General features: G+C 40.8%; 1 protein-coding gene across 2 annotated transcripts; it reads left to right on the top strand.

The window, feature by feature from the left end:
- The first annotated feature begins 37,214 nt into the window (after positions 1 to 37,214).
- Positions 37,215 to 115,918, top strand: LIN28B (lin-28 homolog B). Of its 2 annotated transcripts, none has more exons than XM_065735626.1 (4): positions 37,215 to 37,248; positions 41,381 to 41,568; positions 80,186 to 80,370; positions 115,549 to 115,918. In XM_065735626.1, the coding sequence occupies exons 1-4, from the start codon at positions 37,215 to 37,217 to the stop codon at positions 115,916 to 115,918; spliced, it is 777 nt and encodes a 258-aa protein (XP_065591698.1). The 2 variants fall into 2 exon arrangements, with proteins under 2 accessions (XP_065591698.1, XP_065591706.1); XM_065735634.1 differs by lacking the exon at positions 37,215 to 37,248 and adding an exon at positions 40,625 to 40,634.
- The last annotated feature ends 11,493 nt before the right edge of the window (positions 115,919 to 127,411 follow it).

Genomic DNA, 127,411 nt, shown 5'->3' with positions numbered 1-127,411 from the left:
AGTGCTGAAAATCAGTGTAGTGACACTGCAGAAGTTCATGAACCATGAAAGATAACCAAGTATGTAAAAGCCACACCTACTTCAAGGAAGGCCCTAACAGTCCCAAAATAGTTTGAAGCATAGATTTAACTTTGATGTTAGAGTATTCCCTAATTGCCATACCAGTAGTAGAAGGTGTTGTTTAAGGAGACACACAATTAGATATTTTGTGAAAGTAGCATATCATAGAAACATACAATATCACAATCTAGAAGGGTCCTATGGTGATCATCAAGAGCAATTCTCCACACAGGACCACCTAAAATTCAAACAACACATATGAGAGCATTGTCCCATTCCTGAATTCTGGCAGTTTGGGGCCATGAACCCTGAGGAACCTGTGTTGGGGCATGACCATTCATTGGTCTTTCTTTGGGATAAAGATATGATGGGATAACTATACCAAAGACCCTTGATAAAGTTCTGTGGAAAATATTAGATATTTATTACTAGTCTCAGTAATTCAAACAGTCAAGCTTTTTTTTTTTTTTTCTTTAATCTTTCCCTTAATCAAAAGTGTCTTTAATTGAAGATTCAGATACTGAGGAAAGTTAATAGTAACAACGAGATTAATTACTGGAGACTTTGACTATTGTTGGCTCCTTGAAAGCATCATCTTCTGTTACTAGCACGCATACAAATCTCTTTTCATCACTGATTCTTGCATTCTTGATGGATAATGTCTGCTCTTCTGAGATAACCTGTCTTTGTAGTCTGGTACATTGTCATAACGTATATATTTGTTGTTCATGATCCGAAGGTAATAACTACTGAAGATCCATTTACTTCATCACAGTAAAATGAATGCATTTTGAACAAGAATCCCAAAATCACTTCAGAAAAATAATCAATTTAAATAATAATAAAAAAAAATCCAAACTCTGTGAAGAGGATAATTTTAAGTAAAAAAGAAAAAGTGTTGAGGAGGAATGAAATTATCTAATGAGTTTTAATGTCGTAGCAAAGGATAATGGAATGCTGTCAAAATGTTAAAAAAAAAAAAAAGTAAAAATCTACTCACTTTTGTTCAGACAAGACTTGAATTTAACATCCCCTCATGATTAATGAAAAAATCTGTACTTCCTAGGATCAGCCTTAGTTTACAGATAGCAGAAAAAAACAGGGTAGTCTTTTAAATTCCTAAGAAACCCTTCAACAAGAGAAAAAAAAAAAAGGACAGAAAAGTCCAGACCTACAGAAATGGATTGCTAATCTGCCAACATATCTTAAAGAAAAAAAAAAATGAGTAAACCAGCAACACATGACACTGTCACTGTCTGACCTTTAAAAAATACATATCTATCTAACCAGATGACAGCTTGATCTTCTCTGGTAGGTAGTAGTAGCTGAGGTATTCCAACAAGAAATCAGAAAACTAAAATAATTGAAAGCATATGAAGGGAAAGATGTTCAGCATTAGCACGCTTTGTCTCCACTGGTCTGCTAGTCTGAATATCAACTTTCAGGAGTCTTGCAAAGCTTATCTGCTTCTCAAAACTCTGTTTTATTGGTGATGAAATTGTATATTTTAGTTTTAATTAGGAATAACAGTGTTTAAGTCTATTGGTTGTTAGAGGTTTATGCTAGAAATTCCTTGCTTTTAGGTGCTGAATGCAAAGTTTCCAAAATTAAAGGATTTTTACATCAGTGATTTAAAGACACTACTGAATTTTATTTTAAATTGAGAGTGTTATATGGTCACACACTAGATGCACTGTGATCTTCAGGCAATAGGGCAGAAAGAGTACTATAGGGCAGGTAGACAACGAGGAGCTAGCAACATATCATTTGAAAATATTTCTCAGTTCTTCTTGAGACACAGATTAGTTAGAATTGTCACTGTTTAACCTTCCAAACTGTCACAAACTGCTCAAGAAAGAAGGGAAGATGCTCACTCCCTGACTTATTTCCCTAGCAATAAGTTCCTCAGTCTCCCAGCACTAAATACAACATCTTCCTTAACCTAAATAGAAGGTTTTCCACTATCTCTACAATGAGACCTGCTATCAAGCCAGAGAACTTGGACCTCACCAGGGTAGGAAAAACAATCCTCTTTCCGTGACCAGCCAAGTAACCCTGAGTTGCATTTTTTGTCCCTCTTTCAGGTTTTCTTCCAGAAACTCATTCTACTTACCAGGACATTACCAGACTGATAGAGAATATGTTGATGGGCACTTGCAGCTTTGAAGCCTTACTCATTTCACAGTAGCAGTAGGAAGTCTAAAACAAAAAAGCATCTCCTGAAGTTAACATCCCCTATGGCTGTGAACTGTATGAAAACTCAAGGAAAACCCAGAGTGAACCACGTAATGGTAGCATGATCTCAGTGTTCAGGTTCAGTGATCACAAGTGTCAGTATCACTTTCAGAAACTGTCTTAAATTCTAGATCCTTCCAGGTAGTTTGAAGGGTGCATAAATGACATCAGGTGAGGCCTTTTTTATATTTATTTATTTTTAAGAACTACTTTAGTAGACTTAGCACTTAAAAGAAACTCAGCTTAACCCTAAGAGTTGTTAGTGTATCCTGGGATATAGGTACTTGAAAGTTCGCTTTTCCAGAAGTACTCCTACCATCCAGCCATTACTGACTGTACTGTAAAGGTAAATAAGGCATCTCTACGTGGGAATTCATTCCATCTATTTTAGAAATTGGTATTACACAGGGAGGAAGCACCTTTTGGATGTGCCTCATTCTTTCCAGAGTATACCTAGGTATCAAACTGAGAACTTTTAACTGACTAAAATTAGCTAAAAGTAGTAAAAATTGCTAAAATCTCTTACATTGTGACAAGTATAATTTATAATTTTTCTCAATTTTATTAATTTCCTTGTTGTCAAGGAAAATATGCCTTCCCAAAGAAAGACTTAAGATTCCCACCTTGCAGAAAGTCCTTTGAGTCAATTGCTCCCTGAACACAATCACTAGAGTTCCTTCCCATCAGTACCCAGATAACGGGTACGAACCTGTCAGCCCACTGCACTCACGTATCTAAAGATGCCACAGTCAGGCATAAAAGCAGTGAAATTTGTCTTTCATTGTTTATTAAATCAATGTAATTATTCCACCTCTGAGAGTAGTGTCTCTAGGTTTTACAGCAAGCTAATTGCCAATGGCTAATTGCCTTGATCATTCCCTGGGGAGAGCAGAGCTGGGCTGTGTTTCTTTCCCAAAAGATAATAGCATCAAAAAATTAAAACTGCAGCACTCGTGGCATTTATCTTGCCAAACACTTATTCAGAGATTTGGTTCTCTTTTTTTTTTTTTTTTCCTCTGTATTGTTGTCAGAAAGAAAAGGCAAAACTAAATAAGTATAAAAACCTTCAGCTCTTTTGGTCTGTACTTCCTCTGTCCATTCTTTGCAGAGTCATACCAAATTATGAAATCTTTAATCTGGTTAGCCTACTGCATAGAAAAAAGAGAGAAATTGAAGCTTCTTGTCTTAAATCACCAAGTCAGTCTGTGGAACAGGGACTTTGATGTGAACTCCGCACCTCCTATTTATTGCATCTGGTTGGTCACTGGGTTCTCAGGTCCTCACAAAGAGCCTTCTCTGCACCATGGTAAGCCTAAGCACTTAGACCTAAATTAGACCCTTTGGACATCACTGGATGACGAAGTATTATAGCAAATTTAATGTGTAGGCAAATGTGTTTCAGTTATATTCTGTCATCTTCTTTTACAAATAATGATAATAAAGGGAGGGAGATTCTTCATTTTATGCCATTCAATTACTGGTAAATTGTGAGGCAGGACTACTTGAGAGAAGTCTCATACCTCTTTAGAGAGCAAGAATATCATCAACTATGTAAAAATAGGTAAAAGAGTTGGATTTATTATTTGTCCACTACTCATTCTGATGGAGCAGATAATGTGGTTGCTCATTTTTCATCAAGGAATAAACCAAAAGAGTATGATACTTCTTATGGGACACTGCAAGCAATGAAGCACAATTAGTGTGCAGCCCCTGCATATGCAATGGCCTTTACTTGCTTCCACCTCTGCCTACAGTGATTCTTTTCCCTCTGCATTGCCATGATGGCAGCCAGCACACCTTCCATGCATAGTGTGGAGCCATTTGTCTCAGCCAGTCACTGCAAACCACCTGTGTCTTCTGCTAAAGACAAGAGTACATAGCAGAGGGTTCACAGAGTGACAGAAGAAGTTGGCTTCACTCCCAAAGACGTGCTCCAGCTACCTTCCTCATTACTACGGTGCTGCTGTAAGACATCAGTGGGAAGCGAGTCCATAGCCAATTTCCCTGTGCTCCCCAGAGTGCTCTTGTTGCTGGAGAGATGCTGTCAGGACTGAGGAAACAAGTTCAGACCACTTCAGATGCAGACCTGTGCTTAACCCCAATGAAAACAGTGGTGAACAATCCATATGGACCTCTGCAAATCTCACCGCTAAAGCATCTCCATGCCTGTACTTTACACAAGTTCATACTGATATATTTTAGTGTATCTGACCATTTAAAACATGGCTGCAATTAGACTCCTCAGAATCTAATAGCTGTTTATCATGGGATAGGGAGGCTTCATGCATATATACACAGACCCTTGTTTTTCCAGATGCTCTTCTATCACAAAAAATCTTTATTTAGCTTTGTTGTCAATAATATTGAGGATAAGAAAATACAGCATTGAGCTGTCTCACTTTTCTCTGTTACCCTGACTGGAAATCAATTGTTTCATTTGCATATCCACCTTAAAAACAATCAATGCAACCTTATTTTGTTGTCAGTGGGATTTATAAGAAAGTAAAAACAATAAGTGTTTTGTGCACATTTGTGACTGCTGCCAAATGAAGCATGAACTCGGCTGCATTCAGATGTGAGTTCTGAGCCTCACTGTTTCTGTTATAGATGTCAAAGTAGTATTAACGAAGACTGTAATAATTATAATAACAATAATAATAATATGTTACATATCTCACAAAATAAGACACATTGTTTCTACGTCTTGTCTTATTTTTGAGGAATACTGTCCTATGTAAAAAAAATTAAAAAAAACATTTTTATATTTCACATAATGAGATTTCGTAAATCCCTTTTAATATTATCTTTCAATAAATGAACTAAGTTCTACAAATAATACTAAAGGCCATATTTTTGAAAATTACAAATCTTGCGTATATTGACTGGAATTCTTTTCATGTTACTGTGAAGGGATTTCATCCAGAAGTGCAAACTTGCTCCAAGAAGGTTCGGAAAGCACTGCATTCACTTTGGTTCTGACGAGTGGCAGTGAGTCAGGACATCAAACAAAACCCTGCTCACTTTTCTGTTTTTATTTTACCTAGCTGAATTGTTGAACTGTTGAATTTTTTCCTTCATGTTGTTTGTTTGTTTCTTTCTTCAGCTGTGCTATACAGACTTCCCTTACTTGTGGTTTCTTTTTCTGAGACATACAGCAGGGCTTCAAAACACGTACAGATCTTTCTTGGTTTGTTTTAATTCTAACTTGAACAATTTATCTTATTACATGTGGTTAAAAATGTTTTGTATTTTCACAACCCTTATGATTTATGCTGACTGTCAACATCTCTAAACAAAAGAACCATCAATTACAATTTGCTCAGCATCCATTTCTGCTCTCAGTGGAGCAGTTACTTCTACCTGACTCCTACCTGTTTCCTTAAGGCTGAGCTGCTGATATTCCTCAGTAATGAAGAGCCCAGACTCAGTGATGTGTTTTTAATTCTCTCTGTCTAATACATCCATGCTCCTGGTCTGAAACAACTCTGTCAGCAGTGTCGTATTTATCTTTAATTTTTCCAAAGGAAGTTTTACTGTGCCTTGACAAAAATCAGCAGTGCTCAAGGATTAGAGTGAACATACTTTGAATTGTTTTTATAATGTCACTGTCCTTAACACTGCAAGATCTTCACCAGGATATGAAAATCCTACCTTGAAAATACCTACTATGTCTCATGTTAAGAAACAGAGTCACACTTCTTTGGGTAAAGCACAGAGCATTTCTGAGCAGAAAATACCGAGGTACTTACGATCCTTTGTTCTGCTAATCCTTGTGCTACTCTCTGTATCAGCCTGTGCGGAATCAGCTAAGAGCCCATTTAAACCTCTGCCCGGGCAGTACAAGTGTATAATTTTTCTGTCTTTGTCTGTCAGACTTCGGTCATACCATCCGCGTGATGCAATCTTGCTGTCTGCTGTGCCAAATGACCTGTTTTCCCTTCCCTTCCTCGGCAGTTCTGTTCCCGACTTTATTCTGTGCAGCTGCAGATGTATACAGATGTGACATTTTCTTCCTCCAGATAATTATAGCCATTTGTTTATACCCTCTTTTTTTCAAGAACATGTGCATTTGCAGCTCTTCGATGTTAATTAGTTATCTTTATACTCAGAAGAGATCACAGTAAGGAAACCTGCTGGGTGACAAGTGTTAGAATGCTAAATTACATCCCGAACAATAATTAAAATATTTTAAATGTATATGAAATAAATTGGTTGAATTTTCTACAGATGTAGAGCTTCCAGTATACTGAGATTTTCAGTATCTATCTCTGTTTCAGACCTTCGGTAACTGCAAAAATTGCCTTCAGGTTAGAACTATTTTCCATCGTTCTAGAATTTATTGCATTTTGAAGGACCAGCAAAATCTATTCATTTTCCTGATCAACTGCTTTCCTCCCTGGAAATAAATTAAAACTGGGCTGATTTTAGTTACTGTCATTCAGTTCTGTCATTCAGAGAAGTTCAAAGGAAGGCAACCTCCATTCCTTTTGCAAGCAAGTAAATGAATAATTGATATTATCATAAAAAAATACCTTATTTATCCTTACTTAACACGGAAATAACTGCAGACAACACATCTGCTGTGTCTCTTTTACTTGCTGCTTGAGCTGTATCAGTGGACTTCCTTTGGGACCCAAAGGTGTTGCTGCAGAGGCTGATGATGCCTGTGAATAAGTGAATAAAGACCAATGGATGATCAAAAAGTTTTCAATAAATGTCCAAACTGCTATCCAGCTTTGTGTCAACATTTTGCATGTTTCACATGGCTGTCCAAGAAAGAAAATTCTAACATTAAATTCAGTAGAGTATGAAGATACAGCCTTATTGAGTAACCCTTTCAGCAGCTGCTATATGGTTTAGATTGGAAGTAATAGCATTTCATGCTCTAAGGTGGATTCTATTCTGCAACAGACATTGGCAGTGCATCTTTTCCTCTTCCACCATGATGAAAGACATGGTGAAACCCAAGGGAGCACTTCTGTGTTCCCAGTAACTTTCTTGACTGAATGTTCAGCAAAAACAGGGCTAGTTTTGAAGCTCCAGCTGGACTCTGGTAGCTTTTAATTCCCTAAAGATGGTCTCCATCGTTGAAGAGATTTGCAGACTAAAGGCTACTGCCTCTTTTGTTCCTGTTTCTTGCAGGGGAGTTGGACTTGATAAACCTTTAGAGATCTCTTCCAACTCAAATAATTCTATGATTCCGTGATTACTCTGATCAATGCCTTTACGTTCAGTGTATCAGAGTAAGATGGCTAAACATTTAAAAATATTTAAACTGTTAAATATTCACATGTTAAAAGAGACATGTCAAGGTGGGCTTTGACTCCAGGAATAGAAAGGCATTGCTACACTGGCAATTCAAAAACATGGATCACTGAAGGCAAACAGAAATAAGTTCTGATAGCAGCACTACTTCTTTTCTCAGCTGCCTGTTGGGGATAGGGAATAATTATCAGAATCATGTAGCTAGTGTGCAGTCATTTACAGAGAGAAAATGTACAACAGCTGTTTAAGCCAAGGGAGAAGTTCAGTCTTTTGTAAGAAGTGAAAGCAGAAAGCTGCATACAAGAAGCGACCACAAGATGTCAGCCTTAATGAGTTACTGCACGTTATCCTGGTCGGCTTCATCCTGGTAAGTAACTAGATAGCTGCTTTTAATGCGTTGGAGGCTTTGTGGAGAAAATCACAGAATCACAGAACTGATTGGGTTGGAAGGGACCTCCAGAGATCGTGGAGTCCAGCCCCCTGCCACAGCAGCTCCCTAGCCCAGGTTGCACAGGTAGGCGTCCAGGTGGGTCTGGAACGTCTCCAGAGAAGGAGACTCCACCACCTCTCTGTGCAGCTGTGCCACTGCTCCGTCACTGCACTGGGAAGGAGTTCCCACACACGTTTGTGCGGAACTTTCTATGCTTCAGTTTGTGGCCATTTCCCCTCATTCTATCACCACACACTGCTGGGATAAATGATCTAAGAATAATATTCCTAGTCATGTTCAGAAAAAGATTGATCAACTCCAAGTAGAGTCCCTCTGCGTGTTTGTTTCTACCAGAAAGGCACTGAGGTTGTAGTGCTCCTGCTGGAGGCTCACGGGGAGGACAGAGCAGACATTTGTCACCCTGCAGCAAGCATCAGCTGTCAGAGCTGCCAGAGGTATCAAACCAGATGGACTTCTGCCTTCATCTTATACAGTTATTTTTACTCTCTCAATATTCTTGGCCACAATTCTGTCCTGCAGTTCTGAATGCTTGTGAGATAATGAGAAAGTCCCAATTTCCAGTACAGCTCTGGAGACATTCAAGTGACAGCTCCATCGATCGCTGTTCCTGGAATGCTCTGCAATCTGCTCCCCTCAGCTTGCCTCTTATGCTGAGTAGTTCTGCTCTCCCTGGCTTTTTAAAATGGATGCTCTTCTTGCTTCTAGCCATTCACACTAGCACTGCTCTTGTGTTTGCCACCAGTGGTACACATTAGCCGGATTTATCATTAGCCGCTGCCATCAGTCACAGCCTCCTGCCAGTTTTATGCTGTGCTGCTTCACTTCCTGACATCAGAGCTTCTGACTGCTCCTGTGCCTCTGCCCAGTTCCTCCTTTCTGCAGCGCAAGCAGCCTTCCAATTGTGCTTAAAAAGTTCAAGTGATACCCAGGATCTGCTGTGATCAAATTTCCCAGTGGGATCTCACCCATGCTCTGAAAAAAAGAGAAAAAATACCCAAAGATGCTTTCATCCAGGCCTGCTTTTACTTCCTTCTCTGCAAGATACAGAGCACAGCTACAGTAATGTCCCCTCAGCCACCACAGGCAGGTTGCCCAGGACACAATTAAAACCATTGCACATCAACGTGAGAGCTCAGCTGAAACACCCTCAGGCACCCCAAGGATTACCAGGAATTTAAGCTCTGTCCCTTTCTTAGCTCCATTGCTGACTCTTTGGTTACTTTGGCCTTAAAATTGAATTACCCTGCCACATCTTTTAGTTTCATGACACTTTGTTTGATGGTTGTCAGTGTCCCTTTATATTCTTATTTTTATACTTGCTTATGCTCTCCTAAGAGAATGAGCATTGTAATTTGCAGTTAGACACAGTGGCCTTGGTTGGTTCTGGGCTTTCCAGTGATAAAGGGGTAGTGGAGAGCAGATCCAGCACCCTGCAGCTTCCCAGTACTTCCCACACACTGGGGACAGACAATCATGGAAAATATTCTGAGATATTCATGCCTTTTCTTGATCCACCCACTGCTTATTGGAAAATGTTCTAATACAACACTTTCTGTAACAGTATTCTTTATTTATACTAATCCCTTGCAAATAGCAAAGCGAAATCATAAAGCTAAAGGATAAAAAGATGCTGTCTCCCATTTCTCTCAGCTTCTATCTTGTAGTTTGTCTGGAAACTGTCTCCTTTCTGTTACAAAATCACTTCCTTTCTGCCTGCTTTCTTCTCTGAGAAGCAGCTAGACATATTGACTGCTGCTGCCGTCACCAGGGAGGTAGAACCATACTCAGGAGTTAGCACACATTGATTTAGTACTTATCAATTATTTTGTAATTGGTACCACTGAAGAAATACAAAATGTCAGCAAGACAGTGAAATAGCAGAACCTATCTAAAAATAGAGCTGACATAGATAAATTCTGCAGAAAACCCAATGCTTCCAACGTACAAAAATCAAATTTTCAGACCAGTCAGTTCATCGTATTTATATTTCTATATTTTTAATTGCATTCTATTAGAATTTGCCCTTTAAGGATCATGTTGACATCACAAAATTGATTACTGTAGCTAATCCGGTTCTCACACCAGAAACTCCTCGAGCCCTTGGCTTCATGGGTACCTTTACATCAGTCAGTACAATCCCAGCTCAGGTTTCACTGAGGATAGATAATAGAGTTACTGTGTTCCACTAAGAAGCATTTTCTTTCTTTGCCTGATGCTTAGTCGGCTTTTGTGCTAGTCACTTTTCCCCCTGTTCTCAGTATGTGATCTTCTATCTTTAACATTTTAAGACAAAATTGTAGATCGATGTTTCTCGCAACATCAGTTTTAACCATTGACAGTGATGATGATGGATGGGATATACCTTCCCCCATTGTTAGGACACTAATTCCCAGGCCATTTCCTGCTCTGCATTCCTAAGCTCACCCATCACATTCTTTACCTTCCTACTCGACCGCTTTATTTTTCCTTTTAAAACATGCCTTCCCGCAACCATTGCCTTAACCCTTCTCCTCTGTGACACTTCCTGCATCACCTCAGGCCTTCAGTACATGCACTCACAGGCAGAAAGGAAGCAAATCCAAGTCCAGTAAGACACATGCACTTACAGTTTTCTGTTTCAGACTCATTTCCCTCCATGCACCAGTGTACTTCCCAGAGGTCAGGATGTGTCTCATTAGTGTGTTTTAAAAAGCTAGCCAGGGACCCAGGAGGATATTCTTGAGGGTATGAGCACTTTTTAACATCTCATAATGAGACCATAGAAGGATAGGATTCCTGGAATGATCCTGGCTTCAGACTTCCAACAGTTGTGAAAGTTTCTTTCCAGAATTCTTTTTGTTGCTGTCCTATACTACATGTAGTCCTTATTCAGCTTCTGAAATTTTCAGACCCCTCATCATCTTTGTCACTGGCTGTTCGGTTCCTGAATCTGGACATGTGACACACCTCCGTGGCTTACTCCCTCCTTGAATCAGCAAACTGTGGGACAGGGGCCACGCAGAGACGCTGAGCTGAAACCAGGGATCTGCCAGAACATCTTGCAGGATACGATATTCCTCAGCTGAGGACCTCCTCATCCTCCTGGCCTTGTGCAGCAGGCCAAGGGGCCTTGCATCTGGCACATGGAATCCTGGAGGTGGAATGGTGCAAGTCAGCTTGGGGATGTCCTAGAGACACGTGGTCATTCGATCCTATGGCGTGGGACCATGGGAAAAGGTAAGACAGGTGAGCGTCATGTTTAAAGGATGATTTGACACATCTAGTTCGGAGAAGAATGTTCACTTATTCTCTGTTACTTTCTAAACATCTAATAAACCCTGAGCACTACAACACAGGCAATAATAATAATTAATAAAATGTTTTTATTGCTTATAATATCCATTATTATCCATTTTATTCAGAGAGGTTTGTTGTAGGGAATATGTCACAGAATTTATGATCAAAAACAATTTCATAAATTATGAATTAGTCACCCAGAAAAAATATATATGGTTGGGTAAAACAGCTGTATGGAATACCCAGTCTTGTCACTTGTGCTTATATCACCATCTCATGAACTTCCTCAGAGCAAGAAGGGGCTGTGGGTTGTGGGAAGGGAAGAAGGAGTGTGCAGGACAAGAAGCAGAATGTTTTGTGTCAATCTGAGCTATTATGTTAGGCCATTACTCTTTTCCCTGTGCTCCTTGGAGCTACCTAGGAAAAATCCCATTGAGATGAATGGTCTATGCTTGGGTAAAAAAAAATACAATGTACTTATAGGCCAGCTCTACTGAAGACAAAGGATGTATAAAAAGATTAACTCACAGAACATGAAGCTATGGTAAGAGCAGCTCACCCTAGATATAGGGCAGTAATGCAGAAGGCAACAGCATCCAGTGAGGGGAGATGCATTCTGCTCAGAGGTGGAGTGTCTGTAATGTGTTGCCTGGAGGTCAGGAACCTGCTGAACTGCCAATGGCTGCATGCTGCACAAGTCCAGCACCCTCAGGACCCACAGGTTATACCTGGTTTTGGCTCTCCTCCCATGCAAGTTTCACAGTTGTCACAGCCAAAATATGGCACACCAGATCACACTCACAGTCTGCTGTGTATTGACACAGAAAAATAGGGAATATGACAGATCTGTGACACAGCACTGAGTCTTTTTCAGTTCCTGCAATGACCTGATTTCTTACTGTTTATAAAAGCAGACAGAAGTTATTTTAATCTAAAACTTTGACTTTTGTACCATGCCTAAATAATTAATAAAGCAATAAAATTGCTCGCAAAAGATAATCATTTACAAAGATACATGCAGCCATAGAGATACAAAAGAAAGATGTTGCACCATTGCTTCTGTCCATAAAAGTCTCCTCAGTATAACTGGAACAGAAGTTGAATAATATTTTTTGTCAGTTTTCTATTTATAGCAAGATCATCATTACCAATGAGCAGAATATTCTCCACTGTAAGGGCACCCAGCCATAAATTAATGCCTGTCTATTTACATACAAATTATGCCCTTATGTGAAAAGACTTAGGTAGATATCAGTCACTATTCCAGGCCAGTTTTCTATTTGGATGTGTATGTTAAATATTTCTGGATAAGCTAATTCTGCTGGACTCATACTGCAATGGTTGAATATATCTTAATCCTGATTATTCCTAATCTTAAATCTCCTCCCCTCTGCTATCACCTGATCTTGATTCCTGGATCGCCTTATAAATACCTAATTGCTCGTGAACATGAATCATCTTCTTTAAATATACTCTACATAAATAGAGAATATCTTTCATTACCTCAATCTTAAGCATTATTCCCATGCTGTTATTTCTCTGGGTAAGCTCTAAAATAAAGCACCTGGAATCATTTAAATTCTAAATACTTTTCTCTTGCTTCAAACACCAACCACATCCATGAGGAAGCAAAGCAGAGAACCAAAGCATCACAAAATATCTCAAGCTGGAAGGGATCCACAAGGATCACCAAGCCCAACCCCTGGCTCCACACAGCACTACCCAAAATCAACCCCTATGTCTGAGTGTGTCATTCAAGCAATCTCTGGCAGCACCGGGCAGAGCTCAGTGCTGCCCCTCTGCGCTCCGTGAGGAGCTGCAGCCACCATGAGGGCTTCTCTTGTGGCACCCAAAGCTGCACTTGATGTGAGACCACACTAACACAGAGCAGAGCAGGACAAGCCCCAAGGAGCTGTGCCCTCTCAGCATTCTGGCATGCCTCTGAGGTTGTCCATGCCAGTAAATAAGGCCAGCTGGGGCTGGGCACTGGAATCACAGGACCTGCCTCGTTGAGTCACCAAAGCAGTCCTTTTGAGGTTCCTCCTGTGCAACTCCCAGTCTCAGCTCAGGAATTAGCCAAGGCCAGGGGCCGCTCTCATCAGGGATCTAGCAGCCATCCTGGTTTGGAAGCAAAGACCAACACCAGCTGTTTTGTCAACACCAGGCAATTACTGGTTTGCTACTGAACAGCTTAGCAGAGCAAGAGCTAGTAGGTGCTTATGCACAGCCACATCATGCACTTGCACCCACCTTAGGCATCTGCAGGAGGTTGGTAAGCAGGGCACAGGAGCTGCAGGACACCTCTGCCTTCGCAGATTGGTAGTTTAATGGCTTTCACAAGAATCCACAGGCTGGTTTTGTGGGACCCAGAGCCCATGCTTAGGATGTGCTCATGCTGCAGGATCCTTGTTTGCCCCAAACATGACTCACACCTGAGGGACAGGGGCTGTGCTTGTGGCACCTCAGCTCCTGACCCACTACTGGTGAAACCTGAGGGCAGTGTGTTTTATTTTACTTGCTACCACATGAGGAGCTTCTAAATAGTGAAAGACAAAACCTGAGGTGAGAAGGAAGGTAAGAGTTCTGTAAAGTCAGGAAGAGCAGAGGAAAGGTATACATAATGTGGTGATGGACATCGAGTGAAATTTCCAGGCAGCAAGGTGAATAGGAATAAAAGGAAGGATTATTTCATACAAAAGATAGAAAACTGGAACTAATTGTCATAGAACATTGTGGTTGTCCAGAGTATACCTGGGTTCAAAAAGCACCTAGAGAAGTTCCTGGAAAAAGAAATTCATCCAAGACATTTAAACATAAAGTCATGAAAACAAGCCTTGCTCTAAAATGCCAGCAGACAAGACCAGGAGAAGATACTGGAGCCAGCATCAGTATATGCTTTTATATGCTGTCATGAACCATTCTGGCTATTGCTTGAAATCAGGCTATTCAGCTGGATAGACTTTACATACTATCACTAAGATCATTCTTATTTTCTCTTTTCCAACAGAGCTAGCGTTGTTAATTACTGCCAGCCCATTATTTGCATTGCTTATTATGTAATGACTTTCCACTAGCTGTTTTGTAATCTTTCAGTTCATTTTAATTTGTTTTAATTAATGCAATTACAAATTACAGTGTAAGCACTATTTACATACTTGTCCCATGACTCAAGCATTTGTTCCTTAGGCATGGTTAATCACAAATGCATCTTTCCAGTCTATAACATAATCATCTTGGTTTATTAATGTTCATTAACTAGAGCTTAAACATTAATGAAAATTCAAGTTGCTTCGTATACGAAGGAAAATTGGAGCTTTTTTTTTTAAACTACTAGGTAACTTTGATCAAGATTGGTAGCAGCCCATCAGATTCTATTCTGCCAGTTAACAAAAGTATGCAACATATACATACATGCTAGAGACAGTTCTATAAGAAGGGAGCAAAGCTTCCACACCTGTTAAAGGGATGTGTCATCATTACGGTAGCTCAGAGCTGGATTAACTTTGGATATACAAAAATAGCTTCAGCAGCTGTGTAAGGTGAGTTTTGACTTTAGAGATTAGTGTTTCACAGGAAGAAAGGATATTCTAAGAAAGTCCCTACTTACAACTGTGTTTTAGGAACTAATAGTTCTAAAATCAAACTGAATAAACTGACAAATCACTTCAGTAATGACACTTTTAATAACTATTCGTAGATACTTCCATAACAGACCTGTAAGTAGAGAAATAAGATTTTTTTTCCATCTGTTCATCATATGTATATGTTTTTGCTTTTTCTTACTTTTCCTTTCTTCCTTCAAGTCCTGGCAAAATGTATGTTACCAAGTCTGACAAGAGAAGCAATACACTGCCTAAAACTGAAGAAGTACAAAACAGTTTTTTTTTTGTTGTTTTCTTTTTCTCTGTAATCACCTAACAGCTTGGTCAATGAGCTTGTTCAGTTTCATATTTTTAAGTATTTTGCCTTCAGTAGGATATAATTTTTAGGTTTTTGAAGCTCTAGATAATAAGACCTTGCAGTTATGTAAAGGTCTATACTAGTTGTCAATCATCCAGGCTTCATTTCTTCAACTTGCTTTTGAACAAATTCGTGTTTTTACAGGGTCCTCAGCTCAGAGTGGAATAGCCTGGGATGTCTGCTAGAGTTGTTATAATGGCTATTAGTGCATTAATGGAAAATATCTTGGCAGAAGAAGAAATCTCCAGGCTAAAGGGAAAAAAAGCATGATAAATATAGATCTATGAAGTTCTGCTTTCTAAATATAGCAGGTTTCTAGAAAGTTACATTGAAAACGAGTACTGCAGTTGTACATTCAAAGAATCATAGAATTGCTCAGGTTGGAAAAGACCATCAAGATCACTAAGTCCAAGTATTTTTTGAGCTCACTTGTATCTTAATATTTTAAATGAGAATAATGGAAAAAAATATATGTTCCAAATTATCTGGCCACAAGCACTGTGACCAATGCAGTTTACCATCAGTGAATCTGAAACACTGACTAATTCAGAGATGGGTGAAAACCATTGTACTGGCAGAATGACCTCAAAGGACAACTGGCACAGAGTTACAGTGCACAGCAAGATAAGCTCTGTATCTTGCAAACATGTATAGACCTCCAGGCACGCTGTCTTGACATTCTAAAGTCATTAAGCTTCCAGTTCCCTTGTGTATCTCTTTCACGTTATTTTCTCCTCCCTTCATGATCCATGGTGCACAGCCAGCCCTCAATGATTATGTCTGTATGAGTGTGCAGGTGCTGTGCTCATCACAACAAATGAGTCTTCTTAAATGTGCTGTCAGTGAAGAGCAGTAAGCAAGTTTCCATATCATCTTTGTATTTCAGACACCAAAGAGAGAAGCCTTGCAGGTGGCACCTTGAGCAAGCTTCTGAGGTGAAAAAGAAAAGCACAGATGAACTGAGGAAGAAAACTCAGCCTAGAGTTGATATTTAAGTTATATATTTCTCAACAATTTCTCAAGTAAGTTTAGACAACTGACAAGTTACAACACTGACATAATAATACAGGTTAATACATTTTTTGAGCTTTCACTTGATTTGTCCTGGTTTACTTTTCAACTAGGTCCATTCATGAAAGTCTTATTGGGCAACTTCTCAAGCACAGATCCTGATATAATGCAGGGAAAGATGTCAGTTGAAAACCAAGTTTTGCTGATGTGATCTTGAAAGTGACTTTGCACATCAGATAATAATAATAAAAAAGTTATCAGTAAGATTCACCAAATCTCTAACCTCCATGTAAATTCAGTAAATCCCGAGGAGGGGTTTTTGCTTGTTGCTGAGAGCTAATGACCAGCTTCTAGAGTATACAAAACTCAGAGACTACAAAGTTATCAGACAACAGAAGTACAAGCAATTCTTCAATTCTCTCTTTGGAGAAAAAAAAAAAGAAAAGAAGTTAGCACTGATCAGTGTCAAAAATGATGGAAAGATTTCTATAAAAGGGAAAGGTTGAGAACATTTTCTACTATAGACTATCCCCTTCTCTGGAGACTTGTTATATCTTTGTATCTCTTTGAGAGGTTTTGTCTCTAGTTCTCCTCTACTTCAACCAGAGCTTTGAATTATCTGAGATGATCTGTGGTGTTTAAAGGTTAGGACATAATCTGTAATGTAGGCCACATTTGATCAATGAACTGGTTCAGAAGTTGGTGGGACAATAGCACTTTACTCCATGAAAGTTTCCCCCTAAGTACTTTGGTTCCTTTCATACACAAAGCGAATTGTTGTCCCAAATTTGTCTCCTGCTCTGTTGTATTGTTGTTGTTCGTGTTTGGTTTTTTTTAAGGGTCCATGAGTAGATCTGTTTGCTAAAACGGTCATGGTTAGGTGAAGTTCTGGGATAAACTGAGCAGCACCCATGATGCATTTGGCATGTTGCACGTATGGCAACCTGCCAGTATGTCAAAGAACAGTCTCATTTGGTGATAAGGTGGAAATCAGTAGAAATAGTGTCAAGTTTCATTAAAAAAAAAAACAACAAAACCGTAAGTAGAAAAGGGTTGGAAGATTGTTTTTTTTTTTTTTCAAAGTAGAAGAAAGGTTCTTCATTTCCCTTGCCAAATCTCGGGCAGACATACAGGAAGGCTGGGACAACAGCTGCTGTGCCAGGTGAAGACCCCAGAGGGAAGAGACATTTAGCTTTACGCCCAATTTGGAGGATGTCAGGAGTGCTGTGGGATGGAAGAGGAGAGAAGAATTGGAGAGCAGCTCCATTGAAGAGTCTGACCTGCGCTCAGTCTGCTTTCTTCAGCATCAACAGAGATTGAGCAGAAGCACTCATGCAGGACAGCACAGGTGACAGGACTGCTGGCTCTGGAAGGACAGTGCTCTCAGATCCCCAGCGCCATTCCACACAGTGCTCCTCCCAGACCCAATTTGCGGTGATTAATCCAATTGCTATTAAGATGTCAGCTCCTCTCTCAGATCAGTCTCTACACTGGCCATTTGTTAAATTTAAAAAAACATTCAGCCCTTTGTAATTCTTCTCATGTTGCTCCTCACGCTTAGTAGCCTCTCTGCAACTGTATTTGCTACTGCAAAGCCATTTCATTGTCCTTTTTTCAGACAGGTCCCTCATGCTTCTTGCAGAATGCCTAAAGAAAATATGACAAATGGTAGATTACTAGCATGCTCTGATCTCTTTGGTCTCATTGTCTCTTGATATCTTCCTGGCAATCTTCATTTTTATATTAAGATTGTAAGCTCTTTTGTAAGTCTTTTTCTTCTGTATTTGCACGAACCATTACACAAAAAGCTGTGATATTAGATGTCAGGGAGAAAGCAAGCAAACAAGAAAAAAAAAATCAAAATGCCTTCTCCACTCACATTTTAAGCTGTAGGTCCTATTAAGTAAACTGAACTTGTAGAAGACTTGCATATCTACAGTCTGGATTTCACACAGAGATCTTGAAGGATGAATCCATACAAGAGGGTGCAGGCACAGTTGAGAATTTTTTCTGTTTTAAAGAGACCCTAGAGATAATGAAGGGATCAACTCTTTATCTCCTCCTTTCCCTGTTTTCACTATTTTCCCTTCATAGTTACCAACTGATTAGTTAAACAAAGGGGAAAAAGAAAAAAAAAAAAAAAAGAGTCCTTTTTTTCCCTTCAGACTTCCAGCTGTGTTGGCATATCTGCTATTTAGATGTTCCCAGGTCTGCCGCAGCACAATAGGATGGCTCTGCAGAGCTGTATGAGACTTGTCTCCCCTTATTAAGTTTCAGTTTGTGGTTGAATGGAGGAATTTACAAGCAGAGCTGAATATACAGACATAGTAAGGGCTATAACAAGGGGTAGGAAGTGTTCTGTATCTATTAAGGAGTTACAGAGAACTCCTCACTGTGGTTTGGTTTCCATTTAATTTTCCTCTCATGATTCCACTGTTAGCTACAGCTGGTCCTCAAATAAGAGTATATGAATCCCAGTGTTAGTTAACTATGTTTAGAAAGCTGTGGGCTGAGGGAGACTGTTCTCTGGGCTTTCTTGACTCTTCCTGGGATTGGCAGTTATTTTTTCAGGGGGGCAATGGGAGTTGAGACTAACAACCATTGGAAAAAAATCTTTTATTAATGGATGTTTTTATTCTTGTACTATAAAAACGGAATGGAGAGAGAATCAGCTTCTCAAGGGAGAGAGAAATTTTAATAGGCAAAAGAGATTCCCAAAACTCCATGCTCTAAATGTAATATTGTTACTGATTCACTTAGTGATGCCGAACAATTTATTCTTATGTCATTATTTCTGTATCTCTAGAGTGAGGCTAATGTTTCTGTAAGTACCGAAAGTAACTCACTGGAAGGATGCTGAGTGACAAGTAGCAATGCTGTGTAGTGGAGCATGTACAATTAGGAGACCACTGATCTTATCTGATTATCATCCTAAAACAGTAATCATTCATTAAAAAAACTTCTTAAGCCATCAGAAGGTTATACAGTCATTCAAGGACTCTTGAACTACTCTCAAGAAGCACTCCAAATGAACATTTACTTAGTGTGCTGAATTTGTTTACTTAAATTAGTATTTTTATTACATTAAATAATCTATAACTTTGGAATATTTTCATGCTTTAAAATCGATGTTTTTCTTCAAAAGTGGTCAGCTTTTAACCCAAACTTTTTCTTAGAAGTAAAAATCTATACATGAAGTGCTCATTTGTTTTCTTACAGCAGTGCTTTCAGCTAATATTTTATTTGGATTTATTCACATCTTCATGATCTCTGGCAAATCTTTATCTGTTCGGTTGTTTCAGCTTTGCTAACATCCTAAATAATCCCTAGAATTGTGTAATCAAATTTAATTTCCTTAACTTTCCAAGGCTTTGCTTTACAAGAAAAAAATAGTCTCATAACTAAAAAAGTAGGTGTTTGATGGTCATTCACTTTCCAGCTCACTCATATAGTGGTCAGCAACAAGAACAGGTAGTGTGATGAAGAGCATATGGATACATGTATAGCAGTGAACTGAATGGTGCTGGAAAATGGATCTGAAGATGGGACTTTGCTCATCTACAAGAACACATTAGCAGTTGGCTCTTTTTCAGCAATTCTAGGGTACAACTCAGGAGTTAGTGCGTGAGGGCCATTTCCAGTTGTGTCAGTAATGTAGACCTGGCTACCCTGTGCCTGCTAGCCAAGGCCCTGAGGAAAGTTCTCAGCCTTGAGAAGACAAAGAGCCTGTTAGTCCTGAGATACTGTTTTCTTAGTGACAATAGCAATTACACCACAAACGTAATTCCTGGTGATACAATTAGATCTACATGCTGCAGTATATGATATGTTGCTGTTGTAAGTGAGTAGATTTGCTCAAATTCTATGACATTTTTTAGACTGCTGTCTGCTCTGCACTGTTTAGAAAATAACAAAAATTACAATTTTCTTCTGATCCTTTAATTGAAAGACAGAGAACAAGATAGCCATTCTGGTTGCCTCTGCTCCCAGAAAACATATCTGAGCATCTGGTTTAAAGCCACGAATGAAGCCAAAGTCTGAATTTAGCAGACAATTTCTTACTTACATTGAACTACAATCTGTGTAAAGTCTCTTCTCTCCCTCCTATATATATATGCTTGGTTCTTTTTTTATGCTGTGAAAGTGCCTGGGGACTTACAGAAGACAGTCACTGTATGAGTTAAGTGTTTACATTATTATTTTGTTATTATTAAACTATTACCTTGCAGTGAAAATTACATATTTCTACTTATGTAACATACATTCTTCTGCTGCCTGTCCTCTGCAGGACCCCTGTATTTACTGTTTGTTTTGCTTATCTTTATTACAGAACAGTCTTACTTCTACTACGATGCCTTACTAGGTTTTCCAGATTGATATTGTTAAATCCCTGGATCTTTTCAGAGTCAAAGAAATGTATTTCATGATCTTCTCTTTCTTTTGGGTTAACATTTTTACTATAACTACTGTGATCTTGTACATGGCTTGCTTTATTTCCTAGATCACAGAATCGCAGAATCCTTGAGGTGGGAAGGGACCTCTGGAGATCTAGCACAACTCCTCTGCTCAGAACAAGGTCATTTACAGTAGAGTGTTCAGGGCTGGATCCAGTCAAATTTTGATAGTCTCCAAGGATGGAGGCATCACAACCCCTCTGCTCCAGCATTCACTTGATCACCTTCAAAGTATGTTTAAATAGAATTTTCATTATTTCAGTTCATATCTATTGCCTCTTGTCTTATCCACTGAACACCACTGAGGAGCTGACTGCCTTCTCTACTGAATGAGAACCCCCTGAGCCTTCTCTTCTCCAGGCTTGTCTCAGCTATCTCAGCTTTTCCTCACATGGCAGACATGCTGGTCTACTGCGTTATTCCTCCCCAGGGGCAGGCCTTGGCACTTCCCTCAGTGGAACGTATGGGATTTGTCTCAGCCCATTTTTTCTCCTACCTGTCCAGGTCCCTCTGAATGGCAGTACACATCTGTCTATCAACTTGGTAGAGACCAGGAAATAGAGACACTGGCATTACTTTGTAGATCTTTCCAGAAACGGTGAATGCTTGAAGAGAAGATGGAAAAGACAGCTTCCTGGTTACTATATATGTAGAAGGTTAAAAATAAATGCAGGTCACAATATACACATAAGGGTAAGAAGGATACAACAAGGTGCTAAACAATGTCAAATATTTGAAGTATGCACTTATACAAGGTGACTGTCACACGACTGTAAAGTCGTATGTTTGATGTCCTGTATATCTAGATAATAAGTTGAGCTGCTCCAACAAAGAGCCACTAAGATCATTAATGGATTGCAGCATCTGTCATACAGGAAGAGGCTGAGACAACCGGAGCCATTTAGACTGGAGAAAGCACTTCTTGCTGATATCCAGTGACAGGACATAAAGAAATGGCCTCATGTTGGGCCAAGGAAGGATTAGATTGGATACTGGAAACAATTTACACACAGAAGGTGTAGTCAGATGTTGGAATGGGCTGCCCAAGGAAGTGATGGAGTCAACATCTCTGGAGGTATTTGAGAGGAGTGTGGTGTGTTGCTGAGGTCTAGGATTCATTGGTAGACTTGGCAGTGTTAGGTTAATGGCTGAACCTGACGATCATAAGTGTCCTTTCTAAAACGAATGGCTTCATGATTCTATAACAGGAGAAAAAGCAATAAGCACACATTGAAATCCTGGAAAATTCACTGCCATAAAATATTACTATATCTGGCACATATTTGTGCTAGAATCAGCTTGATGCAGAATGTTTTCCTGTGGCCCCTCCAGCTTAATGAATGGCTCAGAACATGGCACAAGATGCTGTCCACATGAAAAGAGTTCACACCTGAGAAAAGAACTAAGATCTACCTGAGAGACCAGTGTAACATCACCTAGAACACAGCCTCTTCCAAATTGTACTCTTATTTCTGAAAATCAATCCTGCAGGCCAGGACCAGAAGATGGTGTCTTGCAGCGACTTTCCACGTTGCAGCACTGTAAACCTATTTATCTTTCAAAGGACTGCCAATTTATAATCTTTTATTGATGTTACACTTGTTTATGCAAAAACAAACACCACCTTGAAGCAAGCACAAACTCTATGTATGACAGCAAATATCTTCTGTTTTGTCCAGTAATTAATTGTCTTAATCCTACTTGAATTATACCTCTTTACTGTTTCAAGCTGTACCGACTGCAGTTTTAATCTCTCTCATTAACATTTCAACTCTTCACTTCAGGATTGTTGTTTCATGATTCTCTGTATTTTCATCTTTCTTCAGAAGAAAGCAAGCTTGATTTTTACTAATGAACAAATGATCTCCTCTACACTAACCATAATGCATGTATAATTAACAATGGAAGCAAAAGGTTGAGTAAACCAAAGGTCATGGTAATTGAGGCTGATTCCATTAGGCGGTTCTGGTATGTTATTGTTCCCAATACAGAAATCTAGGTCACAGGAAATTATCGTTCTTCTGTTAATACTGGGTCACCTACAACTATAATTATAGTCACAAGTGGGCACTGCCAATAAATAACATGAAAATTATACGTGCTTTTACCAAAATAATTCAGATACAATTAGATTATTTCACACTTATTTATTGGGTAGTATTTTCCAGTATGAACACTCAGTCATGCGTGCAAGGATGGAAGAGTCTTCTCTCCTCTGTATCACTACTATTTTTTATTGCTTGATAATAAAAGAGAAATGGGAAACTCGAGTCCACGTGTTTTGATAAATTAAAATAGGGCTAGGATTAGGGAAAGGTACTTAATCACATGAAAACTGAAGCACAATACTTGAAGAAAAACAAAAAAAGAGCAGTTTTCAACTCCTGAAATGTATGATGTATTGCTAAGGTACAAATAAACTACCTTGGAGAAAAACTGCGCTAAAGCTAGAAGGTTACATGCTTGACTACTTAAACACAGTACTGGGGTCTAGAATAATTTCTTGGATACCTCCATCGCCTGCAGTGGAGTTTTTTCTAGCTTTGTACTTTAGTAGCCTGTATGATGAAGCCTAATAACTTCAGAGCATCCGTCATATGATGACACTGCTCTGTTCCTGAGAGATAAAACGCCATACTGTATGATGCTTTTTATACATTCACAGTTCATCACTCAGCTTTCCAGCTGCTGAGCACCAGCCCCTATGTTGTTTCTTCCCCTGTCTCCACCTGGCTCTGGCACGAAGTCTTCTCTTCAATGGCCTCATCAAGCAGCCAAGCATTGCCAGTACTCACACTTGGTCCTTCCGCAATTATCAGATTTTGGATGCTCCAGTTTCCCTGCTCTCCTTTTCATCAGCAACACTTCATCCCTGATTCCACGGAGAATTTTTGTTGCTCTCACCGTTCTTTAACTACCTGATTTGCTCCCTTTTGAGACTCAGCCATGCTTTAGTTCATGTATACACACACACACACACATATATATATATATGGTGGAAAAAGTCTCAAAATGTTCTGTTCCCACAGCAAGCTGATCCTCTGCCTCCTAGCTCAGCTGTGGCCAAGAAGCACCTCTTTGTTCATGTGTTTTTTTAATTACAAGGGTAGGAAAAATATGACGGGGTACTGTCCTGCTTGAAGACATTCCTCATTTCAACGAGCTTAGGATTCAATCAATTCACCCTTTATAGGTTCATAAGGTTGGAAAGGACCTACAAGATCATCTAGTCCAACCATCCTCCTATCACTATCCCTACCCAACTACTAAATCAAATCCCTTTAGCACCACCATGTACTTCTGCAATTAGTCTATGAGTAAATTCTGATTTACTCTCATTGAAGTGGCATCAGTAAGCCAGGAGTGAAAAGAACCTTATTTCTGCAACTGTGTTTTTGAGTACTTTAGGACTTGATTATCAACTAAGGTTTCACTCTTGAATTCATGTTTTACAATAAAAGAGACGCAGGAAATCAGCGCTTGAAAGTTATTGTTCTAGTTTCATATTATTCTGGTCTAGTGTAGATGCAGAGAAGCTCCTTCTAAGTCTGGCTAATTTCTCTACCTATTTTTTCAGTATTCAATAGAATGAAGACATGCTGACCTGAACGACTGTAATTAGCTCTTGGGATTGGAGCAATGCTAGATGAAAAAACAAAGTATATGTATAAATTAACTGTGGCTTACCACCCACAGACTCACGAAGCAGGCACTTTCTCACTCTACGCCTCCAACCCCAAGTAATCATTTCCTTTCTTCACTGCTGTGTACTTTGAAAAACATTCTGTAATTTTTTTCCTACCAGCTAACAATTCAATTTTCTGAGCCTTCATCTCCCCAAGGAAACTAGTTCAACTTCCTAAATCAAGTTGCTATAAGGAGCCAGACAGTTTGAGTTGATGAAAACTGCATGCAGTGTAATGCAATAAAACTCACAGACGAATCTCAATCATACTAAAATAAAATGTATTCCTAACATAGAATTAACATTTTCTTATGTTTTTCTTAAAGGCTATACATATTGATTTTAAAAGCATTAAAATATTAATGACATGTCAGTGAGTTCCTAAAAAACTATTTCAGCATGACTGTGGCCCTTCTGAAATAATTCTTTAAGTCTGAAGATCTTGCATGCAAGTTCAGGTTTCCTGTAAAACCTTCATCCTGTGCCTGGAGGGGCTCTTTTCTATTGTTACTGCTGTAGATGAGCTAGATGAAAAGCTAAATACTGATCTCCTGATCATCATTCGGTACCTTGGATAGTCAGTTTCCACAACTCAGTTTCTGCACCGACCTAAATCCTGAGCGTAATGTCCATCTTCATTTCAACTGGCACAGCTGAGCCATTGAGCAAGGACAGAAATGATCACACATTCAAAAAAGGCAAAATAGCTAATGGTTTGGAATTAAAAGGAGTCTGGTAAAGGTGGTAAACATTAGAGGTTTAGAAAAGGGTTAGAAAAGCCTAAAGAAGTCAACTGTTGAGATCTGGCAGATTGCTCTCAGTGGGCTGGTAACAAAGGTTCGACTGAAATCCAATTGACTTGGCTACAACAAAATAAATGTATAAAAAGGCATTTGTGATAAAATACTTCTCTCTGATTATCATATTGAATGTTCATGTGCTTAGATATCTCCCTAGATTTGCAAATGGAATGTTCTTGAGGATCTTATATTAAAATTTAAAGCATTATAAAATGCTACTTGACTTTCATAAGGCTATAAAATAAAGCAGAACAGTATATTTTGGCACAGCTTTTCCAAACTAATTTTCAAAAGAATAACTTTCTTTTTTTAGCCCCATTGGGAAAAGTAAATAAAGTAGGAGGAAGAAAAATTGAAAACTTCGATGTTACTAACATTTTCATTGGGTCATTAAAAAATTAGAATAATCCCAAAGGGCAAAAAAGGAGACTGACTAAAACCAGAAAAACAGAAGAAAAAAAAAAAAAGAGAGAGAACTCTGTAACTGCATATAGTCATTCCTAGCTATGGCAGAGTGCAGTTTGGATCTTCTTTTCCTCTTCCTTCTGTGTATCCTTATCTCCCAGCAACTTCCCGTGCTTCCCTCATGGTTTTATATTCCAACTCCCCCACACACTTCCTCAGTCCCTCACAACCTAACAGGAGCAGTGCTGCTTCCCACAGACACAGAAAACAGCTCTTTCAGCCAACAAAAACTTCTTTAACTTAAACTTTGTGTACTGTGGATTACACTACGCTGGCAAATAAACCATGTAGATATGAGGAGAAATGTTCTTGGTCAGCAAGACTTCGATTTCTAGACTTGGCTTTTCATCCCTTGTACAGTCCAGATCTCAGGAGACCCCTTCTCTTAATGTATTTTTTTTCCTCATCCTGGCCTGGCATTTCTCTTCTTGTCCATTTGACTCAGACATCTTCCTTCAAGATTCCAGGGTGTTAGCACTAAGGGTCACTAAAAGGACAAAACAGAGAAATTCCTCTTTCCCAGTTCCAGCACAAGAACCCATCTGAGAAAAGTGGCAACTAAAAACACTCATGAAAAGCTTTCTCTGAGGTTCTGTAGCTCTGGTTAGAGCATGAGAAGGGGGAGCGTGAGAAATGTGCATATTCACTACAGAATTGAGTGTTGAAAGTGATTTGGGTATTCTGTGTTACAGCCAAATCCTTGTAGATTGTGGCTGTTCAGAAAGTCCCTCAGCACGCACACACTGCAGTTAGGCAGAGCTCAGCCAGCTCTGGGCAGAGCAACTGTACAGACAGCAGAAGGCATTTTCCTGCCTCTGTACCAGCGTGCCTGCTCAGAATGATGGGACTACTAGATGGCTTTGAAGAAAACAATTTCTTAGCTGGACAAATATTACCTTTTTAATCTTCCTCCTATAAATGACTGGGGATAAATACAGTCTATAATGGAAGGCATAGAAAATCAAAAACCAAATCTTGTTGGAAGATGGCAGTTTTGCAATAGCAAAACTGTTTGATAACTGGAAAGTTTGTGGCAATTTGAAAGTTACCTGACAAAAACACTCCTGTCTATAAGAAATAAAGTTTCATAAAATATTGTAGGTTGAACTGTGAACAGTCTTGGACTCTAAGCTGGCAAAAAGCATGACTTAAAGGAGGGGCTCAAAGTCTGGGGACAATATTATCAGAACAGAAAATACAGTTTGACCAAAACTACACAGAGATGGATAAATGTGGAAGGATAGGCATCTGGATGCGAAGCTGAGAAAGCCAAAGACTCTCTTTCAGATAATGTGAGTACACACACTATCTGCTCTGAGCAGCAATGGAATGGGACAGGAGGAGCCCCTCTCAGTCTAGCATCTCTGAGTTTGGACCAGTGTCCAAAAGGTGCCATGAAAGGTGTTACTTGGAACCTCAGAAATTTCCTCCCCATCTCAGTTCCTTCTTTTTAAACATTCAACAAGTAATTCTCACAGAGGGAGACACCATTAAAAATACAGAAAACTGCACCATTTACTGAGTGTGGGTTTTTTTGTTTGTTTTTACCAAAGTGAAAATGCTTCAGTTAATCTCTCTAGGAAAACGATATATTCCATGGACTATTCAAAAAAGTATTTTTGGAATATAGTATAGCAGCCCAACACAAATAGCCTACATAGTTTGGTTTGCTATGACCGGAATATATAGTATGAAAAATTAAAAAGTGCTTTATCAAGCACTACTACTTTTTTCCCCAGCAGTCGCAGGTCATTAACAGTAAGCCTTAAGAAAAAAAGCCTCGTACTTCATGAAAATTGATAATTTGTTTAATCTGCATTGGAAGAAACAAATTTTCCACCCACCTCTCAGGGGAAAACCTATGAGCAAGTACAGAGACTATAAGCTGAGAAGCTGACTGGCGTAAGGAAAGATTTATTTGCACAGTCTTTTAAACTGTTTGCAGCTCAGTTATTTCTTGAAAGCCTTCAATGCTGTTTACAGCTTGCTTGATACAATCTTCCTATAAGATTCCACCTTGCTGAAGGCTCATCACTGAGGCAGGTAGCTAGGCTTCTTTAACAGAAAAAATTGTCTCAGGTGACATACAGGGGTCAGGAATGTACTTTTCCTCTTCTATAAGGGATTAAAAAAAAAGTAAGTTCTGACCACAGTTGGGTTTGTTTTTGTTGTTGCTTGGCAATTGTTTTTGTTTTTTAAGATCATGCATTCTCAAACCGCTAGCAAAATACTGCTAGATCTGCGTACAGCAATATAATTCTATGTCAGGCTAGATTTCCTTATATATTTCTGTACGCATATAGCCACAAATACAAAGAGTGGATGCTAGATTTTAGGTAATACAGCAAGCTTTAGGAGTACTAGCAAGACACAGCTACTTCAGTCTCACGTATGATACATGAATCAAGCAGTTTTGTAGAGTCTATGTCTAAATCATAGAATCACAGAATAATTCAGCTTCAAGAAGACCACTAAGATCGCCTCTTCTAACCAACCAACCCATCCCCACCACGCCCACTAACCACATCCCTCAGTGCCACATCTCCACGTTCCTTGAACGCTTCCAGGGTCGGTGACTACACCGCCTATGTGAGCAGCCTGCGATGCTGCCTCACCGCTCCTTCCGAGAAGGAACGGTTTCTAATATCCAACTTAAACAAGCCTAACCAGAGCCGCGGCACGCAGTAACTCCCGCCCGCCCCGCCCCGCCCCGCCCGCGGCTCGCGCTGCCCTCGAGCGCCCCCGCGCGCATCCGCCGGGCGCCCGCCCGGAGCAGGGCGGCAGGCAGCGGGCAGGTGCGCGGCGGCGGCAGCGGCGTGAGGCAGCACTGGAGCCGCGTCTGCCCGCCGCCTGCCCGCCGCTCGCTGCCGGGCCTCTCCTCCTCCGTCGCGTCCTCCCGGCGCTCGGGGAAGGCGAAACCTCCCGGTGCCCGTCGGCGGGTCCGTGCCCGGCGCTCGCCTCCCCTCCGCGGCGCGGCAGCTCCGCTCAGCCCGGCCACCATGGCGCGCAGGAGGTAAGCGAGCCCCTTCACCTCTGCTCCGCGGAGCTGCGCGGCCGCCGGCTCTCGCCCTCTCGTCTCACCCACGCGGCGGAGGAAAAGTTGCGCCGCGGGGCCGCCGGCGGGGCGGGTGTACTTCCGGGTTCACACCTTTTTCTCCCTTCGCCTTCGGTTCGCCGCCGCCCGGAGGGGAACCGCCGGCACCTGCGCGCCGGCTCCGGGCGGGGCGGGATCGGGAACGGCGACCGCTGATGGACGGCGTCCCGCGCGGGAGGCGGCCGAGCCCTGCACGACGCCAGGGGGCGGCCCTGCTGCGGGATGGGGTGGGGTGGGGGGGGAGGCCGAGCGGGGAGCGGCGTGCGCGCGGTGCGGGGCCGCGAGTGCGGGCGGCGGAGAGGCCGCCATCTTGGATGGCTCCCGCCGCTCCGCGGGCGGCCCGGGGTCGGGGCAGCGGGGGGGAGGGGGCGGGCTCGGCAGGTAACGGCCCCGCTGGGAGCAAATCAGCCCGACCCAACGACACGTTAGCAGTAGGTGAGCGGGATAATTGACGAAATAAGCGCACGTCTTCTACGCAGCAGCACGTGTTTTGTCCAAGGTATTATGAATTACGACACGGGCGTATTCCGAACGAATCTTTTAACTCCGGGTTTGTGTTAAGCCTGCTCTAACGTGAGGGAGTTACCCTTAGTAATCTGATGAACGCGCTGCCCCGAGATGTGGTGTGTTCCCTTCCTCCGCTTGTGAGTAGGTGTGAGCACATGGCGTGTGACGCTCTGAGCAGCGGGGAGGGCGCGGCAGCACTGTGTGCTGAGCTCTATGTGGATGGCACGCTGCTTCCCTTTTCCTATAGGCCATACGTTGGGGTTGGGTTTTCCCACCCTATAACCTGCTTTGGCATTCCACTTCTTGCGTGCAAGCACTGTGAATGCTGACAAGAACAGAAAGATGCCCTGCTGTGAGCATAGCATTGGTTGTTAGGAAAAAAATACAGTTTGGTTGTAGCTCTTTTAAATGTAATTGTGCATGATTTCAGCAACATTCAGATATGGTATCACGTGTGAAGGTGCAGTATTGAATGTTGGGTTGATACCTGTAGGCGGGCATTGCTTTACAGAGCTGCAGTGGTCACATATTTGTTGAAACATACTTCAAATACTGAAAGCTGAGAGCAGGCAGAGCTGTGAAGCTTGTTTGGACAGTAGTTGATAAGGTGTGCTGCTAAGCCACAGTGCTTCACAGAGGGACGGCATGCTGTCCCCTCAGTACAAAACAGTAATAATCAATAGTGGATTAATACAGCAGGAAGCCCAGTTGCCTTTGCTGTAGTGGAACAAATGCTGTGAGCAGTGGCAAGAGTGGCGGCTGGAGCTGATGCTCTACCAGAGATGCAGCTGCAGCGGAGATTGTGCCTGCATCACTCTGGCAGACAGCGGTCCTATTGAAAGCACATTCTACAAAGGACACGTGCCTCCATCCCGGTTTCAGCAGAGCCGCTTTTTTCCTTTTAAATTCGAAAACGTGTTTTCGAATAAAAGGGGACATAGTGGTTAAACACGTGAAGAAGCACCCAGGCCCCCTCCATCCTAGGCCCGGTCTCTCGCTATCCGACCACCGCGTGGACGCAGCCGCTCGCCGGCCACGCGATCCGCCGTTTTGTCAGCACGGCGGCGCCGCGCGCTGCCCCGGCGCGGCGAGCTGCCGGCTGTCGCTGGCCGCAGTGCTGAACGCAGCCCGGCCCGGCCCGCGGCGCCGTGGGAGCCGCGCGCTGCGGGACGGCGCTCCGCCGGCGGCTCTGATGGAGCGCGCCGTGTCGCTGCGGCGTGGAGCGCTGGCAGTGAGATCGATCGCGGAGCTAGTGCGGCGCTTTCTTGTTCAGAAAAGGATTCCTTCCGGCGGGAGAGGTTTTTGTGTAGGCAAGTTAGGTAGCGTAATGTCAGCTACACAAAATGGAAGTGGAGCTGAGGCTGGCCGCCAGGCTGGGGCTTGATGTTCGCTATCTGTAACCGCACGTTTGGTTTATGAGAGGACGTTCTGAAAGCTGATAGCAAACCAGCGTGTAGTGACGGGGGTGAAATAGCTGCTGGCAGCACAGGTATCAGTCAGCAGCAGCATACGAGGGGGCTTCCCTTTCTCTCCGTGAAAACGGACATCTCATTTACAGAGGTGCACAACCCACAGTATTATTATTATTTTTTAATTCCTTTTAATATGCTTAGGCATCTCGAGGGCAGTAAAAATAAAATAAAAAAAAAAAAAGCAAGGTTTTCCTGTTGTTTTTTTTCCAGAACACAGACAAGTGTTCATTCAGTGTCATTACATGCTGGGTGTAAACTGCAGCTGTGTGATTAAAAAACAAAACAAAACAACCCACAAATGCTTCTGGCTTGATGCATAGGTGTTAAAAAAAGGAAAACAACCGGAGCGATTGCATATGGGAGGATAGAAATTTTAAAAGCATGCCTCTTTCTTAGCATTCGGCTTCTAAAAATAGGACCAATTGATATGCAAGGTCTTCGAATTAAAGGTCAAAGGTGACAAACCAGGACAAAGGTCACACAGCTCATTTTCAAGCAATCAGTTTCTGTTTTTTTCATGGTTGAACAAAAGCTTAATTATACAGAAAAGCCAGGACTGTGATATTAACTAGTCAGTTTTAACAGAGAACCCGAGATAGTTTTGCACAATTCCCTCCTTTCCTTATTGTGGTTTAATATTACATACGTGCTACTGCTAATGATGCAGATACAGGTTTGACTGCGTTCATAAACGACGTTATGTGTTTAACATTTAATAATTTGTTGTCTGTATGAAAACTGAGAACAGAAAGTAGCCACTTCCAATAATGGCAGTGAAAAAAAGTCTGTCCCGTGATATGTGCTGTAATTTCAATGAAGTTAAACTGCAGGTACTTGCATTTTGGCATTGGTGCCTCTCCTAATGATTTCTAGCAAAGCACTTCCCAGAAGTCCAGCTCAAGTTCTGCAGCATTTGCCATGTCAGTGGGCAGTAATTACATAGACCTGGAAACTGTTCATTTAACTAGTGTGTATATGTGCTTGTCATTTTGCTGTATGTGGCGTTGTATTCTTTCACTAATTTAAGACTCAGTTCTATTTGAAGGTGTTGTTTCAATATTTTTATTAATAATACCACATATATGTTAAATCATATTTACTAAAATATTCTGAACATATTTAGTAAATATGATGTGGGTAACATTTGAAATAGGTTTTCACCAAGTGTAGTATTGCAAGGTACTCCCACAAAATACATTGTTAACATTTGTATCCTCCCTGGTATTTTTGTATCTTGTTATACCTCTTTTATTTTCTTGGCGCTGTGTCTCCTGCACCTACTTTGATGTGTTCTCTGATTTTTAAAGAGATCATGACTTTTGAGTTATATGCCACAACCATCCCTATGTACTTTTTCTAGTTCAAATTAATGAGCTAGCTGCGGTGAAATTTATTAACAGTGAGCACTGCATTACTGTATTTGCTTGGTTTTAAATGGCGAGTTAGAAGGATTGATGTGTATGGCTACTGTTCCTTCCAGTTAAAATCAGAAAAATGTAATATGCCCCCTTCCCCCCCCCCCCCCCCCTTGCAATCCATGTTTCTGGGAAAAATTAATATTGGGGCTTAAAATAGTGAGCTTCTGTTTTACTGCTACAACCTTTGGTTTGATGGTTTCGTTCCTTGCTGAATCTCAGTATTCACAGCAGTATTTGCTCATTGTGTTTTAAAATACCAATGTCAGGGGAAAAAAAATCTGTATTAAAAACTATAAACGTTCTCAAGTATTAGTACAGTGATCCAAAAAAACAAAAGTCTGTTTTGTAGTGTAATGGCATGTACAAGTAAAACAAAAATCTATGCAAGGTAAGGGATATGCCACAGGTTCAGTGTAAATTCCGTAACAGCAATTGTTAGCATAATGTAAGGCATCTCTGAGAGGTGGTTTGAGCAAACCATGCTGAAGTTACTATATAAAACCAAACCAAAGTCTGTAGATTTTTTTTAAATAAAACTCGTTATAGTGCAGTTGTTTTCGATGGGATAGTGTTGAATTGGTGAAAGTACTTTTGTAACCTAAATAAAAATTGTAAATTGTGCAGTTTACGTAGAGAATGCTTTTAAAGTTGATTAAACAGTGGTTCTGCATGGAGAAAAAGCGTGTAGAATTCTGGATTAAAACTGTGATGGTTTTACACCAAACATGAATGATATGCATCCAATTTGATGTAACCTTGAGGAATGGGGGAAAAAAGTTTTCCTTTAACTGAAAACTCAAATGCTTAATTTGTCTTGTTACCTTAGTAGGTGTACACATCTTTCTTACTTTGGCCTTTGAAATATCTCCCTGCAAGGCTTTATTTATATTGTTCTGTTTGCAGAGAAATGTTATTCTCTGCTTGTGAACTTAGAAATTACTGTAGCTTCTCACACACATAAATAACTACAAAACCTGAACAATACACTGATCTGCCAGTGGCTTTAGAATTGTGTTTTTTAAAGTTAGTGGGTTTTATTCTTCCATATAAGGAATTAGTTTAAATAATAATAATAATTATTAAAAAAACAGTCTGAAAGCAAATGAATACACTCAGAAGGAAGGTTGTTCCTCATGATTTCATTTGCTTAGGGACATACTGAACTGCTAGTGAATCAGTTTGTGGCAATTTCGAAATAGCTGTGGTAACTGTAAGTGGGGAACAAAACACTGCAAACAAAAGCAAAGCAGGAAAAGCAGCAGTAGGAGAGGTGTTGATTGCATCTTTTTTATATCATGTGTTTGGAAAATTTTGCCTTTGAATCTTATAAAACATGAGTTGTAACACACTTGTTTTACATTGTTTTTTATTAAATAGTTACTCTTCAGTTGCTTAACCTTTGTACAACTCAGTGCAGACTGTGTCAAATTACAGATTGTATGAATGAAATACTCAGGAACTGTGGTTATCTAATTCCTATTTTTAAATAAAAATGATATTGTTCAGCGAGTTTCTTTAGTACACATTATTAAAGCTCTCATTTAAATGAATTTTTAAATGCAAAAATACTGTCCATATTAATGTAACAGTAGTATTTCATTTTAAGAGAAACTGGCATCCTATTCCATCTGTAACTGTTCTACACGAGATCACTTACCAAATAGGACCCAGTGAACAAAAGTTGGGTTTCTTTTTGTTACTTTATTTGTTATTAAAATAAAATAAAACCAGTAAAAATAAATTCTTTTGAATCAGCAGTCTTGAAGTGTTTCAGCATCGATGCTGGAAATTCTCACATGCACTTGATGTATGCTCTCTTGCTAATATTTTAACAATTGTGGAAGAAAATAAATTTTTGCCTAGGCTAAATTAAATTGTGAGAACTTACACAATTTTTTCACCCCTGTAATTGCATAAAGATATTGACACCTGAGTGTCCTTCTTCAGGAGTATTCTATTTTGCATTTCGTTCTATTTTACATAACAAAACGAAAACAGAAGAAAAGTTAAAACAATGAGAACACCTTAGGAATATTTCCATTATTTAGAATTGTGCATTAAAGAATACAGGTGAATATTGTTAAAACAAGTTAATTCAGAGTGTGAGACAGCACTCACTCAGGATTTCTGAAATTGAACTACTGTGTGGTAGTGCTTCTGCCAGCAGTCAACGATTGTAAACAAATGTTAATGGTCAGTTATTTTTTGATTTATTAAAAATATAGATATAGAAGTTTATTGACTATAAAATGTGTTTTCTGACTTAACAGAATTTGACCAAAATAAAAATTTAAAACAATAAAAAATAAAAACAGATGTTATATGTTCCTCCTGTGCTTGGGTTCTGTACATAGAGGTTGTACATTCTGGATGTATTTTACAGTATATATCCATTTAAGCCTTCAGTACTGATGAACTCCACTAAAGAGCTCCCTTAACACCGGCATGGTTTCCCCTGTTCCTCATTGGTTACAGCATGAAGTATTGGTGAGTTCTGTCCTTCCTGCCCTCCAGGTAGTACTTACAGTAGCCATTCCTGGAAAAATGTCCTTGTGGCTTTACTCCAGGGAAGGAATCATTCCCCTCACTACTGCTGCCTGTGAAGGAAGCACGGTTAGCCTCTGAAATTTTATTTTTGATTTATTTTTGGAGAAAACCACATAACTGATTTAATGGAGTAACTCTTAGGCAGCAAACTTCCCCAAGCTAATGGGTTTATGATGTGAGAATCAAAATACTGCTTAACAAATAGACTTTTTAAAAGAAAATCATATCTGAACTTACTGTTATCTTTTGCTGATCAATAAGTTGTCAAAAAATAAACTACATAAGCTGCTAAGTAAGTTGAATGATAAAACGTGCTGCTTGTAAAGAGAGGTGGATTGCTGTTGTTGTCTGTCAATAAATCTTTAACTTTTTATTATATTTCCTATCCTGCAGTAATTCCACACGATGTTCAGCTGCACTGTTTGTTCTGCCCATTGCCCCTGTGACCTGCACACTCTGTGTAGCTGGGATTGCTTTCAAGGAGGGAACCTTTTTCTCTAAGACATGTTGCTGTCTAGTAGTACATAGCTCCTAAACATCATTTATTATTCAAAGTTGTAAAGTTTATGTAAATGACATAATAATTTCAGAACTAACAAGCCTAAGTATTTGTTTCTTTTGTTTTGTACAGTATAAGAAGGTGTAGGAGAGTTGGTCATCAGTCATTTCAGAGCCCAGCCTGCTTCCATTTAAGTCAGCAACTGACTTGTAGGTTGCAGTGGGATGCAGCAAAATACACACTGGTCAGTTTTTCATTTAAGCTGTCTGAATTAAATGAGTTCCTAGAATGCTCAGGCTTTTCCATGCTAACGTCCCTGGTGGAAGGTTCTGTGCATCTTATTGGGAAGTTATTTAAAACAGCTACTTTATGTATATAAATACATAAAATTGCATCTCTTCCATTCTACTTAATAATGTGGTATGTTTATGTAGCATTTTCAGATATGCAGTGCTTACAAAAGCTTTGGAATGCTGACACTGGAAACAAGAATAACTTGTGTTTGTGCTGTTTTCTGCCACAATTTTTAAGAACTGTGCTTTATTTTTAATCCCTTCATAAACTGAGGCAGACTTCATGTCAAAGCCAAGAACAGATCCTTTACTGTATGCTTGCATATTTCATTATGTTGCATAAATAATGCAAGTAAATCCGAAAGACACAAAAGCCACGTAGCCACAGGTTGGCAGAACAAAGGAGCAAACACAGAGATTGGACTTCAGTGCTTGAAGGTGTAAAAGCAGGGTTAGGTTCAGTGCAAAGCACAAGTCCATACAATTCTTGTGGAAAACTCAGTTATTACAAAGGGAAGGTGCTGAATTTGCTTTCTACAGTTATTGCACAGAAAGGAAAGAGTGCCACACCATTTTCCAATTCCCAGTGCTGTAAGGGTCACAGAATAACTGGCCATAGGGGGAAGAGGAAGCTAGAGAAATTTGATTCTCGTTTGTCTTTGATAATTCATCTTCTGGCTTTGTTCATTCCTAGTGGAATATTCTTCCCCCTCACCCAGGAAAAGCAGGGAACAGTCAGGCCACGCTCTTCCTGAAAAAGGAGAAGGACAACTCTTAGATTTCTCTGAAGGAGAAAAGAATCAGTCTTACATCTAAATAGGAAGGTATGTGCTTTGGTCACATTTTAGTTAAAGTAGATTAACCAGAAGATAGGAGAGGGTGACAGGTGGACAGGCTTGTAGCAGGTGAGTTTGTGCATGCTCCTGCCTATTCATCTTTCTTGTAACGAACAAACTGGATAGCCTGACTCACAAGAATACCCAAAACCAAGGTCTTGTCCTCCACGCTTCCCACTGTCTGTGATACTTGATTTCTGCTTGGTGTTTTATTATACAAACTTAGCCAGGCCTTGCTCAGCTAGGTCAAAAGTGCACTTTCCATGGAGTTTTGGCAAAGCTAAACATCTGTATTTATATGAATAACTTGGGTTTATTCTGTTTGCGATGTAGGATGTAGCGTTGTTATGAATTACACTGTAATTCTCTGATATAATTGAAAATATGTTTCACGTTGGCACTGAGTTACAATTTTAACAAGGAAGGATATCAAACAATATATTTTCCATCACTTTTTAATATCATGTATCATGTATGACTGAGCACTTAATTTGTACAATTTACACACAGGGAAGACAAGAGTCACAAGCTCTTAAGTTACCTCCTGCCTTTAAATATTGATAAAGGAAAAGAACAGCTTCCAGTGTCGTGCAAATCTGTGTCTCTTCCCTGTGTTGCCATCAGCTGCACAGCTTTCTGGAGTGAAGTAAAAGGGAGGATGCTTTTTGGTTTTCACGCTATGTCTTGGTTATCTCCTGGTGTTTCTGATGAGCTAGGTAAGTCTTGTAGTCTGTATGGTTACAGGTCACTTCACAGAGCCAAGTACCGGCATTTTATGGCCTTTTAATGAGCCGTTAAACTGGAGAAGAGGTAATTAAATATGGAACTCGGTACAGTGTACACAGCACTGACTCCAGCTCTCTGATTCTAGGTTCCTCAGAAGACGATGAGGTCATTCAAGAAGGTCTCCTCAGGCTCAGGTCAGTCCTTTCTGTAGTATCTTATATGGCTCGCTTTTTATCTGTGAAACTAGTGCTGTAGCGCTTCTGTCCAGCTGCCCCAGTGACTGCGTCCCGGTTCACTTGGTTTTCTGGAAGAATCATTGGTTTCATCCACAAGCTTCACACTTCTTGCTCAGCGTACTTTGAATATGACAAGTAAACACCATTGTACGGAGATCCCTTCCCGCCCGCCCCCACGGGCCCTTCCTCGGGCGCCCGCCCGCGGCGGAGCATGCGCGGGGCGAGAGGTGCGGAGTTCCCGCGGAGAGGAGCTGCGCCGCTGAGGGGCGGTGGCTGCGCGCTCGCGGTACGGCCGAGTCCCCGGGGCCGGCGGGGACCGCACAGAAGCGGCGCCCCGGAAGGCTGCGCGCTCGGCGTCGGCGGCCGCCCCGTCGAGGTCGGGCTGCCGCGCTGGCGGCTCCCGGACGGCCCTGATGCGCGTCTGGCGCGTGTGAGCGCTGCGTCCGCGCCCCCGCCTCGGGACAGCCGGAGCGCAGCGGAGCCCGTGTAATCCGTTGCACGGTTAGAAAAGTTTCTCGGGAGCTGTTCGTTAAACGCGTTCCCTCGGGGAGGAGGGGGCGGCTTCGGGCGCGTTAGGTGAGGCGGTTTTGGCGGGAAGAGCCGCCGCCTCGGGAGCTGCCCCGCCATCACCTCGGGTCCCGCGACACCGCCGGCGGGGCTCCCGGGGGCGGGCGGGCGGGCGGGCAGGGAGCCGGCCCTCGAGGCTACCTGGAGCCGGCCCGGCGGGCGGCTCGCCGCCTTTGATCGCCTTTAAAGGATCTTCCGGGCGCTCGGGGCTGAGCGGGACCCGGGACGGGGTCCCCGCCCTCGGAGGCTCTGCCCTCGAGACGCCGCCGTTCCCCGGCCCCCCGGGGCAGGAGGGCGGCCCCCGCCGAGCCCCACGGGGAGGGGCTTCCCCCGCTCGGGGGGAGCGGCGCGGCGGCTGTGGCCGGGACTCCGCTTCACGTGTAGCAGCGGGGTTGGTTCACGGGCACTTGGAGTGCTGCCCGGCTTGTGCCGATGTTGCCGACTTTGTCGCTGTAGTTTGGCTTTTTTTTTTTTTTTTTTTTTTTTTGAGGGGGGTGGGGAGGCGTCCGGTTTTTATTTTTTAATTTTTAATTTATTTTATTTTTGTTAAAGGACGGAAGAAATCGGAGTTAGGACTTTAAAAGTTTTAGGAATGTGACAAGAAAACTATCGCCGGTGGTTATGTAGTTTGAATCGGGCTCTCGGTGCGTTTATGCAGACAACAGTCCGCTTCCTGTAGTTGTCTTTATCCAAATTAGCATCTCTGTAGCGAATCGTAAGGACAGAATCACCTCTCTGTCCGTGGGCTGCAGCCGCTCGGCTGACTTCTCCCTGAGCCGTTCTGTCGGCTTGTGCCCGCTCACTCCCTGGGCTGCCCCCCCCCCCTCCAGTGGGGGCTGATTCTCAGCGAACGGGTTCTGTAAGGGCGTCACTGGGCTGTGCTCCGTTGTTCTTTCTTCATTTTTATCTTTTTTTTTTTCTTCCCTTTCTGTTTTCTCCCTCCCTCTCTCTCCGCAGCCCCCGGCTGCAACAGCACTTGAAAGGCCGATGTCCCCGCAGGAAATGAGTGAGCCGATAACATCTGACACCGCCGCCCGGTCCGGTGACCCCGACCTTAATTCCACTAATACTGGAGGCCTGAAAACCGCAGGAAAGGCTCCTTACACACACGCGCGCGCGATTTAAAAAAACCTGCATTTATTTTTCAGCGTAAATACATCACAACAAATATACTTGCAGTTACCGATCCCTCGTCTTTAATTTATTAATCGAAAAACATCGCGTAATTAATTTTATTTGAAATGAAAGGTACTTGACCAGGGACATTTGGGAACCATTTGATGGGCTGGAGTTTGTTGGCAGTTCATCCCACGTGCTCCCCTCTCAGGGATCTTTATTTCCACGCGTGTGCAGTGTTTTTCGAAGGAGGGACAGAAGGAGCTCCCGATTTTGGGTCATTCCACCGCTCCGGGAGTGCTCTTGGACGCTTCCAGCCAGCGCTGTAAGCGTTTTTCCCGCATGTGACCCGAATTTCTCCCCCACGGCTGGGGTTTCACGCGCATTAACATCTCCTATATTTATTATATATTAGAAATCGTCACGGCCATAAGATCCAACCGTATAAGATTACCGTGATTTAATATGGTAAAATAATCGCTGTCGTACGGGGGGAGGACGCTACGTGCAGAGGGGAGCGGCGTTTGGAGCAGCTCGGCGCAGGAAGCCGACCACCGAAATAACCTATAGGCAATGTCCGGCTGCAGACTGCGGAGGAATCCCAGGGCTGGAGCCCGGGGGCACCGCCGCCGGCCCTGCGGGGGCACCTCGGGGTGCGGGCGGGCGGGTAACGGGACGGGAGCGGAGCCCAACGGGTGGGCGGCGTGAAACGACGCGGTGACGCGTACCTCCATTTGTACCTTTACTACGGAGATTAGAGCGCCGGGGAACAGCGCGGCGCGGCGCGGCGCTCCTCGGTGCGCCCACCTGCGCGGGGCCACGGGTGGACGTGAGCACAGCAGCGTCCGGTCCGCGCTGTCTGTCCTCTCTTTGTCTTCCTTCTCGGGCTTTTTTTTTTTTTTTTTTTTTTTTTTTATTCCCTCCCCCCCCTTTTTTTTTCCGCCTTCCTCTCCAGCGAAGAGTGCTGTTCCCCCTCCTCCTTTTTCTCCCCCTCCCTACCCCGCTCCCGGGGAACAATCGCTGCCGCCCGAGGTTCGCTCTCCCACCAGCCCTGAAAACCGGGCTCCTATTTAGGAAGTCATTAATCACATCCCCTCCCCCGGAAAGAGATGGCGGAGAAACCTGTGAAGCCCGATGCCTCCCCCCCATCCCCCTCGAGGAGCGCTCAGAAGGGCCGAGCCCGGCGCTCCTCAGGTGCCGCCCGACCCCCGCGTGTGCGCGCTCTGTGCGTGTGCGAGTGTGTCGGCGCGGGTTCCCGCACGGCACCGCGCGGCTGAGCTGCCGAAAAAAAGAAAGAAAAAAGGAAAAAAAAAAGCCGCGTTGGAAATGCCGTGTTCATTCATAAATTATTTCGGTGTGTCAGGCGCGTAGCGAAGGCGATTGGCTGCCGCCGCTTCTCCCAACCCCTTCAGGACCCGATGCGAAATTAGTAGCGAGAAAGCATGTAATTGGCAAAGTCACGTGTGCGCGGGGGGCCAGAGACCGAGCGCCAGAGAAAGGGAAAAGGCAAAAGGGGGAAAGCACGTTGGACCATGCGAGCGAAATTGGGGCTCGTGCAGACGCAGGATGTTGGGTTAAAGCAGAAGAGCACTTCGATCCAAAGGGAAAGTTTTCATCTCACGAGTTTGGAGCAGAGGGCCCGTGGGGCAACATGGCCGAAGGTTAATTTTCTTTTTCTATTGTTTTACTCCGGTTTCTCTCGCTCGCTCCCCCCGCCCTCCCAACCCCCCCCCTCCTTCACCCCCCCCCGCCCCGCATTCCCCTCTTAGCGGCCCGCGCACGGGGGCTGCCGCGGTCTCATTGTTCCGGATCGCCGCGGACCGCCCCCTCCCATTCAGCCCCGAGCGGCTCCCGGGGGCCATTGTCCGCCGGTTTCGTCCGCCCGGGCCCCGTCCCGGCGGCGGGATGAGAGCGCGGCCCTACACCTGTCCCGGCCGCCGCCCGGAGCGCGTTCTGAGCAGCGATGGGCACACGCTGGGGAGCGGCGGTGCCCGCGCCGCACGTGCCGTAGCCGGCGGTACAGCCTCCCCCGCTCGCCCGCGCCGCACCAGGAGGGACTGATAGGGCCGCGAGCCGCGCTCGGGAAATGGGATCGGTCTTAAAGCAGCAATACTCAAGTAACGTCGCGGGCCGGGATGGGGTTGCAGATGGAGTGGCGGTGGGGAGAGGGGCCGAGCCGAGGCCTCCGGTGGAGTTTTGCACGCGTTTCGGGAACGGGCTGCCTGTTTCCGTACTCAGCAGCAATCAAGCTTCTGCTGCAGCTTGCTCTTGTTGCGTTTTGTTCGCCTTTATTTCTTTTTTTCCTTCTTCCGTAGTAACTTTACGCGGTGGTAAAAGGATGTTCCCAGAATTTAACTCCTCTTTACATCTTTTTCATTCTTTCCTCCCCTGCCCCCCTCTCCCTCAGCAGGGGCGAGTAAAGGCGGCGAGGAGCCCGGGCGGCTGCCGGAGCACGAGGAGGAGGAGGAATCCCCGCTTTGGCACGGAGCCGGCCACTGCAAATGGTTCAATGTGAGGATGGGCTTCGGGTTCATCTCCATGAGCAGCCGAGAGGGAAGCCCCTTGGAGCCCCCGGTTGATGTCTTTGTGCACCAAGTAAGACCTTGTTCTGTCTTTCCCCCTCTTCGGTTGGGTGCAGCGGGGTTGCGGGCTCATGTAGAGGGAAGTAGCTTGTCTTCCTCGGTATTTGGGAGCATCTGTTATTAGAAAGTTGCTTTTTTTTTTATTCAGTGGACAGCATGCTCCTGGGATAAATGGGATTGTTGGCTTATGCTCTGCAGCCAGCAATTCTTTTCCTTGTGAGTGCTTAAAATCAAGCTCCAAAATGGAGAAATAGATTCTCTTTTCGTTTAGGTAACATTTGAATGTGTTTTAAAATGCTTTTATTTTCAACCTCGAATTTTTAAAAGCACATCTGAGATCAGTCAGTGAAATTAAGGCATTGTTACAGTGTTATTTTGCAGTAGTTCAGGCCTGAGTGTGTCTCAGTGGTGTCACACTGGAACATGAAGTTGCTTTGGATGAATTTTAAATATTCCCTCCCAGAAAAAAACAGCAATGACAAAGCGAGGCCAAAGGCTCTCTGTAGGGCTGTGGGAAAGAAGCCTGTGCCTACTGGTTGGTTTCTAAGCACGCTGGTGTGAGCGTGGGCACTTGTGGTGCCTTCAGATGGAGGCTGTCCACAAAGCTGTGACCTCAAGGGAGCTTTTTCCAGATTCAGTGGTTTGTGGAGAAGGTGCGTATGAATCTCCCTGGGCTTTGTGTTAGCCCATGCTGTTCAGAGCCCACATCTGATGGGCGTGGATACCATTCAGGGTTATCCAGGGCCACACTGGGGGGGGGGGGAGGGGGGGGGGGGTAGGAAGGCACCTTAACTTTTGGCATGATTGTCCATTTTCTATGACGTTTGCACTGAAGGAGGGAGGGTTGGTTCACGAGGACACAGTGATTCCATTTGTGTTTTCCATTTGGTGGCCATTTGTGCTGACTTTCACCAGGCTTTCTCAAGGAATATGTTTAAGGGTGACTCAAATTTGTGGGCAGCGGTGCTGTGGTGTCTTGTTGTGTTCCTCGTGGTGTTGGAGTGATTTCTCATCTCACCGTGTTTATGCATACCCTGTGCTTAAGGGTTTGGACATCAGTATCAGCTGTTTGCACTTGGAATTATGGGCCAAGAGTAGAATTAAATAGTGAATTTATTATATTATCACAATTCTGATTTTGTACTGGCATGTGTCCTTTTGCTTTGCTACTGCTTTTTTATTGTTGGTGTTGTTTAAATTGGATTAACAATATACTTAAGAGCATTCTTCTTCCTGCTTCCCCCCACCATCTTCCCTTCTTTCTACATTTTAAAGTTACAATGTTGGTCTTTACAATTCTGTAAACTTACTTTGTAGATAAAAATAAAAAAGAAAACCTTCCTTTAGTATTGCCTTATTGCATGTTATTGAACAGCAGCAATATTAATAAAAGGATACATTTGGAAACAGTGATATTCTCAGAGCTGTGGAAATGCAGAAGAGTTGAACTGCATGGTGACATGGTGCATTCGACTAATGCTAGACAGTGTCTTATTATGTACAGTAGCCATGGAAAATAATAATAAAAAAACCAACATGGTAAATGTGGAGTTCTCTGTTCTGTTGTGTCCTCTCCCTGAAAGGATGCTGTTTTCTAGGGGCAGAATGTGTTAAAGGTATTTGTTGACACTTCAGTAGCCTACAGTTTATCAATATTCTTAGGTTGTAGTGCAAAACGCAATGAAAAATGGCTCCTTTCACTGCACATCGGCTGTGTGCCTCAGTCCTTTTGAGTGTTCCTAAGAGATATGCCTTAGGGAATTTATTAATATTCTGCAAGGGATTGCTGTCTGAACAAAGGTATGTTCCTCACTTCTTTTCTTTCTGTCAAAACCTGCAACGTGCATAAACTTCACATTTACATTATTTTCTTTCCATCAGTTAGAAGTAGATTTTTTTTTCTAGTTAAAGAGACGCGGAGAAGCGGCATATACTTCAGTTCAGAATACCTTCCAGATAATTCATATTGGTGCAGAGACTGCTCTGTGTCAGCTGCTGCTTGGCCGATGATGCCAGTAGCAGCCAAAGCATAAAAATGTCTCTGGAAAATCAGTGAGGTTATTTTACAGTGCGGCTTTTCCGTCAGATTGGGCTGCTCGATTGGACCCTATTCTTATTAGCTTCATTCACTTGAAAAATTTGCTCATGTGAACTGTTCCTTTCAAGGCACGGACGTGAGTTTATTAATCTGTTGGAACAAAATATTGCTGTTAGAAACTGCTTTGAAAACAGTTTGTTGTTAAAGCATGTGCATTGTTCTGTGTGCACTCACCCATTCTGCGATGTTTTTAGCTACTAAAATAATTTTACTGAACCAGTCTAAGTAGAAGAAAGAAGCCTCTACCGTACTACAAAGTTGGGTTAAAGCTAGCTTGAAACCTGCAGCAAGGTTTTTATTGCTTTATCTTTACCTTTTCTTGTTAAGGTTACGTACAGTTTATGAGATCTTGCTGTGAGCAAAAACTACTTGGATGTTGAGTCAAAATTCTTGCAATAGTTTAAGCTCATTATACCCAGTTTTTTGAGCTTGCAATGAATGATTTTTCTTTCTTCTTGGAGTTGAGCTTTGGTTGTGTGCAGATTGCAGTCGTGTTTTTGTAGCGTCAGTGCTTCACTAATTACACAATTACACTGATAACTATTTTTAGCAGACAAGGCTTGTGTTGAAGCCCCCTCTTCTTTCTCACTCGGTGAAAATTCTGTTCATAGAACAGCTGCAGGACTGAGTTTTAAACCGTGCCTTTTAAGTCCTTCCTACAGCACTAATCATTGTGATTGATTTTCTCCAAACTACCTTTAGGTGATTGTTACCCTTCTGGTAATGAGGTACCTGGAGTTATATGCATTATTTCGGGCAGAAACATGTCAGTGATTATATATGGGCGTCTGCGTGTTTGTGCAATGTATATAAGGCATGTCTACAAGCATTTACTCTCCTGCTCCCTCCTCCTCCCTCTTTTTTTAAATAGCAACGTTCTGATGGTTTATATCTTTGTCATGTGTTAAGGTCTTTCAGAATCATAGAAAAATTACAAGTACTTAATTTTTGAGACAAGCCACATCAAATGCAGCAATGTGCCTACTCCTCTGTTTCTTTAAAAATGTAAGGAGCAGTGTCAGTCCTGTGTAACTGTAAAGAACAAAGAATGTGCACCTCACTGAATTTCGTTCAGGATTGTCATTTTGGACTTTTAATAGGTTAGCATGGAATGAATAATACAGCTCACTTGTCTTTTATGATGGGGCTTCTGCACACAGTCATGTGTGAACAGCCCTTGCTAAATTTTAGAAGATCTCTAGTCAAGGGCTGAAACAGACTGGAGGGGGGAAGTGAGTGAAAACCTTTTGTTATGCACATGCAAAAAGTCTTCATTGCTGAGATCTGTGAAGAGTTTGAGCTTTGATAGAAGAAAAATGTTTAATTGCATGTTCAAAACTGTACAAGCGACTTCAGTAAGTATAACTTACCTGAATTCTGGCAGCAGTGTAAATGTTGTGGATTTTTTTTTGTGCACGTTTTGCATGGATTGTGTTAGAAAAGTACATTTTTCTTTAAGTGCGAAGGATGTATATTAAAGATGATACTAAAGAGTAGGGTGCTGAATGTGAATGGATGGAATTAAGTATGTTAGTGAATTTCAAGGGTTATAATTTCATGCTCTGAGAAATGTGCTTTTTCAGGATGGGGTGGGTTGATGAGTTTAGAGCATGTTTTCTTGGGCCTGACTGTATAATCCAAATTCTTTCCGCGTTCAGAGTTTGATCTAGAATTTCTCAACTGGGACCTTAAACGTGATCCTTCTTTGGGATCCTCTTTTATGAGATGGGGAGAGGAAGGAAGGGAGGAGCAGTGTGCAGGAGTCGGTGTATTTTGTTTTCTCATTAAAAGAAACATGGCTGGTTTGAAATTTCTCACTTTCATCTGAACTTTCTTAAGGTTGCTGCAAGTTACTGTTATTGCAAGATCTGATAACAATGGGAGACAGTCTTTTTTTTCTTGCAGCGATTCTTTCTCACAGTGTTCTGAACTTCACTGTAGTTTGCACATTAGGTTTTGTTCTTTTATGTTATTGCTGCAAATACCTGTAACAAAAGAAAGAGAAAATTACTGACCCTGTTTAATAAAGACTAAATGGGTAATTAGGCACATAAGCAGCACCTAAAAATTCTTTTCCTTTAATTTGGCCAAACATTCTTTTTGATGATGAATCAGATGCCTCATCTTTAAAGTCCTAACGTTTTAGCCACAGTTTAACTACTACTTCTAAGATAAAGTTGAACCTGGCATAATGCATTTAACACTGACTTTTTTTAATCCTATCACACATGATTTTATGCTTTCACCAGAGTGATTTCATTAATCCAGCATATATTTTCCATTACTCCATTATCGTGGTAGGAGCCTGCAAAAGCTACTTAGCTGTTCAGAATAACTGGAAGTTCTGGGCAAGCAAGAGAGATGAATGTTACCTTGCTGCTTGTTGTTAAATGTGACATAGCAGTGCCCCTTTTGAAGTACAGAGGTCTCCATGCAGAGTCTGTTGTTCCAAACTTGTCTCCCTTGACTTCTACTAGAGTCCAGGCAAGCCCAGTTCTAATCAAAACAAAAGTGACTAGCAGGATTTAGAGAGGGAAGCTGAGGAAGGAAGTGAATGTGGTGTAAATGTGTCTGCAGTGAGCGTGTGTATCAGAGATCTGGCGGAGATGAGACCCACGCTGAAGATGTGTGTGTTCAGCAGACCCACCACATGTAGAAACTGCAGTGTTGGGAGCTAGAGCCAGGCTTTGGCACCTCAGCAGCTGTTGTGAAGCATACAGAGAACATTAAATTTACAGGGACTGTGTATTTGTGGTGCTCTGTGGCGAAGCCCTGTTTGGGATTTATTTATTTTACATTTTGACTACTAATTAGTCCAAGTCCTATCTATGGATGCGTAGACAGATGGTAAAATACTTCACTAAGAGCTTGAAGATTTAAGACAGTTGACTGAGGAAACTTTTGGTATTGAAGTTATGGAATTGCCATCTGTGAAAATACCTTCCAGATTTCGTCTATTTACATCTACAACCAACGATACAGTGCATTTTTATCTGCAGACATATATAGTATTCAAGTGAAAAGTCACATTAAATGGTTTGGGGCCAGATCAGATTTTGCTGAACAAGTTTAAACATAGTGTTCGCAAGGAAAAAATCACAAATGCTCTAAAGACAGACCTGCAGTGGAACAGTTTTGTCTTAAGAGAAATTTCCCTCTGACAAACAAGCCCTTCCAGACCACGCTATCCTTTTCTTCAAGACTGAGGAAATTGTGCACAGGGGTTGTGCTGGGAGGAAGAGGATATTTTGTCTCAGGCACAAACAGAAGATACCAAAGCAGATACATGAACCTAAGCTAAAAGGAAATGGATTTGTTAAATTGGGAAGAATGTTATCCTTGCTTGTCCTAGTTTGCAACTAGATTCCTGAGGTGTTAAGTACCTCTAGACCCATTCTGATTTTTGTTTTACACGCTTTACAACATATACTTCCATCTAAGTGTTGTTTAACTTGTTGTCCTTAGGTAACCCATTCCAGTAAAGGCTGTAATCTTTCCCTGCTGACATCTGTGGAAGCAAAATTAGGCCCATGAAGCTTCCCAGAGGTGTATAAAAGCGAATATGAAGATTTAGTTTAAGTGAGACGTCAGGAACCTAGGAACTGGAGAATAAAGACCATTTATGATGCTTCTCAAAGAAGGATATACTGTTTATGTTTTTCATTCCCTGTATTTACGAGTGTTTCTACTTCTTTTTACATCTGCTGAAAGCTATAATGGCTGATATAAAGTTATTATAATCAGCTCTTATCAAGGGACAGTTATCCCCTCCGGACAAGAAGCTTTTACTTGCTGGTTATCACTGGTAAAAATAATGAGCCCTTAAACGGCTTTTGTATCAGTCATCACCTCTCCGTGGTGGCCTGGGAAGTGCTTCTGATTGCTGGAGCTTTTTTAGTTGGGGAAATTGGTGTCCAGAATTTTTCTGATTATTCTAGATGGTCCTGACTTAAAATGAGGGTTAACTTCTTGGGAGATGGCTCGAGTGAATTCCAGCTCCCCACCCCAGAAATGGCTCAGCTGCTTGCAGAGCAGCTGTGGAAACTGCTGCAAGTTTTACAGTCTGCTGTATTAAGGGAAACTGGCACTGATTTTGATTTTTCTCAACATGCAAAGCTGTAGCATGCAGCAGGTCAGCAGCTGCTCTGCAAGCAGCTGAATTGTCTTTGCAGTAGCAGTGTGGTGAACAGGTGGAGGTTGAAACTCCTATAGCCACCCTCCTTGGCGGGGGGTCCTACAGCCACGGTTTTACATTTGGCGGCGCTGCTGCTTAAATAAGCTTCAGGAGCTTTTATAGCACTCTCCCTGTTGGGCTGGGATAAGTGTTTGCAAAGCTGTATGGTGAACTGGTTGGGGAAATGTTTTTCACATCTGATTTTCATCAGTTTTCATATCTGAGAAACCCCATGATTCCCATAGTTAAGTGTAGGCACTGCTGTCACTGTGGAAGGGTGGCCAGGATGCAAACAAGCAGTTGTGAAGTTAAGGTGAAGGTATGCAAGGAAAGAGTTCAAAGCTACTGCTGGAGAAAAGGGAATGAAAATGCAGTGTTTGCTGGTGCAAAGTAGCAGAATTGGTGTTATCTTCAGCAGCAACAGTGGAAGACTTCTCAAGAAAATGGGCACTTGTGGGTACTGGAATGGGTATGAGTTTCTGAGCTCTCCTTGGAATATTTCAAGAATCTTGGGTTTGCACTTGAGATCACTTGTATTTTTTTGCGGGTTTTTTTTTTTGTTTTCTTTTGTTTTGTACTACTTGCAGTTAAGCTTTGACATAGAAATGTGTTGCATGCAGTTATAAACAGCATTGTTTTTTTAAAATGGGGAGTTTTCAGATCATGGCAATAATGTGTTTTTTCTACAAAAACAGAAGAACATAGGGCGTGTTCATAATAATCTGGGTATATGTTTTTAGCAGATAAAAGCTATAATGAAATTAGTTATGAGATATGGTAAAAATCAGTTTCTTAACTACGTATTGTGTGTGTGTAACTTTGAAAATTAAAAATATCAGTAATTTGGAAAGTTATATCTCTGGGAGCGTGAAGTATTTTTTTGCTCTAACATCAGTACAGTATTCAAGACAATCACACACTGATTACTCCAAAGGTTTAGTGCTAGAATTACATTTGAGGAAGGAGGGGTGGTGGGAGGAGGATTTTGGGCTGGCAAGTATTTTCACCTGTTATAACTGTATCTGAGTGACTACTTGTATAGTCAATATTTGAAGTGTAAGATTTTGTAGATGAATTCCTGAGTAATATTCAATCAAATACAGCATTGTACATTCTGTAACAACGAAAACACTATTGTAATAATTACTCTCCGAAGTGCGTGCTTCTTATGAATATAGCCAATAGCAGCTTTCATCTCAAAAATAATCTGTTCTCACCAATTAGTTAAAGTAATTTACAGGTGTGCAGTGTTGAGGGATTTTTTTTTTCTAGATTGCTTTTATTATAGTGCCACTTAAGGCTGCTTTGATATTTGTGTTATAGGACTGTAATGGAAGTTATAAAATCATGTACCAGAATAAACTCTGGGTTGAAACTGAGGGTAAAAAGGATCATCCTTGTGTTCTGTAAGTAGACTATAATGAACATGAACATCGTTGTTTTCAAAGTACAGGTGTCTTCAAAATCCCTTTATAGTGCACCTGTGCTGTAATTTTTAAGGATATTTTATTTCATTTCATAAAGATATTTTATAAATAAATAAAGATATTTTATTTCATGCATTTTTCAAGATAGTAGCCAAAATCTCAGTTGTTTCTATGAGCTTTTTGTAGTAATGTTATCTTGGTAGAAATAGGAAATTTTAAAAAGCTTCTGCTGACCACGTGTAGCAGCTTCTCAATATTAGACTCATTTTATTAGGAGTATAAGAAACAGAGAGAACTTTCTTAATCTATAATGTTTCTGGAAGACCCAACCTGACTTCCTTAGGCTTTGAGTCGACCACTGACTACTCCCAGTATTTAAGACAAATTGCTGGTTTGCACTGTTAAATTGCCAGGTCTGATACACAGATTGTGCATTCTGAGAATTAGCCATTTGTTAACTGGAGTACGAGAAAGAATCACTGACATTCCTTCTCACTACGGACTGTCTCACATACAAACATAATATATATTATCGTTAATATATCAGGTGAATACGAATTCAAGAATGGTTTCAACAGTAGACAGAAACTCATCTTTAGTATAATTGAGTTATTTCATCCCTTCTTTTCTTGGGGAACTTAACAGTACTGATGGGAAAAATTCTACTCATTCTTCTCATGTGAGATAGTCCCACTGACTGGTGAGACTTGTTTAATAAACTGAGCAGCAGTAGAAGTGGATTTTAAGCATATTATACGAATGTTCTTACTGGTAGCATTTCATTCGCATCCTTTGGTGGCTGGTTTTGTATTTTTAAATGTGCATAGGCGTGCTTTTTATGCTCTAAAACTTGAGGGCCATATTGTGATCTGATTTGTTCCCTGTGCAGTGCTTAAATTGTAAACTAGAGCCTGGTTCAGTTCTGCTTAATTAAAAGTTAAATATACAGCTTAATGTGATGTGTATACATGAACTTGACGGTTCTTAAACTTGTACATAATTTTCACAATAAGGTATTTTTGGTAATGTGGATATATAATGGCATAGCTAAATTGACTCGGAAGTAGCCTGACAGAGCAGTGTTCAATGCAGAGTTCTTCAGCTGATCATCTTTTCTTTTTTTCAGTAAATTGTTTAAAAAAAAAAAAAAATTGCTCAGTCCCAAGCCTTTCCATCACAGGAAGAAAGTGTGGTCAAAGAAATATGTTAAATGCTCCAGCTTTAAAAAGAGCCCTTACTATGCGTACTCACAAGTTCTGCTGAAGGGGAATTAAGTTCACTCATTCAGTGAAAGCACCTTGGAATCCTGAACAACTATTCAGTAATCCAGAGAAATCTGAGGCCACCCAAAAATAAGAGGCCTCTGGTCTTACTGTTTCTTGCAGGGCTAATAGGATGCAGGAGGTGCTGGAAAAACTTCTGAAAAACTTGGTAACTACAGCACCTGTTCACAGGAAGGATGGGAACCCTCCATGCGTTTCTCTGGCCCCCCCTTAAAACGCTGAGAGCTCCTGCCTCGGCATAAGGGTGGGCACTGACTTACCTTTCCAGAGAGGTAGGAGTGGGCAGTTGACAGATTCGGAGCATAATACAGTCCTCAAATATTTGTAAGTGCATTTAGTCAAAAAGTTTTCATTTCACCACAATGCTTAATAGCTCTCCACCGCGGTAATTACTTTCTTGTTTGGCTATGCCAAATGTATTTTCTTTGTCTGCCTCATTGATTCTGTGTTAGTTAAAGAAAGCATGTAACGTTTTTAAATAGATGCTTTACGTGAATCAGAATCACTTTTGCTGAATGATTTCACTCAGGGTGTTTTGTTACAAAACCATTTAATGGTTAGGAAACGTAGGGCGGAAGTTAACCTTACAAGGACTGTGAGCGTGTGGTTTCTTATATGTGAGAAGTTGATGTGCTTGTAGCATGCATGTTAATTTTAACTAACAGGGCACTGAGCAGGGCAGCCTGCTCTTTGCATGTGCTTCTCATTGAGAAACTCATGCAACCTAGAAACAAAGAGAAAAGTGAAATAATTTGTTTTTAACTGGCTTGAGGAATTAGTGATTTAAGAAGAGACAAACATTAATTGTAAGATAATCTGGGTTAAAGGCAAATACATGAAAAAAATCAGAAATTGAGAGTTCTTATTTTTGAACTCTACATGTCACTGTTGACTTTATCAGTGCTGTGCATGCAGAAGTAATTGTGGGATTGGACTGTAAATGGTAGAGAGCAAAAGATTTTAAAAGGTACATTGTGAAGTTGAAACTTGTATTCAAGATTTTCAGGCAGAAATATAGTACTTAAGATAAAATCTGTCATCCAATTTTGAAGTATTTTTTATCTTGTCTGTGTTGACTTCTGTTTCTGCTATTTTTTAATGCAGAAATACTAAACCTTTGCTTTTATTTGCATGAGCAAGTGGTTCTCCTGGGTATCAGGAGAACCAGTATCTCTATCAGGAAAGATTCTCCTGGTAGTAATGTCACCTTCTCCTCAAGAAGTTTTTTTTCTTTTTTCTTTTTTTTTTTCTTTTTAAAGCAAAATCTAAATATGATGAACTATCAAATTTGAAAATGTTTTAAATTATTCAAATTCAAAGTACTCAGGTTGAAAAGATTCCATTAAATTTGATCTATTCATATATAGTTTCATTAGAATTTAGCAAAGAACTTTGTACAAGATAAAGATGTATTTTCTTTTTGATGTCTTGCATTCAATGACTGTATAAGATTTTTGCAAGACAGCAGTGTACTTTGAGCTATATAACAACATAGCTGGTGGATTCTTTTTCTACAAAGTTTTTACATTAATCTTCATTAAGCAATTATGACTTTGGGGGGTTTTGTTCTATTTTTTTTTTTTTTGTCAACCATCTTATTCTTTTGTTAGAGCAGTTTCTTTTTAACTGAAAACTACTGAAGTCTTATTGGAAACTGGTAGCCCACTCCATCCGTGCTTACATGGATTTATTGCTAATGTTCTTCACACCGAAAAATGATCATTTGAGGAAGAGTTATTATTTAACCGTGGACAATTGTAAATGGACCAAGGCTACATTGTTAAAAAGGCTACAGTTGAAGCAGTGTCCATCAAAAATTATTTTAGTGTTCACTATTTGGTAGTGTACTCAGTGTTTAAAATACTCTGTGATCTATGCATTAATAGTTCTTTATGCACGAGTCAGTAATTGTTTCTATCAGTATTGCCTTCTATAAAGCAATATTTTGCTTAGTTGTAATTTGGTTTCCATTTATCTGTAATTTAATATTGATTCTTTATTAATAGTAGGAATCTTTGTTATAAAACAAAGGAGTTAAAACAGCTTTGACTACAGTAGATGTCTTGAAATGCACCTGTGGTATATTATAGTCTCTTAAGAAGTGCTGAAGCAAATGGCTTATAATAATTTAGTTGTGCTGTAATATTTCTGGTTTTAGAATGATCAATATAATCGACATGGTAAATTGTTAAGAACCGGTAAACCTTTGCTTAGTTTCTGCTTTGTCCTCCTTCCTTCTGTCTGAGTTATTTTAAAAGTACAGGATACTTCTGCAATACTTCAAGGTCCAATTGTTACTAAGAGTTTGTGTTTAGCCTAGTGAAATCAGTGACCAAATGTCGAAGAAGTTACCATAAGAGCAATTTTACTCAAGGATTTTTTCCTTCCTGACGGTTTTGTTTGTGAGATTAGATATGTATATTTGATCGAAGTTTTCCAGGTGAGGTTGGTTGTGGTTGCTTTTTTTGTGTACACCGACTATCATTCCATATAGATGTTTTCACTGTGTTTTCTAGTACTTCACAACCTTTGCAATTTGCCCAAAGCTAATTTTATAACAGCACACATGGTACAGTATATTTGAACAGTACAGTCATTTGTAGTATCTAGTTTTTTGTGAACTTACGGTGTTATAGAAGACTTGTCTGAATTTCATGTAGCACGCTAAGCTGTAATGCACATTAAGAGAAATGTTACTACTTTTATTTACACCTTACATGACTGAAAATACTCTACTGCCTTCCTTTGTTCTTTTTCACCAGGGTCTTGATTATTTTAAGTGTAGCTTTTCAAATCTGTGGACAAGCAGAAATTCCTGGCATTTCAGGTCTGAAAGAGGATTAACTTGAGGATATTTAACTAATAATATGTAAGAGAATAAAGTGTACAGGACTGTGAAAGAAGAGTCAGAAGTTAACATGTAGAAAGTTTGTCATCATTTCCCCCCCCCCCTCTTTTTTTTTTAACTGTTAAACAGGTTGGTATTTAATTTGGAATTAATCTGATTTATTTGTATTTTTACATATGTATGTATGTAATTGTCACACAGCATGAGATGAAGTACAGAAAAAGAAGATTACTTGTTTTTATTTAATCTGCATGGAGATTAGTTTTCAAACAAATAGACATGTATATGAAATATAGTAGTCTTCAATTACTTACAAAAAAACTGTTTGAAAATACTGCTTACATTATTGTAAAAGACACATTGATTAGGCAAAATATTTTGTGGAAAACGAGCTGCTCAGATTTTGAAATGTTCACTTTCCACCACTTGAACAATTTAATAAAGAGCTTTATGGTAACAATGTTATTAAAACATTACTGTCACGGAGCTACATTCAGCCTTAAAGAAATTAGGAAAAGGAATGGATGTGCAGAATAAAAATACTCATTATGACTTAATACAAGATTCCTTAAAAACAAGGCTTCTGTGATTACATTTATCTTTCACAGCATTAGTGCCTATTTCAAGAAGTATTTTTAACAATGTAGGTCAGTTTGGGTTGTGTTGCATAAAGGAGTGGCAGAGACCAGTGCTTATTGTCACAGTGGTCTTTAGATTTGTCAGTCCCTTTCTGGATCAGTGCATTTCAAATCTGCATAATGAGGATCCAGAAGGGGCTAAAAATACAGATTCTGAGTCTGTTTTTCTACCTGCTTTGCCAGTCAGCTATTGACTGCTCTGCTACTGTTGGTATAGATGAATGGAAGAAAGCCTTTGGTCCTCCAAGGAATTCTATATTTTTCCTGTTCTCGATGTTTTATTTATCGTAGGCTCAGTTGGTAATATCCAAGTAATGCAGGTTGCCTCTGACAGCATGGAAGTGGTTTGTGTGGGGCTGCTCTGTAGCGAAGGGGCTGCAGCATAAAGGCTGTTAGCACCTCTGTTTGTTTAAAACACGCATGAATGGAAGCGCTGCAAAAATGTGGGATTTTTTTTTTTACCTTTTTGGTCTGAGATGATCACTGTGACCTGTCGACAACAGCAGGCAGCTACCAAATCCAAGGAGCAAACCGACTGAGAATTCTGTTGCTGTCAGCGGCACCTTTATAAAATGTAGATGAATCCGTCAGTTGATGGGAAGACAGAGGTGATCCAGATCTGCTCTTTTTCATCCCAGTGGCCAAACAGGCAGGAAGACTGCTGTGTTTTTTGCTTTTAACGAGCAACACGACTCCATTACCGATTTTAACGTCTAGCTGAAGGAATTCAGCAGGATTAACCAAACGGGCACTAGAAGCGAGGTGCATTCTGGCTCTGTGTCTGGGCAGCCCCACGCCTTGGTTCCCCTTAGGGCTGCGGGCCCGAGCCTCCTTAAGGGCCGCCCTGCTTGGCGCAGGGGGGGCACGGTGCAGGAATTCGCGCCCTCCTGGCTCAGGTTGCAGCCCTCCTGTTCCAGCCGGGGTCAGGCTGCTCACCGCCGTGCGCTCCTCAGGCCATTTGTAACTGCTCCTCTGCCTGCAGCTAATGGCGCTGCTGATTGATGGCAAAGATTGCAAGATTTTCTTTTTATTAGCCTCTTAACACGGCCTAAATTGTTTCTTAAAAGAAAAAAGTAAATTAGCACGCAGTGCAGAACTGGAAGTGCAGTTTAATATCTTTGAGAATCTGAACGGTGAGGCATCAGGTACAGCAGCTACAGTGTGATGCGTCCGAGGGGCTTTACTGCTGGAATTAATGGATTTAATGCTGCTCATTCTTTTCTTGGCCCTAAAACCTGAGCTGTCTGACTGCTGCCACTGGGGATGTGCACCTTTTCTCTACAGCAAGTCCAGCTTACAGCCAGCACTGAGCAAATCAATCTATTGACAATGCCAACTGAAGATGTAGCCAATTAGTAGCAGCGCCTTCATGACCACCTCCATTTATTTCCTAAGAGTTGCTGCTACTCATGCTGGTGCTTACCACCATGGTAGTGTATGTGCATTTCAGGGTCTGTGGAAGATGTGAGGCAAGTCTGGGGCAGCCCTGGCGAAGGCCTCATCCCCTGTCCCTGCAAGTGATGCCGTGGCTGTGCCCAGGCTCGCAGGGCTGCCCACCAAGATGGCGGCGGCAGGAGTGCCCTGCAGCTCCGGCTCTGACATGGCCTAACCCCGGCCCGGGGCCGCTTGCTGGCATGCAGGCCCTGGGCGGCTAATGCCAACTTTTGCTCTCCCTGCCCCCTTCCCGGCAGAAGGGGAAGAAAACACTTTTTTCTTTCACTGCTGTCGTCACGTGATTTCCCTTCGTCAGTCACTGGGGGGAGGTGGGGAGCGAAGGTGAAGCAGAGTAGGTTAAAAAGGCAGAAAGAAGCCTGGCTTCCCCTGCCACCTAGCCACTACCTAGTGCTAGGGAGGCCGAACCACCCACCTAGCCCTGCCGGAGAGCAGTGATAAGCGTGTTTACGGGTGGGGGATGGTGCCGTCCTTTTTATTTATTTTATTTTTTCTCCCCCCTCTCTTCCACATTCACACTGAAATCTACTTTGAAGGCGCCAGCACAAGCTCCTTTTCACGAGCATATGAAACCAGAGAAGGGCTATGTTCGTTGGCTGCTCTGTGGATGTTCAGGGAAAAAGGAGAATGCTCAACGGAGTTAAATGTAGATAACGAAAAAAGTTAGAAATTCGTTGATTTTTGCAGCACTTGGGTGGGTTTTCCCCTCTTCATGATTGAACCGAACGTGGAAGCCAGCGAATTGTTGTTTTGGGACACCTGTAACTACACAAATAACTCAAAACTTTAAAACAGGCATTTTTACCAAGAACCAGTTTATGTTGTTACAGCTCTTCAGCTGTTTCACCTCATGGCTTAAAATTTCTCTCTAATTTAGCTTCAGAATGTTGTAATGTGGCAGCACAAAGGAGGGCTTTGCAAAATATCCAGCAGAATTATCTGCTTTTGTTTGTTTTGAAGGAGAACACAGTCCCTCATGCTACAAAGTCATTCAGAAAGATTAATGATTGTAGGATTCCAATCTTGCAAACCCTTGTTCTTTGAAAGAAGAACTGTTTGTGTAAATAAAGGTTTCAAGATTAGAGCCTTAAATGCAACTTTTATAACTTAACCCCTTAAAAAATGGTTTGCTTCAGTCTGGCCCTAGGCAAAATTTCACATGGACTCAGTGGGATTTTTTTTTCCCTGACTGTAATTTCACTGCTTAAATTTTTGTTGTTTTATTGAGGAATTGTAGTCTGTTAGATTTTTTTTCTTAAGTAAGAATATGTACATATACGTATCTAGATTTCACATATCACATTTAAAATGCATACATTTGTCCTTAACAGTTCTGCAAAGGAACTATAACGAAGCAATCTTGATTAGCATGGGTCCCACGGTGCTGTTTTATTCCATCTGTTCTCACGAGTTGTATAAAACTATTCTGCAAGTTCTTCAATTGGAGTTTATGATGCATTAGTGAAATAGAAAAATTATTTTACATTTGCAAGTTTAAAAAATGTACTTTCAGGGTTTTAGTAGTGTGCAATGATTCGCTGCTCTGGGATAGAGTCTCCTGTGGAATGAGTTTGATGTAATTCCATTGATTACAATAAAGTTGTGTCATTTGCTTCTTTCTCCCTGGTCAGCTCTCTGTAATCTCATCTGTTCCTTCTGATAACATTTTTACTTACAAACAGTTTTTTTAGATACATGTGTTACCAAGGGAGTGTGTGCTGACAGATCTGTAGGCTCCTTTTGATTGTTTCAAAATACACTGGTGTAGGGATTAAAGTCTGCCTTTCTTATGTTGTTGGATTCAAATAGGTGACGTGCTTTGCGAAAGTGTTTATCAGATGGAGGTATTTCATGTTTCAGATACAGATAACTTTGCCTCAGGTTTTCTGTAATTTTGATTAATTCTCGTATGGTGTGGATTTTCAGTTAAATATAGACTTGTTTTATGAAATACAAGGATGTTTTACTACACGTGTTGGATAACTGGAATATTTAGTTTAGTTCCCAACTCCAAAGGTTATTTTAACCTTTCTATGTAACTTTTTTAACACTAATTTCAAATGCTGCTTTTACAATCCTCAAAAGGTAGAAAAGCTTTTCAAAAATCACACATCTGAGAATCCACTGTCACTCCATTTGCTTTAATGTGCTTTAATGACATTTTGATTGATACAATTTTATTTTCATTCCTGTTTTTGTGAGCCCCAGAATTATCCTGCAAGATTGTTTGTAAATAAATTAAGGTTGTCAGTGAATTTTGAAGAAAAAAGTATTGGCTGAAGTGATATTATTGTTTTAGGTTTGTTGGTTGATTTGTTGGCTTTTGTTTCATTTGGGATTAGTTTGTTGTGGTTTTGGTGAGTTTCAGGTTTTTAATTGATTGTTTAGATTTTGGTTTGATTCTTGTTTTGTTTGTTTATTTGTGTACTTATTTCCCTTCTGGCCAAAACCCACATGTGTTTTTAACCATGCAGTTCTTTATTGCCTTAAGCCACCTCGATGACTTATGTGAGAAGAAGCAGTCCCACCCCTTCCTCTTCCTCATGTTCTCACTCTTGTGTCAATTTCAGTGCCCTGTTGAGCTACAGGAGGAATTATAGCCCATTGCTGTTTGACCTGAAAAAGAATCATTCAGTATGTATGTTTGAATTTAATCTGTATCAGTGAGCTCCTAGGATTTTCCTTTTGTTATAGAAAGGCTTGAGCTAACTTGAGGAAAACAGTGGATGCATGCAGCTTGAAAAATGCCAAATACTACTGTTCCACTTGTTTTCAGGGCAGTGGCAGAGTGCAGCTTTCAAGCCAAAATTCTATGAGAAGTCTTGTTTACCTGAACTTTTTTTTTTTGTCTTAGTGGTTAAGCTTGCTAAACTAGGTTAAAATGGCAATTTTTCTAAATCATGTTTTGGTCAAGAGAGTTCCCTTAGCGACCTACTGGAAAAGTTGGAGGAATTGAAGTCCTGGGAGAAGAGCAGGGGCTGAGCATGGCTGCCCATGGAGGGGATCTAGCCAAACCTCTGCCTTCTGGTGGTTCTCACAGCACTACAGTCCATACCTGGGAACAGTAGCAATGTCTATTTCTGTTTTTCTTTTTTTTTTTTTTTAATAGAAGTATTTGTGATTGAGTTTCTTTTTGCTGTGAGAGACACCCAACTTGTGAGTGCCTGCTCTCATGTAACTAGCAGATACAACTAAACCATTTCCCTTGAGTGTTTATGTTGTTGTTTGCATAATGTTAGACCAGGCTCAAGTTAAATTTCCTTAGTCTATGTGCTTTAAACTGTCCTTTTAAATAACTAGCACCGCGTCAAACAAGCCATCTTCAGCTTCCTTCCTGATGCCTAAGCTTTGAAGTGGCCTATATGAACTGAAGTGTCTTTAAAGAAATAATTCTTACTCGCATGTACATCTTAGTAATGGTAACAGTGCACTTGGCTGATGTTCAGGGTGCTGAATTGAGCTGTGTGCAGGAGTACTTAGTGCAGCAAGTTGCAGGGTGGACTCTTAAACTGTGAGGGTAGGGTAGGACTGACTTTTGCCCATGAGATATTGGTGACATTGACGGAGGCTGCATGTGCATTATGTGGTCAGGTGTAGCAGATGGTCTTCAAATTTTTAATATGGTTACTGCTGATTTAAAACAAAGTCAGGAGGTTATTGCAGTTAATAAAAAGCATTGTATGTACGTTAAAGGAGCTGTTAGGTGTTAGCTATTATTTCTGAGTATTGTCTGTGCTATGCCACCCAGTCAGATGCTGCCTCTCTGGCAGCAAACCATCTCCTGAGCCTGGCAGGGAATGTGCAGCCTCTGGCAGTGGAGAGAGTAAGAGATTTGGCAGCTCTTTACCCCACTGCTGACACCACTGGGGAAACTGCTGAGTGAGGCTTGTTTTAATTGAGAAAAAGGATGCCCTGTAATATTGAGGAGAGTGCTTCTCATGCACAGATGGACCACTGCTGCGGAGTGGATCCTGTAAGTGAAAACTGTGTTAATAGCATTTGATCAGAACCCTCATCATAAAATGGTCTTTCATTTATAAACTGCATATGGATTGACTGTATAGCTGTTCTTCCTGTAGATGCATTTAGGTATTTATTTTAGAAGGAAAAAATGGTGTAAGTGGTTAAAAAAAAATACACTCAGACACAGCATGTAATTATGAAGAAATTGTTTTATTTTTCAGTAGCATTTGGTTATGGCATAGTGTACTGATTGACTGAAGTCACGTGGGACTTTCTCTTGAAAATAACAATTAGTGTGCACTGATGTTAAATACCCACTCCAGGTGGATCACAACTGTAAACAGCTTCCTTAATGTAGGACTAACCAAGAGAGCTTTGACTGTTTCTGGCACACAGATAAGAGGGAGGAGGAATGTCAGTGTTGAGTTTATTATAGCAAATTTAATTACTTGGCACATTATTCAAGCAAGCACTGAGTTGAGTGAGCAAAATGCCAGTTTGTACGTTGTTCTTCAAGTCGTTATTGATTTCCAAATTTCATGTAGTTGGAGTAAGTAACCACAGTGACATCAGCTGTACACAATTTATCCTGTTTTCTTTTGTTGAAGAAGGACGAAAAACTTAAAGCAAGGAAGATCGGTGGTCTATAGGTGTATTTTTAATAGAAGTATTAGCTGTGAAAGCAATGTTACAAATAATGTAAAGGTATTTGTATAGCACAGACATCTTATTGTTCCAAATGATTCAGTATCTACCTTTTCTCAGCAAAAAAAAAAAAAGCCATATAAATCTCTAATTTTACAAAGAAGAAACTTCATAAACTGTTTTGTCTTCATCAACTTAGCACGTGTGGGTCAGCATTTTATGATAAATTCTCCATTTCTTTATTCCTATTTCATAATCCCCCTGTGGAAACTTTGTGAGGTATGTCAAGGAAGGCTTTTTTTCCTCAACACCTATTTTAAAATTCTCGAGAGTGATAAGGAAACCCTATCTCAGTTAGAGCTGAGCAAAACGCATGCTGTGCTGTAGGCATTTCTGCAGGCTTTTCTTCATCTTCTGAAGGTGCCCCTCCTCCATTTTGTTTCTGTTTTTCACGATTTTTCTGGTTGTGCTCTCTCTTGACCCCACTGTGTGAGCATGCAGCCACACAGGACACCGGCAGGATCAGAGAACACTGCTGAATTAAAGACTGAGTGCACAGTCAGGACGGAGATAGCAGGAAAGTGAGGGTCTCTTATTTATCCTTAAAATGAAACAGTACTTTTAAGCTAGGGCTTGAAGTTTTGTACAGATTGTCAGAGTTTTAGTACCTAATGATAGCAAGGCTGTTTGTAAAATATCATTAAGTAGTTTGTGGTTTATTATTGCAATCCAGAATAAAATAATAATAACTAAAAGCAAACTGTAAAGGTAACCAGGCTCTAAATTGAATTATTATTTTATTTCCAGTTTTCTGAGTTTCCTACAGCTTTCCAACAACTAAGGAAAACTCTTGAAAATGTGACACAAATTTAGATAGTAATTGATCCTTTCAAATAAATGCCCTGGATTTTGTTTGTTCCTGAGAACAGATGTCTTACTTGTCCCTTTCTGATCTGTACCTAAACTCGCTTTTTCATCCACAATTTGAAGTTAATTTAGTCTTTTGTAATAATGGCATTTAAAAACGTACTGTCATCCTGAAGCTATTTCTTGGCATTAGTTATCTGGGCTCAGCGTTCTGTAGAGTAGTGCATTCACTTTGAAGTATCTTCTACTTACATCCTTTACTTTTTGTGATAAAGTGTATTTATACCTTGCCACCTGAGAAGATGGGCAAGCTGTTTCAAAGTGTTTCAGAGTTTCTTCAGCTGAACAGGAGAAATGTACATTCCTCTCGTCCTTGAGTCTCTAAAGTCATATTCATCTTTCGTCTGACTTTCATCTTCCCTTCAATAGGATTTTAGAACCACCATTTGTTAACTGTGTCAGCTACCTGAATGCCAGGGAATGTATTGTGAAGTTAGCATTGAATTTCTGTCTTTATCAGTCATGAGTTTCCTGGTACAATGTGAGGAGACATTCACAAGTTTTGTAAAGCAGGCGTGGTATCTGTTCCTAGAATCAATCTCATGAAGGCTGTGTTGCAGTGCCTTTTAAATAAGCTTTCAATAGGAAATAAATATATTTCACTGGTTTGCTACTTCATGTATATGTGGGTCTGTTTTTCACAAGTCTGACTGTGAATTCAGTTCCTTGGTAACTGCTTGTGGATTATATTTAAAAAGTTATGCAGATATTTCTGTTAACATCCAGAGGCAAGGCAGGACTGTTGCTGAGCTGTGCCCACGGACATTGGAGCACAACAGGGCAACAGGGTCTTGCTTAAGTTAAGTCATGGGCAATCTGAACATAGTTGCTGCAAGCAGCTGATGTCTAGCAGAAAGTCTCCCTTATTTACCAAACCAGTGGCATTCTGCAGGCATTAAAACTCCATCTAACATAAAGAAATCAGGATCGAGCTGAGACAGTGGTGTCTCAGCCTCCATTATTCAACCAAGCTGTGTGAAAGAGTAACATGGTATTCCTTAGCAGTTTTTCCTCTCTACTGTATCAGGCTCTCCTGGCAGAACAGCAGGTGCTCAGCATTGTTCCGGTCAGGATTCTGAGCACAGCCATGTTGCCTGGTGGGGGGGAGATGGGGAAGGATGGAAGGTTACTGGACGCATGTTACATGATGCTGTGCCACTTTGCTTCAGAGCTTGGGAATGATCCTCGCGGAGTACGGATGTGACTGCCAGCAGATGCAGTCTGAAGCTCAAGATAAGGTCATTTTTATTCATTTATTCCTTACCTTTCTGTTTAATAGTAGAAGGTTGCAAAGATGGCCTGTGGATATTCTTGTTTCCTTTCCAAAGGGATTAGGTAATAGTAAATTATAAACGATCTGAAGCCCTCGAGTGGGTAGGTAAACCCGTGCAGGATTGAGTTCATACTTCTTTAAGGACAGCTTTGCAATAGATTTATTCCATGTGAGTGGGATAGAGGCATTTGGGAAGGTAGTGCTGTGCTGCTTTTTGCCAGCTGTGTGGTTTTGTATTGGCTTGAATCACAGGTGAAACTGTCCTGAGTTGCAGGTTGGTATGATTGAGTGAAGTACTTATGCAATGTGGGAGGTAGCAGCAGTTCACTAAGTATACATGCAAATGCCATGTGTGGATGCACTGACTCATGTTAATGTAATTACCTCATCGTAATTGAGTTAAGTACAATTGATTTAACAGTAGTGAAGATGAGCCCACAGTTACAGTCAAAAATGTGAGTTCATATTTGATCTTCAAGGTTTCTGATTCCTGCAGTTGAAGATTACCTTTGTAATATAGTAAATGAAAAACATGCTTAACTTGAGCCATACCCATGGTCCAAGTAGAACTTACCCATTTTGTTTCTTTGTGTATGTTTTCAGAATCCTGGGCAAGCTGTCGATAATGCATGTTTTGAAGAGTGGGAGAAATCAGCACAGTGTGTGTACAGCACTGTCGTGTCTGTAGGCTGAGTTTGGATACTGATCAGAAATTACTTCGTCACTTAATGGTTTTTGGGGGAGGTGGGGTGAAATCTCCTGGCAATAATTCTTAAGACCCATGTCTTAAAAACTCATCAGTGCTCAGTAATGATGGTGATTTTCTCGAGAATATTTTTTTAATGAAACAGCCCACAAAGAAAAACATTTTAAAGTTATTTATTAAACTACATTTGTCCTTTAAAGGTTCGGATGGCTGGTACTTTCAAGTTAGGATGTAATGTTAGAGTTTAGCCTGTTTAAGAAGGCTGCAGCTGAAGGAGCGATCTTTGGTCTTTTTGCACTGGCCCAGGCTCTCGTGAGTCAGTCAGGCAAGCTGTACCTGTTTAAAAGCATTATCTGTAGAAATAATTTTGTGTGATGTAGCTATTTAAACTGATGGTGACTCAGATGAATGCCAGAGTTGGGTACACAACGTGGAGGAAGGAATCACAGCTGAAGCTGAAAAGAGCAAAAGAGTGACTCCCTTTTCCCGAAAACATAATTATTTTAATTTAAAAAAAATGAGTTTGAGTTTATATGAATAATTCTAATATTTTACTTTTGTTATCAGTGTAGAAATAGTTTCTGAAACTAGGTTCCCTCTATATATCTACAGAGAGATACACATATCCCTGTGTTGTCCATACGGAATCCTAAAAATTTAGTAAGATATTGTAGATTCAAGCTACTGTATAAAAGCCAAGTGTTCTTGTTTCATGAGCAGTTACTTTGTAATTTTTTTCTTATATTTTTAAAAACCGAAACATCTTATTTAACCAAAACATTTCTGTAGGTACCTTCTTATAATGGAGCAAAAGACAATAGCATCAAAGTGTTACAAGCAATTGTGAGTAGAACATGTTACAGTATAAAGGGTAACTAGTATGTGCTATAAATCTAAGCACACAATTAATCATATTTCAATTTCCTTATTAGACATTTTAGTCAAGCTCTGAAGTTGAAGCGTGTTAAGGAAGCTAAAAATATGCCTGATAATTAGAATACGGTTGAATCAAAAGGTTTTCAAGATTTGGGGGCAGGCTGTATCAGGAACCATGCAGTGTTACCATTTGAGGGAGAAACAGATGTGACAAATGTTCATATACGTGCCAGGTTTTTAGTGTGGTAGGTAAGAGTTTTTCAGATCTCATAGGAGCATTACTGATGGCTGTCTCTTTAGTAGTAATAGTATCAACTCCGAGATATGGTGAATGAATCTTCTTTTGGCTCAGCAGAGGTTTGGAGAGCTACCGGAGTGCGTAGTTGGTGCCGTGACCTTTTCACCAGGCAACAAATGACTGCTGCTGTTTGTGACATAAACATGGTAGACCTTCATTCTGTGTGGTATCAGACAAGGAGCAATAATAGAATCCCAAAGATCGAATAAGCGAGAGAGAGAAAGAGATCAGTGATTTTAAGCATCTCTGAGTCAATTTGCAGTACATGTTTTACTTGATGGCAAAATCAAGGAACGTTTTCAGACACTTGTTTTCCATCTCTACCCTCTCAGAAATAGTGCAGGGGGATTGTTTGTTTTTAAAAGCTACTTGTAAGAAACACCAGCATCCCACAAATCTAAATCAGTGTGAATACGTGGAAGAAGGAGGCAGCAAATCACAGGGGAAGCTACAGACACTGAATTAGCTTTGCAGTGCAGGCGGTGTCATGGAGCTGTGTCTTCCAGTTCTGGTAAAACAAGGTATCTGGAGATTTTAACTAAGGTCAGATCTTAACAAACACTGCAGTACAGTTCTAACAACACAAATCAGTCCTCATTTTTACTGTGTAAGCAAGCTTTTCAGTCAGTTTAGATTATTAAGGCTGAAAATAACACCACTTGGCAGTGCATGGTGGGTATCTGTTTGGTAGCTTATTGTTTAACTCTTCTAAGTCCACACTTGAACTGAAAATATGAACACTTCAGTCATTCTCGTTCTTGCCTGTTCAGCTGTTCTAGTTTCAGTGACGTACAAGAGAGGGAAGCAAGGGATCTAGAGTGTGTGGAGTGTCATGCATTCTGCAGCCCTGTGTCTGTGACCATTGTCTCTTCTGTGTGCATTTTGGTGTCCTAACTCTCTGTCAGGGGCTCTTCTCAGCAAACTTTTAAGTTTCTCATTGTTTGCTTCAGGGACTTCATTCACACACACACACACACACACACACACACAAAAAAAAAAATCAGAGTGGTTAATCAAGCTAATGTGTGCTAACTTTAATAAAAGATAATAATAAAATTTGTCACCTCAAAATTATCTCACCAGTCTACTCAACAGACATTTATGCACCTGATTAATTTGAAGGTATTTTGTAGATGAAATATTCCCGTGCTCACAAAGCAAAGTCAGCCATAGTAAGCCCCATATGGTGTGCAAGCTGCAGAAACTTCTCAAGTGTCTATTCCTCAATGCAAGCTTAAGTTTTCCTTCTTTTCTTAAAAGCTATTTACATGACTGTGACTTCAGTGGTCATTTCTAAGTAGTCTCGGAGATGCAGAAGTGCTATGTAACTATAAAGAAAAAAGCTGTTCTGTTACTTTTTCTTAAGAGCCTTGGTGTGGCCATGGTCCTGTAGCTGTGCTGCACGACCAGCCAACTGTGCATGGTGAGCAGCTCATGTAGTCTCGTGTCTGCACCTCCAAAGTTGTGGTGTTCTCTAACACCAAAAGGGCAGGTGGGAAAGTGTTGGTTATCTTTCCATGCTGCATTACTGTGATTGGTTTCTGGGATTAGTACCCTTCTTCATGGGTACAGCCATTTTGATCGTTCAGAATACCATGTAGATTTACTGGGTTACATTTGTGAACAGAAATGCAAGGATGTCACCGCAGAACATATTCTTAGACCGTGTATGTCTAATTAGAGGCATATTTACTGCATTAGACAAAATGGAGGAATTTTTTTTTTTTTCCAGAGGAGACCATAAGCTGGCTCGTGTATCAAAATCTTAATTGTCCATTGGTCAGTGCAGTTCTCATCTGCTCATCTATTCATGCCTTTAATCCTGCATACAGGATTAAAAAGAAAGCAAGATTTTCTATTGTGTTCCCTCCTGACTGAAGCAGATCACAGAATCACAGAACTGAATGGGTTGGAAGGGACCTCTAGAGATCATGGAGTCCAGCCCCCTGCCACAGCAGCTCCCTAGCCCAGGTTGCACAGGTAGGCGTCCAGGCGGGTCTGGAACGTCTCCAGAGAAGGAGACTCCACCACCTCTCTGTGCAGCTGTGCCACTGCTCCGTCACTGCACTGGGAAGGAGTTCCCACACACATCTGCGCAGAACTTCCTGTGCTTCAGTTTGTGGCCATTTCCCTTCATCCTATCACCACACACTGCAGAGAAGAGCCCAGCTTCTTTAGATATTTATAGGAGTGGATCGAATCCCCACTGAGTCTTCTTTTTTCAAGGCTGAACAGACCCATGTCTCTCAGCCTTTCCCTCATAAGAGAGGTGTTCAATGCCCTTTATGATCTTTGTGGCCCTCCGCTGGACTCTTGAAGAGATCCCTGTTTTTTTTGTACCGGGGAGCTCTACTTCCCAGCTCATCCCTGCAGATCAGTGTGCAAGCAGGGCTCTCAGGCCTCCTCTCTTGGCAAGAGGACGATGTGCAATCCAAGTCTGTATTTCTTCTGTTTTATTGTCTGAAACCTAGATTACAACTGGTAGATTCCACTCTTCCCTTTCATAGCTGTGGCAGTCTTCTAAGTCATGTGGAGACAGTCTTTGACAAGTGAGCAAAATCTCAGCTTTAAAAGTGAATGTGGAAATAAACGATGTCAACTCTGTTCTTATGACAAGTACTTATATCTATATTCTCTAATTCTGTGTTGCGGTGCTTTCAGGGGTCTGATTAAAGGACTTCACGAACAGCTTTACAGGTGGGACTGTCTCTTGAGTCCATAACAGTCTACTTGCTACTATCTAGGCTGTTAAAAATTATTTTGGGAAGTGTTGTGGTATTTTTGCATGTGCATATGACAGTGGTAACAGATCTTCCCTGTGTGTTGACTTTTGAGCATTTACCATGTTCTTACTGGAAGTTTTTAGGTTACTTCATGTAACAGTTTTATCTACCATCTTCCAAAACCTCACTTAGTGAAAGCTGAGTCATACACATATGCCAATGCATAGCTTTTTTCATTTTTTTTCCAGATTTTTACTTCACTGCATCCCCATAGCTATTTGTTGCTAGAACTGAAAGTCAGAAGCTGCATAAATAAATGCTAACTCGTCTAGATAAATGTACTGCTAGAGTTCATGTAACCGCAGGTTAAGTAATTGCTGAACAGCCTTCCTTCTCCTGTGCCTCTTCTGGTTCTGTCAGCTTCCTCTCCAGGTGGGCTGTCTTTGGAAACTGCTGGTGAGGGTGCATTTTAAGCCTTCAATCATTTCTTTTTTTTTTTTTTTAACCAAGGTTCTTCAGAAGGGATGAGTGCTGCCTTAGGACTGTGCACAGTAGAGTGGGCAAGTGTTTGGAGCTGGTGGTGTCAGTAAGGGCAGGTCTGTGAGCACGTGACTGTGTGCACAGCTGTGTGGTTTGCCTTTCTCTCCCTGTCCCTGGGCGTGCTGCACATCTGTCCAAAGATGTCAGCATACAGCAGAGAGGCCCCTCACCCTGAAAACATGGAAGGTGCTGGGCACATGCACCCAGTGTAGGTAGTGCCTGGATGAAAAAAGCCTTTGTTGTTTATTACTGCAGTGTACCTGTTCTCCAACAGCATCACGTGTACAAGAGGCGTTCACAGAACTCCAGTTACTGGCAAGTAATTTTTCCTGTCAGCAAGATCTATATAGCTAACTTTATTATGCTTCCTAATGTGCACCTTGTGTGGCCTATTTAATTTGGCCTCTATTTAATTAATCTATTTGATCAAGACAAGTTATGGAGCTAGCTTTAAATTGCGTGCATTTACCTGTACATACACATGTATATGAACTGTGATAAGGGGAAGCTGAATTTATATAATATAGTCAAGAAGAAAAACTGTAGAGAGCTCTGAAATTGAATTGCATTTGCAGTTGCTGTTTCATTTATCGCAGTTTAATTCATATTTATAGAACTACATGATCATCTCTCAACATCACACATTGTGCTTTGAACCACACATGATTTTATCTGTGTGGTCTGATAGTGGTAGTAAAAAGGGGAATGGTTTGCTAAAACTAAAAGAGGAATGATTTAAGTTGGATGCTAAGAGGAAATTCTTTACTTGTGTGCACTGGCACAGGCTGCCAAGAGAAAGCTGTGTATGCTGTATCCCTAGAGGTGTAGAAGGCCAGGTTGGATGGAGCCCTGGGCAGTCTGAGCTTGTGGGTTGCAGCCCTGCTTGTGGCACGAGGTTGTAAGTTAACGATCTTTAAGGTTCCTTGCAGTCCAAACCATTCTCTGATTCTATAATCTTACATAGCCATCACTGGAAAGTCCAAATAAAGAAATAATACATGGAATTTATTGTTTTCCCCCACAATTCAGCTGTACTTCTTGCATCTTAGTTACTATGTGGTGTCTCTCTGCTTTTAGCCTTTGGAGCTTTCTTTTTCAAACAGTCCAATAAAAAAAGGAGCTTGGCATTTGTTTACTTCTAGTATTAAAACCAAACAGTTCAGGGAGCAGGCAACTTTTACTGGACTCATAAAGGAGTAATACAGATGGTAGAAACTTTATTATTTCTTTCTTTTTCCCTTTATCTTAAGTTAGATTTTAGGGGGGTTCTGAGCTGTTGGTAGGCTGAAGGTTTGACAGCATTCACATGCACTAAAGCAGTCTGTGAGATCAGGCTGCATTAATGCAGCAAAAGACTAAGTAGAAAATAGTGAAAAGACTTAAATTTTTATAGATTTTTTTTCCCATGCAAAATCTGTTACTGTTAGAATAAAAAGTCTCCAGCCAGAACTGAGAAGAATAATATCATTAAACAGAAATCTGCTTTTAATGTTATTGTGAACAGGTACTGTAGAAATAAACTTATTAGAAGTTAAATTTTCTTAACTACTGCAAAGCCAGTATCCCTGGTCTTGTGATACCTTGGCCTGAAAAGGGATGATTAGGATAGAAGGTGCTTGCCTGTTGTTAGTGGAGTGGAATCTGCACTGACAATAGTAGAAAACTGAGTATGCTGTGCATGGAGTTGGGACCTTACAACACACCAGGCGCTCAGTAAAGAAGAATGAGAAGGGTCTGTGGCTCAGACCAGGACACTGAAAAGATATTACCAAATGATGGAGGTAGACCATAAGTTTCTGTTCAGAAGGATTTTAGGTTTGGAATAGTTGCCTTGTAATTACATCGGAATTAGGCACTTTCCCGCATTTCATAGGCCACGTATTTTTGATGCCTAACAAACTCACAAAAGCAAACAAATTTGGAGTTAAGAGGCTAATAATTCCAGCATTGCTCTTCCCCACAAGCATTTGTGAGAGTTGTGTTAACAGATTGCAAGAAGAGTTGTCTTTAAGGAATTCCTTTGGGTCTTTGTACTGCTGCTGCTCTGACTCTCTTTCATGAGGCTTTGTGAAGCATTGATGTTTGTTGGCTTAGTGTGGTACAACTGGGCTGGGGTGTAAATTGACAGATTCAGTATTGGAGTCTTAAGTAGCGTTCAAGCAATCTTGCTTATGTAATCTGAGCAGAAGCCAGCATTACTGTTAGTTGGTTAATGTGGCATCTGCATGATACTCCAATTTCACAATTACTTCCTCACAAAATTTAACTCTATAGCAATATTATTTTAAAAGTCAGGTTTTTTTAGGTGTTTCCTAAATTACTTCCACAATACCTCTGGTAATAAAGTTTATCCTTGGCAGTAAGTATCTTGTCTTCTTCAATAAAGGACTCTAATTTTTTTCCATTTGCTTTGGAGAGGTTTTACCTTAAATGCTGTTCTCCCATTTGTATGACAGCAAATTCAGAGGGGCTTCCTTGAAACCTGAGGGGTGTTCTTTGTTAAGAAAAAAACAAACACTGAATCGGTTATGCTTTGGTAACAAAATGTCTTCCTCCAACAATCAGCAACTTCCATCAGCTTTTAAAATGCAACTATTTAGAGAACTGTTTCAATGTAAAATTATAAATATGCTCCAGAGTAATAAGTTCGAGGTAATTTTCCAATCATCAACATTATCTCCTTCCATTGCTATGTATTTTTAAAAGTAATTGAACTTGAAATCACCCTCTGATTTCCTTTTAGGTCCAGAACTATTAGACACTTATTACTGGTTTTCATTTCTCCCTAGAACCTTAACTGTGATGTGTTTAGATGGTCTTCTACTCTCTTGTCCAAAGAAAGTGATAAAGGTTTGAAGTATAAAATAACTTGGTGCTCATTCTTCCTCGAAGACAACTGTTGTTTTATTCAGGTATTGATTAGGTCCTTCATCAGATGGCTATTTATAGTTCTGAAAGAACAGAAGGGAGACTAGTAATACTTGATTAAAAAAAATGAAAGATCAGTAAGTGCATAGTTTTCTGTACAAGAACGGCTAAGGAGGATTAACCATAACACAAACCAACTGAAGGAAAAAAAAATGCTTAGAAATCCTTCAGAACTTGAATCCTAAGTCAGGAATTGTTAATACAGTGTAAATACCACTGTTTAATTGTGCATTTATGCATGGTTACATGGTGAAAATAATTTTCAACTGAAAATCCGACCTTTTTATTGCCCCTCTGCTTTTTATGAGCACTTACTTTCTAGCCCCACCAGTTTTGTCATTTGTGCATGCATAAAATCTTGGTGGTGAGTTTGACTTCCAGTACACAAATATTCTAAGTAGTATTTTAGTTTTGTTTCACTTGTATATTGACATTTTAATTGAATTGAATTTAAAAAAATAGCAAATGTAGATTCCGAGCTCCAAATGATTTAACAATATCTGCATATTTCCCACTGATAAGCCATGCCTATGTGGTTTGTGCAGGACCTTGTGCAGTGTGGGTCTGCAGCAGCTCTAAAGGACATCTGTACTTATAAAAGGAAGAACAATATTTGCCCAAAAACTTGAGAACAATTTGAGAGAGGTTGATTTTTACAAGATAATAGATTTTTATCTCTGTATTGCTTAGGGCATGGTTACTCTCAGTTGGCTGAAGTATCATCTGTGCTCACTCTCTCATTCCTTTTCTCACAGTAGCTTTCAGGCAGCTTTTTTCTTTCAGAAGGACTAGCAGAGGTTGTTCAAGCATGGAAAGACTTCACACTAATGCAGCTGATGGTGGCTTTCAGAAAGCATCCTCTTTGTTGAGGATCTGAATTTTCTGAGCTGAGGGCCCACAAGAAGGTTGGCATCACAAATCTCTCAGACTGTACTGTTCAGCTTAGGACCTGGTGGTAGTGGTGTGAGGATATAAGTTCATAAGTTCATAAGTTCATAAGGTTGGAAAGGACCTATAAGATCATCTAGTCCAACCATCCTCCTATCACTATCTCTACCCAACTACTAAATTAAGTCCTTTAGCACCTCATCTAAACGCTTCTTGAACAGCGCTAGGGATGGTGCCTCAACCACCTCCCTAGGCAGGCCATTCCAGTGCCTGACCACTCTTTCAGAAAAGAAATGCTTCCTCAGGTCATATGTAAACGAACAATGAATATTTGGGAATTTTGTCACTCCTTTCCTGCTTTCCTCAAAAGGATATGACAGATTCTAACCTTATGAACCTATGATTGGTTCTTTGGGCTCCAGTCCACACATAGCTGGGACCAGACAGGGGAGGGGAAGATGAAGGCAAAAAGGAGTTGGTAGCAGAGATGAACTTCTGCTTCTACAGCCTCAGCTGCTCCTGTGCTTTCACAGCCTAGGAAGAGAGACAAATTTGTTCATCAGCTTTAAGAACCAGTAACCTCTGTAACTGTTAGCCAGTGACACTCCACAGATGGGTTTGAGCTTGAATCTCCATTCCTTCCAAGCTTCAACCCTTGTCTTTTGACAGGGCCCAGTCCTTCCATTGCCTCATGCCCTGCCTCTTGACCACTTCAAGTTGCTGAGATCCAGCAGGATCCAGCTACATTCCTCTTGTCCAACTCCATCCTACCCAACTTACTGTTTCCAAGTAAGATCCATTCTGTCCATGGTATGTTTAGCTTGTAACCAGTTACGTACCAGCATGACCCCTCTACCATCTCCCCATAAGCTGCTGTTCCTTGGTTGCTGATATTCAGCTGTTATACCACACCTCAGAAAGAAAGAGACAAGTAGTATAATTAGAGTACGTTTTACCAAGAGAACATGGTGAGCTGAACTGTCTCTGTACTAAGGTATTTAGTCATTTGTGTAAAATGCCTGTTTTCATGTGCCAGCTTGTGGCTACTTTAATTGCCAATTTTGAAACACACAATTTTCTCACATGAAGCTAGGACACAAAAAGGCATTTAAACGGCTTTGCTTTTTCCTGGTATTATTTTTCAACACCATTTGAAATGCTATTTAAAGGTTAAGGACAGCTTCACAGAGATTGAAGTTAAAGCTTTGCTGTGTGAAAACACGACTCTTTTCCAGGGCACTTCTGTGCAGGAAAAGGGAAAGGTGCTTGTAGGGAGATCCCGTTACACTTGAATTAGCACAACATGGTCTGGGCTTAATTTTTTTTTAATTATACATAGTCTCTTGAGATGATAGGAGGTACCAAGGAAATGCTTTAAATAACTTTATACATGGCATAGGAATTGTCGTTGCCATGAGTAAGATGAGTAGAGGAGCACAGGAGCAAAGGCTGTAGATGGAATAGGGCAGGTGTGGAAAACAAGAGTGCTGCAGTTGCTTCTGAAAACATGGTTAATGACACCAAAAAGGTGTAGTAAATCTGAAGGAAGTTGTGGTTTAGTCTTAGGTGACATAACTGTAACATTGCCTTAGTGCTTTCTACTAGAGCAAACTCTCAGTGCGTGGAAAATGCAGCGAAGTATGTGGGTTGTAAATTGCACCTTCCTGTGCCCTTGCAGTTCCAACTATGCTTATGGAAGTCTATGTTGAAATCAGCTGCTTTCTAGATCTTTTAGGGGACAACTGTGTTCATACTGTATTTGGAGTATTTTTAACTAAAATGAATCATAGTCATATTGTGTGCTGTCTCTCACCATTAGACTCATGGAAGAGGTGCCAAAAGGGAGAAAGCTCTATCAGATTAACCAGGCAGATTTTGGTCCATTTATATCCCTGGTGGAGGAAATGAGAGAACCAGACTGTGGCACTCACGGATTTTCTGATGTTTCACACGTTTGTTTTTTATGGTTATTTTGAAGAGTCTTGGTACAGTCCACAAGGACTTTTTCTGGAATGATCGTTCTTTGCCTGAGCAATAATATAACTTTGTTCCTAATTGTTGTAGAAAGACCCTCTGGGTTTCTGCAAGACTGCTCTGTAGCAGACAAGGGTATCTGTAACAGGAATAAAAAGCAGCTTCTGCTGCATGAAGTGACAGCTTTCAGGTCAGTATGGAGTTAGTGGCAAAGAACTGACGGGAACCCCATCCAGAGGAGATTCATGGGGCTCCATAAGATGGTGTGGTCTGGCAGCAGTGAGGGCAGTGCAACATGTTCAACCATTGGGAGACCATCAGGGAAAAAAATGGTCCTCAGTGGTAGACTTGGAGCGTATTAAAGCCTCCTGGGATTATTGGTGTGGTATCGGGATATCACAGAGGCAATATAAGTGACAAAAGCGGTGAGTTGCAATCAAAAGAAATAGCATGCAGCATGGGGTGGTGTCTTCTTACCTGCCATGGCTGCACTCTCACATAAGAGCTTCTGTTGAGGCGTTCCGGTGACTTTTGGCCCTGTGGAGACCTGATTCATATGAAACATGGCAAAAAACTCTATGTGACCAAGAATAGATAAACGGTTTTCTTCCTGGGCTGGTAGTGTGAGGCTGAGGTTGGGGAAGAGAAACTGTCTCTTTGAACTGTCTGAACTAAAACCATGTCCTAAAACCATTATCTTGTCGTTGGCATGACTGGTGAGAAAGCAAGTAAGCTAAGAAATGGGAAAAGAGGCCAGCATAATTTTTATGGTAGCAGAGAAGAAGGAGTATGGGGTAAATGAGAATAGTATGCACTGTAGCACAAATGTTCTAGGCAAAAAGTAGAAGACTAGTCATATAGGTGCTATGCTGTAACAGAAAATTGTACTTAACTGTGGCTAGAAGGCAGGGTGAGATCAGGGAGAAGCAAGTGAGATGTAGACTTAAATGGAGAAAAGGTTCAACTCGAATACCAACTAATGAAGAAAGAAGAGAATGTTGGGGAATCACATCTCTTTCTAGCAGAGGACTGCCTCTTAGCAGGGCTGTTGGTACTGAAAAGTTAATGTGAAAGAAAGGAAGAGCAGTCATGAGCAAAGAAAGTTCATTTCTCATGTTAAGCTGAGTTAGTATTTATGAAGTTTTTAAGTAACTAATAAAAGTTTGTTTAGTAAAGTGTAAGTAAATGGAGAAAGAAGAAATTAATCTGTTGTACGGGGGGTAGTTTTGAATTTGAGAGCTTTTTGTTCAAAAGCCAAATAAATACTTTTGCACGCTTCTTAGAGGAGTACGGGCACAGTGGTAAGATGATGAAGGGAATGAAGTTTTGAAAATGACTGCAGTTGAGGTAGAAATGCAAGACAGAAACAAATTCTAAGTAAATAAGAATGTGAAATTGTGGTGTGCCAGCTGCACTGCGTGCACTACCTGCCTCTGTACCAGTTCTTTATTGTAAAGTTGCATGAAATTGCTTACCTGCCTAGTAAATGTCATCTGTGCTGTATGTGTGGCTTTTCACTGACTGACACCTAAAGTGCAGGCCTTTGAAAAATGCAAGGAGATCTTAATAGTTTTATTTTTAAAGCTTAGAAATATTTTTGTAATCAAACTGTAAATTAAGTACTGTAACTAGTCACGGTTTTATTGTGTGTGTGGTGGTGGTTTTTGGGTTTTTTCTTTTTTTTCTTTGGTTAGTTGCTTTTTTTTTTTTTTTTTTAACACTAAGTAGCATGTTCTAATTTCAGTAGCTGCAGTGTCCACTGTGTTCACCCTGGAGCTCATTGAACCATTCTGTGAGCAGATTTAGCTTACTGGAAAAACAGAAATCTATCCCCATTTCCTCTTCCTCTTACTCCTCCCCCTCACCTTTTTTCTTTTTTTTTTCCTTTTTTTTTTTTTCTAACTGAGTTTGTTTCCTGTCAGATTAGTGGGTTAAATTGGCTTATGGGGAGGACTGAGAAGTGCCAGATTTGGTGCAAGATAAGCCTCTAGGAGCAGGAAAAGACCTTTAAGGTCAGCAGGAGCAGGGAGCAGGAGGGAACAGTGGCAGGAGGTTAGATTGTTGCATGGTTGCATGGCCTTCGGCTTCAGTGTAAATGCAGAGCGACTTGCTGCTCTTTGAGAGGCTATTGTTTAACACAGTGGATTTTTTGTTTGTTTTAGCATTCTGTCTGCAAAAATACATTATCATACAAACGTCCTAAAATGAACTTCAGGGGATTCCTGTAGCATCCTGAAGCCCAGCTAGGCTGAAGGACTGCTATCCCTTGTATCTGGATTTAATTGTAGGTAATTTCAGAGGGAAAACCATTTTCTTACTTTGTGAAACCTAGCATACTGGTGGCATCTGGTCATTGTACAGAGCAATCAATCACTAGATAAAAAGAGACAGAAATGAGAGATACAGAAAATAAATGATCTAAGCAGAATTGCCACCAAATAACTCCCTCCCCCCAAGAATTTAATGCCTGCCCCAGCAGTTGTTTACAGCCCCAGCTAGGAACTGCAGGGAAGTGCTGAGGAGGCACATGCTGGGAACCTGTTCTCCTGACCCCCTGGATGTATTAATAAAAGTAATGCACGCTGAATATCAGAGATCAGACCCCTGTAATGAGCCTGAATTCCAAACTTCCTTTCTTTTGTAGAGCTGAGGGAGTGCTACAAGCACTCCCTGACACTGTCAAAGAAATGGTATTTTTCTTTGGGGCAGTCTTGCTAATACAATTTATATGTGTTATATTTTGAGATTTGTTTCACACTGAGTAATACTTTTCAAGAACTTGTGATCGTGGATTTTTCATTCTGATTTTTTTATTTGTTTGTAGTTACTACCCTTCTGATGTTGGCAGTTTTTTAAGCCAAGCTGCTGCTTGTAAGGAGATGTGCAAGACGTTATGATGTGGGCTAAAATATCAAGAAATAATTGGAAGACTTAAAAAAAAAAAAAAAAAAAAAGGCACTGTCAGAAGGAAAAAAAATAAATAAAATAAACAACACCATCCGAAACCACTGTATTGACTTCTGGTAAAAATAACAGCAAAGTCTGTGACAGTTGAAAGAGAGAAAGAGGGAAAAGCATGGCGCTTTTAAGTTTGCCTTTGTTCATTGGCAGTGTGCCCATACACCCCATTCAGGGCTCTAGGAATGGTTCACTGACTTGAAATTCTGGCTGCTTTTAATTGTGGGGCTTTTGTTTGTTTAAGTAATGTGAGGAAAATACTGAGTTAGGATTTCTCATGTTAAATTATTGACTTTACAGACATTTTTTGTCCAGCTCTTCAGCAGAGTTGGGAACTCTGAACTTAGGGGTTTTAGACTTTGATTTTTATTATCTATTTAGTTATTCTTTCCTGGTTTCCAAATGGCATTTTTTTAAATTGTTACTGCACTCACAGAGAATCTCACTGTGAGCAGGCAGGCAGTGTTGTACACATGTACATAGGAAGTCAAAGTACACCAAATCCATCTATAGCATTGATAAGCTGTTGAGGTGTGTTAAAGGAGGGTGCTGTGCAAGTCATTTGGACTGGGTTTTTTGTTTTATTTTTTAACTTTTCCTGTTGTAAAAAGTGATTTTTTGAGAAAAAATAAAAAAATTGCTTTATACATGATTTATGAAAGCATGATAATTGCACCATAGCTTCAACTTGTGAACGTGCTTTAAAAAAACCACTCTTGTAAGTATGCTTCATCTGGAAGCGAAAATTCTGTTGTTAAAGTGAAATGAGAAAAACTGGAAACATTTTAGTCTACTAATAATGTATTGTCCTATGTTGTAGTTTAAGTACTTTTTCTTTTGAACTAGAAGATACAACATTATGTGTGTATCAGATATCAGCCTCTTGGTGTTTATTTTATAAACTGAGACTTGGAAAGGAAAAAGTCTCCCTGTAGACTTAACTGTATCTTCATTAAGTTGTAATTAAACAAGAAGACAGCAACATCCATGCCATATTCTGTATTAGAGAAAAACCGAGACTTTAGTTTATCTGCTTGAGGTTCCCTTTGTGATAAGTATATCTGTGTTGTAATAATTATGTCATTTTAAAACTTTTGGGGGCAAAATACGTATTCTTTCCCTTTACCAAGATTTCCATCATGACTGTTGAAAAGGTGTGGGTGGACCTATGGGTGGGTTAATAAAAATAATTGGGAATATTTCTTTTATTTTTTATTTCAGTCTAGCAGTGCAGCAAAAATTCTCTTCTCCATTTTACTGTATATGAGCGAGCTCCAGCATATCTGAGTCACAAAGAGTGTGGTTGGAAGGGACCTCTTGAGGTAGTTTGGTCCAACCTTTTGTAGAAAGCAGGACCTCAGGTTAAGTTGTTCAGTGTCCTGTGAAGCTGTCTTAGCAGTTTCCAGCAAGGGGAGTTTGACCACTTCTCAGGCTTCTCTATTTAATTCCTCTCATACTGAATGACTTGTCCTTACATCCAAATGAAATTTCCCTTGACACAGCTCAAGCCTGTTGCTTCTTGTCCTGTCTTCAGTTATCTTTGGGAAGAGAACACCTCTTTCTTCTCTTATGTATGGACTCAGTCAGCTTTTGTTCTTGTGCTCTGTTAAAAGTCTGTGAAGATACGTTGTCAGTACAGCCTACAGGGGAAAACGTCTAAGCAGCTGCCAGATATGTGATTTAGATGCCAAAACAGAAATGTATGGTGCTGTTTTATTTGTGAGAGTGTCCCAGTCACTGCATGGACCTGGCAGTGGTGACACAGCCATTAGAAGTGACCTACTGTCTTCTGAAACAGCAGTTAGAAGTCTGTATTGTGCTGCAGACTAGTATACCTGTAGTGTGGATGCAGGGAGTTCATGTCAGGGAGGTTTGTGACAGCCTCTTCTCCCAGGTAACAGTGACAGGACAAGAGAAAGATGTCTGGGGTTGCATCAGGGGAGGTTCCATTTGGATATTAGGAAAAACTCAGAAAGAATGGATGAACACTGGAACAGGCTGCCCAGTGGAGTTACTGACCCTGGAGGTGTTCAAGTAACATGTTACTTAGACATGGTTTAGTGGACATTATTACCATCGAATACTTAGAGTTGGAAGGGACCTTTAAAGGTCATCTAGTCCAGCTCTCCTGCAGTGAACAGGGATGTGCACAGCTGGGTCAGGTTGCCCAAGGCCTGATCTAGCCTTGCCTTGAAAGTCTTCAGGTTTGGGGCATTAAGCACATCTCTAGGCAACCTGTACCAGTGCCTCACCACCCTCACTGTAAAAGGCTTTTTCCTAATATCCAACCTAAGTCTACACTCTTTAAGCTTGAAGCCATTTTCCCCTGTTCTGTCACCATAGACCCTCCAAAAGAGTCTGTCCCTTTCTTTCCTGTAGTTTCCCTTCAGATATTGAAAAGCCGTTATCAGGTCACCTTGGAGCCTTCTGTTCTCCAGGCTGAACAGCCCCAGCTCTCTCAAGTCTGTCCTTGTAGGAGAGCTGTTCCATCCCTTTGCTCATTTTTGTGACCCTCCTCGGGATGTGTTCCAACAAATCCTGAGGACTCTACATCTGGACTTGGTACTCCAGGTGAGGCCTCACCAGCACAGAGTACAGAGGCAGGATCACTTCCCTCCACCTGATGGCCACGCTTCTTTCGATGCAGTCCAGGATACAGCTGACTTTCTGGGCTTCAAGGGCACTTTGCTGGCTCACATCCAGCTTGCCATCTGCCGTTACCCAAAGGTCTTTTTTGTCAGGGCTGTGCACAGTCCTTTCATCCTCCAGCTTGTGATGGTAATGAGGATTGTCCTGACTCTGATGCAGGATTCTGGATTTAGATTTCTTGAACCTCATGAGGTTCACCTGGGCCCACTGCCTAAGCCTATGTAGGTCCCTCTGGATGGCATCCCCTTCCTCTGGTGCATCAACTGCACCCCTGAGCTTGGTGTCATCAGCAAACTTGCTGAGGTGCTCTCGACCCCACTATCAATGTCATTGATGAAGATATGAAAAAATATTGGCCCCAGCACTGACACCCTGTGGGACACCATGGTTGGACTTGGGGGCAGTGGATGTGACATAGTCAAATGTCACCTGGTTCTTTTTGATGTACAGTTGAGTGGGACAATACCTGCGGTAAAAAAATCCCTCTTCAATTGCATGATACAGCCAAGTGAGTGCTGGAGAGCTGATAAGAAACAACTGATAAATAGCTTTCTTTGCTGTGAAGAGTTCATGAGCAAAAGAAGAAAACATGTTGTGTAACTCCTGTGTAAAAAATACAAGAATGCATTTGGAGAAGGACAGAGATTTTGTAAAATGTTCTGTAAGCCCATTTGATCTCACTCATTTAAGCGTATAACATAACTTAAATGGTTACTACAAGCAGTGCCTATTGCATATTTTTCCCTCAAAATAGTCTTAAGTTAATTTGACAATAATTTCATTTAAGAGTTAAATTGATTACTTTGGTCCTGGGTTATAAATTAACTATTGTATGTAATTTATAGGAATCAAGACGAGAATTTTCATTACATTAAAATTAGTGGTGACTTTCTGTTAATTTTGGTTCATCCAAGGTTTTTGCTGCCATTATGTAATATTAGAAGACATGCTAGTGTTTATTTCACTTGTTCTTGAGTTAATAATTTCCTTTTCTGTGAATTAAAATACTGATCTGTACTTTCCATTTTATTTTAAAAGATTTTTCACTTACAACTGTCCTAGAATTTTTAAGGTTGCTGCTCTTGGATTGCCTTCTTAGATCAATAGCGTTCAACAAAGGAGAGGAGATTATTATTTCAATTTTGTTTGTGCTGAAAAAAAGCTTTACTTGTTCAGTGTTGAATAGTGTTTTTAGTGTGTCTGAGACTAAAATTTGTAGTATCATCTGGTTGCTCATGCAGAGGATCATGTTATTCTACATGTATATATTTCAGGATAGTAGACAGGATAATTTGTCCTGTTGATTATGAATGCAAATGTTTTTAAGGTAATGGTAATCGAGAGTGTTTTTCCTATTTGCAGAGCAAGCTTTACATGGAAGGATTTAGAAGCCTAAAAGAAGGAGAACCAGTGGAATTTACTTATAAGAAATCTTCCAAAGGCCTTGAATCAATACGGGTAACAGGCCCTGGTGGGAGCCCCTGTTTAGGAAGTGAAAGACGACCCAAAGGGAAGACAGTACAAAAAAGAAAACCAAAGGGAGATAGGTAATTACCTTACTTTGTTATTTCACCCTTCTTTCCCTTTTTTCCTTTTCTTCTTTATTTGCAAATTACTATTGAAGTTATGTTTTCAGTATGTATTGATTTGTGGAAGGAAGCTCTTCTGTGTAAATTTGCTTTTATATGTAGCATAGTAATTTGATTAAGGTTATTAAGCTGTATCTGTACAACTACATAAATTATCCACTTGATTGGTTTTTCTTGAGAAGAATATTGAATTAGAGGAAGTCTGCAAAGGAATGTAACACTGTTTTGAAAATACTTCTGATGGACTGTGAAGACAGGTCAGTCTGAATACAGGTGAAGTAATGCCATGTTTAGTTGAGAACTGTGTATGCTAAAGAGTCTGTTGTGTGCAGTGACATTTTAAATTGTGCATCAGTAGTTCTATACAGAAGGGTTGCAAGTAATGTTAGTGGAGTGAGTGTTGCTTGGTTAATTATATTTTTACTTGGTGAAAAGGGTATTTGAAGTTTACGAAAGTCATAATGGCTGGTGGTCAGAAGTAGTATTGTAATAATATTTTACAAGTTAATGTTTAATCTCCAAGGAATTGCTTATTTATGTAAGTGCAGCAGTCTGATTTCTATTGTTTTATTTTACTCTCTGCATTTGATGGCATGACAAAGTACTGTAAACTTTCAACTAGGAAGCTACCTGCACCTCATTTCCCAAGAAAAGCCTTCCTGCCCAAAAGCACACACATTTTATGTGACTCTCACCTTCACATGAATCTCATGACATTGCCAAGCCCAGTATGTTATCACTGAGATCAAGGGGAATATGTAGGTTGTGAATATATAGCCCATTCAGAGCATCCCAACACCCAAGTTTTCTGTGCAGTAAGTGATATACAGCATGACAGAGAAATGCCTCTCTTCCATTGCAAATTCTGAAACTAAGAATAGCTTGGAAAAGAGATGGTCACCTGGTAAGGAAGCGTACCCCAGCTTCGGGAAAATAGGGATCAGAGGTCTTTGCTGTATACAGACAAACTCCATTTGTCCTCACCCTCTGTTTGAAAGACTTCCCCTTTTTTTCTGCTTTTCCTTTTTTTTTCTCTTGATGTTCTTCTTTTTCTCATTCTTGTTCTCATTCTCTCTCTCTCTCTCTCTCTCTTTTTTTTTTAATTAAAGACTGGAGTCTTTAATTAAAAAAAGTTTCCTTTTCACTTTCTTTGTGAGATCTAAAGACCATGAACAAAATTTACTGCTGCTGTAACAGATTAGAGTCCATAACCAAAACAAGGGGAGGCTTTGTAAGCAGGACAAAGCTCGCTTTTTGGTTGGTCACCATATCTGACCTCTCAGTGTTGTATTGTATGCAGTGGCTGTGACAAATCTTTTTTTCTATACATTTTTAAGGTAGGCTTCCAATATTCATACCATTGTCACTGTTGATGTTTTGTAATGTGGCAACAAACAAAGTCATTACGCCATTGTTCTGTTTGTTGCGCATCTGTGCGTGAAGGAAGACAATCCTTGCTTCAAAAAACTCAAAATCCAAATTGGCAGGTCAAAAATAGACCAGGAAAAATAAAATATATGTTTAAGAAGAGGGTTTTGAATGAATGTAAGTATCTGTAGTGCATAGAGTAGTCAGCACAGAGGAAGTGATATTTTTAGAACATAACTCATCCTAGGAAGGCATCTAAAATATATGGGATGATTCTTGCCTTGTAGTTGACATGGACTTCAGAACAAGCTTAACTCCTGCTGTAGATATTTCCTTTGCATTCTTGAAAGTTAAGTAGGGTATGCCTTACTTTCAGTGACATTTTTTATATCTAATGCATAGTCAAAATTGGACAGATATGTCCTGGAAAACATTATTGATGTTCACCTGACTATAAAGAAAAATTCGGATTTACGTAGAATTAATTGGAATATGTGAACACAGGCAAAAACCCACCTCTGCCTTCAAAATTCTTACTTTCAAGTGAGTAAGGCTCCAAGAAAGCCTGCAATTTGAACTTTCTGAAGTAGCAATGATGTTATCTTTTGATGATGAGCAGTGTCTTTCTTGAAGCAAAGTAGCTTTGTTTAAACACTCAACCAATAAAAAAAAATGCATCTCTAATATGCGTAGTGGAAAATTTATTTAAAGATTTCTGTTCTGCTATGAAAACTGCTTCCGTTTATGACAGTTAATTCCATGTTCTGGTGTTTGTCTCTTCTCCATGTTATTGGTGTAATAGTGCGAGGGGCCAGCCTCACTGTTTAAATGGATCCCATGGCTCTTAGTGTGGGCAGGATTTGGGGTGCAAGGAAAGAACGGCAGAAATGGTTAGACATCAAAAATGAAAAGAAAAAAGGGAAAAGCAAGCAAAATGTGAAGGGAGAAGGGAAAAAAAGTTGTGATGCTTAGATTACCAGGTGTTGCTGGTTTGTAGATTTTGTGGTATTTTCCTAATAGGCTCGGTCTCTTCATAATTTGTAGAACGTTGTTGCTGTGGGGACATTCCCATGATAGTAATTCCCCCTCAGTGTTACTGTTGGCCATGTTAGGTTTATAACAAGATGAGGGAATGGTATGTAATTGTACACAGTTGTACAGGCCACTTGTTTCTCAGCCTGCGTTCTGACACTTAATAGTGTGGGGAAGAGAAAGACTTTTGTGGTCTGTGTGAAATGGAACTGTGGCTGTAGGCAGCTGGCAGACTTTAGGCTCCCAGACCTTAGTTTAAGCTTTTGTAATAGCCATGTATCTTATGTTTTGGTTTTTTTTCTTCCTTCAAAATATTAAGAGTAATTTGGAATAGAGTGGAGGCATCTGAATGATACTATGCTGGGATGCAATTCTGATGGGTGCTGCCCTACCCTACTGCAGCATAAATGTGAAGGAGTAGGTCTAGGAGCTTGACTACCTAAGGTACTCCCAGGGATTGAACAGGTTGCACAACAGGGTGCAGATCCCTTCCTAGGTACACGTGCTGAACACATGTTTTGCTTGGCTTCAGCAGCAGTCTGACTCGGAAGTACTTCACGCTGTCCTTCGAGAACGACCACCAGGAGCTGAGGCTAATAAGATAAAGCACTCTGAATTCTTACCTTAATCATCTGCTCTATAATTTGTAGACATGTCCATGAAATCTTGATTTAGAGTAGAATAACTAAAATCAGAACTTAGCCAGCAATCTTAAGGTAAGGTTTGAAATAGGGGAAGAATGATTGTGTTTTGTTTTGTTTTCCTCAAACCTCTTCAGTGTTTCTAAGTAACCTAGAACAGAACTGTGTGAAAAATCACTTTAGCACTCTAGATTTTATTTTTACAACTTTTTTAACATTTATATCTTGGAAAAGTATTCCTTAGTATGGTAAATATTAAATTAAATTTTACCTCTAGATCTTTGGCACATTATCTACAGAGAAGGCCAACAGTGCTCACAGGACTAGAAACTAGAATTAGCTTTGACACCTGAAAATATTACCCAGTATCTATAAATATTTCTCATTGAAACTCAAAGTATGATACTTTTTCATCAGAGTGTTTGCAGAGTTCTATCTGATTGAATTGGCACTTAGTTCAAATAGAGCATTTTTGAGAGGAGGAGGATGACAAATATTTTTTCTTGTTTGGTTTTGAAGTATTTACAGCAAAACAGAAACAGTGAATCAAGAGGGAAGGACAAGGAAGAAGTAAGGGAATAGCTCAGTCTCCTAATTCCTGTTTGTGGAATTTCAGTCCTATGTTGTCCTCCACTAACACCACACTTGAGGCTAAGATGTACCATTCTGAGCTGCATCACTAAGTGGTTTGGATTTAAACCTGTAGGAAATTGTGTTGCAAGATTTTGATTTTGATGTAAAGCATTTCACTGACTTGCTTTACAGAACAACCCTGCAAGTAAAGTGGGAAGAAGGGAGTTGAAGTCCGCAGGAAATTAAATATTGCTGCTGAAAAGACTGTAACATTGAATTTTGTTTCTGAAAACTGAACATTTTGTGGCTAGTGAGATAGCCATGTATTTGTAACTGAGTTGATTAAATAGTAATGAACACTGCAGCACAGATGTAATACTTCAGAAACCTTTCCCAGTGTAGACAGCTGCTAATGAGAGACATCTGAAAAAGAAGTTTTTTGTGCTCAGATGTATAAAGTGATATTTTTTAGTAATTCTCAGACATGACAGAAAGCATAATCTCCAAATACTTTTAAATTGCCAGCTGAAATACAGCCACTTGAGGGTGTGGGGGGCTGTATCAAATAATAAAACACTTCCCTGAGGAACTGTTGCTTAAAATTTGTGTCTGAATCAGAAAATGAAGTCTGAGGGCATTCTACAGATGAACCAAAGTTAAACTATAATTAAAAAAAAATGGCAAGTCTTTCTCACATACTACATCTTTAAGAGCTTATGTTCTACACAAACAACTCTTAGAGGCAGTGGTGCTGTGTTGTACTATTGAGAGCATCTGGGCTGTAGTTAGTAGGAGAGCTAGTGTAGGAAACAGAAGTTATGAGGAACAGGCATTTCAACTTTCAGATGATAACTAATTCCATCTTCTCTGGCTAAATCATCCTCAAGTGTCTAATCTCATTTTCATAGAAAAGCTGAACATGTTTTTGTTATGGATATTGAATTGGGATGCTACAAGCTGTGAAGGAGAACATTGAGCTAGTAGGAAGTGGGGGAAGCTCGTAAAAGCCATACTTAAAAATTAAAAGATGGTTGGGACAAGGGCTGGGGAGAGCCCTTCAGAAAGGGGCACTTCCACTCCTGCTTGTCTCACCCCTCTGCCAGCCCCAGTGCGTAGCTGTCCCCTGGGGACCTGCTTCAGGCCCTGCCATAGCATCAAAGGGCACCACGGTGAAAAAGGGCAAAGGAAGTGAGAGAGAGCAGCTGCACAGAGGATGGATGAAAACCTCAGAGCTTTTTCCTTCAAGACAAAATGGTGTCAGCACCTAACTATCAAAGGGCTGAACATCGCTGCTCCTCTCTTAGGTAGATAGTGTGTATAGTTTAGCCCTTTTCCAAAGAGGAAACTGGCAGAGAAGTTGTACAGTTACGTGCACATTTCTTAAAAATGCAGCCCTGCAGAAGGATGTTACCTGAGGATGGCATGTCAGAATTTAAAATATGAACACTTCCTTTTCCCTGACTGTCTTTCAATTAGTTTTAGATTGTAAGAGTTTTTCTTTCCAGTTTTCATTCATTTATTTATTTATTGCTGTTTTTCAAGTGTAGTGTACTTTGTTAGCTGTTTGCTTTTTCTGAGCTTCCTAGGAATTATGTTGCATATAGGGATTGCGAAGACCACCGCAGTTTTTGTTCTTTTACATAAAAACAGCCAAGTGAGATGAGGTCCCTGTGGCATAGTACACTGTTTCCAGCAGGAGCAAGTACCTAAGAGGAGTCTGTAGGAAATAAGAAAGTTTGGCTTTCCATCTCTGGCATTTAGAGTTTTGGGCATCTCTTCAGTATCAACACCTAACTGCACAAGAAGGTCAGATGGTGCTTTAAGTACCTGAAAAGAGCTGGACACAACTTATTTTTTGATCCTTAAGCAAAATTTGAGATTATTTGTACAGAAACGTAAATAGTTAAGAATTCACACTCCTTGGATAACAGGTGATAAACCAAACTGAGATGTCCTTTCTTACATTATCTTATTTTTCATAGTTTCCAGCTAAGTGATAATAAGCCACCATACTAATACAAAGTAAAGGAGTAATTCAGCAACACAATGCTGAATTTAAAATTTAAAACAAACAAAAAACAAAAAACATTTAAAAACAAAACAAACCTGAGAACTTTGCACTACTGCACATACTTTCAGAAACTTAAATCTTTGCTGACTATAATCATCAGGGAGAAATATACTTGGGGAATTCTGTACTTTCTCTTGTATGTAGGCTAACCACTTTTTGGAAGGTGTAACAGCAGTCTGTTTTTTTTTACAGGAGTGGGGTAGAACCAGAGGGCTTAATTAAGAGAGTTAAAAATAGGAAACTTAAAAATAGCTGTCACTTGGTGTTTTGGAATGGAGGCTTGAAAGCTGGCTTGGAGATGGATCCTCTAGGGCAGGGGGTTAATCTTCCCTCGTCTTTGTGCAGAGCCATCCAAGTCTAAGTTACAAGCCTCTGAGAAGTGTTACTGCATATATTCATTAGACAGCCCTTGTTAAAATCTCTAAATCATCCATCTGTGTTTAAGTGAGCTGAGCAGCCACAGTCTGGCTGCATACCAAATACACAGGCATGCTTCCAGGACTCGCTATGTCCAATGTGATGAGAATGGAATTGTATCTCCAAAACTGGGTATTTTCTTCAGAAAAAGATGAAAGGAAGATGGCTTAAGATCACGCATACAAAACTACCACTAACCAGAGGTATAGCACCCAGCATCTGTGGACTGTATGCTATCTTCAGACTGGGGCGTTACACATGAACTTCGTTCTTCTGGAAGTGCCAGCTAGAGGAGCTATGGAAGAACAAGTACCCAGAGTGAGAGTACAAGGAGGAAACCCTTACCTTTCAGAAGAAAACAGGCCTTGGCTTGCCTAGCTTCTGCCCCCCCAGGTCTAGCATGCAGCAGTGGGAGTGGCTTCCTCTAAAGATGATGATTTTCTCTTCCTGCCTACTTCCGTTACTTAAGCAGTTGCAAGCCAGGATGCAGAGCCAAAAGATCAATTATTGAAATGTTGGGCTAGGCATAGGAATGTTATAGTTGTGCAGAATAATATATGCATTATTGAAATAAACGTTTCTGTTTTTCAGAAGACTCTTAGAAAATCACATTTCAAATTTCAGTTTTTGAGAACATTACTTAATTGACAAAGCCAAGTGCCCAGAGCCTGCTAGATACAGGCTACAAAGCTTAATTTGATCCCTAACAAGCTGCAGTGCCTCTAGACCCAAGATCAGTAAGTTATTTTGGGGTGCCTAAGCATGGTGCTACAGTATGCTGCATGGCAGTGCAGGCATTTCCTCATTCATTGAGAAGTCTGCTTTTTGTTTCACATGTTTTTAACTATCAAATTCACCAGAAGGCAGCTTGAAATTAAGGGCTGTTTTCAGATCCCGTGCTACTCATAAACTCCCATGGCCATGCTGTGCTTCAGCCTAATTGCTCAGGTGAAGGCAGGAATTGGGCTCTGCAGTTAGGCACAGGAATCAACAAAACACAGTAAAATACATACTTCCTTTCAATCATACGTTCCTTCTGGTAGAGCTATTAGTGTGTTTCAAGTGAATGCAAATTTCTGTGCCGAAGGAAAAACTGGAAACCTGGTGGCAGATTTGACTGATTTTCACTAAGTGGTGTCTAAGGCTAATTTTCTTCATTAGGAGCTTGCTGTAAGAACAGAGTAGAGACTGAATAAAGTTGTCTGTGGTATCTGTTTGTATGAGTTCACAGTTGAGAAGAAACAGGCCCCAGATTTTCCATAATGTTTGTAATAAATACAAATTTGTTGTTAAAGTAAGTAGATAAAATTACAAGGAAGTACAAGGAACAGATGAAATGAGTAGGTTGGTGTCAATTTTATACAGCCTCATGTAGAGTAAAGCTATCCCTGCACAGCAGATGGGTTGCTTAACTATATACACCGTTTTCAGAATGCAGAATACTTTTCTTTAATTGGATGTCTTCTTGGGCCTTGTGTTAAAAACACACCTTTCCTCAAGGGGTGAGGTGTCTCCCATTTACAGTTAAACAGCGACATATATTTAAACCTTTGCTGTGGCGTTACCTTACATCTGATGTTCAAACTGGAATCTTCACTTTGGGCCTGGAGAAGCAAATTGCTACAGAGTATTGTGGTAATCTAAGCTTTTTCAATATTCTGGGCTTCAATAAGCTGCTTAATGATTGAAACTCTGGAGCTGCAACCTATAGAAGCTGCCCCAATTTAATTTGCTTCTATTACAATCAGTTGCTGAGATCCTGTTGCAGGAGGAGCTTATGATGGATGATATTCCATACCTTGTTCACCTTTTAGGAGTGTTATTTTTTTGGTAGCACTTGCTTGTTTTTATGTTAGTTGGGCAGGTATGTGCTTTACTGGTGGTAGGTTTCTTTGTTTTGAGGATTTTTTGAGACAGGATAAGCTAACTCATATAACTAATGGCACAAACAAATGTTTTTGTTTTACATTTTGTGTATATTTTGAACAACTTCAAAACTTTGAATGACTTAAAATAATCAAAGCAGTACTGTTTCTTTCAATAAGAAGACAGTTAAGCTCTCTCTATTGGGAAACATTTCCTCATTGTCTCATGAGAGCTCATTTTCCAGAGAGAATAGTGCATAGTACTGTTAATTTAAGGGGAAAGGAATGAAGACTTCACAGAAGAGATACCAACTGCTTTTCTAGTCCAGTAGTAATGATTTGCCATATCTCAAGCAAGAAAGAATTGAGGAATTGCACATTTGGGAATTTCTCATGATTTAACAGATTATGCTATAGAACAGATGTTAGTTTCAGTAAATACAAAGCATCATTTCAATTTCTAAAAATCTTGCTAATATGTAACTGGCATTTTTTTCCTTAACTGAAATTTCTTGCTTTTTAGTTCCTTACTACTTAACTGATATGCTATTTCCAAGTAGAAAAGAAAAAAGAAAAAATGTATATGCATTTTCAGGGACCAATTCAGTAAGTACTTGAGCTTGTGCTTTGAAAGGAATAGGGAAGAGGACATTATTTTAAAGGATTTCCCTGGTTGTGGAAATTTTCTTCTAATTTGATGTTGACCTGACCTGCAGATTGCGCTGCTTTTTTCTCATGTGTTGCTCTATACAACTATCAGCTAACTGAAAACAGAACTGCTTGCAGCAGGACAAAAAGTCCTTCAAAAAAGATGCATGCAATCTGTTGTATTGCACTGGAAAACCGATGCCCCAAATCTATTTTATTTTAGAAAAACAGTTGCATTTCCTTTTTTTTCGATGTGTTGTACTCCAGCATCACCTAGGAAATGTACTGAAGGCATATAGTAAATATGTAAACCAAAAGGAAGACTATAATAGCAATTCCAGATGATGGAGAAAGAAATGACATCTGAAGTAAAATGCCAGGCACTTGAAAGTTGGACAGAACTGCTATAGGTTAGCTGCTAAGTGAGGTATTCCCAAAACATTGCCTTTGATTTACCTCTGTTGGCGAATCTGAAGCTCTTCCAAAGAAATGAAAGTTCTGGAGCTCTTTAATACAGTAATACAGTAATATAATTCCAAATAGCTGCAGCTGTTTCTTTTATTAGCTGTGGCTTCATGTTTCCGTCCTTGACACTTAAAGATCAAACCTGCTTAAATATGAATCATTTATAAATGTGCATTTACTTCAATATCTTATTTGTCAAGAAGCTCAGCAGTTCATTATGTAAGAGGAATGTGTCACAGAGGTAGTCATCTCTGTAGTGGTGCAGTCGCGTTGCAGTTACTCCCATCGTGGCCCCCTCACCTCTGTGAGTGTGCCTGTAGCATGCTGGAGTTCTTCTCAAACAGGCAATAAGACATATGCTGTGTCCTGAAAAAAACACATGGTTTTAAAGGCGTGTTTACACCAGGAGAGGTAGTTTTGTTTAGGCAATAAGTATGAGGTCCTCTATCCAAAAGTAACAGAAAAGAATGGGAATTTTGCAGTTGTTTCTTCTGATTATAGTAAGCTTGTCAAAGAAGAAACAGTGGAACTCAAAACGATCCTTCAAGCTGGGTGACTGGGACAGGATGATGTTGCAAGGTCAGTGAATAAGGAAGAAATTAAGAAGGAATAGGGGCATGCAAACAAAGACAGATTTGAGGGATGTGAGGGAAGAGAAAAGTTTGAGGAGGTGAAAACCAACTTGGACTCTTGGTTGAGGAGAGCGTACTGTTGAAAATTGCATCATATGAGACACACAGATTTGCCCAGCCTCCAAGTTGTCATCTGAAAAGTTGGTAGGGAAATCTTTAGGGAGTGCAAAGAAATCAGAACTAAATGTTTCCTCCCTTTGGAAATGTTGCTATGATAAGTCAGCAGCTAATGTGAAAGGAGCTGTAGCTGAGGTGGGAACGAAGCACCTGCTTTACGGTCCCATGATGACTCAGGTGATTCCAGCATATCTGTGATTGCCAATCTGAAATTAAACTGGCCAGCCCTCTTTTGATGCAGCCCAGGATACAGTTGGCCATCAGGGCTGCAAGTGTTTGCTGTTGGCTTGTGTCAGCTTTTCGTCCACCAGAATCCCCATGTCCTTCTCCACAGAGTTGCTTTCAATGAGCTCTCCCAGTCGGAACTGTGACCAAACAGCAATACCGTGTACTTAGCCTTGTTGAACCTCATCAGGGTCACGTGGGTTTACTTTCCAAGCCTGTCCAAGTTGCTTTGGATGACATCCCTTCCTTCTGTATCAACTGCATCACTCAGGTTGATATCGTCTGCAAACTTGCTAAAGGGTGCATGCAGTCCCACTGTCTAGACAGACACCTGAAGGAAATTCCCACTGTCGCTGTTCATAACTCTGTTTTCTAGTCCCTTCACTGACATGGTTGCTCTTCACTGTACATGCTGTAGAAACTCAGCATGTTTTCATAGTGGAAGATCTGAAACTGGACCCAGCATCTGAGGTGCCATCCATGCAGTGCTGCTTTCAAGAGGCAATTGTTTCACTAGTCCTGCTGACTAGACCATTTCAAGATGCTTCTTGGCTGTTTGGGCACATTGCTGGCTTGTGTTCAGCCCACTGTCGACCAACACCCCCACATCCTTTTCTGCTAATCAGCTTTCCAGTAGACTCTTCAGTCTAAGCTTGTGTAGCTGAATCAGGATGTTAAGACACAAATTCAGGACCTGGCGTTTAGTGTTGTTGAAAGTCATATGATTAGACTGAAAAAATGCTGATGCTGATGTGTTGTGTTCAATATTTAGGTGAATTTTTGTGCAAGTCCAGGCACTGAATAAACTAGTAGACAAAAGAAGAAGTATTAAATTATCATGTTCACTTCCAAGCAGTAAGTGAGAAAAGACCACGCAGGACCCCTAGTTCACCATCCTAAAGTTCAAACAGTTAGTACAGTGTAAATTATTTCCTGATCTTTGAATGCTGAATTTGTAGGTGAAAGGTAGAAATTACCCTGAGTGCCCTTCTGACTAGCTGCTAGGTTGCTGCTTGCTTTTCTTTGAAAGCATACTGAGAGACTGTAGGAAAAAAGTGAAGGGACTGATTTCACATATGTGCAAAAGAATAAGGGTGGCAATAGCAGAGCTGGAGAAATAGCAAGCTAAGGCTGGCAGTACTGATGAAGTAGATAGAGCTGGGTTTACTCAGTAACAGACCCAGGGAATGGTGAAGGAGGAAAGAGTTGTGCAGGGTCATTGTGAAATATGGGAGCCAGCTAAACAATTTCTTGTCTTTGATCTCCATTCATTTATAATCTTATAGGTATTGAGTCTCCTGACACTAAATCTTTTACAATGAATAGCTGAAGGTAAAGTAAAAATCATTTAAATTGCAGCAGTTTTGTGCTGTATGGCTTTCTTTAGCCTAGAAGTTTCTTGAAAGTTTTACACTTGTAGCATTTGGACATCTTAGATGCTAGAGGATTTATTTCAGCAAACCACAGACTGCTCTTGTTTCTTTGTCTGCAATTAATGTTGGAACAGCCTTTGCATCAAAGTTTAACCAGGACGCTTTGATTTCTCAATGATAAATGGATATCTTCTGACCAGTATAGAAAATTGAAATAGATGAATTGTTCAAATTCAACTTCAGATTTGCTACTGCTGAAAACTGACGCCTCTAACGTTTTGTTGTGCTAAACTAATAATGCAAAACAAAAAGAATAGTGCGTGTGTCAGTGTGTTTGTGCAGTGAGATCCATTATTCCATAAAATTAGGCAGTTTTGTTTCTTCTGTTAATAGGAAGGAATCGTGTAGTTGGCAGTAGGATTGGAAATTGTGAACAGTTCATATATAAAAAGTCTTAGTTATTTACCTTTTGAAAGGTTTACTTGAATTTTTTCCACTTAGTTAATTTGTAGAGGGGAAAAAAAACTTCAAATGGGTATTTAAAAAATCTGATTTTTTTTGTTGATTGGTTTCATCTTTTGGACTTTGATATATGTTGGGAGTATCATGGTTACCTGCTCACATAATTGCTGCTAGGAATATGTGCCTGCCTCATAATAATCACAGTGCGTCAAGCACTTGATTTTTTTTTTAAGAAAATAAGGAATCCACAAAATGTTTTAATTTACTTTTTTAAAGAGTGCTATGGAATTGTATTAAATTTGAGATTATTAATCACTTAAGTTCTAGAATTTTTGTCCTGCATATATTGTGTAAACTACCGATTTTACTTTTGAGTTTAGAAATGAATTGTTCGTGCTATCGTATTTCTAACTCACTGGAACCTCACAGAGTTATTGTTTTTCCTTACAATCTTTACATTTCATTCATGCTTAGAAAAGAAATGTCTGGCATGTTTGGTTTTTTGTTTTTTGTTTTTTTAATGAGAGCTGTACTCCCATTGTCCAAAGAAGCAGCACAGAATCTGTTGTATAGCTGATTACAGCAAGAAAATGAGGGAGCAGTCTCACCAATAATCAGAAAATTTATATAAACTAGCGCTGTTTAATTTTCTCAGTTAGTTACACTTCATTCTTAAAAGAAAACAAGTTATGTTAGAAATGCTTGTTTGGAGAAATATTACTTTAGAATGTAAAGATTAGACATTTAAAACACGCTTTGTACATTTCTGAGGGTTAAAGATGCAGTCTCTCAATTCTCTCCTGTCTAGAGCTTTTCTTTTTTATCTTTGAAGTTTGGTCATTATTCTGTGTTGGTGCCATTGCTTTTATTTTAGTATCCTACAGAAATGAATTTATATTCTATTGCGTCTAGTCTTCTTTTTCCTTCTTTTTCCTTTTTTTTTTTTTTTTTTTTTTTTTTAGGAATAGCTGTGAGTGTAACATATCAACAAGTTTATATTTTATATGGTTTGTGGAGCTGGATTTTGGAATTTGCTTTTTTAGTGGTTCTTTTGTGGAAGAGAAATCTTTCAGGCATGAATTGATAGTCCAGATCTTTTGAGGTCTGTCTGTGCTAACCTATGACCTCTGTTCTTACAAGGTCAACATCTGAGGGCAGGAGATTAAGGCAGTTAAAAGATTGGAATGGGAACTGGAATGGAAAAATTAGCCAGCACATTTTGGGTGGAAAACATCAAAGTCATCAAACAATTTGCTTATTTTAAACTCAGTTTAAGGGTAACAAGCTAATTGTACTATGTTTGTTGACGCAAGCAATTTATATTATTTGAGGAGATTAACTGAAGAATTTTTTTATTGGAGCAATGCAATGTCTGCTCAGTATAAACGTGCTAAGTATTTTGTATAGTAAATACCTTTAACCAGCATTTTTTTGTTTAATAATTCAAGACCAGATCCTACGGTCTTTGTACTTAATTAGCTGTTATTTCTTACAAGCAGCAGTAGTGAGTGTTGGAAATCTGAATCTCACATGTGATCTGCTGAAGACCCCTCATGCTTATTGCAGGATACAGGTGCTGTCTGTACATGAGAAAAAACTATGACTCTGATGCTTAAAAACATTTGCTATCATGTCTTTTTGTTCTAGCTTTTCAAATGTGAATTCCTTTTCAATGCAAACTTGTCACCAAGGAATGTTCTTTCATAGATTATAAATGGATTTAAAAGAAAATGGTCTGTTTGTTCTTGTCTGTCATAGTTCAAAATTCATTAGTTTGTTTTAAAAGAATGAGGACTTAATCTTTCATTTGTACAATCACTTTCAAAGATGATATTATCTAGAGAGACAACTTTTCCTCGTTTAAAAATTAGGTGAGTTCAGGTAGATATATATATAAACACAATCATATTTTTGTCTTGCTGTTTTGAAGTGCATATAAAAGGGATTTCAGTGTCACAGGCAAAGGACTCTGTGTTTTGTTCTGCAGTCCCACCTAACAGAAAAAAAAGCTATGTTATCTTAGAGCTCATTTTTGGACTAAGTAGATTCTGTATGGATTGTGATGCTGCTCCTATAGCTACAACTGCTGATTAAATTAAAACACACTGTAAGATACAGTTAGACTGAAGGGTACAGCCTCAATCTGCAATTCAGTCTCTTGTCTTCACATGTTATCGTTGTCCTTTTGATAGTAAATAATAAGACATACATGAGATTTAAACACTGTCTCAAGCTCATAGCTTTCTGAACAGTTCATGCAAAGGCTGAAACCTTCCTTTTGCATTTTTTAGCTCTGACTTGCACCTGAGGGAAACGGAGAAAAATGATCACTGTAATTTTTTCCCTGTTTCACGGCAAAAAAAATCTTTCATGAGATAAAAAAGGGAAAACAGGAGGAGCTGCAGTGGGCTGCAGCAACCTCAGTCCATTCCCACGGACGCAGCCACCCTTTGGCTTCCTTCCTGCCAACTCACTAACTAGGCTGCTGGAGAAGTTGCACCAGCTGCAAAGGCTGCCCCAGCCACTGTACCCACAGCCCTGGGAGAGCCACAGGAATGGGGAAACAGCGAGTGTGTGACTGGGCAGGAGCAATCCTAAGGGTTGCTTAATCTCCAGGTCTGTTCCCTTGTTGAATTCTAAGGGTAAGATGAGATTGCTTCTGATCAGCCATTTTGTGATGCTTGCCAGCTCTCTCTCTGGTTAAATAAGTAGGCAGAGTGGGCAGGTGCTGAACTAATGCTGTTTTAGAGGATGCCTTTGGTTACTCGTAAGAAGGTGTAATAAGTGGAGTGAAATACGCATTTATTTTCAATTTGGAAGACCCATTTTCCAGGATTTTTGTTGGAAGTGTGTATCCCCTAGTAGCGATTCAAACATCCGGACCATAAACCTGCTTTTCTTAGTTATCCTTTGGACACTCTTTAGAAATAATTTATAGATAACTAAGATATCTGTAATGGAGAGTGAGGTGCAGGAAGTTTTGCATCCCTTAATTTTTACTTCAGAGTACCAAGAGCTGCCTCCAAGCTTGGGGGGCAGAGTAGCTTGCAGGACAGAGTAGTTGGCTGAGTTAGGGGGAAAGGGAATTTCAAACAATTTTTGCATGACTTAGAAATTATGTTTGACTTTTTCTGATGAAACCCTGCTTCATTTTTTGCTTTTTCTGTGTGAAAAATAGGTAGACAGTATTTCTCAGTTTCCTTGCATGTTCTTTTCACAAAAATTTGCTGCTTAGCTAGACAAAACTTGTCAGAATTACCACAGATAGCATTTTGAGGCTTATATGCTTGTGAAGGTTGAAATTTCTGCCAGTGCAGCTGCTCTGATAGATTTCTGCCTGCAGACTTGCTGTGCTCTTGGAATCAACGTCTCCAAATGGACTCTAATTTGCCTCAGCTGAGTCATTTCCTTGCCACGAACTGCTATGAAGAGACAGTTTCTTCTGCTCTGCTTTCTAGGGTTTAGCCTGTACTGCCCCCATTCTTTTCAAAGTAAGAACTCATCAGAAAATACATTTTGTAATAATGCAGTCAAGTTCAGAGGGTTTCAGAAATCTGAATTATCGGTGGTCTTCTTAGTTGAAATGACTATTGGTTTTTGTGTTTGTCCTCTCTTTGTAGCTGCTAATTTGAATGAAAAGCCAACAAAGAATCATGTTGCTTTTCTTTCCAAGTGGTGGTTGTAATTATTCATCAGCTGCCAGGTGAACTTGAATGTCTGAGACATTCAGGTGATGGCTATCCATAAAATCTTAACACGAATATCTTAGTATATGCGAACTGTTACATCTTTTTTACTTAGTGACCCCCATTTCTTGCTTAACTCTTGCTTATAATATGAATTAATCAAATTTGAAAGCTTTTGAATTTGGCAAAATAATAATAATAGCTTTTGGTGTAAGGTTAGGATGCATTTTATAGAAGGTTGACTTCAATTAAGAAAAATGTAAGAAAATATTTTGTACATTTATATTGTATATGTATATTGCATATTCTTGTTATTGTATATGCATACATCCATACATTAGATTTATGAAAGGTTGCTCTAGCTGAAAGATGTCTTGATCTGATCAATTCAGAATGAGATGTACACGTTGATGGCCTCATCAATTCAAAAAAGTCGTTTTTATAGTTGCAAGGTAAAGCGGACACAAACAGATCAATGCTTTTTTCTTACACTGGCATTCCCTTTCTACTCCAAACTTTCACCAGCTGAACCAGGTAGTCGTGTAATAAAGTGATTCAGTGGAACATGGCAAATCCTGACTTTGTAACCTGGCTTAGTTCACTACAGTTGTTGGTAGTTAAGACTGTGCATGACTGGCTGCAAAAGGTGCTGCATGTGTTGCATTAGTAGAACATGCCAGCCAGCAATCCTCTGTGCTCTGTTCTCCCAGTTCTCACTGTTGGTGCATCCCAGAGTGCTTTATTATACCTGATTTCTGTATTGCAGGTCATGGTGTTAGGCCGAATGCAGCTATACCAACGTATCTGTGTTACCTTACTTTCTTAGACCAGGCCACAGCAGAGGTAGCAGTGTAGTGACATTACATCTTGCCTATGTAAGCTCAGTTGAGAGTTTTCACAAACCTGCAAACATTCGGTGAACTACAGATTACAGTTTATACTGCGTGTGAAAAAGTATATGAAATATAAGGTACTATTAGTACTGGGAATTACTCGTGATGCTGTATACAGTAACCACTGTAGTGGAAACATCCATCTGCTATAATGAGACGCCACGTTGGGAACGGGATACTGCCATGTTCCCTTTCAGGGGTAGCAGGTGGTAAATTTGCTTAAGCTTGCATGTTTAGTTACAGTGCAGAGGACTGCAGTTTGTGTCATTTAAATCCATTTTCAAGTAGCTTGAAACAGTTTTGTTTGTTTGTTTGTTTGTTTTTTAAGCAGATTCCCAGTTAAAAAAAAGATTCCACAAGGACTGGTTTATGTATAAGGATTTGAATCTGTTTAAAAAAAAACAAACACAAAAATACCCCACAGCACTGTTTTAATAAAGGATAGTTCAAGTTTGTCTATTTATAAATGCTTGTTCCTTGAAGAATCTAACTGTGATCTTCGCAGTGGGTATGTATAGATTGTCAGAAGATGGAGGCTGCTCTTGTGTGGGTTGTGCATGTCTTCAAGGGCCAGTCTATGATTTTCCCTTCATGGCCTTCCAGACAGGCAGCTCTGGTGCTGCTGCCAAATGCACATGAGGCCTGAGACTGCTGGCATGGCCCGGCAGTATGGCTGGGAGGACTCTCCTGAGGATGCTGTAATAGATGCAGCCCTGGAGTCCTGTTGGCAGAGTCTGCCAATAACTTAATTTTGCCGGTGCTGCAGGCTGTGTCTGCAGTGAAAGATCGCCTCCATGGAAGAGCAACAGGCCTGCAGCCTGGCCAGGCTGATGTTCCCCTGCAGCTACATGGCTGTCTGTCCCTTAGCAGATGGGCAAGCTGCGGAGGTGGCCCTGGCCTCAACGCCAGACCACACCCTTTCCCAGGGGGAAGTCAGACAGATTACTTCAGAATTGGATAGTAACTTAAGATTTCTTGTGTCAGTAACTTCAAGTATGATGGAGCTCTTAAGTGTACATTAAAAGTATACATTTAGGTTATTGTCAATGGAGTAATTTCTGCATCCTGAGATTACTTTTTCCTTTGTATGTGCTTGTAAATCATTTATGCTTAATTATCAAAATTCAAACCATCCCAGCAGCCAGTTCTGTGTATCATGCCTACATCAATTACTACACAGCCATGTCTTGGGATCCTTCCTCTTCACATGTTGAGATCTCTGGGAGCACAAAGCTAATGTTAAACAAAGTTGAACCCAGGCTTGCCAAAGCTGTCCCCAGTGATTTCCACAAGACTCTTCAGTTGTTGCTACTTATTTGTCCCCACTGTGTAGCACAAGCTGAAGAAACACTGGTCTCCCAAATCATAGGGAGTTAGTGAACAGGTAACACCTTTCAACAGCAGCTCAGCACCTGGTTTGTTTGTCTGCAGTCCTGTGAACAGCTTGGCATGAAATTTGTTGTGCTCCCTGCTTGAAGTCTTCCTCACATCCTCAGAAGTGGTCCTGCTCAGGTATCCTGGTGATGGATTGCGTTGGGAGTGCAAAACTCCAAAGGGAGTTGGGTTTGGCCCAGCCAAAAGGCTGGAGGTGCCAACAGACACTGGGGGATGTTCCAGACAAGGCTTGTGCTATTCATGCTGTCCATGTGCAACCACCAGCAAAGTGTCCGTGTATACCACCAGTGTATAAAAGATCCCACTGCACATAAATTCCCTGCAAGAACAATGTGCTGTGCTGTTAGCAGAGCTGCACCTTTTGGTTTTCCTGATCAGAGAAAGAAAACAAAGTGGGAAGCACAAATCCTTCCTGTTATAGATGCTTTGATGCCCCCTCACCCTTAACTCATCCATTAAAACTGCAGTGTGAGGTGGGAAGATGAGGAGAAGTGAGGCTCTCATAAACACACTGTTTGTTTAAGATTGACCAGGACGTCTGCACCTGGCAGGAATGCTTCAGACATCTGCTTAGAAGAGAGCCTTTCAGTACTGCAGTGACCAGGTTTAATTCACTGCTAGTTTATAGTTTAGAGGTTGCATATGAGCAAGCAATGCACATGTGATGGTTATTTCTCAGCTCCCTTCCTTCCTTTCAGCAGTTGCTCCTCAAAACTTGCGAAATCTGAGCAGTGGGCTTTTAGGAGTGCAGCATATTGTGTTATCACAGCTCTTCTCTACCAGCTTCCTCTAAGCAATGTTTATTTTTTTTCTGTCTCTGTTGCTTTAATTTGAAGTGCTGTGAATGATGTGAAAACTATAGGAGATGCATATTAGAAGTAGTATTCCCTGTTGTAGTGTTTCGGTATTTCACATCAATCCTAATATTTTAAGTATGGTATGGTTTCTTAGGTTTAGATGTAATTAAATGGTAACCAATCTTAGATAGGATAGAGCTGATTAAAAATAAATTTACACACCATAGCAAAAATTAGTTTCTTGTCCTCTGCTTTTTCTATGCATCAATGATTGAGTATTTCTTTGTAATGTAGAGGAGTTCATGTTTCAGGTTTCTTGGCGACCCTTCTTCAAAGGAAATTTTTCACCGAGTGGAACAGTAGGGTTATATAAATCAGGACTTAAAGCTAGTAGTACTGCAATGCTGAGAAGTGTTCTGAAGTATCAGTAACATGCACTTCGTGAAGCCTGGCATGTAACCCACTGTGTTTTCTAGAATTCCAAAAAGGAATAGTGAATATTCCCCAATGTTTCCAAACATGCTTATTTTCCTAGTCTTTACTAGGAATGTGTGCATTTTCAACGTGTACTCATAACTACTGAGCAACTCTGGAAGGATTTTATTAAATGTTAATTTGCTAAGTTGAAATTGCAAACCAGTTTTGTTGCAGATCTCTCAGTTACCCCAGTGGCCAGGAAAGTGAAATGAAGAAGGGGGGGGGCATCAAAATGTCAGGACTTGAGACATCAGTACTCAAGACATCACAGTGGGTGAAATACAGTGTCTACTGGTTGCAAATTGTGCCCTGGCTTTATTATTTTACCTTACCTAGCTCTTGCATCTTGTCAACTGGGTGGTTTTCTTTTACCCCAATCAATGTAAGCGTGCTAAAACTAATCTGTTTGGCTTTCAAAAATAATCTGTAGTAGTATGGAACAGAAAATTACCAGGTAAAATAAGTTTTATTATCATGTGAACACTGAAATGGCCAAAAATGAGTTTGCTGAGTCCAGCAGCTTTATTTCTCCTGGAACGTCTCCTGTTCCTCTGTGAATTATGATTTGGAATTATAAATGTTTCTAATTTTAGTAATTAAATAACTTCTGTACCTTGTGCATTGCATCCCAGTGAGCCACTTCCTAACATTTAGGCAAAATGTCATGGCCTTTAAGGACAGTCTTAGTAAAGAAATACTCAAAATATCTTCACTAAGTTGCACCTTTATGTAAAATGTTAAGATTTAAGTTTGTTCTTCTTCCTGTGGGAGGAAGGTAGGGGTTACCATATTTTGCTTTTCCCCTAGTTTGTCTACCCTGGAGTTCCCCAGTTTGTGGTTTTCCCCCATTGGATGCAAACCCTTGGTTACCCGAAAGCTTTTATGTTGGATTACAGACACCCCCAGAAGGCATTTAGCTGTCATTTCTCCTGCTTTTGGGGAAGTGTGTGTAGGAAAGGAGAAGCTGATCTTCCTGACTGGAGCAGCCTGGGGAAAGAAGAGAAATGATCAAGTCACAGTTTGCCTGCTCCAGTTCATGCAGGCTCTGTTCACACTGCTGAGCTTCAGGTCCCTCCTGGCTGCTATTGCCAAAGGTGTACAGACCAGCTGGGAACAGCAGGAGTATAACAGATATCCATGAGTCGTGTGCTGCTGCACTGTATGAGGCACTGACCTGTGGATTTGGTGAAGGGATTTCCTTCCTCGTACTGCCAGAGTAGCACAATAGCAAGTAAGTTCAAAGAGGTTAGAGAATCTGCAGCCATGGCTTCTCAGCCCTTTTAATAATCCAGTCAACCCTGATCTTGCAAAAGCCTCTGTGCAGTTTCTGTGACAACAGATAATTGTTTGCAGCATCCTTCTAATATCAGTCATGAGTGCATTGTCTTCATGAGCTGCTATATCAAAGTTCACTCCCAGAAGCAAGCTAATTACCTGAGCACTGGTGCTCAGTGCTGCAATTCAGACATTCCTGGCTGCAGTCTCCAGTTTGTGTGGTGCTGCTTGCTTTTTGATGGCAGGCCTATTGGAGAGGAAGGGCTTTGCACTTCTCTTATCCCATTCCCATCACCATGCATCGAACCTGCAGTAAACAGGGAGAAAGTCCTCCCCTCTCGCTCCACTTATCATGTTCCATCAGTGCCAGTGAAACCTACTAGAGGGCCAGGTGTATTCTTGTGTTTGTTTTTTTAGGTGTTTTTTTTTTTACTATCTCAGTTACATACACTGCAGTTTTTTCTTAGCTGATGTCTTTATGTTCCTAACTCATGGCTCAAGCATTGTAGAATGTTAACTTTTATGTCACAGATACTGTACAAATAGATCTTTGCATGTAACAATTGCAATTTTTACCCTTATTTCTCAGATTGTGAGGAGTCTTTTGTGGGCCACCTTCACTCAGAACTCTTCTTATTTCCATTCTTCTCTCAAAGAGGTCAAGGCAGAGAACTTCGACCAAATTTTCACGTGGTAATGATGAGTAACAGAAATTATGCAAGCACAGTTTGCCTGGATTGGGTAGGAAAGAAATTACTTCATGATTATCGATGAAGTCAGTGATGATTACTGGTGTGATTAAGTTCTACTGGAGCGGGATCTGAGGTTGTGTGGAAGGAAGAAGCTGAGAATTTTTTAAGAGTATACAGGGAAGTGAACCCAAGGTAATGTATGATATGTTTCATTAGGACACAGGTCTTGGTTCTACTCAAGGACTGATAGATCAGGATGTTAAGGAGGGCAGGGGGAGACTGGGGGAGTAGAATGGACCTGCTGCTGCTGCTAACAACCATTAAAAAATACAAAGCCAGCTGCTCTCAGAGCAGAGCTTGATCCTTTCAGTGCCTTTAACAGCACAGTATATATTCAGAGGAGGGGAATTCATGAGGCCCTATGGACCTACACCATGGCATTACACAAAAATGCAAGCCTGAACAATGGGTGGCCTCAGAGGTTCCATCTGGCTTGCCATTAACAAGGTTAAAGTAAAGTGGGCTGCTGTGTCTGTGGCGCACACAATTTACACTTCAGATGCTTTAACTTCGGAGCTGGACTGGAGGGAGTGCAGTTCTGACTGCACATGATAAGGGGCTTGTCACGTCTGGCAGACGTATTTGGCATTGATGCTCTTTGAAAGATACAATATTATTTTGATGATTTGTAAGTACTCTTTTCAAAGTGAAGGCCAGCTATTTCAACTAAGTCATTAAATATAAAACTATATATATTCGGTCAGCAAATGGGAATTGGAGTCACGTCTTATTTACTCAAGATATTTTAAGGACATATTAGCTGCCAGCACAAATTATTAGAGGAAACGTTGCAACTGGTATTTCTAGCGCAGCAACCCGAAAAATGCAATCCACTTTTAAGTTAGAAGGGATATGGATATACAGAAACGTATTCTGCTGTAAGGCACTGAATTTTCAGAGCTGGTACCATTACATATGGCAAATAACAGTATTTTTAAAAATTTAGTTATTTGCACTTGGATAGGTTTTAATAATGCTGATCATAACTGCAAGCACTAGTAAATTTAATAAATTTATCAATTGAAAAAATGAATATACTATCCTAATTTTAATATTGCAATTCTGAAAATATATTTTAGTCACGGTGTTGTACTTTACAAGACAATACAAGGGCTGGCATCTTTCCAGTGTTGTAGGAAAAGCAGAGATTATGACTGCTGTGGGTAGGTATCCTTCACATTATACTCTTGATTGATTTTTTCATCCAAATTGCATCGAGTTGTCTTAACACAGAACCCTTAGAATGTCTTCATATGCGTGTACTTGATTTTTAAAAAATCCTTTAATTCACCAATATAAAAAACAGTGACCATTTATAGGATATTACACCTGAAATGTTTTAATAGCTTGTGGTGGTTCCTTGTATTATTATGTTGACATCAGGTAATAGTGATGTTTTGACTTTTGCTTTGTGTTGGCTTTATTCATGAAGTAGATGACTTTTGTAGAGAGGTAGTGGTATATTAAGAAGTATGGCCATGGCTAGAAGAATATAATCGTAGCTGATACTTGATCAATTTCTGCAGAGTATGTGCTGTGACTACTAGGAAGTCCCAGGTGCCAGATGTGGTTTCATGCTGTATGTAGTTTCTCTGGCAGTAGTGCTTGAGGGGATGATGGGAACCTCACTGCTGGTCTGCTCCCTCCCACCTCCTGCCTGTGTTTATCGCACCCATGGTTGTGCCATCGCAATGGCTTTTTGCCTCAGAGCTGGAGGTGTGAGGTGAACCAAGCTAAAGGAATACTACAAACTGAAAAACAAGTGGGTGAATTATCTGAAAACTTACGCTGTGGAGATCTGGTAACAGTTTTATTTATTGCATCATAGTCTCCTGGAGGGCTTTTGAAAGAAATCTTTTGTCCTTGAAGTATTCTTGAGGAGAGGGCTGCTTACTGTGTGCTCATCTTCCATTTAATTTCGCAGTACCAACAAAAAGCTATGAATGAAATGCAGAGCAGCTGAGCTGGACTCCTGGTAACTGCTTACAGTGCTAGATGGCTTGCAGTACTCAGCCACAGTCTCTGGCAGATCCCTGCACCGTGCTGGCATGGCATGCTGCTGCTGGCTTGTTTCACAGCGCAGAGTGTGAAACCAGAAGGGCGCTCCAGGAGCAGTCACTGATGCTGCCAAGACAGCAGTGGTGGCACCTGCACTGTGTAAAGTTGTGCACGAGCTGAGAAGAAAGCTACACAGTTTGTAGAAGGCATTCTGATTCAGGCTTTTACACCATGAAGGAAGCGTATGCCTTCCTCATCTGATTCTGCTTTAGTGTTTCCTGTCAACACAGACTAAAAAAGATGTGCGAAGAGTTTTTTCTCCACTTGCTCAGTTTAGTTCAATAATCCTCCCTTTCCATTTAATATTTGGGTTGTGGGCATAAGAGAACTGGCTTTTCTCAGCTTGCTTATTACTTTTCATCCTGGTGGTTGAACAGCACTAGATGGGCTGTAACATGGAGGACAACTTCCAAATCAGATATTTTATGCATTATTAAGGATGTGCTTGATTCTTGCTCTAGCTCAGCGAATTCTAATTGATTTGTGACCTGATCAGCCATAAGGTGCTGAACTCCTGTACAACTATTTTCTTAGTTTACCATATGTAACCTAGAGGGGCACACTCATATCCTCAAAGCTATGACGAATCTGATTGCCTGTGAGGTCTGTGAGTTTTTGCCATTTGAATAAGTGTAAACATTATACGTGACCCCCCTAATCCTTTGGAAGTCAATTATCAGCATCTCTTTCTCAGGTCTAGTTCCTGAAAGGTTCCTTCTGTATTTTCTCTCCCTGACATCATTTACTAAAGTCTCCATCACCAGTTTCAAAGCCTGGGAAAGATAAGACTTCTCCTGCAGGAAGTTTGGGGGCTGTGCTTGAGGTCGAGAGTCCTGGGTGAGAGCCACAATTTACCTCCAGTCTGTAGTTAGCTGAAGTCAAGTATTTCCAGATTTGTTGGGTATTTAGAAGTTTTGTAAGGAGGAAAGTCAGAGGGATCTATCATGACTTTGAAGTATGGCTTTCTGGCCTTCCAGTTTTTCAAGAGGGAGGCTGGTTCAGTAAATGGATTGTTCCTAGAAGTATCTAGGAATATTGTGGGAAACATCAGATTATTAACAGTCTGGGTCCTTAGTTTTATAAGGCTAAAGATGTGTAGGTTTTACAATTTTTGATCACACAGAAGGCATTGGGATCCTAGATGCAAGATTTGAGTGCTGCCTAGAGCCTCACAAACTGATTTATGTACTGCATCTTGTATCAGCTGGGCTTTGTACAAGACGACCAGCAACTCAGTGCTCTAACTGATAGCAGAACTCCACAAAATTTGCAGGTTGGTTCCTGACCCTTGATTTGTATGACCCCAAATAACGAGCATGCCTTAAGCTGTACAAAAGACACCCAAGGGATCACCACATACCTAGAGGTGTTCACACTGTGTGTGTCTGAATGCAAAGTCCTTTCTGTCAGGAGGCTATTCTATACAGATGGTGGCTGTTGAGGCTTTTGAAGGATTAATAGATCCTTCTTGGGTGATAAGAGACAAGGGTTTCCCTTCTCCAGTCTCTCAGGGGAGCAGGGAATTGTGTACCAGCTCCATGAGGAGAGCACCAAGTGGAGGAAGCACCAGCACAAGACGTGGGGATACTGGGTCTGAGGTGAGACAGGCAGGGTTGGAGGATCCTGGGCCATGTAGGCTGATGAATACAGATGTATTGCATACAGCAGCTCAGAAGGCTGCTGTTGGGATTTTTATAATGGTACAAAAGTACAGATCTCCAGTACTGGCACCTGATTTAACTAGCTGTTGCAGAGGTGGTTTGTGGCCACCCATGTGCTGAGGAGTCACTAAGGAAGGACTGGCACAAGCTGGGAAAGCTGACTGGGGGTTTGAGACCCTGCTCCGGCCTGGTCTGCCTGTGATTTGCCTTCTCCTCCATCTAGCCGCGGTCATTTATCCTGAGTGGCAAAAAATAGATCTAGTTCCCTGTTCAGTTGCAATATATTTGGATCTTGAGGAAAGATGCTCACAGTTCTTCCTGTGGAAGATACTTAACCACAAGAAGAAACTGGGTTTCAGTCACTGTTTCCAATAAGGGTTAATAAAATCCAAATGATTCTCACAAATTTGATGTTACACATTCCATTCGTAGCCACTGCAGTATGTTCCTGTCACCTTTCTGTGTCTTCTACCTTGCCCTCAGAACGCAGGATTGAAAGTGAGCAGACAGGCTGACAGCGTAAGTGGGTAATCCTTCATTTTGCTAGAAGTCAGGATTTGCACTCCAAAATGGAAGAACTGTGAACTATACCCCCCACAGAAATTTGCTATCTTGCTGGCCTGTGCACGCTTTTCATCAGTGAATGTGGAAACATATTTATATATGTCTTCTTTGGTCCCCAACCAAAAGTCAGATTGATCAGGGGCAGTTTCAGGGCTTGCATTAAAAGTATGATGGCCTTTCTGCCTCTGCGTGCTTCCAGTCTTAACATTTCAATTTTCCTGCTCTGCACGATGAATGCTGCTGGGTAACTAAAAAGTTGTTTGGTTAAAGTATAGATGAAATGTTAGGGCACAGACACAGCACTGGCATTAATCACTCTTCTGCTTCGTGACTGCTTTCAACATTGTAAATTCAAGGCTTCTGTAATTGAAGTTGTGACTCGAGTATGAATGGCTGATCAGAACTACAGATAGCTGGTTATGCTGTGCTTGGCAAGAATATCCATCTCATCTTACTGTTTTTCTTCGTCCAGTGCATGTGGTGTCTGAGTAGTAACCTACCATCCCTTTGCACTGATCACAACTAGGGTGCTCTTATCTGAATTGGTCTTTATTTTCAAACAAAAAGTTTTAAGTCTAGAGTTCCTGTTGTATATAAATCTCTTGAATCAGATTTCGTTAGTCGTGGCCGGAAAACTAATGCTTGGCCTGTAAGTGTCCTTTATTTTGAAACAGTTTATTCAGTCTTTCTGAGCTTGGATGGCTGAGTACACATGGCCGGAAGAATCAAACATGTCATTCCTGTACCTTGGCCATAGTTCTTTGGCTTTGCTATTCTAATTTTTTTCTTAAATTATACTTTCAAGTGTTACATCAACTAGCAAACAGATTCATAGGTGAAACTGAGGTGCTTCCTCCTCATGCAACATGCAGGGGAAGTGCCTGCATTGCTGCACTGTGACTTTTAAGTACTCATACACAGTGAGAAATTCTTTCCTCAGTTGCATTATTAAAGTTAGCAAAGAACAAGCTCGCTGAAGGTAGCAAAACTGTTCTGCATTTACAGTTCTGTGATTGACAGAAGACCATGAAGATGATCTGTTTCTGGATGGTACAGCCTTTTAAAAGTTTTGTTCACCTCATTGTTAGCATTTTACTGAAGTGATATCACTTAACATGCCTAATCATGACCAAGAGGGATAAAGCAATATAGGTTACCAGGTATTGTAAAATGCTTTCAGTTATGGTTGATTATTTGTAACAGTACACAGAATTATCAGATTTCAGAGAAAGAAATACTGAACTCAAACTCATGCATTAGATTTGCCATCCTGAGGCTAAGAGAAATGAAACAGCAAGTTTTGAATTAAGTGTTGTTTTTATGTGCAGAAATGTGTGTTTTGTTGGTGATGCTTTTTTTTTTTTTTTAATATACATAATTGTAGAGAGAATTAACAACTAAGGTGGTGGTAAAATAGATTGGATAGAAAAACACTGAATTAATTCACTTTTAATTCTCAATACCTCCCTCAGGTGGGAATTAAAAGCTTTAACATTTGAGGCTTAATCCTTTTGCTGCTGGAATCCTGTTTTCACGCTTTGCTGTTGCTTCTGCATTTTGATGTGAAAAGATTCAAGTTAAAATCTTTAAGATGGTGTAAATCTCTTCAAAATGTTACAGAAAATGCTGAACACAACTGTTCTGTACTAATGTCAGTATATGCAGCTTGTCCATTTTAGGCATGTTTTGGTGCAAGTTTGGAAAAGTGAATTAGGAACTGATTACTTTCTTCTTTAGTCACTAGATCATTGTGGTAGAGATTTTCTTTACCACTAAAATGTGGCTACAGAGCATTTGAATAATCTAATTCTCTGTGCAGGTATTGAACATGTGAACTTGCAGGCACAGTTTCTAGGAAACAAGCCACCGTGTTTGTTGGCTTTTTGTTACACAGCTGGAAAGGGAAGCCCTGAATGTATTTTGTGTGACATGAGTTATTCTGTCAATTCCATGAGCTCTGGAATGAACCCCCATAGGAATAACCGACTTGGCCTCATAACAGCAAAATGTGCTAAGAACTGTCCTTAATTTCTTTAGAATGAAGACGTGATGTGTTGGTAACATTCTGCAGTCCTTAACACTCGTGAAGCTTATGCTCGTGCAAGTCGTCTGATTCAGGATAGGACAGTTTTTTTGAGCATCCACTTCAAGGCTGGGATTTCAATCAGTCCCTACTCTCGTCCAATATTCGTGAAACCGAGTGTGATGCTGATTTATAAGGGATGCTTGAAGTTGCATGACCCTCAAACTGGAAGGAGAACGGGTTATGAAACTTGTATTTGCTTTTAATGACAGAATAAGGAACGACTTGAAAATGGCAGATTTATATTTTCAGTTCCCAGTAACGCAGTGCCCTTTTATCAGATCTGTGCACTTAGCTGATGTGTGGATGTGGATGTGCTGCAGCTGGATCTGTGCAGGGGCAGACATGCTGCTAAGCTCAGGAGCAGCGCCTCACTGACCCAGCCAGAGCAGAGCCAGCTTTGTGCACCATTACTTATGTTACTGAGCCAGGATTTTGTACTGGGGGCACTGAGAAGCAGCTTCCGACCAGTCCAGGTCTACCCAGTACTGCAGATGGGTAATGCTGGCAAATGCAATTCTCAGATGTGAGCACACGCTGCAGCGTCCCTGTGGTAAATCTTTATGGTGGCCTTTTCACCAATCTGTTATTTTTCAAAGTACTGCATAGAAAACTGTTTTGATTTTAAATCCTTTTTTCTTATTCCCACAGAAATGAAGGCTTACAAATATTCAAAATATTTGTGTGTGTGGTTTCGTAATGCAAAAAGATTAACAGTAGACTTATTTTGAAATCACAGCATAGCATTTCATGTTGGAAACGCATGATATATGAGTATTTAAACCCTTAAACCGTCCCTGGTCTTGTATCTGCTCTATCTGGATGGGTTGGGGCCATTATAATATGCATGTTCTTTCCACACTATATTGATACTTTTGGAGCAAAACCATCTCTGGTGTTATGCAGGAAAACAAAAGACCTCATTTTGTAAGTTGTTATTTCAGGAGTTCCTAACTCTCAGTGTAAAGAAAACCCTTTTACTATAAGGAATGAAAAGAACATCCAAAGCGTTCCTCCTCGAGGATGCATTTCATAAGGATTTCTGTGCAATTTATGCAAAAAATAATTTTCTTTCATGCCTCTGAAGAGAGCTGAGTGGATAGCACAGATAAGGTTTCATGGAAAGCAAGCAAGAAAGGAAATGGTATTGTGGAGGTTATTTTTTAAGAGCCGGTGTCTGTGTAGTTCTTTGTGCTTTGTGAGCCACCTTCCATTTCATTGTTGTTCTTGGTTTTCAAGGAAAATAAATGCATAAAAACCATCTTCCAGTGAAATTATATTAGCAGATTATAAACAAATTTCTTTCCTCTTTCTGTGAAGCTGACCAGTGCCCTGAAAGACCTGGTTTATCAGACAAATGCCCTGTGTTTTTGTCAGCGTCTTTGTTGGGGGGTGAGGGGGATGGGAAGCCCACACGACAAAAGACCACAACCTATTGATACAGCTTCTGGATGCAGGGGGAAAAACAGATTGATTTAGAGCTAACGACAGAAAACCATTTGATCTGATGAGTTTACGATTGAGCATTTTTGTTTATTTATTTGTAATGAGAGTATGAACCATCAATATTCTACCCTATGTTATTGGAAGCTTTGCAGGAGGTGGGTTTGTGTCAGCGTGCTGGGGCTAGCTGCAAGATTAAAAAAGGTAACCCTAAGAAAAAAGTAACGGAGGGCTCTTGTTTTCCTCACTGAAATTGAGAGGCTTCAATCTGATGCATTACCATGTGCTGTAGGATTAGCCAGAGGAATAGATGAACACTTTTATTTCATCTTTAATTCTTTCAAAGAATCACCTTTGTTTTAAAAGGTGATGGCTTTTAATCTCAGAAAGCTGGGAAGGCACAGATTGTACTGAAAAGCAGCAGCCTGCAGCTAATTTCCAAGTATGGCACCTCTGCAATGCCTTTCATGGAGCAGCATGTAGGCACAGGATCAGGACAAATCTAGATGTGGTCCCTGTGTACCACGTGTTCAGTATTGATACCATACAATTTTCCAGTATTCCTGACAGAAAATAATTACAGCTTTGAAATTGAAATGATTGTTGGTCTTTTCTCATGGATTAAAAAATGAGGTTGTTGGTGAAGTTTTCTGCTTTAGTGTCGCTCTGCTTGCTGGACACACCATAAATGCTCTGATGGAGAAGCAAGATGCTCTGTTCTCTACTTCATTTAACTAGATAATTTCATGTAGCCTTGAATGATTTACAATACAGTTTTTGAATGCTAATGCCTCATTAGACCACTCTCAGAGTTACCTATATTCCCACTGTGTTCAAAAATAGCTTAAGGATTGCAACTTACTGAACAAAACAGCATAAGAACTGAAAAACAAGGATGAGGAGAAGTGCTCCAGAAGTTGCCCTCAGGGCCTGTGAGGACAGTGCACAGATGCCCAGGGCATCCTGTGTATGTCACATTGACTATGTTTATCTTGAATTAAAGTCACAATCAGCAGCTCCCAGGCTGTTCGGGAACCCCTTTCAACCACATAGAGGTGTTTGTGACCCAGCAGTCCCCCTTGCACTGCCTGTCAAGGCCACCACCTCTGGAGCCTAAAACACCTCCATTTTGTCTGAGATCTGTGTTTTTGTTAGATCAGTCATAGCTGAAGCTCCCTTCACAGCAAAAGGTGGTCGAAGCAGTCTGCAGTGGATGCTGTTGGCAAGAAATGTCCTTTCTTCATGTATTTGTGAAAGCAATGGAAAAAGGACAAGCATATCTAGCTAGGTATGTCTTCAAGCATTCCCTTGTAATTATTCTGTCTTCTTTAACTGCTTTGCTGGCGTTCAGCACACTGTGAAAACATCGTACTTGCATACGCTGTTATGAAACCTAGCTGTTTTTCAAAGCATTCAAACTGCTGGATGAAGCATCATTCACCACAATGCAGATTTTTGTTATCCCATAGCATTCCAAAAGGAAAAACAAAAAGGGGAGCTGGTGAACACCCTGTATTGTTCCTTCTTTCTTCCCTTTGCTAGCCCCATCAGATAGGAAAACCACCACTCCCCAGAATAATCACTAGGGCAACCCTAACGCTTTTTCCCCCAACAGATAATAGAGTGGAGCCACACAAATGATTCTCTTCTTGTCGTATATATTGGATTATCATCCAAATCATATTATGAAGCAGCATGAAGAAACAAGGGGTTGTGCTTACCCTCCTTACTGCTTAGCTCAGATGAGCTGTTGTTGTGAGAAACGTGTTTGTTTGATGACGGCTGTGTTGTCATGCTAAAAGTGAGAGGGTTAGAGAATGCTTCCTAACTATGAGGGGACTAGTGGGGGACAAAGCAAAATAGCTGAAAGCCAGAGAGTATTTAATTCCGTGTTTGCATTTGGTTGTGGTTTGGAGTACTTGTCATGAATTTTTGGTTGTCAGCTTTTTGTAATTAACACAATCGATGATTATGTTGGTATCCATATGCTTTCTGCTTGTTCATCTGTTTCTTCTAATTATGTGTAGTTCTGTGTAATAACCAACCCATAGTAAAGGAGAATTTTAGAAGTGTTTTTAACCTTGCCATGTGTTCTTCCTTTATTAGTAGTGCTAAATAAGTTCCTCAAGGTATTCTTTCATTAAAATGTTCGTCCTTTTTATACTATAAACGAGTCCTGATCCCCCTTCCTGCCAGTGCTGTAGTGAAGGAAGGATTCCCCTTTGGGATAACTGCCATCTCTTTATTTAATTTGTTGCATTATTTGGTGCCTAAAGCTGGCAGTAAATCGTGGGAGAGGACTTTTCTTTTTTAAGCTTATCTGTCTCGCCGTTCTAAGAGTCTAACATATTATTTCCATGGTGTTTCTGAAGTGAAGAAGCATTTACTACAATTGCACTTAGGTAGAGTTTTTGAACAAACAGTGGAGTGAGAATGCGCTGATTTTCTTAGCAGGAGCCAGCTTGCACGCTGTTCTGTATATTTACAGATATAGCATTATGAATACATAAATCTGTGTGCATATATCACACATTATCCATTTTCATTATGTTATAATGTAGGTTTATACAGCTGAGACGAGCAAAAAGCTGAAGCGTGTTTGGACAAAAGGGTTAATGCCATACCTTAATGCGCGTGGATGCTGCCATGTGGTGTCATTTGTGAGCTCCAGAGATGGCTGGCCATTTCCTTTGGGTGTAAATCCCTTGAGAGGGAAGGCTTCTGAGCGTGGGGTGTGATCTCTTCTCTTGGTAGGAGTGATTGACAAGGAATGAATACATAGCTAAAAGAAGGGAATGAACGCCACCCCCCTGTTTAAGTCCAGGCACACCCAGGCTGGCACATATGTATTCTAATGCGACACTATAGCCAGATGCTTGGGTTGGTTAGTCACAAAAAGAATTCCTGAAAAGCCAAATCATAGTTTAATCACAGCGGCTGTTAACATTATTTTATTTTACAGTGACGTTTTTACCAGGGATTTGAATAAAAACACAGAATTGCAATATTTTGCATGTAAGATGTATTGATAAAAATACGCGCAAACGGTGACTGAGGCCTCTTGAGTGGAAACAGGGGCCCTGACAGCAGGTTCGTGGTCAATTGGTGAGGTGAAATGGTTCACTGAATTGGATAACACGGTGCATACCATAGTGACTGATTAAATTGATTTGTCCATGGCTACCACCTCCTCCACTACTGAACCTCTTTAACCTATTTTCAGTCCTTTTTTTTTTTTTAACGATTTTAAGTAAATGTGATGTTAAAAAAGGAAGCCAGCACAAATGCATTTGCAGCTCTAAAATTCTACATTTCACAATTAAGGTAAAATGCACAGTTTCCTGAATGCAGACTCCTGAACGATATTGCATTTCACTGTACTTAGATTAAAAAAAACCAAACAAACAAGGAATTAGTTCACTGCTGGAAGCAAATGCACAAGATATTAAAAAACACCATTCTTTAATATAACCTGAATTATAATAATTAACACATTTGTGAAGTCCTAGGTGTATTTACTGGAGGGAGAGAAAGTAGGATATTTAAAGGGTTTCGTTGGTGCTGTTCTTGTGTTTTTCCAGTTGTAAGTTTTACTGTCTTATGAGTTTAACCAGAGGATGTTTAGTAAACTTGTCAGGGAAATATAGTTGAATGCCTGTTAAGACTGAATGCTGCTGTTAAGTAAGCCCATTAATTTAAAAATACCTACAATGATTTAGAATAAAAGTACTCAGGTTAATATTGTTTATTAACTTAAAACTTTATATTACAAGGAAAAAAACTTGATGTTTCTGTCTTAAACCAGAATGTTCATATTTTACAACGTTTAGTATTTCTTTGCTAGGGAGATCTGTACTAAATGACAGTGGGGCTTGTACACACTTTCATCTTGGTTGAAGGGAAGCTTTATACTTCATCTATTTGTGGGTTATTTCATAGTATATACAGGTAGACCAACGCTGGCATAGCCTTCAAATTCCTCTGAAAATCTCATAATTCTGTGCACTGATGGTGAAGAAGTGGAACCATTTCATGCAGAAGTTTTCATTGGTATATTAAAATGAAGATACGGGTAGCATCTTGCTAGTAGTGAAAAAGAAAAATCAAGAGGGAGGTCTTCTGGAGGTCTCTTACAATGGATTTGCAAACTTTTAACAGCCATTTTGTAGCCTTTTTATCAATTGCACAGGTTTTATCAAGAATTACACTGACAGCATACATTCTGTAGGTGAGACAGCAGCTGTACATACAGCTTTGCATGGCCTAAACTTGTTGGTTTGTGCAGACTAACAGCAATCACCAAATGCAAGTTCAGAACTGTGCTTTGGTACTGTACAGGAATCTGAACATCTTGATGTGGGCTTGAGCAAAAGCAAGTTGCACGATTATATGTACCTGTAGTTCCTTGTACATGGAGTCTTCTTGAATCCTTCATGCTCACACCGAGCATGAATATTTGTGCTACTTTTTTTTTTTTAATTGGTTTTGTAGTTAAGGGAAAGCAAAGAAAAAAAGAAAAGTCATTACTGGGTTAGTTCTCTTCAGCAGAATTCTAGATCATAGTAGATTTAATCCATGTGCATTCAGTGCAAGCATTTGTGATACAAAGAAATGGAAACCTAGAAAAACAAAGTAAGAAGCAGTGGTGAACATGACCAACATAGGAATATCAGGTAATCATTTTCTTGTATCAAGTGTCAGATTAATGTAACTCAAGGGTTCACATTTATGGTGCATGTAATAAAGGAAGAGAATTCAGTAAGGAATTGTTGGAAATTTCCCAGTAATTCCCTTTGGTAATAAGATGAATAGAAGTGCTTAGATCTGGGCCATTTTTAAGACTTGGTGTTGCCCCTGTGGCTTGGAAGAGGTGCTCTGCCGTGTGTCCGCCTCTGGCAGCTGTTCTTTTGAAGATGACACCCCAGGTCACCACCACTTGCAATGTGGTTTGGGAATTCCAAGAGAAAACAAACAAACCCTGTTTTATGACTCTTGCTAGGGCTCTATTTATTTTGTTTTGAATTGAAACCATAAAAGCCATTACCAACCCTCTGAAACATAAGCATCGTAAAAGCTTTGCCCTCACCCTCCCCTTGGTGTGTCTTAACTGAGGCGAGGTTTTGGACATGATCTTTTATTTGACCAAAGAGTTTTTGAGCACAGAGGTTCAGACAAAATGCGGCACATCCTGGGAGACACGGCAGAGTCTGAGGCAGCTCCTTCAGAAAGGCCAAACGTCTCCTCCCTGCTTGTCTCTGTTCATGGCTGCGACCACGCAACTCGAGAACTGAAACCTCTCTGTGGGTGAAGAGCTGCGTCCTGGTGGCTGCTCCCTCTCCCCACCCAACTCCAAAATGCCTGTATTGTCAGGCACGTGTGAAGTACTAGCTCGCAGGAGTTTAATGCTATAAATAAGCGGAGCTGTTTCCTGCAGCTGTGGTCTCGGGATGTGTGAATATTTGGTGCCCTCTAGTGGGGCCGGAGCTGTGGCTGAACCCCGGCATCTCTTTTGGGGAGAGCCAGCAGGAAGGGCCGATGTGAGGTTTTTGCATGTTTGTTTGATTTTGTATTCAGCACTTTAGTGTCTTAGTGTTGTATTCATAAAACTCTCAGCGTGCAGCAGAGTTTCCTAAAGTAGTTGTACAGTGCCAGTGGCTTTTTTGAAAGTGGGACCCTTGCAGTATTGTCCTCTTGCTGCAGGGTCTCATCTTAACCACCTAGGGCAATGAGGCATCTAAAGTCTTTGTCAAAGTGTGATTAGACCCCTGCTTGCACTGGCCAACAGATTTAGCCCCCGTGAGCCAGTAGAAAGATCCCAGAAGTTAGGATCTACTTAAGGCTGGTATTTACTTTCAAGGAGTACCAAGGTTTTTCATAGCAAGATACTGACTGATAAGGACAGTGGTAACAGAATCCATTTCCCAGTAAGTGTTTGGCTTGTTGTGTTTGCTTTTTGTTTGTTTGTTTACCAGCAGGGCAAAGAGGCACATTCCAGGTGTGTTACTTAAAAAGTTAAATACATCTCATCCTGTGGCAGTGGGATGTCAGTGCAGATGCTCTTGCTGCTTCGCCAGCAGACATGGTACACTCTTGGGTTTATGATGCATAGAGAATCTCAACCATTTGCTGCAGTTTATAACCAGCTCTCTCTTTTCATTTCTAGATGCTACAACTGTGGTGGCCTTGATCACCACGCTAAAGAATGTAGTCTACCTCCACAGCCAAAGAAGTGCCATTACTGTCAGAGCATCATGCACATGGTGGCTAACTGCCCCCATAAAACTGTTTCACAACAGCCCACTAGTTCTCAGGGAAGACACGAAGCTGAACCCCAGCCTTCCACTTCTGCTTTCCTGAGAGAAGGGGGAGGAACGTATGGCTATTCGTCTCCGTCGTATTCTCAGGAGGGAAGGTCAGAGATCTCGGAGCGTTCAGGCAGGTCGCCACAAGAAGCTTCTTCAAGTAAGTTATCTGCATCACCCGAGGAACCAAGCAGGAAGGGGCCTTCTGTTCAGAAAAGGAAAAAAACTTAAAGCATTTTCCATAACTTTCCATTTTCTTTATCCTCTCGGGATGTCTACCTCATGCAAGTACAGGGGAAATAATTTCATTATCAGTAGCTGATGTGGAATTTTAACTACTGTTGAGGAACTGTGATTTTTTTTTTTTCTTTAATAGACAAATCACTCCAAGCAAAATCCATTTGAGCAGGGTGCATTGCATTTTACCTTCTGTATGTGTGTGTGTGAGTGTGCACGTGTGTGTATGAGTACATATCCATGAGTATATATTTTTTTCATCAGGACGCTCTCCAGCTCCCACGATATGTTACTGTGAAGCAATAGACACAGTACCCATAAATGTTCTTGAACTCATTCCCAGAATCTGTTTTCAAACACGTTCAAAAAGCAAACAAGAAAACCCAAGAAACCTCGCAAAATGAAACAAACCAAATCTGAAAAACCACACACAGAACTAAGATAAAGACTGTTACTTTTCTTGTGAACCAAAGGCTGTGTTCATATTTTAAAGCTGCCATATGGTACTAAAGACACTAAGACATCCCCCGACCGCCAATTTGAGTTACTTTCTTTGTCATCTCCACAAAGCATCACTTTCCCCCTTCCCACCCCTCCACCCCCGTGCCTCAGAAGGGCAGTGTCACAACTAAACATGGCTCTCACTGCCACCATCCTTTGTTGGTAAGAAGTTCAAAGCTCCAGAAAAGACAATGAATGTGTAGTTTCTGTGCTGGTTTCTCAAAATGTTTTGTTAAAGTAATATGGGTGTAACTGTAATTTAGATGACTGTTGTGTAGGGGAGACTGTGTAAGTTGTTAAAAAACAAACCTCTTTGAGTGGTGTCAGGATACCATCCTGTTGAACCTTTTGTATTCTGTGGACATTTAGGGGACCTCGGTGGCAGCAGCAGCAGCAGCAGCAACTTCTCTTGGTCCCAAGTAGTGCTTCACAATTGGAAGGGACTTCCCCTTATTTACTGTTGGGAGAATTGTGTAGGGGTTTTTTTTGTTGTTGCATGTTTTGTTTTTAAAGAAAACAAAATGCAAAACTAATAAGATCCTGGGATAAATAGTTTCTTAAGAATAAAGGTAGATGGGTACTTGCAGTTGCTCAGCCAGCCTCTCTTTCTGATGATACAGCAAGTGTACATTAAGGAAGGACAGGTGCCTGCTGCATACAAGCCTTAGTGAAAAGGCACCTGCAGACTTGCCAGAAGCCATGGGCATCACCTGCTTCTTGTGAATGGGAGGCTGCTGCTGACCAGCCGTGGTCTGGTGTGTGCTGGGACCACACACTTCTGCATTACAGAGGAGGAAGATTGGTGGCCTCGGATTGAGACTCCCTGGGCTGCAGCCCTTGCTGGGGGTTAATAGAGTTGGAGCCTGTCAAAACTTCAAGTCACTTTCTATTTGTAACTTCTACATTACCAAGTCATACGTACGATAACATACTTTGACAAATCCCATTGCAGATGTAAGTTAATTAGAGAAACATATATAATCCTTAGCATTGGCAATAAACACAGGCTGTTAAAGCTTGAGAGAGTCAGGTAGGTTTAAGCTAAGATAATCAAACTGAAGAAACAGCCCACATGGGAGGCTGCAGTGAGCCCAAGTCCCAGATGGGGCGGGCTACGGCGGGCTCACTGTGTGGCCGTTCCCTTCCCGCTTGTCCTGCTGGATGAGACTTGTACTGTTGCTGCTGCTGCTGCTTCAGTAAACAGGCAGTAAGCAAAGGCCTCAGAGAAGGGCACCGTTGTTTTGCGTGAATTCCTTGCCAGTGTCTGTGAGAATCTCAATGGTCTGTACTGAAGTTCTCAGTATGCTAATGCAAAGCTTACCTTTGACGATATTGAATGTGATATATCTATAGAGAACTTCCTTGCCTTACGTGAGGATAGTAAACCTATTTAAATTATGTAGACAAATCAAAGTGGCATTGCTTAACCTTCTAGCCGGTGTAAAAACCCAGGTTAAACAGCAAAGATGCAAAACTTAGGTCACTTTGAAAGTTTAAACCAAAGTTCCTTATAGAAATAGGCAATTGTGGATTTGAGAACTGGTCATTCCCTGTTTATATGTAAGAAGTTCAGAGCTGAGATGAGGAAATATTTTCAATGTGCAGATTGTTATTGGTGCTGTTTGAAATCACAGTGCGCACCAAAGTCAGACTGAACTGCAAAGAGCACATACCAAACCCTATCTTATTGTTGAAAGCTTAAGGTTTTATTTTTATATATTAGAATGTTATCACTATTACATAACATACTCAGGACAAAGAACTTTGCTCAGGGAATATACCATGTAATGTTGTTTTTACTTTACAGAATAGTCTACCGACTGACTCAGAACAAACCAAGTAGACTTAGCCCTTTTTATCTCTCTATAAGTATTATGTACTGATGTTAGTAACTACCTCTGAGTTGACATAGACCTACATTTCTGATTGTCAGATTTCAGCGTTTCGTATTATAAGTTCCTGTGAAATGAAAAAGTGGCATTCTGTACTGGTTGCTTATGTGAGCATACGTGTCTTTACATTCACAGGGTCTGAGCTTTCAGAGAAGCTGGGCAACCACAGCTCCCACTGACTTCGAGTCGGAGTTATGGTGCTTAGCTCTTCTAGAAGGGGAGGGATGGGGGGGCGGGGGGAGGGGAAGAGAAAAAAAAACACAAAAACATCAAGCCCACTTTGTTTACATAGGTGACAATAGAATTATTATTCTGTTTACAGCAAAAGGCTACCTCATATTTACTGCATAAACACACCTTTGTGCTGCTCTGGCCTTAAAGGTGGCTGTTGATCTATGGTACATACTTTTTATCTGTACTGAATATGTAACTAACTGATGATTCACCACTGCATACATTATGGCAAATACTTGTTTAAGATGAAGCAACCATTTGAAATGATGAGAAGTTTCCAAACATTTCTTGAGAAGTTTTTTATATTTTTTTTTTTTGTCTAAAGGATTATGGGCACTGTTCACAAAAATTAATATATCTCCCAGACAGACAAAAGTATACATGCCTGAGTTAAGCATAGCAGTGCAAGCTATGGCAGGTAACTACTTAGCACTGGGCTGCCGTAGGAAAAGAAGAAATCTAATTATGCTCCTTCAATAGGCTGCTCCAAATAAGCAAAAAACACTTCATGGGAAGAGGCACAGACTTGAATTCGGGATTCTTCCTTCAAATCTAAGGATGTAATTAGTATTCTCCAGCATTGGCTCAGCCTTGATTTCCCCTATTCACCGGCCTGTCCTTGCCGGGACGCCTCACAATAAAACTCATTTCAGTAGAAAGAGCTCAGGTACCAGCTTGGAGAGATGTATATTATTTCTTCAAACAATACTGGAGATGAGGTTAAACCTGAAGCGAAATCTCTCCCTTCCATCTCCCTCGCTCCAAAATATTCAATTTGATTGAACCGTAAGGGACATTGTGAGATGCTTTATATTCCCCCCCGAGGAGAGTTGAGTTAATGGAATCTATTTACAAACTACAGAAATTAAGCCACGGAGAACATTTGGAGGAAGAGCCAAAATAACGTTTTGCTGTAGCTGATGGTAAGTCTGGCATTACAGTACCATCTGCAGTATTTTGCTTTTAGCTAGCTCTCAGGGAGTGCCAAAGAACACATCTGACTCCTACTTTTTCCCTTCGTAGGCCACCTTCCTCAGCCCAGCTTTATTCTGCACCAGTGTTATCCTGGAGTTCCTGCTTAGTCATACCTAGTTTTGTGAATAGAGCCCCATAAAAAGTGTTTATAGATCTTGTAACATTCTTTGTAAGAAGAATTATAAAAGAACATGGGAAATCTCATTGAGTCTTAAATTTAATTTAATTAATTTATCTGTAAGAAATGTTTATCATAAAAATATATATGTATTCCCCTGTGCTAGATATAAAAGTAATTGGGAAGACGTGTACATGTGCAGGTGCACTGATTTTAATTTTCTAGAAGTCTTAATGAGATTTGAGTATTGTTTTAGAAACAAGCAGAGCCTCGTTAAATGCGTCGATCTAATTTTGCTTAGTTTATCAACAGCCTCTTCTTTAGGATACGTCGGTTGCGTGTCCACCCCGCTAACAACCGTCCACTAAGGACGAGAGGTTGATCTATGAACACACGCTTCTTTTTACCGCTGAAGCAGAGCTGTAAGTTGGCAGCTTTGGTGGTGTTTTTGTAAGAACATTGAGAAGTACCAAGGTATTTGCTACCATTGTCACTGAACCAAGTGTAAGAGCAACCAGCTTAACGAAGGATAATGGTTTTGACTACCTCTTGGATTACTGAGTTAAGCAACAACTGGCTGACAACCATCACCAGACTGGCTTAAACTAGTATGCGTTGCTTGTGGTAATAATAACAATGACCATACTAGAGACCAAAGTGAACACTGATTTCTATATGTCTTTAATACTGTGTCTTATCTAGTGTTTTTTAAATTATCTTCTGTAGTATAGATTACCTCATTGTCCATTTTGACTTGTATGTTGTTTACAAGGTGAAATAAAGGAAAAAAGATCACTTGAATTCTATGTTTTAAGAAAAAGACAGTGAGTTGACGTTTTGAAGATCATTTCACCTGTTTACTGTCTTGAGGGACTAAAGCACTGATTGCCTTTCTACATATCATGTATTTTATATTCTCATTTCATGCCTGATGTCTTTTTTTTTTCCTGTCAGTCATGGATATTGTGAGGTTTAAAAGAATTACTTGATTAAAAATAAAACATATAACGTTGGCATTTACACAAGGCCTTGGAGATTTTCTTTATTGGCATGATTAAAAAAAAAAAATCAACAAAACACTCCAGACAGCATCCACTTAATTTTAGGATAATCCCACACAAAAATTATTTGCTATATGTACTGTTCAGGGGTATTTTTGGACGGGCGGTGGGATGGTTTAACTATTATTGCATACCTGGCTCATGCTAGCAGTGCTGCAGAAACTGCACCCCAAACCACATTCAGCTATTGAAATTAAACTGAAAGATGATAGCTTTGGGTTCTTATTCTCTGTGAGAACACAGTGGTCGTTAAAGTTATCAGACATCTGGGCCATTCTCTAGGATGAAAAGCTTTTGGTAGTTCAGTCCTATCCCATCCTTATTACTTCTTCCCTAACCTGTAAGCTCACGTATATCTATTGTATGCTAATTTGAAGTCATTTTAGGCGGGGTTTCTTTTTCAGAAATGAAAGTGCTGTCATCTGCCATTACGTGGAAATGCCATCTCACAATTACACGAAGGATCTCAGTGAATTCAGTAGCATTTTGTATTAAAAATGGGAGGGCTTCTTTCCTGTTTGTACAAACATATCAGCGTCAAGGATTACCATTTACTCATTCCAGCAGGATTTTCTGTGAGGAAAACGAGAATGCAAAGTCCTCTGGGGTATGTGGTTCTGCTTCCAAGACAGTGCCAGGCCTTCTGCAACCCTCAGTCCTGAATCAGATCAGAACTGTTTTTCAAGTAAAGTGTTGGGTCCAAGAGTTGTGGACAAGTCAATCATCTCAAAAATATTCTTCATTCATGAAATCCATCTCCCTCTCTGTGCAAATCATCTTTCCCCAATAATGAAGATATTCTGGATGCAGATATCTCCACGTGGTTTCAGGTTGCTTTGCATGCCTCATTCTCTCTATACTTAGGAAGAACTTCATTGGTGGAGGGAGTTCATTCTGTGGCTGTCCTGCTCCTGTTTATTAGTATAATTTAGGTGATGCTTTGTAATGAAGTTAGATGATGGCTTTACCCCTCCTTTTCCTGCAAAGGGCTCTACTGTGCCTGGTGGCCGCCAGGTCAACCAGGTGACACCATGTCCTACAAGTGTTACACACTTGCAGTGTAACTGCCATCAAGCCCCACACACGTTTTCAGGTTGATGAAGCTCAGTTAACATGCAGCTGATCAACTTGTGCCTCCTGGCTGTTGAGTTTCACCCCAGGCACTGTCTGCTGCGCAGCACTTAGCCTGGGTGTGCAGGGCTGGAGCAGACAAACCATTTATAAACCCATGAAGGTGAACTGGTGGCATGGCTCCCATTTTACCAGCCAAAATGAGGTGGGTGAAATGGAAAAAGTAACAAGTACTGACCTTTGTGCCCAGCCTTAGATGCTTACAATCTCTTTTCTTCTTTAGATTCAGGGCTGAACACTGAGAAGAAAAGCACTGCCCGGCTCTGCCTGTCCTAATCACTTTGCTGCTAACAAGTAATGCCTTTAACCTCAGCTTGCAGCTGGTTGTCTTTTTCCCTCTGGAGTAGAAAGCTCCTTCCTTTGCGCACCATTGGGAAGATGCAAAACACTTATAATGCTAAGATCCAATATCACTTTTAATAAGAGGTCGCCTCCATCTTGATAATAATTTTCACAACTTTGTTCTCTTCTCCTCTGGGATCCTTCAACTTTGATGCTGGAATAGCGTGTCCAGCTCTGGCTTTAAGAACAGCCTCCTTAGCCACGGAGTTGCTCAGAAGGCTTCCTTCTTCATGTATTCTGTTCAACTGTTTCCTTTCCACTTCCTCCTCTCGAGAGGCCTCTGAAAACAAAATGGTACGGTTTGTATACCGTGAGCCTTAAAGCCAGTTAGCATAGCCTTGCTTAAAGAGGGTGGCTCACTGTCTCCTCTGATACTGAAAAAACACCTCATATCCACAGACACTGGCTGACCAAAAGAAAATGCCATCTGTGAATCGGGGGGCATGTGCTGTCCTCAAGTTCTAAGACCTGTACCCGAGTTTGCTGATGTAACTCCAGGAGCGTTCTGCTCCTGGAGGTGTTGCCATACAGCACAGATGAGCCCATGGGACAAAAACATGATTTTGAACATAACCAAAGCACTCAGAATAACATACCATACACAACCATATAATATATGTAAAAGCAGGTTAAATAGGCAAAACACTGCTAGAGTTCTTGCTCACATGGTGCAGGCTACAGACCTAACACGAGCCATCTGCCTGAAGGAGGTTTTCTTACTCACAATTTAAGCTCTAAGCAAGAGGAAAATGTCAAACCATCGGCCCTTGGCACACACTTACCTCAGTCAGCATTCTGCAAATCTGTGGTGGATTTATTCTCCATAAATCTGCTTCCCCACAGCGACCAGCAGGATCCTCTGAGCAAGGGAAGCCTGCATGCACCAGTCCATCCCACAGCAATCTAACTGTAGGGTCACTGCTACAAGCATCACATAACACAGGTCAGCAGCCCGCACGGGCACACGCTGCCAACAGGGAATTCACCTGAGGAAGAAGGAGCTGGCACTGCACACAGCAACATCTCAACCGCTATTGCTGTCCAAAACAAACCCAGATGCTGCACAGAACAGATCTATGCCAAGAAGAGGACTTAAGAACTCTCCCAGCTGTCTGAATTACACTGCATACTCTTGTGTCAAAGCACAGACACAGCCAACGCTCAGAGCTGTGCTCCCTCAGCTTGAGAGATTCACAGCCATCATCCACAGAGTAACCTCTTGGTGGTCACTCCCATGGTTTACCTGTACTCCAATACCTACATAGCTCTGTGGTACATCTTTCTACTGTGCTTTCATCCCTACTTCTGATGGCAAGCAGCAATAGATTAATTTAATAATAATGGCATTTCCCCCCCACATTATCCTTATATTGCAGGTCCCATATATTTTTGCATTGCACTTCCAGACAGTTTCTTTCTTGAAACATAACAGAGAGATCTTCTGCACCTCTGCAGAAGCTCAGGACAGGGCTCATGTCCAGCAGCAAAGATGCGTGGAAGAGGTGAGCCTTGTGCAGCGGTCACACTGGTGATTCTTCCTCCTAGAGGGCACCTGCAGCACCAGCATGGGTCTGCTCTCTCCCAGGGGGAGAACAGGGGGTGCCCTCAGAAAACACAGAAACCACCCTGTATGTACCATCCACCTGTCCCCAGTGTTCATCTACTGATGATGCCAATGGTCCTCTGGTAACAGCCTGAGAGATGCTGTCTTTTTCCCTGCATAGCACAAGCCTCAGCTGGGCTTGAACGTTATTGCATTAATAGAGGAGGTATTGGGACAACAGAGTTGGTGAGGAAAACAGAAGGAGTATAATGGTGTAATTAAGGGGGGATGGTTTTCAAAACTGATGTTTAGTTTAGAGCTGGAGAGTGCCAGATGACAGCGGAAATTCTCCAGAAACATTTCCCTCTTTGGAAAAGAGAAATCGTTTTCCGCCTCACTTCAAAAGCCCTTCATAGATTTCCTGTACTGTTTACATCGCTGTCTTTTTCAGCTCAGCTCTGCTGGGGATTTCCATTACTTTCACAGTCAGCACTTTTCAGTGCTTCTAATGCACTGAGAGCTGTGATGAGCAGTGCAGGAGGAGCAGTGCTCAGACCTCCTGCTCCAAGACACACCCAGCACAGTGATTGTTCCTGCCAGGATGTGATGTGTTGCTGACTGCACCATTGATTTACCTGCACCTTTCTTCAGCACCTTCAAGTGCATCAAACACAGAGACCAGAGGAGGTATCGCTCAGAGAATGGAAATAGGGAGAGATGCCAGATGTAAACAGCGCTGTCAGCTGTGGTACACGCATAGCCATGTGTATCTTTAATGGGAACATCCATACAGCAAACTAGCTGCAGGGATAAGTACAGATCTACTCATTACTGACGTGGTTCTGTTTTTGTTTCCCTCCCTTTCCCAACAAAATTTACAGTCATAATGATACCCACCCCAGCTGGGAAATGTGTCCCCAAAACACTGCCCCAAATACCACCAGGCACACTCCACATCCAGCTGCTCATCACTACACCACAAGTCAACACACACTTCCACAGCCTTTCCCAAATCAGTATTTTTCCAATTAACCACTCTCTCTCCCCCCCCCCCACTGTATGGGAACTGTTGAATCACGGCCTGAACCACTGATTGGTCACCTGAGGTGAGCACCGAGTCAGCCATGGGGGCACAGGTGAAGGTGATATACCTGTGTGAGTGGAAGGGGTGGAGCCTGGCTCCACCTCTCCCAAACCCCATTCAAGGGCTGACCACCACCAGGGAAGGATCTCTTCTCGGAGATCCCTCCCACGTGGAGTCCCCTGCGAGCCTTGTCATCCTGAAGGTGAGCCATCTTCTCTTTTGTATTATTTGTATCCCATCTATATAGAACTACTTAAAATATACCATCATCTATACTATTTCTTTGTGAAGTACCACCCTTGGGAATTATTTACCCCCCACACACAATCACAGAACTGTAGGGGTTGGAAGGGACCTCCAGAGATCACGGAGTCCAGCCCCCTGCCACAGCAGCTCCCTAGCCCAGGTTGCACAGGTAGGCGTCCAGGCGGGTCTGGAACGTCTCCAGAGAAGGAGACTCCACCACCTCTCTGTGCAGCTGTGCCACTGCTCCGTCACTGCACTGGGAAGGAGTTCCCACACACGTTTGTGCGGAACTTCCTATGCTTCAGTTTGTGGCTATTTTCCCTCGTCCTATCACCACACACTGCTGAGAAGAGTCCAGCCTCGTCCCTTTGCCTTTTTCTGGCTTCCCTGTAACACTGACAGCATTTGCAAAAAATCAAGCAACTTATATCCTTTGTAGAGGCTGCTGTCCATCTGCATTCCCATCTTCTAACACAAAAAATAAACCAATTTGAGATTCTTACAGTGTAAGAAATGTACAGACAAACTGTAATTAGCTTCTGTTGACCAATTTAGACAAACATGAGAAAATTCAACTGAAAAATCGACCACATATCTACAAGTCCTCTAGGATATTACCCTAATGTTCTGTGAGGAAAAAGGGGAAAAAAAAAGCCACCAACCATCCCTCCAACATTCATTTGCAGATATTTATTATTTCTTCCACTTTTCATAGGATGTTGTACAACACTTTCTGTGCGTGGAAATAAAAAGTTCAATGTGCTCTAAGTCAAAAGGAGCAGTTAGCAGTAGTGAGCCATACAGTTATTCCTCCAACATAACGCTAGCTGATGCCAGCATGAGTTTTTCAGAGCCTCTGATCAGAGTTGCTGTTACTAATCATTCAGCCTAGGGTCAGATATATCAAAACCATATCAAACGAGCGTGGTATGGCTTTCTTTGAAAACTGTCCCTACATATGTTTTAAAGGAGAAAAGAGAGAAGGGAGCAGGAAAGAGATAGCCCACCAGACACCCCAACTGTTGGTGTATGAGCTTCAGTTTCTTGCAGGGTTCCCAGAACAGCAATTCAATTTTCCAGTCTTCACAACCAAGCTTTTAATTTTAGACAAAATTTTGTCATTGCAATTCCTCCTGACATTTGCAGAAGTGAAACACCAAGTGGGATGCAGTGGTAAACCCAGTCATACATCTAAGAAGGATTATGCAGATACATAAGCTACATAGACCACATGCACTGCAATCAAGCACACCTACCTTCCACAGACAAGACCACTGTAGGCTTGCTGCACACAAACACAACCTCAGAGGATTTACCAAGCACAGAGGGAAGCCACAGAAGACAAGTCTAAGAGGGCACATCCACACACTGACTTGCAATTACAAGTTCTAGTCACCCTTCTCTCCTCACACCAACCAAATGAATCAACTCTCTCCACCTGAGCTTGCTCCTGCTGCTGATCTAATGCTGAGACAGAAAACCTGCTCTCCCAGCCCAGCTCTCATCTTGCTCCCAGCTGTGCTCTCTTTACCATCAGAATCAAGGAGGAAACCTCCCAGGCCCCATACCACTGACACTTGCCAATGCTTGCCAAAGAGGACTGCTCTGTGTTTAGAGACATGTATTACTTTCTTCAGCATTTAAGAGCGTAAAAGACTCATAATGGTTCTCACTATTTTTGTCATGCAATGTCTACACTATTATTATATTTCATCACTTTCTGGAACGGAGCACAGCACTGAGTGCCAGTGAATAGAATAGTATCAATGCAATAGCACGCATATGTGGACGTATTTCAAGAGGTATTGCTTTTGATCTGTTCTTTGCTTCAAAGGATAATGGGGAATTGTTGTCCCAAAAGCACTTTGCACAGGAAACCAGGATGTGGCCATAACGGATATTAATCCCCAAGGAGAAAGCAAAGGAAGAACTCAAGCACAGCAAATTGCAATGGCCAGGCAGTGCTCACCAGAGGCACCCGACTGCTGAAGGAGGCACAGACTGCTGAAGGGCACCCAACAATTCTGTGACTATTGCTACAATATCTCCTCTCGGTACTCTCTAATGACTCTCATGTCATCATGCTCTCAGGAAGTTTAAATGTCGGGACTAATTAATTAAGATGGTTTGTCTTCCCTTATTAATCCCTCAAGTACTGAGAACCCATTCCCCTTTAATCAAGAGCAGCTGGGACCAACATTGCACGAGAGAGGGAGAAACATTTAACTCAGAGGTACTTCCCATGACTGCACTTCTGAAAGAATAACTAAAGTAATGGTTGCTGTTTTTCCAGTAGCAGTAAAAAGCGTCACTATGATTTCACTTCCCAAAATTCCATCAAAACGATCCCTCAATCCACA

This window comes from Cyrtonyx montezumae, unplaced genomic scaffold (genome assembly GCF_038088225.1).
Source record: "Cyrtonyx montezumae isolate F1298 unplaced genomic scaffold, pur_monq_1.0 scaffold_0, whole genome shotgun sequence".
NCBI lineage: Eukaryota > Metazoa > Chordata > Aves > Galliformes > Odontophoridae > Cyrtonyx > Cyrtonyx montezumae.
The sequence above is the reverse complement of the archived record's forward strand: the minus strand, read 5'-3'. Positions and strand labels throughout refer to the sequence as shown.

Bases quoted from the DNA above. Each gene is read 5' to 3' on its own strand.
- LIN28B (XM_065735626.1), top strand. From the start codon at position 37,215: ATGAGGTCATTCAAGAAGGTCTCCTCAGGCTCAG. The intron at 41,569-80,185 runs GTAAGACCTTGT...TCCTATTTGCAG, and splicing joins TTGATGTCTTTGTGCACCAA to AGCAAGCTTTACATGGAAGG. The intron at 80,371-115,548 runs GTAATTACCTTA...TTTCATTTCTAG, and splicing joins AGAAAACCAAAGGGAGATAG to ATGCTACAACTGTGGTGGCC.